The 144,179-nt window shown below is 32.7% G+C and overlaps 8 protein-coding genes and 3 long non-coding RNA genes across 12 annotated transcripts; 5 read left to right on the top strand and 6 right to left on the bottom strand.

The window, feature by feature from the left end:
- Positions 1–5,215: 5,215 nt before the first annotated feature.
- On the top strand, positions 5,216–8,128 carry LOC143070900 (uncharacterized). The gene is made up of 4 exons (XM_076245005.1): positions 5,216–5,299; positions 6,210–6,419; positions 6,839–6,985; positions 8,025–8,128. The coding sequence occupies exons 2-4, from the start codon at positions 6,215–6,217 to the stop codon at positions 8,030–8,032; spliced, it is 360 nt and encodes a 119-aa protein (XP_076101120.1). The 5' UTR covers positions 5,216–5,299; positions 6,210–6,214; the 3' UTR covers positions 8,033–8,128.
- A 3,771-nt stretch (positions 8,129–11,899) lies between these two features.
- Positions 11,900–14,414, bottom strand: LOC143070901 (uncharacterized). The gene is made up of 4 exons (XM_076245006.1): positions 14,363–14,414; positions 13,593–13,802; positions 12,940–13,080; positions 11,900–12,001 (listed from the first exon to the last, which is right to left on the bottom strand). Exons 2-4 carry the CDS (start codon positions 13,795–13,797, stop codon positions 11,994–11,996), a joined length of 354 nt encoding a protein of 117 aa, XP_076101121.1. The 5' UTR covers positions 13,798–13,802; positions 14,363–14,414; the 3' UTR covers positions 11,900–11,993.
- A 1,478-nt stretch (positions 14,415–15,892) lies between these two features.
- LOC143073704 (uncharacterized) lies at positions 15,893–17,760 on the top strand. The gene is made up of 4 exons (XM_076249466.1): positions 15,893–16,014; positions 16,508–16,711; positions 17,104–17,244; positions 17,667–17,760. Exons 2-4 carry the CDS (start codon positions 16,513–16,515, stop codon positions 17,672–17,674), a joined length of 348 nt encoding a protein of 115 aa, XP_076105581.1. The 5' UTR covers positions 15,893–16,014; positions 16,508–16,512; the 3' UTR covers positions 17,675–17,760.
- Positions 17,761–38,129: 20,369 nt separating this feature from the next.
- On the top strand, positions 38,130–39,626 carry LOC143070902 (uncharacterized). Its single transcript, XR_012976760.1, has 3 exons — positions 38,130–38,524; positions 38,950–39,111; positions 39,510–39,626. It is a non-coding gene; the product is annotated as an uncharacterized LOC143070902 (long non-coding RNA).
- Positions 39,627–63,935: 24,309 nt separating this feature from the next.
- Positions 63,936–73,300, bottom strand: LOC143073705 (neuronal acetylcholine receptor subunit alpha-9-like). Of its 2 annotated transcripts, XM_076249468.1 has the most exons (7): positions 73,089–73,297; positions 72,553–72,698; positions 72,040–72,084; positions 71,267–71,376; positions 66,780–67,315; positions 65,671–65,843; positions 63,936–64,459 (listed from the first exon to the last, which is right to left on the bottom strand). In XM_076249468.1, the coding sequence occupies exons 1-7, from the start codon at positions 73,132–73,134 to the stop codon at positions 64,307–64,309; spliced, it is 1,209 nt and encodes a 402-aa protein (XP_076105583.1). In that variant the 5' UTR covers positions 73,135–73,297; the 3' UTR covers positions 63,936–64,306. The 2 variants fall into 2 exon arrangements, with proteins under 2 accessions (XP_076105583.1, XP_076105584.1); XM_076249469.1 differs by lacking the exon at positions 65,671–65,843 and having other exon boundaries at positions 73,089–73,300.
- A 2,286-nt stretch (positions 73,301–75,586) lies between these two features.
- On the bottom strand, positions 75,587–88,207 carry LOC143073706 (neuronal acetylcholine receptor subunit alpha-10-like). The gene is made up of 7 exons (XM_076249470.1): positions 88,028–88,207; positions 86,701–86,834; positions 86,203–86,247; positions 81,214–81,323; positions 78,840–79,375; positions 78,344–78,537; positions 75,587–77,976 (listed from the first exon to the last, which is right to left on the bottom strand). Exons 1-7 carry the CDS (start codon positions 88,080–88,082, stop codon positions 77,752–77,754), a joined length of 1,299 nt encoding a protein of 432 aa, XP_076105585.1. The 5' UTR covers positions 88,083–88,207; the 3' UTR covers positions 75,587–77,751.
- A 4,052-nt stretch (positions 88,208–92,259) lies between these two features.
- On the bottom strand, positions 92,260–101,249 carry LOC143073804 (neuronal acetylcholine receptor subunit alpha-10-like). The gene is made up of 8 exons (XM_076249561.1): positions 101,033–101,249; positions 98,022–98,081; positions 97,505–97,638; positions 96,782–96,826; positions 96,511–96,620; positions 94,755–95,290; positions 93,338–93,528; positions 92,260–92,265 (listed from the first exon to the last, which is right to left on the bottom strand). The coding sequence occupies exons 1-8, from the start codon at positions 101,082–101,084 to the stop codon at positions 92,260–92,262; spliced, it is 1,134 nt and encodes a 377-aa protein (XP_076105676.1). The 5' UTR covers positions 101,085–101,249.
- Positions 101,250–103,948: 2,699 nt separating this feature from the next.
- Positions 103,949–111,675, bottom strand: LOC143073708 (neuronal acetylcholine receptor subunit alpha-10-like). The gene is made up of 8 exons (XM_076249472.1): positions 111,477–111,675; positions 111,018–111,077; positions 110,371–110,504; positions 109,484–109,528; positions 108,192–108,301; positions 106,096–106,631; positions 105,527–105,726; positions 103,949–104,603 (listed from the first exon to the last, which is right to left on the bottom strand). The coding sequence occupies exons 1-8, from the start codon at positions 111,535–111,537 to the stop codon at positions 104,367–104,369; spliced, it is 1,383 nt and encodes a 460-aa protein (XP_076105587.1). The 5' UTR covers positions 111,538–111,675; the 3' UTR covers positions 103,949–104,366.
- A 173-nt stretch (positions 111,676–111,848) lies between these two features.
- On the top strand, positions 111,849–114,285 carry LOC143073709 (uncharacterized). The gene is made up of 2 exons (XR_012977573.1): positions 111,849–112,179; positions 113,625–114,285. It is a non-coding gene; the product is annotated as an uncharacterized LOC143073709 (long non-coding RNA).
- A 4,885-nt stretch (positions 114,286–119,170) lies between these two features.
- Positions 119,171–129,445, top strand: LOC143073707 (uncharacterized). The gene is made up of 7 exons (XM_076249471.1): positions 119,171–119,311; positions 122,961–123,177; positions 124,879–124,920; positions 125,149–125,697; positions 126,193–126,519; positions 128,415–128,747; positions 129,189–129,445. The coding sequence occupies exons 2-7, from the start codon at positions 123,006–123,008 to the stop codon at positions 129,422–129,424; spliced, it is 1,659 nt and encodes a 552-aa protein (XP_076105586.1). The 5' UTR covers positions 119,171–119,311; positions 122,961–123,005; the 3' UTR covers positions 129,425–129,445.
- Positions 129,446–137,606: 8,161 nt separating this feature from the next.
- On the bottom strand, positions 137,607–138,905 carry LOC143070904 (uncharacterized). Its single transcript, XR_012976761.1, has 2 exons — positions 138,817–138,905; positions 137,607–138,071 (listed from the first exon to the last, which is right to left on the bottom strand). It is a non-coding gene; the product is annotated as an uncharacterized LOC143070904 (long non-coding RNA).
- Between the last annotated feature and the right edge of the window lie 5,274 nt (positions 138,906–144,179).

A 144,179-nucleotide genomic window follows, 5' to 3' on the forward strand; every position in this document is an offset into this window, starting at 1 on the left:
AAAAAACTTTTCACCGTCTCACATGAAAATAAAATCGAAATATTTATACTTTGTGGTTTCTATTTTAAAATAAAACTGAACACACATTGCCGTAAGCCCTTTGTAAATATTCTTGCAAATGAGATATCTTTACGTTTTGCGATTTGAGAAAATAATTTTGTAAAAATTCTGAAGAAATTAGAAAATCATTATTTTATGATACCTGGTAATTTACAATTTTCTATATATGTCTTTAACTCTTTTATGAAGCTTATCGATTGAAAACAAAACTTTACGACAAAAGAGATGATTTCAGCTTTCCAATTGTGAACTTTCCATTTCTAAGTAGCAACATTCTAGCAGCACCTGCATACGGTGTATATATCTCCCAATTGATACGATACTCCCAAGCTTGCATTTCCTATCATGATTTTCTTGATAGAGGGTTGTTGCTCACAAGGAAGCTATTAAATCAAGAGTTCCAAATGATGAAGTTGAAATCATCACTTCGTAAATATTTCGGACGCCATCACGAGTTGGTTTACCGTTATGGAATAACCGTTTTACAAATGATATCGGATATGTCCCTTACGTCGAAACCAAACTCGCCTTTCCTTTCATGAATATGACCTACCGAATTAGACTATTTACCGGAATTGTTATTGTTATCTCATAACAACACAACGGGTGCCACATGTGGAACAGGATCTGCCTACCCTTCCGGAGCTCCTAAGATCACCCCTAGTTTTTGGTGGGGTTCGTGTTGTTTATTCGTTAGTTTTCTATGTTGTGTCATGTGAACTATTGTTTGTTTGTTTGTCCTTTTCATTTTTAGCCATGACGTTGTCAGTTTATTTTCGATTTATGAGTTTGGCTGTCCCTCTAGTATCTTTCGTCCCTTTTATCCAAGCACAGCAAAAAATACTCTACTCTAAACGTTATATATATGGTCATAAAATTGAATAGAAGATCGAAGCATAGACATAATATTTGTAACAGTCATCATTTATTATAAAATTTTCTCATCTGCGTTAAAAAGCATACACATTTATTTTAAAGGAAGAGTTATGAGACTATAAGGTAACAGTTCCCGCCAATGTCATAGTGCCCTTATTGGATTAATAGTCCTTTCAAATTTAGGACGTTTCTTATCATCGAATTCCTAATTGAATTGAAAAAAATAATGATGCAAGCCTTTTGAATACCGGATAAGTTGGGAAATTTTTATCCCATATGCAGGTGATGCTTGTTTAGCATGTTTATTGTTAATAAGATTGAGAAAATTGATAATTTTAAATTTTAAATTGTTTCGTTTGTCATATATTCTGGTACTGAGATTACTGCTTATGTCAAATTCGAAGTATAAGTTTACAAAAGACATTAAAAACCGTGTCTGTTGTTTCTGAAAGATATATAAATGGAACCCAATACCAAAATTTACTATGAGCCTTGCTCATTTTTTAAGGCCGTACGGTGATTTCTGTTTCATTTGTATTTTGTGGAGAGTTGTATCATTGGCAATAATACCACATCTTTTTTATATTGTAAATCTAAGAATCCGAGAAACATTCAAAACGGAAAGTCCGTAATCAATATCAAAATATAATGCTCAAACACATCAAACTTTTCTTGGTACAGGATGCTAAAAAGTTCTTTAGAGTTGTTTCGAATCCACATATGGCTAATACGCTAGTAAATAAAAGTAAAAATTTGTATTGATAGCTATTCCGGTCCTGGAAACATTTTTTTGATAGTTGCTATGTGCTTTGATTTATATTTGAATATAATTAAGTGCTCTAATATCTGTATTTTGTGTCTTCAGATCTTTTGTTAGTTGTTTTGCGTTTCCTTTGTTTTGATCTAATAAATCGGGCATTTTTCAAGTGTTTCTTCTTAGTTGTGCTGATAGACCACAGTTCAAGGCCAGAGGAGGGTTGGATTCTTGCAAACTTGTTAAACCAAGCCACATTGTATATCTGACTAGCTCAAGATGGTGCCTTCACTTATATTATTGTAGTTTGATGCTGTTTATCAGTGTTGTTTGTGTTTAATTTTTGCACATAAAGCAGGCAGGAAATTTTTCTCATTTGAATTGATTGAATTATCATAATGACGAATCTTATAAAAGTTTCCTTCGGGCGATGGCAATTGGTCTTTGATGAAGGCTATGTTGAGAGCTATAGTTAATAAGAATACGTTTTTTATTGTATCAACTTCATTCTAATGAAACTGCAAGAAAACATAGTCAAATCAAACATTTCTTTCATACGTGTTCTGCGTTTGCTCGTATGTTTACATAGGCTGAATTGTAAATTGATGCCATGAATATTGAAGAAGTTATCAAATCACAATAAACGTTTCAAATTAAACAATGTTGCATTATATTTATCTTTTTAATTCTTGTCTCTCATTTGTACGTATGTTCTATGTCAGTATGTGTATATGGCATTGCTCTGGTCCTTGTTGATATAATGTGGAGTTTTTTCATAGTGATTATGTTTTTAGCACTAACATATGACAGTTGTTATCCATTCGTTTAATGTGTTTGGGCTTTTGTATTTGCATTTTGATTACGGACTTTCTGTTTTGAGTTTTGCTCAGGGTGAAATATTTTTGTTATTTTATTTCTTAATATTGTTATGAAATTTTACATAATTATTTTATGCACTACGCTTTGCACAAATTAGATACATATATCACTGAACTATATTTAACAGACTTTTGACTAGAATAGATAAAGTGACGTCAAAATGAAAACCTTGTCATTTCAATGACATTTGTTACTTTACGTCACAGAGTAAGTCAAAGTATGATCACTATTGTATTAGCCCTCATATCATTTCGTTTATCCTGCTTTTATTAAATACAAAATGAAGATACAGTAGCAATATTTTTTTTTATATAGCAAACAAGAATTCGATCACAGGAGGGGTTTCGCTAAATTGATACTCATTATCACTGCGTAACAAGTTATCCATCTGAATAATGGTATATGTAAGTATATATTTAAAAAAAATGTAAGTTAGCTCGATATATACTTTATACTTACAACTAATTTTTGTATGTTTTCTTTGGTAAAGGAGCTTTCTGCATACCTACATTGATTTGTGTTTACAAAGAGATGAAAAGAAAAAAAAGTCATTTTCCGTTGCTCATGTTGCATAATTAGGAATTGTATGTTTGGCTTTCTAACTGTTTTGATCTGAGCATCACTGATGAGTTGTCTGTAGACGTAATGTGCGTCTGACGTGTCAAATTATAAGTCTACTACCATTGATAACTAATTGCCCATACAGTCCTTTATATTTCTGTTATAAAAACTCGATATCAGACAAATGTAATTGTATGTGACTGTCATGCAAGTCTTATCTACGTAAGAAAATGCCTGTTACAGGTCAGGAACCCACCTCCTTCAAATATAAAAGAAAGACGAAAAAATGAAAGCTCTATTCATGCTACCAGAAGCATATCAGTCTTCATCTAGAAATAAGTCTTTGATTTTTTATATGCCCTCATTTTATTTATTATAAGAGGTCGTTGTGATTATAAAGGCAACAGTAGTATACCGCTGTTCGAAACTCATATATCGATAGAGAAAAAAAAACAAATCCGGGTTAAAAACTAAAACTGAGGGAAACGCATCAAATATAAGAGGGGAACAACAACACAACAGAAACACAACATTAATATGTAACACACACAAAAACAGACTATAATATAACAATGGCCATTTTCCGTATATCGGGGCCTTTTATAGCTGACTATGCGGTATGGGCTTAGCTCATTGTTGAAGGCCGTACGGTGACCTATAGTTGTTAATGTCTGTGTCATGTTGGTCTCTTGTGGACAGATTGGCAATCATACCACATCTTCTTTTTTATAATTAATGAATTTCAAATAAATCTGACTATAATGAAGCATAATTCTAGCGACAATAATAAGTATAATTCATATTTTTTAATTCAATATCTGAATAAGTGCTAGTGATATAGAGAATGAAAATGACGTTTCAAAATGTAAAGTGTTCAGACCACTTTTCATAATCTATCTTCAGCCGGTGAGCTTCAAAGCCAAATTTTCAAAGTCAAGGATGAAAAATGTGTAATTGAAAAAAAAAGGACTAAACCGCAAATGAAAACAAATATAGCTAATTCCAATATGGGTATACTTTGAATCTGGGGGTTTAAACAATAATTTCCAAATAATTTCATTAATTTTACGGAAAAAACAGAAGCAAAAGATAGCAAAAGAATTGTTAAATTCGTAAATTGAAAATAAATTTCCAATGCTACGGCAAAAGCAAACAAAAAAACACAAAAGACACAAAATTTTAAAACCTGAAGACAACACGAGCGACGTTCATAATTTAACAACATTTTAATGACCAATATGTATTAAATCAAAGACAATGTTTCCGTTTTGGATTGTAATAATACGGAGCTACTAAAAAAGATGACCTCAAATCAGACGTATTGATTCCACAATTCGGTCACTAGTCCCAATTAATTTATCGTTTCAAAGTTACGACGCACTCCATTAAGAATTATATATTATTATTTCATCATTCTTTGTACTATGACTGCTTAAGGCCCTTGCGTTATTGTGTTTTGTCATTTGTTTATTCTTGGAGTAAACAGTAAAATCACAAAACTACCAAACTCCTAAACGGAAAGTAAATACCAACGCTAACTTTTGATTTTTACTTCTTAAATTAACAAAATGCCTTTCTTTATGAATGAAAATCAAGTTGCTTGAACGAAACATGGGGAATAATATTTTGTTAATAATTGTGCAAAATAATGTAAAGAATACTCCAGATTATAATGGATATTAAACACAAAATGTAAATAGAACACAAAATTTGCCCACTTAAAACATCAAATTATTTTAGATTTTTGGTGAAACTATTTGATTAGATATTAGGCCACTATCTACCAATTGTTACAGCCATTCTCTACATATTATTTGTGGAAGGTTTTGTATTAGTTTCGGACTTTAAATGTATATTACTTGGAATATTTTACTATCATGTATAGTTAGTAAAGTGAAAGCGTAACCTATTATTCCTAAATGACAGATTTGACCATAAAATTATTAAAAAGAGTGACATTGACATCTTGGTATTAGACGTAACCTTCACAACATATGATTGTGTAATAAAATAACCTACGTAGTTTGTTTGTCCACTTTTAGATTTTATCATTCCCCAATTTATATTTCCTTGTAATTAAATAGTATAAAAGAGGAATGATATAAGAGCTCTCTACCCATTTGTGTCTTACAAGCCATTCAAGTACATCAAATACTGAGAGAAAACCATGTAAGTTGTATACTACTTTCTTTCTGTCATATTTATTTGTAATGTATATGAATTAAGGATGTACTTAGGTGAGGTTAGGTAAAAATTAAGAAATTAAGAAATTAAGAAATTAAAATTGAAACTATAGCTGGTAGAGCATAAACTAAGGGTAAAGATAAGCTAAAAATATTGATAGGTCATGGACCTCCTTTTCGAGATATTTGAGATTTAAAATATGGCGGGAAAAGGCTGACTTGGACTTTTACCTTATATTTGCATTGGGATAATTTGGGTCTCAAAACAAAAGAAAGAAAATCAAGAATCTTCTAAAATTTTGGTAAATGACCGTTCATGAGCTATTAAGTCTTATATGAAAAAATAAATGGGTGTTATGGGGCAAAATAGTTTACATTGTATTGTATGGAAAAACACCAAGGAGTCCGAATATTTGACACAAATTCCAAAACCTCACCTAAGTACATCCTTAAGCTCTTCAATCTGATTTGATATTGTGTTAAATCGGAGGAAAACTTTCTGGTGTGTTTCAAATACCTCCCCATGATGATTAAGAATGTTGTCATAACACTGTGCATATAAAACAATTGGAGCCATCAAAGTCAATAGGAACAACTGTTTCTATTTTTTGAATTTGGAAACATACATTAAGTCTTACATACTAAGCGTATATATCTTTTACCTGATTAATAAATGAACTTATTTTTCTCAATGACACTCATACCTCATCTTCTTATAACTATTATAATAGAAAACGCTTTTGAAAAGATTCAGGTCTTAAAGCAGACATATAAATGAATTGATGGCAAAGTAAACGCCTCACATTATAATATTTACGATCAAATAACGTTAAACGTACAATATTTTTTATCATCGTTTATTTGGTGTAATAACGCTGAAGTATTTTTTTTTACAGAAACAATGAATACATTGGCAATTGCTATCGGGCTTGCTGTGTTGGTTTCCTTAGCCAGTGCTCGCAGTTATAGGTCAAATCAAGGATTATGGGATGGTCTGAGTAATGGTTGGAATAGTGGACGTCTGAATGATAGATGGAATAGTGGACGTTTGACCGGAGGCTGGAATAGCGGACATCTAGGAGGTGGATTGATTGGCGGACACAGAAGTAAGATTTTACAAACTTTATGTCTAATTACCGAACATACTTGACAAAATTTTTACTTGAACTAACAACTATTAGGGTTGGACATTAACAGTTCAATGTTGGTTATTATTTAACAAATGAGGTATGTCATTTTAAATTTTACACTCGTACGCTTATCTCCTCTAGAAAGTGTAGCTTTTTGAACGTTAGGCACTTTTCAATCAATCAATCTATCAATCATTTTCCACTTCTTTATAATTGACGTCGAATTTTTTTTGCTAAACTTTATATGTAAACTTTTAAAGATTTATATGAAATAAGATTAAAAGACATTCTTCATTTGTAACTTCTGTTTTCATCGCATCAATAAACTGTAACGTTGTTCAGGAAGATATGGAATGATGATATACCAAATATATTAGTAGCTATTATTTTTCTAGGATACAGAAGAGCAGCTGTTGGGTACGGACCTGTTGATACATACAGTCATCTAAACAGTGGCCTAGGACGTTTGAACACCTGGGGAATTAGTTCAGGAAGGAGATCTAATTTAGGATGGAGAACTGGTTCAAGATGGAGTCAGCGAGGTAGGTTTAGATTATCATCCTATCAAATGTAACCCGCATTCTTATCTCTTATTATGTTAAATATTGATCAAAATGCAACGTTTATTTGATTTCTTTTTAAGACATAGATGTTACACTGCGTTTATAAATATAATAAGGGAAAGTTGCAATATTTTAATTTTGTCACATTTCATTAAAATTGAACAATTTAAAGGTCGATAGGCATTTCATTTATTTTAATATAATATTCCATAGTGAAATATAAGATAACCTATCCAAATTTATAAAAAAACAGAGCAAAATACCGAAATCCAAGGTAAATTAAAAAAGGGGAGGTACATAAATACTGACAACTTGGAACGTTATCAAACAACTGAACAGGTAAAAAAAGATAAATTTCCTGTTTACAAAACTTTGAATTTTACGAAAAACTTAGGATTTTCTTATCCCAGGCATAGATTACCTTAGCCGCATTTGACACAACTTGTTGGAATTTTGGATTCTCAACGCTCTTCAAATTTGTACTTGTTTGGCTTTATAAATATTTTGATATGAGCGTCCCTGATGAGTCTTATGTAGACGAAACGCGCGTCTGGCGTACTTAATTATAATCCTGGTACCTTTGATAACTATGTCTAACCTACCTCGGCCTCTGATATTTCCACTAGATTATGATTGGATTGTTTTGCCCAGTTTTTGGTTCTAATTTATATATTACGTTCTGTTTTCGACTAATGAGTTTTAGTATCTTATAGATATAATTTATCCTTTCTTTTTCCTGACTTGGCACAGGCATTTTGCAAATAAAACTCGGTTACATACACTGAATTACGCACGAATAATAAATGAAACTAACAAGCACATGATACGATAATATTACTTTTTCGTGCTGGTAAAATATTAAATAAGCTTTTAATTTTGAGATAGAAAACAACCAAGTAATAAACCGATTTTTTCTAACGAAGCCTCTAAGAGTTTATATCATTTATTTAATGAATACATTATAAAATAAAACAATCAATCTATCTTCGAATTAACTAAAAGTACTTTTGTTTTACAGGATATTGAGCAAAAGGGAGAATATAAGGAGGACATAACAACTTCTGAACATGACATTAATCATCCGTAGATTTTATACTTTTGCAAATAAAACTATCAATATTATATGCATTTGTCCATTTTCTTTATAATGCTGAAAATGCATTTGAAACTAAATAACAAGATATTGGTGTGAGCTATTGGTCATGGTTATACAGATACATACGAAAAAAATACGTACAAACAATCACACAAAATTATTCATAGTTTCTAGAATAACCTTAAACATGCACAATCATAATACAATGAGAGACAAGAAAACTGTCTGAACAGAGGTATGGGCTTTGCTCATTTTTGAAGGTCGTACGGTGACCTGTTGTTGGTAATTTCTGTGTCATTTGGTTTCTTGTGGAGAGTTGTCTCATTGACAATCATACCATATCTTCTATTTTATATTTGTGATAAAAAATGGCCTTCAATAAATAACCAAACTTGTTTTAGGAATTTCGGACGTCTGTTTTTATATTAAATTATCAATTGAGAATTCATTTACAACATTAGGTTATCGACTATATTTGTACCTAAACCACGACTTCTGAACTGATGATATCATACCATCGCGGACTTACAATATAATAAAAAATTCGGTATTATTGCAATGAGGCAACTATCCATAAAAATTCATATGAAAAAAGAAATAACAAGAAAAAACATAACTCTGATGAAATTCATAGTTGACTATGTTATTCCAAACCAAATATTTGTATCTATAACAGGATTTAATAGCTGGCAAGTGACTATGTCGTAGGTTTTATGAATACGTTGATGCTTAGCAAGAAAATCTAAGATTGTTTGTATGTCAACGGTATGAACACAAAGTTGACATGATTATTTTATGCAATACATATTGTAAACATTAAATATATATATATAGCATTGAGCTATATTTAACAGACTTTGACTAGAATAGATCAAGAGACGTCAAAATGATAATCTTGTCATTTGAATGACATTTGTTACTTTGCGTCACTAAATAAGTCAAGGTATGATGATTATTCATTTCCTTATTACCCCTCATATCATTTCTCTTCTTCTTCTGTTTTTAAAGGACGAAATTATAATACAATAAAATAATATAAAACAAATTAAATGAATAAAGTTTTTTTTTTTCTTAATATAGTAAGTTCAAAAAGAATAAAATAAAAAGTAAATTCACCAAAAAAAACTAAGGTTGATTTTCGTTCAATAGATATAGGAAGATGTGGTATGAGTGTTAATGAGACAACTCTCCATCCAAGTAACAATTGATAAAAGTAAACCATTATATATCAAGGTACGGCCTTCAACACGAAGAAACGGCTTACACCGAACAGCAAGCTATAAAGGGCTCCAAAATTACTAGTGTAAAACCAACGGTCTAATCTTATATAAAATCGAGAACTTTGAAAAAAACGTCATATTATACACAGGTTAATGAAAGTAGTGTTTTGGTTAAGTGTACTTTTTCTCCTGTGTGTATAATTTTCCGTTTAGGAATACCAAGAAATTTCTTATATATCAATAAAACGAATGTAAAACTTGGTGCATATGGGGTGAATATCAACAATTTTTTTTTGCTGGTGGACGTTTCGTCCCCGAGGGTATCACCAGCCCAGTAGTCAACACTTCGGTGTTGACATGATTATCAATGTTGTGGTCATTTTTATAAATTTCCTGTTTACAAACTTCAAATTTTTCGAAAACTAAGGATTTTCTTATCCCAGGCATAGATAACCTTAGCCGTATTTGCCACAAGTTTTAGGAATTTTGGATCCTCAATGATCTTCAACTTTGTACTTGGTTGGCTTTTTAAATATTTGCATATGAGAGTCACTGATGAGTCTTATGTAGACGAAACGCGCGTCTGACGTACTAAATTTAAATTATAATCCTGGTACCTTTGATAACTATTTTTTAGCCGACTATACGGCGTGTTCAAGGTCAATTCAGTTAACTATAACCTCTTGTGGATAGTTGAATTATGTGCAATCACACCACGTATCCCAACTAAAGCTGTATTTACACAAACTCCATGTACATTAAAAATGTTTACAACTAGTTTAATGTAATGTACACAGGTTTCACATTAAATTTGTTCACATCTAAACACGTTGTTTAATTACCTGTACATAGGATTTGTTTACACTTGTAAACAATATGTCAGTTAAATGTTCATAAGATAGAATTGAATGCACAATTTATCGGACAACTTTATTGCAGTTAGGGAACGACCATTTGATTTCAAAACGAGGCAGGTTGGTAATGTGCTGTTCCTTGAAAATTCTGATACCCAACTTGAAAAAAACTGAAAAAATCGTTCGACCGAGAAAACAAATCTGACTTAAAGAAAAATATCATAACCCCCCTCCCCTTAAAGTTAAGTGGTTGGTCCTTTATGAAAGACATTTTGATGATTTGCAGTAGTTTATAGATACTAAAGATGCCTCCATTACGTATCAATAACTAAGGCTGAGGCAGTGTTCTCACAGACGAAGAAAAAGTATTGAGATGTTAAGGATCACTTCATTTCTATCTATTATGTTTGTTTCAAATGGCATTTGAGTATTTGTCAAAAAAAGGAAGGTAATGTTGTTTGTTTTTTTTTTCATTTATAAGTGTATTTATGCGGATCTGAGATACTAGAAAATCAATATACAATTTACCGCACACTTTGTTTTAGTAATGCATTTATGATTGAATCGTTGTTTGAGTAGGGGTTAGTGGAAAATATTACTGTGTACGTTCAGTCGATTCGGGGAGACCTTTTCAAATGAATTATGATTTCGACAATGATGATGTTTCGATTCTTGATAAGGGAAAATAAAGCTTCTTAATTTTTATTTTATAACAAATAAGTATATCAAGTTAAGACAAAAATTTCTGTAATGAAATTTATTAATAAGTGTTATGAATATCAATTTTATTCCAACAACGTTTCTTCCATTTTAAAATCCATGTTATAAATACCTAGTTTTGTATAAACTTAAGGTACACAAGGCCTACATTATCTATCGACTACATGTAGACACAACATGATTTAAACTACATGTAAACATTGAGTTTCATCAATGGGAACGTAATTGTGTTTAGTTTACGTGTCAGTTACACTAACACAACATCGAGTTTAGGACTATGTGAACACGGCCTTAATTTAGATGTACAAAGTCTTGTTTTGTATACTGCAACATTGTGTATTTTATGTACGCATACACCTCAGCCAATTTGTTTCGATGGATGTATTTGAGCTTTCAATTTCGCTTTTGTTGATGACTTTTCTTTTTAAATTTTCCTCTGGGTTCAGTATTTTTGTGACTTCAGATTTTTTCGTATAAATGCTGACAATTTGATAAAAAAAAAATCGACCTCCAAATTCAACAAATATGTTGTTCATACGAAAGTCCAGCACAATAATCACAACCTGTTCCTCGGTGTAGCATGTTTTACTTTTTACAAAAGTAATAACGTCATTTGTTTCTCTTTGTTCCATATTTGTCTGTTGTTAAAGTGATTATGATTAAAACACAACGTTGACCACTGTAACCCTATTTTTGACATTTTTACTTATTATATCTGTTTGTTTTTGTTCAAACATCGTAGTTAATTTAATTGAATTTAATGTGATTGTCGTGCAAGTGAGAGGTTTACCTACCGGTGAAAAGGCATAGGAACATCTTCATTTTTGGCAAGGTTTAAGAAAATTCTATCTGAGTATATCTAAACTGATGATTCACATTAACTATCTATGCTTGTCTTTTTGTAAGAATATGAATAACCAGGATAAATAGTTCACACTAATATCGTGTTATAAATTTCAAAGGCATTTTCAGCATTATTAAAAAAAAAAGAACTGATACATATCATATTTACAGTTTTATTTGAAAAAATAAAAATCTACGAATGAATGATGTCATGTTAAGATGATGTAATATACTCCATGTGTCCTCATTTTGTCTTAATATCCTGTAAAATAAAAGAAATTCCAGGTAATTTGAAGATACATTAATTGTTTTTCTCATACTGTACACATGAAATAAATTCAACAACTAAATATTTTTTCTATGGTACATAGTGACTTCACATCTTCATTATTTTGGTATAAACTATTTGAAACTACGTAAGAAAAATTCAGTTAATATTTTTTTTTTTTTTCTAAAAATTGAAAATTACTAAACTTTAAATGGAGCCTTAATAGCCCTATATTACCACAACCTAATTTCATATTCTACCAGTACGATTAACTAATTTTATCATATTATGAGCGTTTTATATCTTTTATTTTGAATTTATAAAAAATTGAATGTTACTGAATTTTATTTATCTTTATACAAAGTCAGGTTAAAACGAGGAAAAAAGTGCCAAAAGTACTTTCAATCTCATAAGTTAAAACAGTACTTAATATACAAAATAGAAAAATTAAGACTTGGAAACATAGACCCTATCACAAACTGGGAGAAAATCGCAGATGCTAGGGAAGGGTAGGCAGCTACTGCTCCTTAGGAATATCCCAGTTGGTTTCTTTTTCACTCAGTCTTACGTTTGATTACTTTTGATGTGGTCACTTTTTATGTACTTCCTCTCTTTAAATTTACCTTGAATTTTTGTATTTTGCTATATTTTTTGGGTATTTTGGAAAGCTTATCTTATTTTTCAGTGGGGTATATTATATTCAAAATATTGAAATTTATATCGACCTTTAACTTGTTATAATGTAATAACGTAACACAATAAAAAAAAAAGTGTAAGTTTAAAAGAATCAAAATTGTAAAGTTCCTTTATAATATTTATATAATAAGTGTTAAATAAATGTCTAAGTAATCGAATAAAAAAAATGTACCATTATTTTGTATAAGAGATCATAGATGCGGATTACAATTCATATGACTAGAATTGAAACCTACCATTCCATCTTGTATAAGATCTCCATCCCAAATTAGATCTCCTTCCTGAATTAATTCCCCATGTGTTCAAACGTCCTAATCCACCGTTAAGATGACTGTATGGATCAACTGATCTATACCCAACAGCTGCTCTTCTGTATCCTGAAAAATTAATAACTGTTATTATATTTGGTATATTATCATTCCATATCTCCGTGAATAATGTGACACTTTAAAAATTAACCATGTCTTTTAATCTTATTGGTATATGCATCTTCAAATGTCATCTCAGATACGACGTACAGTATATAAAAGTGAACACTCTTAAATTGATTGGTGGATTGTTAATTGCCTAAAGTCCAGTGGCTACACTTTCTTAAGAAGCAAATGTCAAAACAAAGTCAGTAATATTTCGTTCAATGTTTTTGGAGCTTTCGATTTTGTCATTTTTTAAGGACTTTCCATTTTGAATTTTCCTCGGCGTTAAGATTTTTGAGATTGTACGTTTTATCCTACGAATGTAAATTATACAATGACATACATTACTTGAGAAAATAGAAACCAATATCGAACAGGGAATATCTAGCCCTAATAGTAGTTAGTTCAAATTATCATTAACGATATTTGTCAAGTATGTTTGATAATAAGTCATGATAATGTTTGTAAGATCTTACGTCTGTGTCCGCCAATCAATCCACCTCCCAGATGTCCACTATTCCAGCTTCCGGTCAACTGTCCATTATTCCATCTATTCGTCAGACGTCCACTATTCCACCCATTATTCAGACTATCCCATGCTCCTTGATTTGATTTATAACTGCGAGCAGTGGCTAAAGTAACTAACACAGCAAGTCCGATAACAATTGATAATATATTCATGGTTTCTGTAAAAAAATATATATATGAGCGTTATAACACCAAATTAACAATGATAAGAAAATATTGTGTGTTTTTGGATTGTGAATATTATAATTCTAATTCACTGTGTCTAAACCACACCGTCAAAAAATGGTATGGTATCTAATATCAGGCACCGTGACGGAACATTAATAGACAGATAAAAATTGATTTCTGTTTATTTATCTGTTATTTTTATATTTGAAACTGTTTTAAAGCGTTTGCTGAGTTAAGTTGATTAATGAAATAAGAAAAAGGTTAATACGCTGAGTATGAAAGGCTTCGTGTATATTTCCAATTGCCAAAAAATGACAACAGTTGTTCTTATTGGCTTTGATGCCTCCTATTGTGTTAAATGCATAGTAATATTTTTATTTTAACATAAATTGAATATAGGAGTTTTCTTGGCTAGCATTTTTGAACATCTTGGAGATGTGTTTGAAATACAACAGAAAAATTCTGTCCATCAAATACAATATCAAATCAAATTGAAGAGCTTAATTCATATAACATAAATATGAAAGAAATAAAGCATTTAACAACTCACGTGTATTTCTTTTAGTCTATGATGTACTTAAATGGACTGTAAAAATCAAATGAACAACATAAAAGCCCTTGGATAAATTTTGCTTCATAGGAATATAAAAACAAATCTGCAAGTAGATTGGCGCTGTTGGTACCCATTGGGAATTTGAATAGTCTGTCAGAAGACTAAACCTCCAAATGCAACAAATATGTTGTCAATCAAAAAGTCCATCATGACATTGATATCCTCTTCGGTGTATTTTTTGCTTGACTCTGTATGATTTTTCACAAAGAAAGCCGAATTCTTACCCACAACTAGATATTTAAAACGTCTAGTGCCCTTTTTGTTAAAGAAACATAATTTGACGAGTTCTTTCAGTCGAGCTTTAAGTTTAGTGTGTAGAATAGTGGTATAAAGAGTTGAAAATGCAAAGGTTTTAATGTTGGTACAATGTTTTAATGATTGAGATTGTGAATTAACCAATAACTCTTTCGATTTTTTCAGTATCCACATCTGATTAACACCACTTCTTGAATATGCCGTTTCGGAATATTTCTGAAGTCCTTCTTTAACTGCAGTGAGTATAAATAAAGGCAACAGTAGTATACCGCTGTTCAGTGAGAACTTCAGAAAGGGGTTTGGTGGAACACTTGGAAGAACCTGCAATATACCTTTCCTTATAAGGATGTTTGTGAAGCTTAGGAATCCAATATAAGGATGGAAGATCCTGGTCTTCATCTTTTGGATTAACACCAAAGGAGATTAGAATCGATTTGGGGTTTTCAAGGATCTCCTGTTTCGTAAGCGTACTTAGTGTACATGTAGGATTTCCAATAGAAAATTACCATTCATTCATAAAATGCTGTAAAAATCATCAATGTAATGAGGAGTTCTGGAACGACTATATCTTTGGATTTTTTTCAAATGTAAAAAGCACTATTCTAGAAGATATGATCTGAACATCCTAGTACACGAGTATGCTAATAGGTAATTTACAATAGCACATAGATAGTACTCAGATAGTGATAGACTGCCAAAACAATTAATTCTGATCGCGTCTGCTATTGATGACAGGGGCGGTTTTTGTAGTCTAAGGATAGAAACCAATACATAATTGTGATATGTCAATTCATACAAAGAGTACTCGCCCCATACACGGGGCTAAAGAAAATGTGTGTTAAGTTAAATTTTACAAATCCATAGTATAATTATTAACGTATTTCTTCCAGTTTCATTAATTTTAAAAATTTGTGAGACATAGAAAAGGTTTTAGGCATAAAGGAATATATCTATATTTTAATACTGATCTTTAAAATTTTACTTCTATCTCCATCTCTGATTATTTTAACTTTTAATACTTCACCATTATATTAAACTGAATGTATAGAATGTATGATGATAGACGTAATTTGTATATGACAGATGTGCCCATAAATTCCACATAAACGACTTAACATCTAGCCAATGACATTGATATGTTGGTCATTGTCGTAACCTTTACATCATATAATTGTTTATTTATCTACGTAGTCTACTTGTGTTATTTTTTATATCAAAAATCCCCATTTAGCAGTGTTTCCGTTAAAAAATGGTATAAAACCGAAGTGCTATCTCAGTGTTCTCCATCGCATATCGTATCATTCATCAAATACTTTCAAGAAAAGAAAACACAGGTAAGTTATTTACTTAATTTGTTTATATCAATTTAGAAAATGTTTACTATTTCAGCTGTTTCAATCTCATATTTATTAGAAAATAATACTTGGTTACTGCTTTTTCAAATAAATAAATGTCATAACTTTGCTGATATATATTTCAAATTAAAAAGCATTATAATAACGTCCCTCGAAAGAGCATTGTTTTTCTGTATCGTTTTTTAGTATTTTCTCACTCATCGTCTTATAGAGATACAGCGGCTCTTTTCACAAAATGCGTTAACAGTAAAAATTTCGTACGTTAAACATTTTTCCAGAAATCGATTAAAGTGAATACTTAGTTTTATGTACATTTTCGAAAAGTTAATAATTTGACAAACGTTTTTTATTGTGTCATATTATAACATTTTTTTTCAATGATTTCATTTGCCCTGTTGTAGCATAAATATTTATGTTGTAGCTTTAATCACAATGAAATTAATATTTAATAATTAAATTGATCCTTTTTCAGTAACCATGAATACCTTAGTTTTTGTTGTTATGCTTGCTGTTCTGGTAACTTTAGCAACTGCTAACAGTTATAATCAACGATCATGGGGTTCACAGGGATCCAGAGTTTTGGGAAGTAGATGGAATAGTAGACAGCTGCATAATGGTTGGAATAGTGGTTGGAATGGTGGACGTCTGTCAGGGGGGTTAAATGGCGGATATCGAAGTAAGTTATATAAAATTTATTCCATGTAATCAATAGAGATTCACAAATGTCCATTATTGTTGATTTATAAACAGACAAACAATACCACACGACACAACAGATAAAACTGAAAAATAAGCAACACGAACTCCACCAAAAAACTAGGGGTGATCTCAAGTGCTACAGAAGTGTAAGGTGATCCTTCTCCACATGTGGCACCCGTCGTGTTGCTCATGTTATAACAATTTAATGTATATGTAAAAAAGGAATTTTATACTTATTATTATTAGATGAATGAGCGTAAATAGGTCGATACATTTTATTTACTAACATATATGAATGGAGCACAAACTTGACATTTTGCACTTTAAATAATTATAGAATAATCATAAAACATGATATTACTTCTGTAGGACACAAAAGAGCAGCTACATATGATTCTTACAGAAGCAGTCATTTTGACAGTGGATTAGGACGTTTTGACAGATGGGGGATTAATTCAGGGAGGAGATCTAATTTAGGGTGGAGATCTAATTCAGGATGGAGTCAACAAGGTAAGTTTCGATTATGCATCAGATTAGATTTTCTCAGCATCTCTGAACTCTCATATGTCTCATAATGTTTGATTAATCTTTTAAATGAGAGTTTGGTTTAAGTCCTATACTATATATGTATACTACAGGAAGTTCACCATTCGATGTTGTAAACTAATCGGGTTTTTTTTTTATTTTTACTAGATATTAATCCAATTTTCTTTTAAAAAGTTAGGAGTTAAACAAATTTACAATCGGTATATTTTCATCATCGACTACATCTTATGCTTGTTTTTCTAACGAATTCTGTTATAGTTGATATCAAAATAATGACGTGAATGTCAACAAAATGGGAAAAGATGTAGGCTTTAATTGATTATATTTGTAAACTGTAAAGATATTTCCTTATTTATAAGTTAACAAAAGGTTCTTTAATTTTACAGGATATTAGGATAGCCGAGGACACAAGGAGTACATTTCAAGATATGAACAATCATCCGTAGATTTTTACTTTTTTGAATAAAAATTATGAATTTACTTCCTTTTATAAAAATGAATATGCATGTGTAAATATAAAAAAAAAAGATGTGGTATGATTGCCAATGCGACAACTGTCCACAAGAGACCAAAATGACACATACATATACAACTATAGATCACCGTACGGCCTTCAACTTTGAGCAAAGCCCATGCCGCATAGTCAGCAGTAAGTAATTTCAAACCTCTAGTGGTAGGGATAAACTATAGAACTTTTAGAACAGGCTCACATGGACAGTTTATAACATCCTAACATTTATTATTTTGTTAAAGCGCTTTCCTAAGTTTACATTCACAAGCATCAATCATGACTATAATACATGCGGATAAAGGTGTTTGGGAATATGGTCATTCTTATATTATCCCAAATTCATGTATTTAGTTTTGATGTTATATTTGTTATTCTCATCGGATTTTGTCTAATGCTTAGTTCGTTTCTGTGTGTGTTACATTTTTTATGTTGTGTCGTCATTCTCTTATATTTAATGCGTTTCCCTCGGTTTTAGTTTGTGGCCCAGATTTAGTTTTTTTAAACGATTTATGAGTTTTGAACAATGGTATACTACTGTTGCCTTAATTTATGTGGGTATATCAAGCTCATTGTAAACAGTTAAAGAGTTCTTTGATCAAACCAGAACCTAAAAAAAGCCATCAAGTCAACTTTGAGTAAGGCACAGTTTTTATAATAATCCATCAATAGAGTTGCAAAATATAGGTTTCTGAACATGTATGTACCTACGCAATGACTAGTAGGCTGCTTATACCAAGTTGGGACTTACAGTCTACCAGCAGTGCAATCGATCTTATGAAAAAAGATCTTATGTATTTTTTGCATCTAACGCTCTTTCCCGTCTAAAAGAGGGGCGACAGATACCAAAGAAACAGTCAAACTCATAGATCGAAAATAAACTGACAACGACAGTGCTAAAAATGAAAGACAAACAGACATATAATAGTATACATAATACACAACATAGAAAACTAAAGACTTTTAATCAACACAAACCCCAACAAAAACTTGGAAAGATCTCAGGTGCTACGGTAGGATCAGCACATCCTGCTATAAATGTGGCACCCGCCGTGTTATTACAAACCCAGTAAATAGTGTAGGAAAGACAAAAGATACCATAGGGACATTTAGATTCATAATTCGAAAATGAATGTAATTTTAGTGTATCAATTTTTTCCAACTCTGCCACACAAGGAGAGGCAACTGATATGTAAGGACAGATAAATCAAATAAAGGCAATTTTACAATAGAATTTGTTAGGAATTCACCTATTTTATTATGTGGCAATACAACGGGTCCCGTGACTCCTTTTTCCATTTTATTATCTGAAACCCTAAAATATCTAAAATTTTATCTCATAATTCTATGGTGTTGTTTTCGTTTTCTTGCAGAAAATTGGGTTTTTCATGCATAATCTATACAAAATCTGTCAATTTCAATTGTGCTCAACCTGTAGCGTAAGATAAGCCTCGTGACCAATTATTTTAATTATTTTTTTTAAAAATGCGTGACTTAAACTACGTTTTGGCAAATTATTTTAAAAATCTATGGATTATAATTTAGATACCCCATCTACCTAAAGACTTTTTCCACTGTTTTAATTTATTGTTCTTATGTTGTACTGTCCCCGGTTATGGCAGGGTTGATATCTCGCTAACATGTTTAACCCCGCTACACTCTTTATGTATCATGAGCTTGTCCCAAGACAGTAGCTTGTAAATCAGTATTTGTGGTTTGTAGATGTGTTACATATTTGTCTTTCGTTCATTTGTTTGTACATGAAATAAGGATGTACGTTTTCTTGTTTGAATTGTTTTACTTAATCATTTTCTTGACTTTTATAGCTGACTATTCGGTATGGGCCCTGCTAATTGTGTAAGTTGGGTAAAAAATAATTTAAAAACCTCTATGTATGTTTTCTGCGTCTGAAGTTTTCGGATCCGCCTTCATACGGACGCTCATGGCGAATATTTAAAAGCCAATAATGTATAAGAACCGAAACATCTGTAGACACAATGTATATGACCAAGAGGGTAACAATGAAATCAGAAAAATATGTACACTATGTTGTACACATGATCCCGTCTTCTTTTCCAAAATGTTACCTAACGAATAACGTAATCATTACGTTGTACTTAGATGAGCAGCAGAAATTGTGCGACTTGAATCTGATTACCCTTCCGAACACTTTATATTAGGTACATTTAAAAATTTGAAATTCTAAACAAATGATACTTTGATATTAAGTTTATGTAAACTTTGTAAAAATAACGATGTATCAAATGGTTATTATGACAGTAAATAATATCAAGCCTACTCTGTCAATACATAAAAAAAATCTAAAGACTTAATATAAAGTTTTTGGTTAGGTTCATATTGCTAAGTCTTTAGTTTTTTTTTATGTATTGACAGAGTAGGTTTGATATTATTTATTGTCATTTGTTTAGAATTTCGAATTTTGAAATGTTTACATAACCGTATCTTTTGTTTTGTTATTATTATTGTTTCTGATTTTTTTTGAATGATACCTTTAGCTTTACTTTAAAATATGATATTAACCAATATTTTATTTTAAGGAAATACTTCTTAAGTGTATTTCAGACTCTTTCATTGTGTTATTTTTCTGTAATAAAATCTTTTATCCTATTTGCTTATGCTTATGGGCTTTGTTTGTATATTGTCTATATGCCATTTTGTTTTTCCTTATTGACACATTTGTTATTTTATAGTGATTGAGATTATGACACAATGTTGACTGCTGAAAACTTTTACTATTTTTTACATATTTTTTACGTAACATATTTGAATATGTTACGTTCGGAGGACGTGTTTTTCAACAGACCGTCGACATTGGGAACCAATTGTGTCCCTCTTCTTGCCGACTTATTTCTTTATTATTATAAGGCTGACTTCATATAGGAACTTCTTAGGAAGAAAGATAAGAAGTTGGCTATATCCTTTAACTCTACTTTCCGCTATATAGATGATGTTCTTTCACTAAATATTTCACAATTTGGTGAATATGTTGAACGCATCTATCCCATCAAACTAGAGATAAAGGATACAACAGATACAGCTAAGTCGGCCTCATATATTGACTTACATCTAGAAATTGATATTAAGGGTCGGTTGAAAACAAAACTTTACGACAAAAGAGATGATTTCAGCTTTCCAATTGTGAACTGTCCATTTCGTAGACTCAACATTAGCAGAACCTGCATACGGGGTATATATCTCCCAATTGATACGATATTCCTAAGCTTGCATGTCCTACCATAATTTTCTTGATAGAGGGTTGCTGCTCACAAGGAAACTATCAAACCAAAAGATCCAAATGGTGAAGTTGAAATCATCCCTACGTAAAGTTTACGGACGCCATCACGAGTTGGTTGACCGTTATGAAATAACCGTTTCACAAATGATATTGGATATGTTCCTTACGTCGTAACTACAATCCCCTTCCCTTCCATGAATATGACCTACCGAATTAGACTATTTACCGGATTTGTTATAACATGAGCAACACGACGGGTGCCACATGTGGATCTACTTACCCTTCCGGAGTACCTGAGATCACCCCTAGTGTTTAGTGGGGATCGTGATGCTTAGTCTTTAGTTTTCTATGTTGTGTAAAGTGTACTATTGTTTGTCTGTTTGTCTTTTTCATATTTAGCCATGGTCTTGTCAGTTTTTTTCGATTTATGAGTTTTACTGTCCCTGTGGTATCTTTCAATATAATGGAGTTATTTGAAAAAAAGAAAATGTGTGACAAAATGCAGTTTAAGCATAAGCCATTATTTGTAGTTAATTGTTTAATTGTTATTCATTATAATTTACCTGTTTGAATAAATCATTAACATAATCGTCAGTGAGAATAATCCCTTTATCATTGGTTGCCATAATACTATTTGTTGTTGCATGGTGGCTGACCCTGTGGTCCGTGTTATTAGTATATAAAGACACTAATACATCGTGCGAGTTCGCTCATATGTTATTTGGCTGTTAATGGTTAAGCATCAAAAAGAGAATATCATCAAATTAAAAAGTTCTTACTGAGAAGTTTATTAACCAGTAAGTTTGAATTTAAGAATTGTAGTTTGAAGCAACCGTTTAGCAGTCTTTTTTTATTGTTGCAATCTACAGGGTTATTCTGAAACTGTTATTTCCCACGAGAATGGTCGCAGTACCTAAAACAGGTAGCTTGTTAAAGTTTTGTGACCTTTGTGCTTCAAAGACAAGTTGTCTCTGGAACTAGGTGATTCGGAGACTAAACGTTTCAGAACTAGTTGTCTCAGGGACTAAGTGTCTCAAAGAATAGGTGTTTAGAACTATGGATTTGGATAAAAATCAGATATATAATAAGGCTCATTAAAGAATTCTTTTTTTGGCATGGTTTTATATGAAGGTTATTCTGTTCGTCATGAGTTACAATCGCCCTTTTTGATATATATATCTATAGTTTTGCATGTAAAATTCATATTGGTTGTTTTTTCAACGTTAATTCAGCGCATATATAAAAAAAGTATTTACAAACACACTGCGCTGCAAAATAGTCACCCTAACCGTTTACTTAACTTTCCGCTATATAGATCATGTTACCTCATTCAATAATTCAAAATTTGGTACCTATTTTGAATTATCTATCTAATCGAATTAAAAATAAAGAATACACCAGATACAGTTTAGTCTGGCTCATATCTTGACTTACATCTAGCAATTGACAATAAAGGTCAGTTAAAAACAAAACTGTACGACAACAGCTTCCCAATGGTGAACTTTATTTTTTTATGTAGCAACCTTCGGGCAGTGCCAGCATACGGAGTATGTATTTAACAATGGATACGAAATTCCCGAGCCTTTTTTCAATCAAGATTTCTTGAGAGAGGGCTGCTGCACACAATCTAGCTATTAAACCAAGAGTTTCAAATTGTGATTTTGTTTTCTTTTTAGCAAAGGTGTTTAAAGTTTATTTTTGAGTTTGACTTTCCCTCTTATATCTTTTGGCCCTCTTTGATATTTATATAAAATTAACTTTGAGGGTAAATTCTTATTTTAAAACGTGTGAATCCTTTGTATGATAGCAAATGATTGATCACGAAGCCTTTGGTCACACCGAACAGCAAGCGCCTCGATATTCATTAATCCCGACATAATATTATTCTTATATGGTAATTTTTCATAAGTTTTGACATTCCTTATTGCTAATGGGCTTTACCTATATCCACTAGTTTTTCTTTTTAATTGTTAGCATAGTTAATTGTTTTAACATAGATTAAGATAATAACACAATGTTGACTTCTGTATCCCTGGTTCTGTATTTATACATGTTGCCATTATGTTATTGTGCTATGATTATTAGAATCTTTTTGTTCCGGTTTTTGTAGTTTGTCTATAGAGTGTCTAGATGCTTTTTTGTCTTTCGTTGTTTGTGGTTTTAAAGATAATAAGATTATAACACAATGCTGACTGACGTGCCATTTTTTTGAATTTTTCATCTTAATATTACAAATTTTAGAACATGCCACCTTTGCCTGTGACATCATTCATTTTTGTCATCCATTGTTGTAATGATTAATCCTTTCTAGATCGCTTTATTAAGGTCTTTCCTTTTTCTATAAGGAAAGACCTTACTGTATTTCTTCTTCTTCTGATTATTATTATTATTATTATTATTCTTTCCGCCAAACTTTAACGAAATTTCCCAAAAAAAGTACGCGACATGTTGAAATGATATTAGGTATCTAGTATCGGTTGACCAAAAGCTATCTTGTGGTGAGGGCACGACCCCGTAACATTTCTTTAATAGGGGTTATCTCCCCTAACACCGAAAAACTTGTTATCATTGTAACTCCATAACCATAATAGGTAGAAAAAAAACAAAGGGTGGAATTTGTTCAGGAACAGACCCTGGTGCTTCGTTACATTGGATCGAAAAGATTCAACGACTCATTGGTAGGGTTATTCCCCTTTGAAAATTAACAAATGTCGGTTGGCCACCAAAAATCAAAAACTGTAAGTTGTAGCCACCTAGGATCATCACCAATAATCATCAATTCACATGAACATGAAAATTGACTTAAGGTCAAAGGTCAAGGTCATGACCTAGATTTTGACCTTAGCTTGTTATCGGATTTACTAAATAACTGTAAAAGATTGCTGATAAAATGTAACGGAGAAAATATGTGTCTTGTCGAGATCTACATTAGTTATGTTGGGTTGAAAATCATTGGACCAATTGTTATGGAATTAGGGCACCAAAACTGTTTTTGGGGTCCGAAATGATGATTGTTTGCTTATAACTCAAAAGTGGTTACAGATAGAAAGAAACTTTGAATTTCAAAAATGATCAGCATAATAAGATCTACAAAGTTAGGTCAAGGTCAGAGGTCAAGTCCCTAGCAACGACATAAAACACCATAGCAACCATATATTTTTGAACTTAGAAGGCTATGAATAATATAAATATGACATTTTTATTATTGGAAATGACATTTTTGTCCCTAGAAACGACATACAAGTCCTTAGCAATCACTTATTTTTTTAACTTTAAAAACTATGAATAGTACATATGACATTTTTAATAACTTATTTTAATATATTTAACCTTAGGAATGATTTTTGCCCTAAGCAACCACTTATGAACATAAAAGTCCTTAGAAACCATATATTTTTTAACTTAGAAGGCAATTAATAAAAGAAAAAGAGGAAATACCATGAACAATTGACTTTTTAATTCTACTTGTTTTTGTAAGTATTTGATTTGCACAAATATCTTTAAACAATTTAATCCTGATTCTATTCTCTTTTGAATTGTGGTAAAACATAAAATGTAGGGTTATACATTTCCACAATAAAACCAAATGTTACAACATTTCAGTCACATGATGTTACAAGAATATTTAACGAAGGAAATATGTTGCTTTATATTTTTTTATTTTATTTTAAAAAAAAGTCATAAAATCTACGAATTTTAATGTTGTATGTACACATTATGTGTGATGGTCCCTCCAGTCCATCTCAGTTTAAATATTCTGTAAAATAAAAACAGATGACTTTATAAATCAGATAAATAACATAACTTGATTAATAATATCATTATTTCTATGACTTTATGTTTGTTTTATGTACCCAGTTGATACATTTTATCGTGTACCGTTTGACAATTTTTTATTCTGTTTGTGATCCATTTTGTGCACTTTTTACTTGCTTATAAATAAATATCAGAATTGTATCAAGCATAAATACTATTTATGTGGCATTTATAAACCTACATATTATATGTAAATGTTAATAAAATTAACGGTACCAATTTGCTTGCACCAGATGCGCATTTCGACAATACATGTCTCTTCAGAGATGCTCGTGGCCAAAATATTTGAAATCCAAAGCAAATAAAAAGATGAAGAGCTATAATCCAAAAGGTCCAAAAAGTATAGCCAAATCCGTGAAAGGAATCAGAGCTTTGCATGAGGGAGATACATTCCTTAATTTATAATAATTTCTATCACTTTGTAACAGCAAATTTTAATAACACAAAAAATCCGTATTTTCATGCCAGTACCGAAGTACTGGCTACTGTTAACGTGCTTGTTGATAAAAATATATTTAGAATAGTCTTACGCTACATTCCTTAAGGCAACATACTTTAATTTGAAGTTTTCACAAAATCATATAGAACCATGAATGCGAAAGCATATTTAATTGATTTAGAAGTAAGTACTTACACCAATGTGAATTATATCTTGAGTTTGATCTCCATCCTGAATTGCCACCCAATCTATTAAATCGTCCACTGTTAAAATTATTACGGATACTTCCTCTGTTTCCACTGTATGAATTACGTGGCCTGTGAACAGCTGATCTTCTAGATCTGTATTCTACAAAAACAAATATTTTGAAAATAATCGTTTTAACTATTGATCTCCTACAAATATGTTTAAAAAGCAACAAATGTTTGATCTTTACAATTTTTTACAGATTTATTATCTATTCAACATATAGTTTTAGTTGTATGTTAGCAATGTAGATTCGCACGACCAGTGACTGTTCTAAGTCTTTAGTGAATAAGTCCCAATATTCTAGAAAAAAACATATACATGTGCATGTAAAAACATATTTATTGTTGTTTCGTGTCTACGTACTATTATAGTTGACGTGATTTCCTAGAATTTAGGTTGTAACCCGTATTTATGTTTCTTATATTGATTTTTGAATTTTGACTATTAAACAGCTTTTTATAACTTTGTTTATTTTTATCAATATTGAATATCAATGAACTCATTTGAAAGTAAATAGTACTAATGTCTTACGTCTTTTTCCACTTATTAAACCTCCATTCTGATGTCCCCTATTCAATCTTCCGGTCAATTGTCCATCATTCCATCTTCCGGTCAATGGTCCGTCATTCAATCTTCCGGTCAAATGTCCGTCATTCAATATTCCGTTCAAATGTCCGTCATTCAATCTTCCGTTCAAATGTCCGTTATTCAATCTTCCTGTCAATTGTCCGTCATTCCATCTTCCGGTCAATTGTCCGTCATTCCATCTTCCGCTCAATTGTCCATCATTCAATCCACTGGTACGATGTTCATTATTCCAATCTCCGTTAAGTCTAGATCCCCTCAATCTCCGAGTTGACGGAATGGTGTCGCTTTGATATACACGAGCTGAGCCCAAAGTTACAACAGCAGCAAGTCCAATGATTACTGATAACATATTCATGATTCTGAGGGAGAAAAATAATTGATTATTCTAAAAGTATCTGATGCAAAGCTTCAAAATGTACGCAAAATTAGATACTGTAGAATTCAAACAAATATGTCATATAAACGCTAAATTAGACTAAACTGTACCAATATAACTACATTGATGTTATCCATCCGTTTGGTGCGTTTTATCATTTGATTTTGCCATTTGAATTTTAGTGAATTTCTGTTGTAAAATATTCCTCGGAGTTCAGTATTTTTTGTGATTTTCTTTTTGTTCAGAAACATAACCAGTCAATCCTTTGAAACAGATAATGATAAATAATATGTAGATATTTATAAAATGCAGTGCATTCAATTGTTATCACTTGACTATGATTTAACATTATAGATTGGTTTTTTTTAATTCAACCTTGCAATGACATGTAGAGTTAATATCAAAATTTTTTAGTCGCATTGGTTCTAGTTTGATATCCATTAGTGGCAATTATGTTTTGTGGATCTATATATTCTAAGGAGAGTAATTAGTGAGATACGGTGCCCAGACACTACACAAAACATTAATAAAAAACAATTTCCGTTAAATTCGATGTTATCCTCATTAGACCAACATTTGTGTTTGAATAAAGGCAACAGTAGTATGTAGCTGTTCAGACTAAAAAACAAATCTGGGTTACAAACTAAAACTGAGGGAAACGCATCAAATATAAGGGGAAAATTACGACATAACAGACACACAACATTAAAATGTAACACACACAGAAACGAACTATAATATAACTATGTACAATCTAAATACAAAATATCGTTAGAAAATAAGATCATATATCATTTATTAAATATCAATGTAATGGATAAGTAATTCCTAATGATTTCGATGAATTAAAACATAGACATTATTTTTTCTTGTCACAAATGTTAAAAAAAATCAGTTTTGAAAAACAATATTTAATTAGTGAAATTCAAAATACAAGCTTGTAATTTACATAAAACTATACCTGAAAAATCTTTCTTTTTTAACGCTTTGCAGGCAATAACATAAAACGAATATAGAAACATTGAGGAAACATTCTTCTTTTATACTTTTTGTAAAGAAGGAAATAGTGGTATTTGGAAATGTTTTAAAACGCAAATTACATTAAAAAACCACATTAATTTGATTGAAACATTCACAGGTTGTAAAGTTAACCTATATGTCAATCTCATTAGCTTAATGTCAGAACAGGTAACAACCTTTGATATTTTTATTTGTTTTTACACAATTACTGATATATCATTATCAATTTAGTATGCATAGTTTGTTTGTGACATTGTTACGCTGTGTTACGTCATTGATGAATGCGAAATATACATTTAACTTTTGCCTAAATTTATGTGTTAGAAAATGAACTCATCGATATATGAACTTGAACTAAAACTATTATGAGAAATTTGATTTAAAATTGTATTCGATAAAAATGCAATAGTTTTCTATGTCTTTATCACTACAACTCATTCAGTTCTAGCACCATCAATGACATCAATGTAAGGTCTACATCACTACAACTCATTCAGTTCTAGCATCATCCATGACATCAATGTAAGGTCTACATCACTACAACTTATACGGTTCTAGCATCACCAATGACATCAATGTAAGGTCTACATCACTACGACTTATACGGTTATAGCATCACCAATGACATCAATGTAAGGTCGACATCACCATGACTTATACGGTTCTAGCATCACCAATGACATCAATGTAAGGTCTACATCACTACAACTCATTCAGTTCTAGCATCACCAATGACATCAATGTAAGGTCTACATCACTACAACTCATTCGGTTATAGCATCACCCATGACATCAATGTAAGGTCTACATCACTACAACTCATTCAGTTCTAGCATCACCCATGACATCAATGTAAGGTCTACATCACTACAACTTATTCAGTTCTAGCATCACCAATGACATCAATGTAAGGTCTACATCACTACGACTTATACGGTTATAGCATCACCCATGACATCAATGTAAGGTCGACATCACTACGACTTATACGGTTATAGCATCACCCATGACATCAATGTAAGGTCTACATCACTACAACTCATTCAGTTCTAGCACCATCAATGACATCAATGTAAGGTCTACATCACTACGACTTATACGGTTATATCATCACCAATGACATCAATGTAAGGTCTACATCACTACAACTCATTCAGTTCTAGCATCACCAATGACATCAATGTAAGGTCTACATCACTACAACTTATACGGTTATAGCATCACGAATGACATCAATGTAAGGTCTACATCACTACAACTCATTCAGTTCTAGCATCACCAATGACATCAATGTAAGGTCTACATCACTACAACTCATTCAGTTCTAGCATCATCAATGACATCAATGTAAGGTCTACATCACTACAACTCATTCAGTTCTAGCATCACCCATGACATCAATGTAAGGTCTACATCACTACGACTTATACGGTTCTAGCATCACCAATGACATCAATGTAAGGTCTACATCACTACAACTTATACGGTTATAGCATCACCAATGACATCAATGTAAGGTCTACATCACTACGACTCATTCAGTTCTAGCATCACTAATGACATCAATGTAAGGTCTACATCACTACGACTTATACGGTTATAGCATCACCAATGACATCAATGTATGGTCTACATCACTACGACTTATTCGGTTATAGCATCACCCATGACATCAATGTAAGGTCTACATCACTACGACTTATACGGTTATAGCATCACCAATGACATCAATGTAAGGTCTACATCACTACGACTTATTCGGTTATAGCATCACCCATGACATCAATGTAAGGTCTACATCACTACAACTCATTCAGTTCTAGCACCATCAATGACATCAATGTAAGGTCTACATCACTACGACTTATTCGGTTATAGCATCACCCATGACATCAATGTAAGGTCTACATCACTACGACTTATACGGTTATAGCATCACCAATGACATCAATGTAAGGTCTACATCACTACGACTTATTCGGTTATAGCATCACCCATGACATCAATGTAAGGTCTACATCACTACAACTCATTCAGTTCTAGCATCACCAATGACATCAATGTAAGGTCTACATCACTACGACTTATTCGGTTATAGCATCACCCATGACATCAATGTAAGGTCTACATCACTACAACTCATTCAGTTCTAGCATCACCAATGACATCAATGTAAGGTCTACATCACTACGACTTATACGGTTATAGCATCACCCATTACATCAATGTAAGGTCGACATCACTACGACTTATACGGTTATAGCATCACCGATGACATCAATGTAAGGTCGACATCACTATGACTTATACGGTTATAGCATCACCGATGACATCAATGTAAGGTCTACATCACTACGACTTATACGGTTATAGCATCACCAATGACATCAATGTAAGGTCTACATCACTACGACTTATACGGTTATAGCATCACCCATGACATCAATGTAAGGTCTACATCACTACAACTCATTCAGTTCTAGCACCACCAATGACATCAATGTAAGGTCAACATCACTACGACTTATACAGTTATAGCATCACCAATGACATCAATGTAAGGTCTACATCACTACGACTTATTCGGTTATAGCATCACCCATGACATCAATGTAAGGTCTACATCACTACGACTTATACGGTTATAGCATCACCCATGACATCAATGTAAGGTCTACATCACTACAACTCATTCAGTTCTAGCACCATCAATGACATCAATGTAAGGTCTACATCACTACGACTTATTCAGTTCTAGCATCACCCATGACATCAATGTAAGGTCTACATCACTACGACTTATACGGTTCTAGCATCACCAATGACATCAATGTAAGGTCGACATCACTACAACTCATTCGGTTATAGCATCACCTATGACATCAATGTAAGGTCGACATCACTACGACTTATACGGTTATAGCATCATCCATGACATCAATGTAAGGTCTACATCACTACAACTCATTCAGTTCTAGCATCACCAATGACATCAATGTAAGGTCTACATCACTACGACTTATACGGTTATAGCATCACCAATGACATCAATGTAAGGTCTACATCACTACGACTTATTCGGTTATAGCATCACCCATGACATCAATGTAAGGTCTACATCACTACAACTCATTCAGTTCTAGCATCACCAATGACATCAATGTAAGGTCTACATCACTACAACTCATTCAGTTCTAGCATCACCCATGACATCAATGTAAGGTCTACATCACTACAACTCATTCAGTTCTAGCATCACCAATGACATCAATGTAAGGTCTACATCACTACAACTCATTCAGTTCTAGCATCATCAATGACATCAATGTAAGGTCTACATCACTACAACTCATTCAGTTATAGCATCACCCATGACATCAATGTAAGGTCTACATCACTACGACTTATACGGTTATAGCATCACCCATGACATCAATGTAAGGTCTACATCACTACAACTCATTCAGTTCTAGCATCACCCATGACATCAATGTAAGGTCTACATCACTACGACTTATTCGGTTATAGCATCACCAATGACATCAATGTAAGGTCTACATCACTACGACTTATTCAGTTATAGCATCATCAATGACATCAATGTAATGTCTTTATCACTACAACTCATTCGGTTATAGCATCACCCATGACATCAATGAACTCAATATAAAATCCGCAGTATAATACGCGTTGCGATCAATTTCTATATACGAACTAATGTTATGATATTTGCGAATATCTCTTGAGTTCCTTGATTAATTTAAAACAGATAATAAAATATCTTAAATACCAGGAAATCGAATTATGACTTTTGAACATCAATATAGTATGGTGACTTGATTTTGTACCTGAGACCGATGATAATAATAAATTTCTTCAAAATTCTATTTACGATTCATAGATAAGGTTTTAGATTCCCCTCGCTTTTGTCTTGGAGATACCTGTTTACAGTTCACAGATCTATTAAAGGTCATATCATCTTTATACTTTACGTTAGACAAGAAACAACATATCTTATTAGACTGTGTTACCGAAATATTTTCAAAAGCTGTCATTAAAATTTTTCATACTAGTTTTAAGAGTCTCCCGCGTACGTGACACCACATGACATATTTTGAAAGATTTTAAAAAAATCATTTGCTATTGAACCTCATTATTGATGGCATTATTTCCTTTACAATACATTTTGAAATTAGATAACCAAGATTCTGAACGCAGTAAAAAAAAAAGAATGTTTACTACGTCATAGATCAAAGAAATAAAACGAAAAAACAGGTGTTTATTATCAAGAAAAAAATTGCAAATAACACGTTTAATTATTCCAGGCGTCCGAATAGCTTATCTGGATTTATCTTCATCAGGAACACTCAAAGCCAAACATTTAAAATCCGAAGATGTATAAGTACCGAAGCCGTTGAAGAACCATATGACAAAAATACCTAAAACGAATAGCCAAATTCATCTAAAGTCAACTTTGCCTGCGGGAGTTGAAACCTTCGTTTTTTAGTAATTTCAAAATTCGACAGATAACTCGTCTCGGAATACTGTTTGAAGAGTCACACAATGAGTATTACAGTAACAAATAGAACTAAAGAAAGGTGGAGTAGAACAAACAGAAAGTATTATCTCAAAACAAAATACTCTTTAAAAAATGAAAACAATAATTTTTTTAAATTTTATAAGTCTGAAGCCCTTGTCTTGATTAACCTTTATCGGAACGCTTGAATCTGAATATTTTAAAGCTCATCATGTTCGGGAATCAACACAGTTGCAAAGCTCTATGACAAACAGCATTCCAAACAAATAGTAAAATCCACCAAAGATCGATTTTTCCCTGGGGAGTTGCAACCGTATTTTCGAGCACGTACGAACGATCACTTGTAATTAGGGTTTGGTTATAAAACATAGCAGTACTAAACTACTTCCTACTAAGCTTTTGATACACTCGGAGGTTAATTGACCACCATCAGCGGAATTGACCAAATGATGTATTACACAAAGACAACACTTCATTTTACATTTCATACGTCGGAAGCACAAGTGTACATGTGTACAAAATACTGACTCGGACATCGACCATTATTTAAAGATCCGACACAGGTGTTATCATGAACACGGTATCGTCTGAAATGGCAGTTCTCCACTTATAACCAGACATGCCTTCATACGTCGGAAGCACAAGTGTATATTTGTACAAAATACTGACTCGGACATCGACCATTGTGAAAAGATCCGACACAGATGTTATCATGAACACGATATCGTCTGAAATGGCAGGTGTTCCCTTATAACCAGACATGCCAAATATCTAAAACATTCATACCATGAGCCATCTTTAGTTCTCCTTCTAGACATTTTGGCTTTTGGTGACTCTGAACAACACTGTCTCATCGGCCAATGACTGCACAAACTGTGAAATTTTATTTATAGATGCAAGTTTACTTAAACGTTTTGTTTTCCTAGAAGTTACAATGATCTGAATTGCGGATTGGTATCCATCGGTGACACGAGGGGAAAGCTAAACAAACGTATGTGCCACCATATCATGCATTTACAACTGTGTAAGCCTACTTTATTTTCCAGCATTGGAGTCAGCCCGCTCATTCAATCCATTTTATAAAAGTTCACATCATGGAGAAACGATACCACAGGACTAACTATTAGTATCCTCATCTTGCAACGCCTTTCCGTAGAAAAAAAAGAAGATTACTGGATTTACCAATTGGAAAATTCGATACCATATGGTTGCTTCGGAAAAAATGATGACATAGTACATTGTATTCCATCTAATACTTCCTGTTACTCGGTGAATGTGGTTAACATTTTCAGCTCTACTCATCGATGTCGACACAGTCTTGTTTATCGTTATTGTACACTACAAACTCTCCATGATGTCGATAGACATGACCGGTAGTCATTTATACAAAAGTCGAAAGTTATTCATCACATTAGCACTACGCTTTATCTATCTTTTAAAACTTAATTATCTGTACAAAAAAAATAAAAACAACACGTTTAATTATTTCATGCGTCCGAAGCGCTTTCTGGATTTACCTTCATCAGGAACGCTCAAAGCCAAACATTTGAAATCCGAAGATAGATAAGTGCCGAAAATTGTTGAAGAGCCATATGTCAAAGTTACCTAAAATAAATAGCCAAATTTATCTAAAGCCATAAAAAATTTATTAACGATCAATTTTAGTAAAGTTTGTTAAATCATGTCAGTACCAAAGCACTGACTACTGAGCTAATGATACCCTCGGGGACTGATAGTCCACCAGCAGTGGTATATTTTGAAACTACAGTTACAAACCCTCATTCAAACCAAAACAAAATTATAGCTATCATTTAAGACATTGAAAGTCATCAACAAAGTGAAAGGTTTAGCGCTATAAAACCACCATTTTCTACATTTGAAAATGCCGTACCAAGTCAGGAATAAGACAGTTCTTGTCCATTCGTTTTTTATGTGTTTTGTCATTTGATTTTTCCATGTGATTATGGACTTTCCGATTAGATTCTCCTCTGAGTTCAGTATTTTTGTGATTTTACTTTTCACAGACCTTTTCAACCAGTTTGTACTGGAAAAGATGAAAACGAGAAGAGATCCTCCCTTTAACTTTCCTTTGACAACAACAGTCTCAATGCCGCCAACTTAGGTAATTCCTTAATCATAATTATATAAGTCAGTTCAATCGAAAATACCTGCCTATTATGAAGGTCAGTCTGTATCTATCATTTTATTATACCCATGCCAAACCAATTTCAACGAAATTTCTATTTCCAATATGCGTTGTCAGTTGCAGTATCTCAACAATGACGGCTGCAAGTCTTAATCTCCTGATTGCACCTGTGATAACTAAAGGCAACAGTAGTATACCGCTGTTCAAAACTCGTAAATCTATGGACAAAAAACAAAATCGGGGTAATAAACTTAAACTGAAGGAAACGCATTAAATACAAGAGGAGAACAACGACACAACATTAAAATGTAACACACACAGCAACGGACTAAGTATTAGACAAAATCCGATGAGAATAACAAATATAACATCAAAACCAAATACATGAATTTGGGATAGACATAATTCACCATTAAAATCGTATTGGCTTTCCACGTTCTCAACATTACCTATAACACTTGCTTGCGAAATAGGTTATCCAAAGGTCAGAAATATCGTGATACCTGTATCTTGCATTGGCTCTGTACAATTTATTCTTTTCTATAAAACAAATAAAAAGAACACGTATACTCGCGATTAAGATGACGTCAGTACCTAGTATCTCTACGTTTAGACCATAGGAATTTTTGGTGATATTCACACGGAATGTTCATTTACAAGGTATTTATATTTTCAGACGATCTTTTGTTTTAGAAAACAGACAAAATGCCCAGTGTTGAAGGCAGAACGGTGACCTATGGTTGTTGGGTTTCGTGTCATTTTGGTCTCTTGTGGAGAGTTGTCTCATTGACAATAATACCACATCTTCTTTTTTTTATATTTGACATTAACCTGGTACACCAACTGTCTGATCAGAGACTGGTTAAGTTTTAATAAAGTCTGGTAGAACCGCTTCAATACCTAAATATGTTTCCAATATATAGGTGAGGTTGATATTTTGTTGCTCAGGTTGAGGGAAATGAATCATTTCAAAATTAAAATCGTCTTGTTTGTCTTACATTCTGGTACTAGGGTTACCGCTCATGTCAAATTCGAGGTATACGTCTAGAATTGAGTCGACTTAAAAGGGCAGCGAAAAATACCAAAGAGACATTCAAACTCATAATAGATATAGGAATATGTGGTATGTGTGCCAATGAGATATCTCTCCATCAAAATAACAATTTATAAAAATAATTCATTATAGGTCAATATACAGCCTTCAACTCACAATAAACTGAAAGCGCTGTTTCACACACATGTTTTGTAAAATATATTAATGGAACCCAATCAAAAACGTTTGGATTGTTAATGGACAGAACTGAACATCAACAATATATTTTATTGTGGAACTAAATTATCTTGTTTCTTTAATCTTCTTGTGTTTTTTATAAGAGATTTATAAAGTGTACCCGACCTGTTCAATAATAATTGCCATGATAATTTGTTTTTATTTAGACTCATGTCTTTAATTTTTTCGAATCTTGATAGTTTATTTCGTTTTGTTTGAACCATAGTGTTAGCGTTCCGCGGTTCATTTTATTACACCCAAAGATGACATTCAGCTCTGATGAACTGTAAATTCTGTAAAATTTAATATTCTGAAAATTCAAATAACTTATATGATTCCATACGATTTACTTGAAAAAGATAGACATGTACAAGCACAGACTCTAACTTAATATATATATTATTACAAGAAAATATTCAAAGAAATATCACATTAGGAAAAAGTCGAAAATGGCAACACAGAAACATGTCTCTATGCCCTTTTGTGTTTCTTTGAGACTTTTTGTAGAAGTGATTTACAATAAGCACATAGACAAACGGCAAGAAAGACAAGGGAAACTTCCACTTTAGATTCTGCAGAGGATATGCCTAAAATAATTATATGTATTATACTTTTTCCTTTGAGAGGTCTAAGACTGCGAGACCGACTATATAGCGGGTGTATATTGCGGACAAATTTTTCAGACAATCAAACAATATATATATTTGTTTTTCAAACTGTCTTTGTATTGCCCTATAATTAACTTACTGCATATTCTAGAATTTGTATTGGACCTTTACAAATGTACACGTGTGCTTTGGACTTATGAAATTTATAATGAAATGATGTTTTATACAGTGTGTGTCAACACCGCTGCTGGTGGATTCTCAAGATCCGCGGTATCATTAGCGAACTTCGGTACTGATATGATTAATTACAAGTGTCCGTTGATACATTTTTTGAAACCAGAAAGAAACTACAGTTTCAACTCCCTCGGAAATAGTTGATCTTTTGTTGGGATCTTTTTTTGTAATATAGCTCTGCAACTGGGTTGATTCTTGAACATGGTTGGCTTGCAAATATTCAGCTATGAACGTTGGTTGTACCTAGATTATTTATCCCCAGACGATCATGTATTATTTGTGAAGTAGATATTCCAGGTGTTTAAAACTTTTTCTGAAATACTTTCTAATTTGAATTACTCAACAAAAACTGAAATGATACGCAGAAAAATTATGTTATTTGTTTTATGAAAAAACGCAACAACATTATTTCAAGCCAAGGTCATGTGTCGATTGGTACATTGATAAAGTAATAAACATATGCAGCAGTTAAATCATTGTCTGGTACTTTTCTTAAATGAAGTATGAAAGCGTTTCAATGTCATAACCAAACTATGCATTCTGAATTTATAATGATAAATTAGTGATTGTATAATAACAGATTAGAATATTAAAGGTTGTTACCTGTGATGACATTAAGCTAATTAGAATGACATATAGTTCATTGTGGTTAATTTTATAACCTATTATTGTATCAAATGAATTAACGTAGTTTGTTTGTGTAATTTGGGTTTTAAGAATTTCCCGAATTTACAACGTTTCCTTCTTTGCAATTTGTATAAAAGAAGAATGTTTCATCAATACTTTACATTTGTTCTAAGTGATTATTTGCAAAGCGTTAAAAAGAAAGAAGATTCAGGTAAAGTGCTTTTTATACTTTTATTATCAATTTAAGCTTATACTTATAGTATTGCTGATTATTTTTTTTTTCATAGTTGTTTTATGGATCTTCTTTAGATATTAGTGGCAAAAACAACTTAAGTGTTTTAATTTATTTAAATCAATTAAATTATATAGGCATGGGGAAAACTTACATTTTCGGGAATATTTAATGTTGTTGTTTTGGCAAAGTTTGTATCAATTCCGTGAGAAAATTCCCAGTATATATAAAAAGAAATTTGATGTGACCTTGTTTTCTAACGATTTCTTGTATATCAATTGTGCATGATTTGATACAAACTTTTTGTCCAATAAGGAATAAAATTACTTTATCTTGGCGTCACTGATAACAAGCGTTGCTTTAAAAAAATGATTTATAGTTAAGAAACAATAAAAATATTTCATCATTTTTAACAAACATTGTTATTATAAAGTAAGTAAGGATATGAGGGTTATGAACCTGTGCTTTGCTTTCGAAAGTTGTTTCAAATTATATATTGTTCAGTTTCTGTGTATCGTGTTTTAATATGTTTTTCAGGCAATCTTTCACTGAAATTCTATTCTAAATGAATCTATATAATATATATCTAAGGTAACGGCTCCCAATGTATAACAGACCAAAACAGCGATTCAACAATTTTAGAATTAACTCTAAGTGTAATTACATTGTTATATTGAGAAACAAATATGTTTATAGGTTACATCATACTCAATTGCTAACAATTTGGCATTTCATATATAATGACTTTTCTGTTTTGATTTTTAATTTTTTATTCAATGACTGTTGCTTTAACAATCATACTGTATGAGTAGTACAATTGGGTTCAAATTAAGCGTTTCATATGACATTTTGACTCTAATTTTATATCCGTTATCTGTGCACATATTTTGAAGCTTTGTTTTGAATTATTTAAATATAAAAGATAATTTCTCTCCAACAGAACCATGAACATGTTACCAATAATCATTGGGCTTGCTGCTGTAGTAACTTTGGGCTCAGCTCGTGTTTACCAAAGCAACACCTTGCCGTCAACTCGGAGATCAGTAGGATTGAGGGGGTCCAGACTTACCGGAGATTGGAGTAATGCACATCGTAACAGTGGATTTAATGATGGACATTTGAGCGGAAGATGGAATGACGGACAATTGAGTGGAAGATGGAATGATGGACAATTGACCGGAAGATTAAATGACGGACATTTGTCCGGAAGAATAAATGACGGACATTTGACCGGAAGATTGAATGACGGACAATTGACCGGAAGATGGAATGATGGACAATTGACCGGAAGATTGAATAGGGGACATCAGAATGGAGGTTTAACTAGTGGAAAAAGACGTAAGTATTAGCAATATTCACTTTCAAAGGAGTTCATTGATATTCAATATTGGTAAACATAAATAAAGTTGTATACCGCTGTTCAATAGTCAAAAATCAATTAAGGAAACATAAATACGATTTAAAATCTAAATTCGAGGACAATCCGTCAACTGTTATAGTACGAAGACACGGAACAACAACATTTTTTTTTACATGTACATGTATATGGATTTTTTGTTCTAGAATATATAGACTTATTAACTTAAAACTTAGAACAGTAATTGGTCGGACGAATTAAGATTGGTAACATACAACTAAAAAATATATATTGAATAGATAATAAAATCTGTGAAATTTGTAAAGATAAACAATTATTGGCTTTTTAAACATATTTGTTGGAGATCAATAGTTTAAATGATAATTTTCAAAAAATGTGTTTGCAGAATACCGATCTAGAAGATCAGCTGTTTTCAGACAAAGTAATTCATACAGAGGAAACAGAGGAAACAGAGGAAGTATCCGTAATCGTGTTGACAGTGGACGATTTAATAGATTGGGTAGAAATTCAGGATGGAGATCAAACTCAGGATATAATTCACGATGGTGTAAGTGTTTACTTTTATATCTAATAAAATGCCTCCGCATTATGGGTTCTATATCATTTTGTGAAGACTTCAAATTTCCCATAACAAACGTAGCGTTAGACTTTTTTTATATATTGTCCAACAAGAACGTTAACATTTACATATAGTATGTAGGTTTGTATATGCCATATACATAATTTTGAAAGTAGTCATGTTTAAAAAAATTCTGGTATTTATTTATAAGCAAGTAAATGGTGCTAAATCATGGATCACAAACGAGAACAAAAAATGTCAACGGTACAAGACACAAATGTATCAACTAGGTATCCAAAATAAACATAATGTCAAAGAATAATTATATTATTAAACAAGTTATGTTAAGTAACTGATAAATAAAGTATACTGTTTTTATTTTACAGAATATTTAAGTTGAGATTGACTGGAGGGACTACCATACATCATGTGTACATACAACGTTGCATTTCGTAGATTTTATTACTTTTTTTAAAATAAAGAAATAAATATAAACAACATTATTTTCTTTCGTTGAATATATCTGAAAAATCATGTGACTGAAATGATTTTATTGTTCAGGAGTGTCACCCCTCCCCCTCCTACTTAAGAAAATGACTATACCAAGTCAGGAATATGGCAGTTGTTATCCAATCCTTTGATGTGTTTGAACTTTCGAATTTGCCATTTCATTTGGGACTTTCCTTTTAAAATTTTCCTTGGAGTTCGGTATTTTTGAGATTTTACTTTTCCCTACATTGTATATCTTAAACCCAATACGCAATTAAAGAAAAGTATTCAAGATCTAATGGTAAAACAATTAAAATATTTATTAAGTTACATCTACTATAAACTGTAGACGAACACAGAACAATGTCAACAAGGAAAGATCAAATGGCGTATAAACACTCTATAGACAAACCACATAACCCAAAATGACCACAACACAATAACACAATGGCGATATGTACAAATACAGAGCCACGCTAAAAGGTATTTAATAAAATTTTACATGTTACTAAGATGATAAACGACATTGGTACCTTTACGTTGTACTTTTCTACCATCATGTATTATTTTTGAACTTGATACTGAACATTTATCAACCAGGTACTGATATCTTCTAATGGACCTTTTCAGAAAAAAGGACATGACATTTTTTTACATACCCCTGGTTCATTAATTTTCGGAGCAAACAATTGTGATATTTACAAAGACAGACTACCAACTTTGTTTTCAAAAAAGGACGAGGTTGTCTTTGATTTAAACCCTGTATATGTATATCAGCTTTCTTCGGAGACAGTGTAGACGTTTTATCAAGTTTGAAAAGTAGAAGTAAAGTGCAAGCTAATGAATATCAAAATGTGTATCCCATTTACAAGTTACGGCGATGACTGCTTATGTCAAATATGAGGTATACGTTTAAATATATAGTTAGGGGAAGATAGAAGATACCAGAGGGACATTAAAAATTCATTAGTCCAAAATAAACTGCAATTATAAAAAAAACGAAAATGATACACAAAACACTATAAAAGAAAACTAAAGACTGAGCCAAACAAACTAGGGTTGATCTCAGGTGCTTCAGAATGGTAGGCAGATCCTGCTCCACATAAGACATGTTAGGAAATTGAAATCATTCCTTCGTTAGTTTATCGGACGCTATAACGAATTGACTGACCGTTAGGGATTAAGAAAGGCAAACGTGTTATACCACTGTGGCCTTTCTTTATCAATAACGGTCAACCAACGCTTGATTTCGTCAATAAATAAAGGCAACAGTAGTATACTGCTGTTCGAAATTCATAAATCGATTGAGAAAAAAAACTGGGTTACAAACTTCAAGTTTAACTGATGGAAACACATCAAATATAAGAGGAGACTAACGACACAACAGAAACACTAAAATGCAACACACACATAAACGAACTTTAAGATAACAACTGCCATTCTCCTGACTTGGTACAGGACATAATAAGAAAAAATTGTGTGGTTTGCGGCTAGCCATACCTCGCGATTTAATGGCAATGTTAAATATAACACCAACATAGCAACATTACAAGACAGGACTACAGTACAAATAAATGCAAGAACATTCAGATTCAGGACACAGAAATACAAAAATAAACATTACAATAGGACATTTCGACATGCTAATCGTTATCAAGTATTAAGATAATTGCTTGTATTATCAAGCTCTGTCGGTAGTTCTTCTAAATCAAACAATAAAACAAATAAATGGTATACAATCGTTAAGTTGCTCCAAACTAAAATGTTATAAATGAGTTTGTTGACAAATTCTCTTTACTTTATTAAAGAATATTGAAAAATAGAATTACAACCACAAGCGACAACACATTTAACAATATCCATTCAAAATTACAAACACCACATCATAACTAAATAAATTAACACGTCTTATAGTAATGCGAAATCCCACTCACCAAAACAGTCAAATTCAGAAATAAGTCACGTTCAGCAATTAAAAGAGCAGACGACGTAAATAGCAATCAACAATCTAAGACGTGATAAAGACTCTTTAGTTGGTTTAGACAGAGACTAATCGCATGGATCAACCGATCGCATGAATGGTGTCCATAAATTTTACAGAGTGTCATATTTAACCTTTTCTCCTCTTAACATTCTGGGAGGGGGTTTCTGCGTAAGAAACACACTCCTGTATATGAAGTCCGTAAAGTGTTAACATGCACGAGCATAACGTTACTGAGATATGTAAACACCATACTAAAGGGCATAGAGTCTGTTACATCTGAGAAATGGGAAATTGATAATGGAAAGTTGAAATCGTCCTGTTGTCATATATTTAAGTTTGAAGTCGTCCATCTGTGTCAATACTGAGGACAATATCAAGATATGGAGCAGTCCTTCTAGTATCAATAGTATCCTTAATTTCAAGTTCACTGGGGTATATGAGATGTAAGTATTTGCTAAAATATGGGTTATGAAATAATAGGACATCATCAATATATCTGAAAGTAAAATTAAAGAATTTCGCAAGGTGCTTTTTCTTTTTGTCTTTTATAAGGTTCTGAATGAATTCTGTTTCATACGAGTACAACAACAAATTGACCAGTAGGGGTGCACCATTAATAACGATTGGAATACAAATTATCTGTTGAAATATCAATCCTCCAAACTCAACAAATATATTGTCAATAAAAAGTCCAGCATTTTGATAATTTTATCTTCAGTATATTTTCTAGTAGATTTAGTGTGGTTCTTCACAAAATAGGAATTATTATAACCCATTAAAGTTACGAAGGATTGATTTCATCTTGATTACGTGGAACTCTTGGTTTAACAGCTGCTTTTTGAGGAGCAACCCTCTATTGAGGAAATCATGATAGGAAATATAAGTCCTGGAATATCAACGGGGAGAAATATACTACGTATGCCGGCATTGATGGATTGTTGCTTCTGAGTAATGAAATTTTTTAAATTGGCAAGTTGAAATCATCTATTTTGTCGTAAAAAGTTTGTTATCATTGTCGATTTCTAGATGTTAGTCAAGATATGAGACAGACTTAACTGTATCTGTTGTTCTGCTTTATCTCAAGTTCGATGGTATATATGTAATAAACATAGTACCCATAAAAAGAATTATTGTGTGAGGGAACATCAAATATATAAAATAAAGTAAAAGATGCTGCTAACATATTTTCTTTCTTCCTAAGAAGTTCCTCTATTGAGTCGGTCTCATAACAATAAAGTAACTAGTCGGCAATAAGACAGGCATAGTTTGTTTCCCTGGGAATGCCGATTGTCTGAATGAAAAACACGTCCTCAAAATTGTTGTAAATCAAGAAATCAAGCATCTTGTTAATGTCAGTTTCAGAGATTTTTTTATTTGAATTTCGAGTAATATTTTACACAGTAGGATATATCCCTCCATAAGAGAAGATTTTTATACCTACGTGGCCCATTATTTTTTATGAAGCAAAGCCATACCCACTATTTCAATTTGTCGTTTCGTTGGGAATTAGAAAAGTGTTGAAAAGTCAAAGGTTTAAAAACTATTGCAAGATGAAACAGTCTTAGAGTGTATGTACTCTAAAATATCTTTGGAAATTTAAGTATCTACATCTTGTTCACCTCAACTTTAGAAGAGGTAGTTTCAAACCCGGCTTTGACTGCTGATTAAGTTAATGTTTTTAATTAAGAAAGAGGTTTCATGTATATTTTTTTTGTTATGGTTTCGGTTGGATAATGTGTTATGTCGTATCGTTTTTAGTCCAAATACTTATAAATATGCCTGTCCATACCATCATTGTTTTTAAAATTGTTTGTACGTATATTGTGAAATTAATTTTATAAGTGCAAGATTACATGATTGCTTCACTGTTTGTGATATGCTGTAGAGTATGTCGTTGATGGATTATGTTCGTTGTTGTTCTGCGGTTTGCATGTTGTTTGTTTGTGCGTTTCCTTGTTCTGAGTGTTTGTGCTGTGTTTCTTTCACTGTGTTCACATTTTGGCGCTATTCTTCTTAACATTATCATAAACAGGAGGTTTGGCTAACCGTTAAACCAAGCTCATCCCATGATTTTTGTTTCCAAATGTACCGTACTAAGTCAGGAATATCGCAGTCGTTTCTATGTATGTTGGCGTTTGTTTTTGTTGCACTGGAGTGTTCCTCTTGTTCTTTTGTTTTCCTCTTATAGTATATGCGTTTCCTTCAGTTTTAGTTAAACCCAGATTTGTTTTTCTCAATCGATTCCTGTCTTTTGAAAACTGCTATACTAGTGTTGCCTTTCTTAATTCATGAACCACTTTGAAAACCCATCAATAAACCGTTGTTTGTAAGGACACTCAAATAGTTAATGTATCCAATACATTGATGGTTCTCCAGTTCTTCATTTTGGGTTACAATTCCAAACGAACAAACCTATGTTTGTGCAGAATTTTGTCTTTCGTAAGTGTCGTACATATATGAATATTGGAAGATGTGGTATGAATGCCAATGAGACAACTCTCCAATCCAGTCACAATTAAGAAAATTACACTCTTAATCGGTCAAGGTACTGTCTTCAACATGGAGCCGTGGCTGACAACCAAAAACTACTAGTATAAAACAATTTAAACGGAAAAACCAACGATTTAACCTATGTACAAAAATCATGAAATGAGAAACACTTAAGAACCACACCAACAAACGACAACTACTGAAAATCAGATTTCTGACTTAGGAAGGTGCAAACAATAAACCTTCACCCTTATCTGTAACAATAGTGTAACGTCACAACATAATAAGACACACTATCAAATATCAATTGGAATGCCTTACATCAATAAAAGATAATTATATGTTGAATTGCTAATACCTATTTCATTTATTGAGCAGTTTATGTGATGTGATTTACACACAAAAAGGATACTGTTTAGTGCCTTATCTGTGGGGACAATAACATGTTGGTCATGGAGATAAGTGTTTTGCATCAAATGTACCTTCATATTGATAGACCAATTATGTTTCTTAATTATGATATGTATCCACGACCTCACAGCCTTAATTGATCGGATTTGGAGGTTGAGTTTCGAATTAGTTGATTAAGGCTAACAATATCGCATACCTTAATTGATAACACATTTCCCAGGGAAGTGTTTTTGGCAATGTTAAGATCATTTGTATGAACGCGGCCAGCCTGTTATGTATATATGGGAAACTAGCAAAGGTGAAATTACGAGGTTTAGACTTGAAGTCGTCAATATTGAGATCCTGCAACACGTATTTGATATTGGATATCTGAGTTGAAATCGGTTTGGTAAAGGTATAAGAAATGAAAGGTGTAGGCTGATCTTTAAAAAAGAGGGGTCTTATCAATTGAAATCACTTATGATATGATACTTATAAGTTGATGGCATCGAGACCGTTGTTATAAAGGAAAGTTTAAGTGAGGATCTGTTCTCCTTTTCATCATTCCTTGGAAAATCTTTGAAATAAATATCCTAAATGAAAGTTGTAAGATTTTGCTATACTTTTTGGACCTTTTGGATTATAGCTCTTCATCTTTTATATAAGCTTTGGATTTCAAATATTTTGGCCACGAGCATCACTGAAGAGACATGTATTGTCGAAATGCGCATCTGGTGCAAGAAAATTGGTACCGTTAATTTTATTACTACCACTGGGTCGATGCCTCTGCTGGTGGACTATTAGTCCCGAGGGTATCACCAGCCCAGTAGCCAGTACTTCGGTACTGGCATGAACATACGGATTTTTTGTGTTATTAAAATTTGCTGTTACAAAATATTAGAAATTATTATAAATCAAGGAATGTATCTCCCTCATGCAAAGCTCTGATTCCTTTCACAGATTTTGGCTATACTTTTTGGACCTTTTGGATTATAGCTCTTCATCTTTTATATAAGCTTTGGATTTCAAATATTTTGGCCACGAGCATCACTGAAGAGACATGTATTGTCGAAATGCGCATCTGGTGCAAGAAAATTGGTACTGTTAATTTTATTGTAAGTTTGTATTTGTTTGAATTCAGATTTTTAACCGTTGTTTCAAATCATGCGTTAAACATAGAAAGAAGTTTTGAGAGTTAAAAAAAAATAAGAATGTGATAATTTACTTACGGCTTTTGTATAATTTGCAAAAGGTCATTGATAGAGAAATCATGCAGAGTTGGTGGTGTATAATGATAATAACTATGACTGCGTCTATGTCGAAAAATAGATTTGAAAATGTTCATCACACTCATTAAATTGTATGCGAATGTCATATAAGTGAGAGGTTTAGCTAGCTATAAGCTATAATTATAAGAAAATGTCTGCACCAAGTCAGGTATATGACATTGTTATCCATTCGTTTGATATGTTTGATATTTTGATTTTCCCATTTGATTACTGATTTTCCTTTTTTTTATTTTTCTTGTGAGATTATTTTGTTATTTTACCTTTCACCGAATTACAGGGAGGACTCAATAGAATACCTGTACCATCAATTTTGTCATGGCAACCATATGGTGTTGTAAGTTCCAATTGTCGAATCCAGTAGGATTATTTGTTTCTGAGGGGAGGCGTTGCAAGATGGGGATTGTTAGTCCTGTGGAATGATATACCGCATGAACATATCGTTAGCCTTCCTTTCGTTTAACCGATTTAAATCAATCAATGAAGGTTACACTTTAATCCGTCGACGACATTTATTGATTGACAATTCTGATCATCGGCCTAGGAACCTCTGTTAAATCAATACGTTTAAGTAAAGACTGTTAGATGGATTTAAGTATTTTATTAGGTTATATAGCTCTACAACTGGGGTGATTTTTACCATGATTGGCTTTCAGATATTCAGGTTTGAGAGTTTCTGATAAAGGTGAATCAAGACAAGAGCTTTGGACGCATGCTATTTATGATGAATTGTTTCCATATTTTAAAGCATATTTTGTCTTACGATCAATTTTCTGATTTTTATACTACACATTTTCTTAGATCTAATTGTAGCTGTAAAACTCATTGCTTGTCTCTTCAAAAACAATTCCGAGACTGGTTATCTATCGAATATCTTTATCCTTTTTGTTTGTTTTCCTTTTGTCTTTGCTATTCCTATATCCTGTAAACATTCTTTTTCACTGCGTTCAAAATCTTGGTTATCTAATTTTAATATTTGTTGTAAATGGAATAATGACATCAATATAATGAGGTTGAATATCAAAAGGATTTTTAATATCTCTTTACTATTTTATTTGGTGTCACGTACGCCATAAACTCTCGCAAACTAATATTGTAGTACTGTCTTGTTATTTTGGTGTATTATTATTGACATTAAAGCGCGATGTTTGGCTAGCCGCAAAACCAGTTTCAACCCATATTGTTTTCTTATTATGTCCTGTACCAAGTCAGGAGAATGGCAGTTGTTATATTAAAGTTCGTTTCTGTGTGTGTTGCATTTTAGTGTTTCTGTTGTGTCGTTGTTCTCTATTTATATTTTAAGTGTTTCCCTCAGTTTAACTTGAAGTTTGTAACCCAGATTTCTTTTTTTTCCCGATCGATTTATCAGTTTCGAACAGCAGTATACTACTATTGCCTTTATTTATTGACTAAATCTTTATCCATAACGGTCAGTGAATTCGTTATAGCGTCCGATAAACTAACGAAGGGATGATTTCAATTTCATAACATGTCCCATGTGGACCAGGATCTGCCTACCCTTCTAGAGCACATGAAATAACCCCTAGTTTGTGTGACTCAGTCTTTAGTTTTCTTTTATAGTGTTTTGTGTACAATTGTTTGTCTATTTGTCATTTTCGTTTTTTTAAAACGTTGCATTTTCAGTTTATTTTGGAGTAATGAATTTTAATGTCCCTCTGGTATCTTCTATCTTCACCTCACTTCATATTTAGACGTATGCCTCATATTTGACATTAGCAGTTATCGCCGTACCAGAATCTTTGATAAAGTATACAATTTTCGTTTTGAGATTATAAATTTATCTCACCTGAGCAATAATATCAACTTAACCTGTAAATGGGATACACATTTGGGTATTCATTAGCTTGCACTGTGCTTCTCAAACTTGATAAAAAGTCTACACCGTCTCTGAAGAAAGCTGATATACATATACCAGGTTTAAATCAAAGACAATATCGTCTTTTTCTAAAACAAAGTTGGTACTCTGTCTTTGTAAATATCACAAGTGTTTGATCCGAAAGTTAATGAACCAGGGGTATGTCAAAAAACGACACATCCTTTTTTCTGAAAAGGTCCATTGAAAGATACCAGTACCTCGTTGATAAATGTTCCGTATCAGCTTCATAAATAATACATGATGGTATAAAAGTAAAGAGTATATGTACCAACGTTGTTTATCATCTTAGTAACATATCAAATTGTATTTAATACCTTTTAGCGTGGCTCTGTATTTGTAAATATCGCCATTATGTTATTGTATTGTGGTCATTTTGGGTTATGTGGTTTGTCTATAGAGTGTTTATACGCCATTTGATCTTTCCTTGTTGACATTGTTAGTTGTTTTAATGGTATTATATCACATTGTTGAAAGCTGTACTCTAATTTTTGACATTTTCGTCTATTATGTTTGTTTGTTTTTCTCACACATTGATGTCAACTAAATGAAACCTTATACGACTGGTATAGTAAATTTGATATAAATATTCAAGTTCCCTGAGTGTTGATGTATCCTAAAGTTTCTTGAGATTTTGACAGGAATCACGTTCCATGTGTTGATTTGTCTATAGTTTATGTTAGATTTAACTTAATAAATATTTGAATTGTTTTACAATTAGATCTTGAATTTTTTTTTCTTTAATTGCGTATTGGATTTAAGATATACAATGTAGGAAAAAGTAAAATCTCAAAAATACTAAACTCCGAGGAAAGTTTTAAAAGAAAAGTCCCAAATAAAATGGAAAAATCAAGAGTTCAAATATATCAAACGATTGGATAACAACTGCCATATTCCTGACTTGGTATAGTCATTTTCTTAAGGTGGGGAGGGGTAACACTTCTGAACAATAAAATCAACTGTAACTTCATTTCAGTCACATATTTTTTACAGATATATTCAAGGGAGGTAAATAATGCTGTTTATATTTATTTCTTTATTTTTAAAAAAGTAATAAAATCTACGAAATGTAACGTTGTATGTACACATGATGTATGGTAGTCCCTCCAGTCAATCTCAACTTAAATATTCTGAAAAATAAAAACAGTATACTTTATTAATAAGTTACTGAACATAACTTGTTTAATAATATAATTAGTCTTTGACATTATGTTTATTTCAGATACCTAGTTGATACATTTTTGTCTTGTACCGTTGACATTTTTTATTCTCGTTTGTGATCCATGTTTTGCACCATTTACTTGCTTATAGATAAATACCAGAATTTTATTAAACATGATTACTTTCAAAATTATGTATATGTCAAATAAAAACCTACATACTATATGTAAATGTTAACAGTCTTGTTGGAAAATATATTAAAAAAGTCTAACGGTACGTTTGTTTTTGGAAATTTGAAGTCTCCACAAAATCCTATAGAACCCATAATACAGAAGCATTTTATTAGATATGGAAGTAAGTACTTACACCATCGTGAGTTATATCCTGAGTTTGATCTCCATCCTGAATTGCCACTCAATCTATTAAATCGTCCACTTTCAAAATGATTTCGGGTACTTCCTCTGTTGCCTCTGTATGAAACACGTGGCCTGTGAACAGCTGATCTTCTAGATCTGTATTCTACTAAACAAATTTTGAAAATTATCATTTAAACTATTGTTATCCAACAAATATGTTTAAAAGCCAAAAATTGCTTATCTTTACAAATTTGTCTGAAGAGATTTTTATTATCTATTCAATATATATTTTAGTTGTATGTTACCAATTTAAATTCGTCCGACCAATGACTGTTCTAAGTTTTAGGTAAAAAAGTCTAAATATTCTAGAAAAAATCCACATACATGTACATGTAAAAAAAAAAAATTTGTTGTTCCGTGTCTTTGTACTATAACAGTTGACGTGTTTTCCTCGAATTTAGTTTTTTAATCGTATTTATCTTCCTTTAATTGATTTTTGACTATTGAACAGCGGTATACAAGTTTACTTATGTTTATCAATATTGAATATCAATGAACTCATTTGAAAGTAAATATTGCTAATATCTTACGTCTTTTTCCACTAGTTAAACCTCCATTCTGTTGTGCCCTATTCAATCTTCCGGTCAATTGTCCATCATTCCATCTTCCGGTCAATCGTCCGTCATTCAATCTTCCGGTCAAATGTCCGTCATTCAATCTTCCAGACAAATGTCCGTCATTCAATCTTCCGGTCAATTGTCCGTCATTCCATCTTCCGGTCAAATGTCCGTCATTCCATCTTCCGCTCAAGTGTCCATCATTTAATCCACTGTTTATATGTTCATTATTCCAATCTCCGGTAAGTCTAGACCCCCTCAATTCTACTGATCTCCGAGTTGACGGCAAGGTGTTGCTTTGGTAAACACGAGCTGAGCCTAAAGTAACTACAGCAGCAAGTCCAATGAATACTGATAACATATTCATGGTTCTGTTGGAAAAAAATAGTCTATCATATTTGAATAATTCAAAGCAAAACTTCAAAATATGTGCACAGATAACGGATGTAAAATGAGATTCAATATGTAATATGAAACGCTTAATTTGAACCATATTGTAATCATACAGTATGATTTTTAAAGCAAATGAACATTGAATAAAAAATTAAAAATCAAAACAAAAAAAGTCATTATTTATGAAATGCCAAATTGTTAGCACTTGAGTATGATGTAACTTAACATATTTCTTTCTCAATATAACAATGTAATTACAGTTAGAGTTGATTCTAAAATTGTTGAATCGCTGTTTTGATCTGTTATACATTGGGAGCCATTACGTTTGCTATATATTATATATGTATTAATTTAGAATAGAATTTCAGTGAACGATTGAATTAAAGGGAGAGTAAAACACGAAACACAGAAACTGAACAATATATAATTTGAAACAACTTTCGATAGCAAAGCATGAGGTTTTAACCCTAATATCTTTACTAAATTTATAGTTTAAAAATGTTATATAAATGTTGCAATTTTTTTTTTTCCTACCTATTTTTTCAAAAGTAACGCTTGTTATCAGTGACGCCAAGATAAAGTAAATATTATCCGTATTGGACCAGAAGTTTGGGTAAACTCATGCATAAGTGATACAATTCATCGTTAGAAAACAAGGTCACATCAAATTACTATATTTTATATATATTATTTACAATTATTCGTTAGGTACACATTTCTGCGGATTCCGTGGGTACTGGGGAACCACAAAATTAAATGTTTTAATTCTTTTAAAAAAATATACGCAAACTTTGCCAAAGCAACAACATAAAATATTCATGAAAAAGTAAGTTTTCCTCAATCCATGACCATTGGTACCCGCGAATATAAATCAATCCCAAATATATGTTATTTGATGGATTTTTGATAATTAAAACACTTAGATTATTGTTTATTTTTACCATTAATATCTTTAAGTTCCATCAAACAATTACGAAAAATAATATTTGATCAGCAAAATTCTAAGGATTATCTTACATTGGTAATAAAAGTAAAATAAACAACACTTTACCTGAAACTTGTTCGTTTTTAACGTTTTGCAGATGCTCACAAAGAAAGGATGTAGAGTATTGATGAACCATTCTCTTTTTATACAAATTGCAAAGAAGGAAACGTTGTAAATTCGGAAAATTTTTAAATCCAAAAATAACACAAACAAACTACGTCAGTTTTTTTAATACAAACATAGGTTGTAAAGTTAACCACAATGACCTATATGTCATTCTAATTAGCTTAATGTCAGCACAGGTAATAACCTTTGATATTCAAAATTTTTTTTATGCATTCACTGATTGATCATTATTAATTCAGAATGCATAGTTTGTTTCTGACATTTAAACGCTTTCCTACCTCATGTAAGAAAAATAACAGAATATGATTTAAATGCTGCATAATTTTATTACGTTAGAAATGTACCAATCGACACATGACCTTGTCCTGTAACTAACAGATGTTACGTTTTTATGCAATGACAGTTTGAGGAACAAAAATATATTGATTGATTGTCTGAAAAATATATTCGTAATATATGCCCGTTATTTATTCGGTCTCGCGGTCTTGGCGCTATGCATAAAAAGTAAAAATCACAAAAATACGGAGCTGAAAGGAAAAAGTATGAACAGAATGTGGTCTATGTTAGGCATCTCCTCTGCAGAATATAATTATAAGTTTCCAATAGACGTCTATGTGCTTATTGGGACTTACTTCTAAAAAAGTCATAAAGAAACAAAGAAGGGCATATAGGCATGTTTCTGTGATGCCATTTTACTTATTCCTCAATTGGTATTTTTTGGAACATATTCTGGTAATAATATAATTAAGTTAGAGTCTTTGCTTGTACATGTCTATCTATTTAATAGAAGTAAATCGTATGTAACAGTTATGGAATTGTGTAAGTTATTTAAATTTTCAAAATAATAAATTTTATAGAATTTACAGTTCATCAGAGCTGAATGCCACCTTTGAGCGTAATACAATGAACCGCGGAATGCTAAAATCATGGTCAAAACAAAACGAAATAGACTATCAAGATTCGAAAGAAAAAAATAACAGGCATTAGTCTAAATAAAACAAAAACAACAATCTGCTATAATTTTGGTAAATGACTTTCTATGGGCTATTAAATCTTGTATGAAAAAATAAATGGAAGTTATGGGGCAAAATATTTTACCTTGTACTGTATGGAACAACACCAAAGAGTCCGAACATTTGACACAAATGGCGAAACCTCACCTAAGTACATTCTCAAGACAATTTTTATTGAACAGGTCGGGTACACTTCATAAAAATCTTGTAAAGATCCACACGAAGGTTTAAAAAAACAAGATAATTTAATGTCACATTGTGATATATTGATGGTGTTTAGTTCTGTCATTACCATAGATAAAATAAAACAGTCATGGCTTCCTCATTTACCTAATTATACTTCTTAACGGATTTGTACTAAGATGAGCAACATGACGGGTGCCACATGTGAAGCCTGATCTGATATCCCTGCCGAAGCATGTGCGATCTCAGACTTTATAAAACGTCACCTGTCTCTGAGAGAGTTGATGTGCCTTGTTTATGTCAAAGACCATTTTGCCTATTTTTTATTCTAACAAATTCTATCATCTAAAGATACCAATACCTTGTTAATGAACGTTCCGTTTGAATTTCACATAAAATACATGATGGTCTAAAAGTAGAGATTCTTGGTACTGACGTCGTCTTAATCGCGTGTTTAAGTGTCCTTCTGGTATCTTTCGCTCCTCTTTTATATTTGTTTTCATAGAAAAGACTACATTCTGCATGGGAAACTAGCACAGACGCAATTAGGAGGTTGAGACTTGAAGTTGTAAATGTTGAGATCCTGCAACACGTATTAGTAATTGAAAATTCTAGTTGCAATTGATTTGGTAAAATAAAATGATAGATACAGATTGACCTTTACAATAGGCAAGTATTTTCAATTTGACGGCATCGAGACCGTTGTTGCCAAAGCAAAGTTTAAGGGAGGATCTGTTCTCTTGTTCATCTTTTCCAGTACAAACTGGTTGAAAAGTCAGTGATTTTCAATGTAGACGTTTTGATTTACAATTCAAATCATCGTCACTTCTAGGATAACAAGACAGTTTAGTTAAATTGCATCTGTTTATGAAATTCCACAGGTTTAACAGCCATTGGTCTCACACTTCTAGATGAGACAGTGTTGTTAAGAGTCATCAAAAGCCAAAATATCTTGTTGAAGAAATTAACATGGCTGTGTTATTAACTTATTGTTATAGTTATTAGTATGATGATCTGAATTTTTTATATATTTGGTATGTCTGGTTATGAGGGAACACCTGTCATACTTGTCGATGTCCGAGTCAGTATTATGTACAAATGTACACTTGTGCTGGCGACGTATGAAATTTATAATGAAGTGTTGTCTTTATGTTATACATCATTTGGTCAATTCCGCTGCTGGTGGTCAATTAATCCCCGAGGGTATCATAAGCTTAGTAGGAAAAAGTTCAGTACTGCTATGATTTATAATCAAACCCTAATTACAATGCTCGTTCGTACGTGGTCGAAAATACGGTTGCAACTCCCTACTGAAAAATTGATCTTAGGTGGATTGAACTATTTGTTTGGAATGTTTTTTGTCATAGAGCTTTGCAACTGTGTTGATTCTCGAACATGATGAGCTTTAAAATATTCAGATTCAAGCGTTCCAGATAAAGGTTAATCATCACAAGGGCTTCAGACTTATAAAATTTAAAAATGATTGTTTTCATATTTTAAAGTGTTCTTTGTCTTGAGATAGCTGTTTCAAGTTTGCAAATCAATAAACGGGATTATCGCTATTCTGTGCATTTTTCCTTTGATCTTTTTTGTGATAATTTTTCATATCGTTCTACTTGCTTGAGATGGAAAATTATCGATAGAAACTAAGCAGGCACGTGGCGTTGCTAACGAAATTGACATGAAATCGTCATAGGTGAAATAGCGATCAACAGATTATCATTGATCATCTCAACTCGATTGCCTCTTGAAATGATCAACGATAATCTATAATTATCAGCTTTATGAAACAACATATCTTATTAGACTGTGTTGTAGAAAATTGTTACCGAAATATTACTTCATGTTTGTTCTACTACACCTTTCTTTAGATATATTTGTAACTGTAATACTCATTGTTTGTCTCCTCAAACAGTATTTCCAGAATGGCTATCTAACGAATGTCTTGATAAGACTTTTGTGTTCGTTTTTTTTTTTCTTCTTTGGTCTATTATATTGTTATCTGCTGTAAACATTCTTTTGAACTGCGTTTAAAATCATCTTGGTTATCTAATTTTATCAATATTTGTTGTAAATGGAATAATAACATCTATAATGAGGTTCGATAGCAAAATGATTTTTTAAAGATCTCTCAAAATATTTCATGTGGTGTCACGTGGTTTTTCGAGTGATTTGATAGGGCTTTTTCGAGTATGACCACTTTTTTTCGAGTGAATATGATCAAAAATGTAAACAAACAGACTTCCTTTCTGACAAGACGTGATATAGACGCTTTGGTTTAACATACACGGATACTCAAGGTGGTTTAGTATTTGAAATAAAAATATATTATTAATCCGATATTATTTTCTGTTAAAAAAAAGTTGAATTTAGCCTTTAATACAATGCTTTTATTCCAAAAAACAGAATAAAGCCAATTGTTTACACATACCAATGCCAATTTCGATGAAAATGCATACATAGATAAAGGCAACAGTAGTATTCCGCTGTTCATAATTCATAAATTGATAGAGAAAAAACAAATCCGGGTTACAAACTAAAACTGCGGGAAACGTATCAGATATAAGAGAACTACGACACAACAGAGACACAACACCGAAATGTAACTCACACAGAAACGAAATATAATGTAACAATGGCCATTTTCCTTATATCTTTAGATATACAGACACTCTATAAAAATTCTTGTTACTGCATTGAAAACAACATTTTGAGACTAAATTCATTTCTATGTGTTCGGGTTTTTTCGAGAGCATTCCGAGCTTTTTCGAGTGCGTCCTTTTTTATCGAGTGATTATACAAATTTCTTATTGCTTAAAATGTTAAATGTCAGTGTATTTTCATTTAGAAGCAATAAAAAAAGAGTTAAAGTTCTTATAAATCACATGTTCATTATATATTCATGATGTTAACAATCTAATGAAAGAGTAGACAATTTGGATTGATACGTACGTACATATAGGGTGTTGAGCTGATGAACTATTCATTTCATTGTTAACTGTCTATATTATTATGAAATTTAATTTACATTTTATTGTAAATGGGAATAAAAACTGGTCGGATTTAGTGTGTACATGTTTTTTGTTTTTGTTTTTTATGATTTTATTTTGTGGAAGCAGGTAGCAGATTTTTTTCATAGCATTATTCTGATTCTTCTCTGCTGTCCAGGTTTTCTTAGTGCGTTTTTTATAAACAGCTGCGCCATGAGCGCATGCTACGCCCGAAGCGTTTTCAAAGAAAAAAGTTCATTCTCTTATGGTTTTGGTTTATCATCTACATCTTGCATGAATATACATTCCTCGTAACACACTGCAGAGTGTGATACGAAAAAGTGATACAAAAATCTGCGTTAATTTAATTTTCTTAGCCAGGTTCATAAGATGATATTACAGCATATCATTGGCTATTCGTTAGGTCATTGGGAAGAATGGTATACCGTTAGATATCATATTGAAATTAAATAACAAGAGTTGGTATTGAGCGATATCTGTTCTCACTTGTTAAGAAACCTATAAATAATTTCTCAATGTCATATAAAAAAAATATGAAAAACTTAAGGGAGGTTACCGTAATCTGTGTTAATCAGTCACCAAAGTTTCGTGAAAACTTCTAAAAGCACTTTTAAAATTTTCTCTGAAAACTGTTACCCCTTTTTAGCTCATCTGGCCAAACAGCCGGGTCAAGTGATATTTTTCCATCACTTGGCGTTTGTCGCTGTCCGTCTTCATCGTCCGTTTACTTTTACAAAAATCAAGTCATCTGAATCTACTGGACCTAGTTCATTGTAGATAGAAATAACTGTAAACAGCAATAATGTTTTGGTAAAGTAGGAATTCATGACAAGCAAGCCACCATAACCATAACAGAGAATTTTGTCATGAATTCTTTCCTTGTCTCCAATGTTGAAGAGTGACCTTTATTTAATATGCACTGCAGCACATATACAAAGGTGTGTAACACAGGCTCTTTATAGCCTCTAGTTTGTTTAATAAAATCCAAAAACTCGAAAACGTAAAATCTAAAATTTATAAAATCCAAGTTGTCGGATACCTCAGTAGATATAAACATTTCTCTGAAGTTTCATATAAATTGGTTACAGCGTTTGTGAGTTATTTTCTGACTTGCTGCCGACGGATGGACAACGGTATACCATAATACGTCCCGTATAAAAACTCCGGGGTTCACCACGAAAAATATTATTAATTGTGACAACAACAAAAACATCAAATGCAGTTGAAAAGATTTATAATTTAATATTTGAAAGTTGTGGTAGAACGGTTAATTTTCCAATCAGAATTAAATTGAAAAAGATTAATTTTGATCACCGAAGTATTATGGTTTTGTGATTTGTTGGGAATATATGATATTTTCCTTCACTAGATTACAGTTATAAACTAAAATAACTCATTTTTTCAAGTCAAGAATACCTTTTTTTATCACAATTTTCTTTAAAAAAAAATACGGACCATTTGTTAAAAAACCCGGACGATTTCACAGTTGCTCTCGAAAAAAGCCCGGACAATAACAAACACTCATTTTATTTATTAGATACAAGGAAACTGTGCTTCTTTGTTGATAAAACATGTATAGTAATCAAAATAATTTCGGTAGTCATTAAAAAAACTATAATTATTACGAAATAGCAGTTAATTGACCTAATCGCATGTTTTTACACTCGCAAAAAAACGGACCGAATCACTCGAAAAACCACGATCCTAGCCGGACACTATACCTACCGTGAACACATTAATTATAAGACGAAAACAAATGAACAACAGAAACACTAAACTATATAAAAAAAGCAAATGACAACATACATAAAAATGAAAGATGATTAACACTTATAAAATATAAGAAAGAAAAACTCAGTTAGTAGTCTTTGCAATCGTAATCGTTTTAAATAAACTAAACGATTGATTTGAATTTTTTTTTTCGATTAAACTATAATTGCAAATCAAACAGACAAAATACCATTTGATGATATTTTTACTTTTATAATTAAATATTTTATTATCTGATTAACATTATTCAAGAAACATTAGTTCTTATGAAGATATAAATTGCAAGACATATAATACTGCAGCTTCAATATTGATGTAATTAATATCATGGTTATAACCTAGTCAAATTTATTTAAAATCAAATACTTGTCATAAAAATTATTAGTTTAAGTTTATATGCCGATGGGTACATTTCTAAAGGCATAAATTTATGCAAAATTTAAACGTATATTTACGCTTTAGCAATGACGTATTAAAGCATTATAATATCGCAAACAAACTATGCATACTGAATTAATAATGATCAATCAGTGAATGTATAAAAACAAATAAGAATATCAAAGGTTGGTACCTGGGCTGACATTAAGCTAATTAGAATGACATATAGGTCATTGTGATTACCTTTACAACCAATGAGTGTTTTAAATACAATTACGTAGTTTGTTTGTGTAATTTGGGTTTTAAGAATTTTCCGAATATTCAACATTTCCTTCTTTGTAATTAGTATAAAAGGAGAATGTTTTATCAATGTTTTATATTCTTTCTAAGTGATTATCTGCAGAACGTTAAATAGAAAAACATCCAGGTATAGTGTTGTTTGTTAACTTTTATTCTAAATATGTAAGAATTTTGCAGAACTTTTTTCATAATTGTTTTATTGAACTTTACAATATAATGGAATTTGATGCGACTGTCATACAAGTGAGAGGTTTAGCTAGCTATAAAACCAGGTTCAATCCACCATTTTCTACATTTGAAAATGCCTGTACCAAGTCAGGAATATGACAGTTCTTGTCCATTCATTTTTGATGCGTTTTGTTATTTGATTTTGCCATGTGATTATGGACTTTCCGAATTGATTTTCCTCTGAGTTCAGTATTTTTGTGATTTTACTTTTTGTTTCAAACACTCGTGACAATAACAACAATCTTAATGTTTTTATTTATGCAAATAAAAATTGGATTAATTTATATTCGAAGGTACCAATATTCGTAGATTTAGGAAAACTTGCGTTATCGTGGATATTTAATTTCGTTGCCTTGGCAAAGTTTGCATAAATTCCTTTAGAATATTTTTAATTTGTTGAACATTTAAATTTGAGGTTCCTTATTACTTTCGGAATCCATGAAAATGTGTATCCAAGGAGAAGAATGTAAAATTTATAATTGAATAATTAGATGTGACCTTGTTTTCTAACCATTTATTGTATGTAAAGTGAGCATTATTTGACTAGACTTGTGTTCAAATAAGGATAATATTTACTATCTTGGCGTCACTCATTACAATCATTGCTTTAAATTTTTGCAATCAATAGTTAAAAAACAAACCTATTGTAACATAACAAACAAATAACATTTCTAAAATAGAAAGTAAGAATATTAGGGTTCTAAACCCATGCCTTGCCTTCAAAAGACGTTAGATATTATTTCATTTGTTATACAGCTCCAATACACTGTATTACTCAATTTTTAATGCCCTCTTTCACTAGCATTACTTTTCTGAATTGATATATAAATGTAAGATATATTTAATGTATTCGTAAAACAGCGATTCAACCATTTTAGAATTAATTCTTCGTGTAATTACAATGTTATATTGCAGAAACACATATATAAGGTTACATCAAACTCAAGTGCTAACAATTCTGAGTCATATAGATTTTTTTGTTTTAATTATTATTGTTGTATTCGTGCTATAAGATCATACTGTACAGGTTTTGCTAAAATTAAGCGTTTTATATGACATATGCACTCTAGTTTTATAAAAAAAAAAAAAAAAGATGTGGTATGATTGCCAATGAGGCAACTGTCCACAAGATACCAAAATGACACAGACATTAACAACTATAGGTCACGTACGGCCTTCAACAAAGAGCAAAGCCATACCGCATAGTCAGCTATAAAAGGCCCCGATAAGTCAATGTAAAACAATCCAAACGAGAAAACTAACGGCCTTATTTGTATAAAAATAATGAATGAAAAACAAATATGCAACACATAAACAAACGACAACCACTGAATTACAGGCTCCTGACTTGGGACAGGCACATACCTAAATAATGTGGAGGGGTTAAACATGCTAGCGGGAGATATTTAACTGTGCACATATTTTTGAAGCTTTGTTTTGAATTATTTAAATATAATAGAGTATTTCTCTTTATCAGAATCATGAATATGTTATCAGTAATCATTGGACTTGCTGCTGTAGTACCTTTGGGCTCAGCTCGTGTATTCAACAGCAACACCTTGCCATCAACCCGGAGATCATTAGGATTGAGGGGGTCTAGACTTGACGGTGATTGGAATAATGAACATCGTAACAGTGGATTGAATGATGGACAATTGACCGGAAGATGGAATGACGGACAATTAACAGGGAGATTGAATGACGGACAATTGAGTGGAAGATGGAATGACGGACAATTGAACGGAAGATTGAATGACGGACATTTGACCGGAAGATTGAATGACGGACATTTGAACGGAAGATTGAATGACAGACAATTGACCGGAAGATGGAATGATGGACAATTGACCGGAAGATTGAATAGGGGACATCAGAATGGACATTTTGAGAGTACAAAAAGACGTAAGACATTAGGAATATTTACTTTCAAATGATATTCAATATTTAAAAGCATAAATAAAGTTTTGAACCGCTGTTAAATAGTCAAATATCAAAAATCAATTAAGGGAACACAAGTACATTTTTTTTTTACATTTACATGTATATGGTTTTTTTTTTGTCTAGAATATTGGGACTTATTCACTATAGACTACAAACAGTCATTGGTCGTGCGAAGCTAAATTGATAACATACAACTAAAAGATAAATTAAATAGGTTATAAAATCTGTTCAGACAACTTTGTAAAGATAGAAAAAATATTTTTTTAAATATTTGTAGGAAAACAATAGTTTAGATGATAATTTTCTAAATTATTTTTTTGATAGTATACAGATCTAGAAGATCAGCTGTTCACATGTCACGTAATTCATACAGAGGAAACAGAGGAAGTATCCGTAATAATTTTAACAGTGGACGATTTACTAGATTGGGTGGCAATTCAGGATGGAGATCAAACTCAAGATATAATTCACGATGGTGTAAGTGTTTAATTCTAATTCAAAGAACATATTGTATTATCATCTTATTATCTAAGATACAAAAAGATGTGGCATGAGAGCCAATGCGACAACTCTCGACCCAAGTCACAATTTGTAAAGAACACCGTTATAGGTCAAAGTACGGACTTAAACACGGAACATTGACTGATACCGAACAACAAGCTATTAAGGTCCCCTAAGTATAAATGACTAGTGTAAAACTATTCAAACAGGAAAACCAAAGGTATTATCTTTATATAAAAAGAAAACAAGAAACTCTAATGAACCTCGTCAACAAACGACAACCACTGAACATGAGGTCCCTGACTTGGGACACTAGACTGATTATAACCATTGGGAATCAGCAACAAACATAATGTCAAAGTAATGATACATTAATCAAGTTGTGTTTATTATCTGATAAATAAAATTTCTTTTTTTATTTTACAGAATATTGAAATTGAGATGTTCTAGAGAGACAACAAAAGATCGTGTGAACATGCAGTGGGATATTCCGTAGATTTTATACTTTTTAAAAAAAATTAAATTAAAACATATTAAGTATATGACTTTTCCTTTCAAAAATATTCCAAAGATATATTGTTACCGAAATTATCATTGAATCCTGATATACAATATTATTGTTCATGAGTGTTACCAAAACATATACTTAAACCAATACACAATTTCAACAGAAAACCTTGTTAGAACATATCTAAGATAATTGTACAAAGAAATACTAGTAGATTTAAGAAAGGTAAAGAGGGGTCTAAACAATACACCAAAGTATGACTTAAATGAACAATGATACAGACAAGTATTAACGTACCAACAGTGGTAACAAATATACCAGTTTTGGTGGGATTCGTATTGCTTAATCTTAAGTTTTATATGTTTCATTAATATTAAAACTGATGTTCAAAGCTCATTGCCTTTTTCATAGTAGATAAGGATTATGCCGACAAAAATAACAGTCAAAAGATACCAAAAAGGACAATCGTAACTTATGCCGAAGAAAATAACCTTTATATAAAACCATGCATAACAACTTCTATACTCAGGCGTATAATATATGTGATATTCATCCAAATCTAAAGTTTTGCATGTCAAATTCATATAGATTGTTTGTCAACGTATAGTCAGCGCATACACAATAAGTGTTAACAATCTCCAATAAAGTTTTCAAACTGCAAAATTCCGCAATATTAATGGAAAACAAATGCCCTTCGGTGACCTACAGTTGATAATTTCTGTGTCATTTGTTCTCTTATGAAGAGTTGTCTCATTGGCAAGTATATTTCATCTGTAAAGTGTTCGGCTTATAAACTATCTGTTAGTAACGTTTTCACAGAATCTGAGATACGCTTATATCAATCTTTTAATTAAATCAAAATCTAACTACAACTAAGAGACTTGACTAAAAACTACGAGTACAATCTTTATACTTTGAAACGAACAAAGAAACAACAGATTTATACAAAATTCACTTTATTTCAAATAGTAGTCTTAAAACTCTTACCTCAATTTATCCTTTATCCTTTTACTGACTCCGGGGTCGCAACTGATTTGTTCAACAATTATAACCTTTCAAAAACTTTAATAGAGCACATGCTTCAAAACCATAGGTTTCGAAGACACCTAGTTCTAAGACAACTGCTTTCTGAGACAACTAGTTTTGAAACAACTAGTCTCCGAGACACGTAGTTTTTGAGATAACTTGACTTTGAAGCACCGAAGTCACAAAACTTTAACAAGCTACTTGTTTGAGGAACTGCGATCATTCTCGTTGGAAACCCTAGTTTAAGAACAACTAAATAGCATGCAACAATCATAAAGACTGCTAGACCGCTTGCCTCAAACCACAAGCTTTCAAAAGGAACTTATTGGTTTACAAACTACTCACTAAGACCTTCTTTATTTGCTGGTATTCTCTTTTTGATGCTTAACCATCAACAGCCAAAAACCAAATGACCGTACTTGCACAATATATTGGTGTTTTTATATACCTATAGAGCGGAACTCAAGGAGAGCAACCCCTATTAACAACGAGTTTCATAGCAACCAGTGATAAAGGGATGATTTTCACTAAAGTTTTTTTTACTGATTTATTCAAACGAGTGAATTATAATGAATTAAAATTACAAATAATGGCATATGCTTAAACTACATTTTTCTCACACATCTTCTTATATCTAATAACCCTATTCTATCAATATGTGTGCTAAAGTTCAAGATGTACCTCTCATCAGCTGGCAAATGTAACAGACTTATTGTATTTTTTCTCATTTTGTCTAAAGGCCATTGATATCTTTCTTAATTTTTTGTCATTCCCCCCTTTTTAATTATTAGCATTTTGACATAGATCGAATACTTTCGTTCAGTGTATGTTTACTTGTTTTTGTTTATATTTCGTTTGATGGAGTAAACCCATTTCAATTGATATCTTATAGTATGTCTTTCTATGTTGTGATAGAACACTATTATGTAAGAAAAGGGTGACAGATGACGCCTGTTAAAACGTTTTAAAAGAGGGACGAAAGATACCAAAGGGACAGTCAAACTCAGAAATCTAACACAAACTGACAACGCCATGGCTAAAAATGAAAAAGACCAACAGAAAACAATAGTACACATGATACAACATAGAAAACTAAAAAATAAACAACACGAACCCCAACAAAAACTAGGGGTGATCTCAGGTGCTGCGGAAGGGTAAGCAGATCTTGCTCCACATGTGGCACCCGTCGTGTTGCTTATTCATGTTGTGCAAGTACGTTTATCAAATTCATGTATTTGGTTTTGATGTTATATTTGTTATTCTCGTAGGATTTTGACTGATGCTTGGTCCGTTTCTGTGTGTGTTAGTTACATTGTAGTGTTGTGTCGTTGTTCTCCTCTTATATTTATGCGTTTCCCTCAGTTTTAGTTTGTTAACCCGATTTTGTTTTTTGTCCATGGATGCATGAGTTTGAACAGCGGTATACTACTGTTGCCTTTATTTATGTGATTACAAATCCGGTAAATAGTCTAATTCGGGAGGTCACATGCTGCATTTGTTTGCACATGTCCTACGTCAGGTACCAGTTATCTGTGGTTGCCATTTGTTGGTCTCTCGTTTCTCCTATAGATTATATCATTGATGTTCTCGTTTGAATGGTTTTAAACAAGTAACTTTTGGGTCCTTCATATATTGCTCTGAGATGTGAGCCAATGATTCTTGTTAAAAGGCAATACTTTGACTTTAAATGGTTTACTTTTACATATCGTTACTTGGATGGATAGTTGTCTCATTGACCCTCATACCACATCTTATATCTTTAACTAGTTAAAATTTCGGAAATTATGGTACAGCAGTCAACATCTTGTTTTAATCTTAATCACTAAAAAATAACAAGAAAAACAAAATGGCATATAGACACTATATAAACAAATCCCATAAGCATAAGAAAAAAGGAAACATGATTTGATCATAGCACAATAACACATGGAAAGTGTGTGAAATACAATTAAAAGAGGGACGAAAGATACCAAAGGGACAGTCAAGAATCATTTCCGCATTGAAAAAAAAATATTGGTTAAATCATAGTTTTAGGCAAAGCTTACAAGTGTCTTTTAAAAACGTCAAAAACAGTTATGATAAAAGGAAGAAAAAAGGTTATGTATTAGTTTCAAGATTCATAATCTTAAACAAATTACTTTTTTAAATTAAGTTTATGTAAAATTGGTAAAAATAACGATACATCCAATGGTTAGTATAACTATAAACAATATCAATCCTACTCTGTCAATACAGATTGATAGAGTCTGCCACTTTGTAGTGTTATCTAGATCATCTACATCTTGTTTGTTGTCGTCGTCACGTGCCTACAAAATACAAACACATTGTCATTGACAATTTGATACGATATTATTAATTAATTCGTTATTTCAAGTGATGATAAGTAACAATTCATTTATTTCAAAAGTAACATATGAATGATTCAGTTGAAAGACGAAATTATTTTACTGTTTATGTGTATCAGTAAATCGAAATGCTTATAACAGTGAACCTGAGTATTTTCTCTTGCCCTTTTTTCGTTGATTCTGTTGCATTACACATGCTCGGGACAATTGTTTGAAAATCAATACATAAAATCAAAAAACGCTCGAAATATATCATAATTAATAAAACTCCTAATTTGGAAATTATGTAAATTTTATAACGATTTCTACTTTGTTAGATTTAAAGGTTTTCCAATAGACGTTGCATTACAAGAGAACAATGCCATTCACAACAACTTAATAAAATAAGTAATTAATCACTACATTAATTACATACTCTCTATGAATGAAAGTGTATTTGATACATAATTCACAACTGCAAAAGTAAAAATAGCTAACTATTTATTGTTGCTTAGTCTTAAGTTTTATATGCTGTGTCTTGTGTACGTGGTCTAGTAGATGTTCACCCTCTCACACACATCTCTGAAACCCAGACCGGAGTTTAAACTTGAATGGGTACTTTAGGGGCATCGGTTCATGAAAGTTGCCCCTACTTTGACTTTGAGATCAATCTACTGATATCTCTTCGGTTTGTCTGTTCCCACTGAGTGTCTCTCCGAGTACTTTGGCTTCCCCCTACCATAACATCAGCCTTCCCGGTATCCTCGCTCTATGGTTTGGGTGGGGATTGTCCTTGTGAATATTGTTGTAAATACGTTAGTGACACATCTCCATTTATCCCGAATAAAGGTGTACACGGATTCTACTGTACCCTCGCAGCTTTTGAGGGTGCTCCGAATAACGGAGGAAACTACCAGTACATACATATATACATACGAAAGGAAGTATTGTTTGTCTGATTGTCTCTTTGTTTAACCACAGTGTTGTCAGCTTACTTTCGATCTTTGAATTTGAACGTCCCTCTGGTATCTTTCACTCCTCTTTTAAAAATATTCGAAATAGTTCTAATTGTTAAAATTTGAAAATTGTCGGATTGTTAAATACTCTGAAATAATTTATTCTCATTGACCACATGAGCAGTTTTTAAATTATTAGTTTTCCTGTGTGAACAATTCAAATGAAAAGTTTCTAACCGGTTTTTTCAGCAGGTGTGCTCTTGTAAGTGTTATTTTCGCCAATGGTCTTAAAACCAGTTTGTGCATCCAGACTGGCATGTTTCTGTCACCACGATAATATATGTTGATCACAGCTACCTGGACAAAGGTCGTAATGCCAGACAGTATAAAAGTAAATGTGAAAAACTCTCCTAAAAAAACGTATATATTCACTCTCATCAGTTTGTTGAGATCATAATTGCATTGTCAAAATTCGTAAGAATATTTCATTACAACAATATAGATTGCTTTAAGAGCTATTAACATACACACAAATAAGTGGGCGATCAGTAATGTTATGCTTTTAAAACTTCGTATTGATTAGCGCGACCTTCATTCAAAAATGAATTATATACCCTGGTCGTATGTACATATAAAGTACCTAATATGCCAGGCTTGTATGCCACTGGTTATATCCAGTAAGCGAATCAAAACACTTTGGCCCACCCCTTTTTTATCATTATTTTGATTTATTCTCTTGCATCATATATCACTAAGGAGACAAAAATCTTCAAAACCGAATTATAATGCAACCATGCCTTTAATAAAGTTCAAAGTATACAAATATTTGCATTTACTGGACGTTTTTTTTTTCTTCATTAGATATCAAATAAACATTTGTAAATTATCACTATACAACTGTAGCCTTAGCCAGCCTTTTGATTTATTTGGGTTTTTGGGGGGTTTGTTTTTCTGATACACTTCAAGCTTTTAATAAATTTAAGCATTTTTACTTGTTTTATTTCCAGAAACTAGAGTACTTGTATACGCAAAACAGTTCATTTGTTATTGATGAATTGTCTGTATCAATAACTTTGATGTAAGTTCTAAAGCAGATTATTTTTGTACAAAATTTATGAGAATTCACTTCTAGTTCCGGTTCAAGTAGAAAATTATTGAATTATTTAATCAGCTATCAAGTAAAACATTTGTTAGTTCACCAAGCTTAACCAGAGTCGATAGCCAAAAACAACTCTATTGCATACATGATCACATTGTAGTATCATATTATTTGCTGTTCTTTAATTGTACAAATGAATTTGACTTAAAAGCAGACTTTGAATATTTTTATTAACAAATAAACTAACCTAATAATGGCCGAGCTTCGTCTGATGGCGGTAATCTGTCAGCAACCAATAGCTGGAAAACTGTCAATGAAAGCATGACTGTAACTTCTAATGAAACTTTCTCTCCAGATTCCACCGGAAGTAGAAACCCAAGGGTGGCTAAAAATGTAATGATTAGTGATGGCAATATAATGTTAGCCTCATAAAACCTTGGCTTTCTTTTCAGGAAAAGGTTGTAAGTAAGATCAACAAAGGGATCTGAGTGTATTGAATATTGTTCTATGTGTTTTACAGCAGGTACTCTAGGTATTTCCCATTCAACATTTTCTTTCAGTGCGGACAAGTCAGCATGATCATTTTCAAGGTTCATATCCAACAAGTTCCCAGTGTAGATCCAAGATCCGAATTGCAATGGACACATTTGCCTATCAAATGGAAAGTTTGTGACATCAACTTGGCACTGTATTTCTGTAACTGTAGGAAAATTGTAATTGATTGCACCATCGTAACTTATATTTGCTCTGAACTTTTCCAATCCATAAAATTCCTGTGACACACTAAATGACAAAAACAGTTAATTATATAAATACATTATTTTATTTCAGTCAGCATATCGTCTTATTTTAGTAAACCTTTATCAAGCAAACCCTTTCGTCGAAAATAAGCATGAGACAAGTACATCTAACCTTTAGATATTGTACAATTGACCGTTTAGATAAAAGTAGCATAAGTTAAGTTTTTGGTGGGGTGTTCTACGTTGTGTCATGTGTACTATTATTTGTCTGTTTGTCTTTTTCATTTTTATACATGGCGTTGTCAGTTTATTTTCGATTAATGAGTTTGACTGTCCCTCTGGTAACTTTCTTCTTTCTTTTAAGGTAATTTGTCATTTCACGGTGATACCACAGTTTGAGTTTAACTATAGATATATGGTTTAGACAAATATACCAAAAGCTATATCATTATTTCATGCAGATGACAAAGTATTTAGTTGGTCGTTTAATTACACCAGATTATCATGTCGTCAATGGTAGTAATTTACCCTTCGAATAAACAACAGATTATCATGTCAATTAGAGTAATATACTCCTCGTGTAAACAACAGATTATCATGTCAATAGTAGTAATATGCCCCTCGTGTAAACAAGAGATAACCATGTCGTCAATTGTAGTAATATACTTCTCGTGTAAACCACAGATTATCATGTCAATAGTAATAATATGCCCCTCGTGTAAACAACAGATTTTCATACCGTCTATGGTAGTAATATACCCCTCGTTTAATTTCACCAGAGTATCATGTCAATGGTAGTAATATACCCTTCGTGTAAACAACAGATTATCATGTCGATGGTGGTAATTTACCCCTTGTGCAATTACACCAGATTATCATGTCAATGGTAGTAATATACCCCTCGTGTAACTACACCAGAGTATCATGTCAATGGTAGTAATATACCCCTTGGTAATTACATCAGATTATCATGTCAATGGTAGTAATATACCCCTCGTGTAATTACACCACATTATCATGTCGTCAATGGTAGTACTATACCCCTTGTGTAATTACACCAGATTGTCATGTCGATGGTAGTAATAAACCCCTCGTGTAATATCACCAGATTATCATGTCGTCAATTGTAGTAATATACCCCTCGTGTAATTACACCAGATTATCATGTCGTCAATGGTAGTAATTTACCCCTCGTGTAAACAACAGATTATCATGTCAATTAGAGTAATATACTCCTCGTGTAAACAACAGATTATCATGTCAATAGTAGTAATATGCCCCTCGTGTAAACAACAGATTATCATGTCGTCAATGGTAGTAATATACCCCTCGTTTAATTTCACCCGATTATCATGTCAACGGTAGTAATATACCCCTCGTGTAATTACACCAGAGTATCATGTCAATGGTACTAATATACCCTTCGTGTAAACAACAGATTATCATGTCGATGGTAGTACATTTGTAATATACCCCTTGTGTAATTACACCAGATTACCATGTCAATGGTTGTCATATACCCCTCGTGTAATTACACCAGAGTATCATGTCAATGGTAGTAATATATCCCTCGGTAATTACATAAGATTATCATGTCAATGGTAGTACATAGTTATCAAAAGTACCAGGATTATAATTTTATACGCCAGACGCGCGTTTCTTCTACATTAGACTCATCAGTGACGCTCAGATCAAAATAGTTAAAAAGCCAAACAAATACAAAGTTGAAGAGCATTGAGGACCCAAAATTCCCAAAAGTTGTGCCAAATATACCCCTCGTTTAATTACACCAGATTATCATGTCGCCGTCAATGGTAGTAATATACCCCTCGTGTAATTACACCAGATTATCATGTCGTCAATGGTAGTAATATACCCCTCGTGTAATTACACCAGAGTATCATGTCAATGGTAGTAATATACCCCTCGTGTAATTACACCAGATTATCATGTCGTCAATGGTAGTAATGTACCCCTCGTGTAATTACATCAGATTATCATGTCGTCAATGGTAGTAATGTACCCCTCGTGTAATTACATCAGATTATCATGTCGTCAATGGTAGTAATTTACCCTTCGTGTAAACAATACATTTTCATGTCGTCAATGGTAGTTATATACCCCTCGTGTAATTACACCAGAGTATTGTGTCAATGGTAGTAATATATCCCTCGTGTAATTACACCAGATTATCATGTCAATGGTAGTAATATCCCCTCGTGTAAACAACTGTAGGAATGCAGTTTTTTGTATATTAACTGTTCTCTTTAAATATGTAATGCAACGATATTTTGTATAATTATAATGCTTGTAAATAAACCCATCATAGATACCAGGACTAAATTTTGTATATACACCAGACGCGCGTTTCGTCTACAAAAGACTCGTATCATCTTTCTATTCTTAAATTCCCCTGATTAAATACACTTTATTCATGTTACTCATTAATCAATTCAATTGCGTAATATTTATGATTAATATAATATCCGAATGATTCTAATTTTGAAATTTAAAGTAGCTGTAAGAAAATGAATGAATGTAGAGTTCTTATAAAAGATAAATTAATATTTGTCGAACGTATTACATTTTTCTTCAAATATTTCGATACTGTTTAGTGTTGCTAAGTCTTTCGTTTTCTATATTGTGTCTCGTGTACTATTATGAGTTTGATTGTCTCTCTGGTATGATTACCTCCTCTTTTAGGTAACAAAATTATCGTTCAAATCGACAAAGTGTGTCCTATTTCTTATAAACTCTACAATGACACGCCGAATAACGTGTCATACAAATATGTAAAGGAGTAGGTTCAGTAAGACCCCTTTTTGGCCTCAAAATATAGCAGTTTTAGAAAATTGTGAAAATGTTATCGTTTAGATATTTATTGAAAAGTAGAATGCTTCTGCTACATAAATATGGGCTGTTTTTGACAAAACAATGCACATATATCGGGTACTAGCATCATTAAGTCATGCTAAATTACTGAAATCTTCACAATTGTAGCATTTTAGTTAAATTCTAGACGGTTTCCGTCTGAAATGAAAGTGGCCGTATTCGTGTTCATTCATAATATTGAAATGTAAGTTGTATTTGATGATAATACATAATATATATAAAGGTTGAGGATGAACACTGATGAGGCCACTTTCATTTTTGACAAAAACCATCTGAAAAGTGACGATTTTTGGCATATTTGATAGATTTTCATATTTGAGCTTGAATCGGGGCGTTTTAAATTACTTATTAAGTTAAAATCTTCCCCATTAACTAATTGAATCAATTAAAATAGACACTTAAGTGTTTAGAAAGTGTCTAAAATCTTTCGTTAGATGAACTTGAAAATTGAGGCCGAAATCGGCCCTTACCGAACCTACTCCTTTATTATTGTTAGACTGTGTTTTCCAACATGTACTTTTATAACGTTTTACATTTCCCTTAATCAATTATGGAATTTAGAAAAATGAGTTACATTATTCTTATTGTGGGTGTTCTGCAGACTTGTCATATAACCGTCTTAAATTTATTTTGTACTTTTGTCTCCTTATCTTTATGATAACTTCTACCTAAGATAAACTTGTTTGTGTATTACGGATGTAGATCGCGCGCGATACGTTAACAATGTTATAGTAGAGTCTAATAAAACAAATAGTATTCTATAAAGGTAAACCAGCTGTACTTGGTTGGAATTTGTCCGGGGGGTGGGGGTATTAAGGATGACAGCATTTCCAGAAGCTGTTGAATTTGCTTGATCAATAGAAGGAGCGAGTGGTCATACCGTGAAATAAAGCTAGGAAATACAATCATTATTATCAAATAAAATTTGGTATAAAGATGTGTTATGCCTCGGAATATTTCCCTAGGGAACCAAAATGTTCACGCCAGAACAACATTCAACATATTCAAAGCTTTTTGCGCCATTTCAATTATCTCAAAAAATGACATCAACATACATAGTTAATCCTAATGCATCAAAAGGGTATTCAAGTAAACTCATTACCTATCATATATAGTTATGTCCGGTGTCCAAACCTTGTCAAATGGCACAATCAAATCTGTTATATTATCGTAATCGCTGGGATTCCATGTCAGTAAACAATCCATCCAACGCTTAAATAAAACAAAATATGCATGTACAACTTGAAAAATGTTATAAATAGTTTGATATGAGCGTCACTGATGAGTCTTATGTAGACGAAACGCACATCTGGCGTACTAAATTATAATTCTGGTACCTTTGATAATTATTGTGTTATATTCGTTACTATATATATCATGAACATTAACTCTTTGTATTTATTTTTTTATTTGCTTAATGCTTTGCTCGGCTAGTGCATTTTTCTGAACAAAATATAGGTTGGTAAACCATAACGGAATTGGTTTTTGATGTACAAATGCATCTATTATCTAGAAAGCACAAGCTACATTTTTAAAAGATGAATATTTTATAACTCTAATTTAAAATTCAACTTTACAGTTATAAAATCTGGCAGATGTGCATTTTTAGTTATAAAAATGGTTATTTTATTAGAATGGTGGTTCTGATATGGTCAATTCTGACCTGCAACCGTGGGTCTTTTCGGGCGACATATTGACCTAACGCCATATCTAACTGGGTCACAATATATGTATGAACGTTTACAGATTTGTAAAGTTGTTTCCCTAATTTTTTATTTGCTAAAAAGATAATTGATAATCCAAGACCTGTTTAGAATGTGAAATTGTGACAAAAGTTGAATCCAGCTCGAATCTATAATGCTATATTAGACTTACAAGACGAATCCAAAGATTCAGCTTAATAATTTGGTCAGGTTCATTCTGAAAATAAGAACAATAGATTTAACTGACCTTCTATTTTATGTTGCACTAAAACATGAGACTTATAAGGGATTTTCAATTCCAATCATCAACATGACTGATGTCAATAGTTGAGCATTAGCAGTTGGGGTTCGTGTTGTTTATTCTTTAGTTTTCTATGTTGTGTTATGTGTACTATTGTTTTTCTGTTTGTCTTTTTCATTTTTAGCCATGGCGTTGTCAGTTTGTTTTAGATTTATGAGTTTGACTGTCCCTTTGGTATCTTTCGTCCCTCTTTTATCCTTCCAAGGAACATGAGACTTTCTTATTTAATAAAATGATTTGTTTCATTTCATCACATAGCTTCCATAATGATGATTTATAGTCAGCTAACTTAATTGTAATTAATTAAATCTAGCAAAAGGGATTGCATTTGTTGTACGATGCATGTATTATCAAGCAGTATAGTTATGATGTTTCAGGCCTTACCATATCAATTAACTGTCGTATAGCCAAGTCCATTGTTACATTGACTTGTTCATGCCCTTGACAGTAAGGTCTAATTGATGGATCATAGTCACTGAATACTGCTGTCGTTAGCTTGATCAGTGTTGATTTACTGCATAAAGAAAGTCCTTAAAAATATAAAAATGTATCAATTTGACAATTATGATATAATAAAATCAATCATAAAAGAGACTTTCAACTATAATTACATGCATCAGTCAACTGTATGTTTTCGTCCTTGATCGACCGTATCATTCACAACTCTTTGGTTTGAAATGGCATGAAATGTTAGAAAATAACCAGTACATTAAAGAAAAACATTTCATTGCGGGTCTTGATCATGAAGATGTTCAAAAATAAAACACAAAATTCACGCTCATTTCAGTACCTTAAAATGTTGCCGCTTTGCTTCCTATGCAGTAATGGTCAGATTTATAAGAACTGACATTGAAATTCTTATGTACTGTATAACTGTTATAACTGTTATGATAGAATCTTAAATAAATAAAAACACTTACCAAATAAAGAAATGAAGATAATCATATATCTCGTATTACTCGCCATGTCTAAAAGTTTAACATTCCCGTGAAGGAGGAAATCTATATAACTTTTACAATTTTCCACAGTTCCTCAAAAAACATGACCAGGAAGTAGAATAAGATGAACGTAATTTCTATGTACAAGATTAAATAGATATATGATATCTTTATCTAATCTAAGAGCGTATGCAGAATAATAGTTACAAACATCTTTATTTGTAAGGACAATAGAAAACGAGAAAACGAATATGTCACTTATTGTGCAACTACACGGTTTAAAGTTTAAACAATTGCAATTAAGATATATTTGAGCGTAGTTTTCTGCGTAAAAACTATGTTCAGATAAACATGTATACGTGTACTAAAACAATAGATTAAAAATATCTTACTTGCAACTAACTTTATTTAAAGTGATTGAAATGAGTCGTAGTTTTGACACAACATGTATAAAATCATGAGTACAAAATTCTGTCGAAATGAGATTTTTCGTCATTTTTAATTTTTAGTTTCTAAAAATATTTTTTATACAAACAAAACAAATGTTGCCAAAATGACAAAAATAATACCACGGATATCTTCCTTGTTTGAAACCTTTTCGGTTCTTATACATCCTTAGCTTTCAAATATTCGACTTTTAAGCGTTCTTGATGAAGGTTAATTCTGAAAACTGCATCGGACGCATCAACATTTATAAATAAACTCATCATAGATACCAGGACTAAATTTTATATATACGCCAGACGAGCGTTTCGTCTACAAAAGACTCATCAGTGACGCTCGAATCCAAAAAAGTAAAAAAAAAAACGTTTTGTTTTCATTTTTTCCATTAGTCGTAAGCACAATCCCATCCCCTTTTTCCTGAATGTAACCTACCACTTTGTACTTTTAACGGGGTTCGTACTGAAATGAACAACACACGACAGGTGACACATGTTGGACAGAATCTGCTTACCCGTCATCTAATATCACCCCGTCCGTCTTTATTTTTCTATATTGTGTTTTGCGTATTTAAGCTTGTCTATTTGTCTATCGTTTTTAACTGTTACGGTATTAGTTTTTATTAATATGTTCATTGGTTATCTTTCGCTTATCTGTTTCAACAAATTAGTAGAAAAAACATACAATGGTAAAATTTCTATTTAGTAAAGGTGTGGTGCGTCATTCGTAGTTATGTATATTTGCACAAATAAGAAGGGTGCGTTTGGTTTCACGTTATCTATAGAATAAGTAAATTTTGAATGTTACAGTCTCATTATTTTGTTGCATTATATAACTATTTTAGCAGTATGTAATTGCTTGTAAAACTGAACAAATGATTACATCAATTTTAGTAGCTACTTGATAAAATTTGTTGAACTGGGTTTATTTTTTTATTATTTGATTTTTATTATCTTGACAGTACTTGTTAATTGTTTCCGTGATTTTAATAAAAATATATGTGGAAACATTTATAGACTAATACTCTAACATGTGATGTTTTTGTCAGTAATGATACGAGCAATTAACTTTCCGCTAATACTATAAAAAAGCAAGATTACAAAAATACTGACCTCCTTGGAAAATTCAAAACGGAAAGTTTGTAAACAAATGGCAAAGTCAAAAGCTCAAACACATCAAACGAATGAATATCAACTGTCATATTCTGGACTTGGTACGGGCATTTTCTTATGAAGAAAATAGGGGGGTCAAACCTAGTTTTATAGCTAGCTCAACCTCTCACTTGTATGAAAGTCGAATTAAATTCAAGTATACTGATAACGCTGTGTAAACAAAACAAACAGACACAATAAATATAAATGTCAACAATAGGGGTACCGCAGTCAAGAAGAACAAAAAAGTATATAGACAAAGCGCATTATCATAGAAGAAAGTCAAAAACACAACACAATGATGGTATGTATAAGTACCGAGCCACACGTACAGTATTGCAGTCCTTCTGCTCTTATAAGACCTTTCAATTATTAAAGGAAAACTCTTTAATTTGAGTGACCTTTTGTGAAAGTTCCAAATAGCTGTAGATAAAAATATTCAGGAGTTTAATGGTCCATTCGTTTATTTTTTTTCCCTTTACTTCTATGTAAGCCTGTAATGAGGTCCATTAAAATATTCAGTGACTGTTCTAGGTTTCTTTCTGAATTATTTTAAGGGTTTCCGTCATCAAAAACACGTCTGTCTCATCTATCTACTCCAACGACAATTTGCTTTATCTATTAAATTTAAATCTTATGAAAATATAACAAAACAAAAGTCAAAGCATACTGATAAAATCAAACGGGAGAGGTTATCAACCAACGAAACGAATGGCATCCAACCATTATGTTCTTAACTTGGTACCGGCATTTTACAACAAAAAAATGTGGATTTAACCTGGTTCAAAGTTAGCTATACCTCACACTTGTTTAAATGAAAAGTGTGTGTAGTTGAGTTTTATTTACAAATAGAGTGAGCAAGCCAATTGGATATGATGGGTTAATGTGTCAAAATATTCCAAAGGCCAAAATTGAGTGAACATACATCTCTCACACAAACATTTTAGAGATTTTACATTATCATTGCTTAAAGTACCAAAATGTTGTGGAAGCAAATAAAAAATCATGAGAGATATTGTCGTATTTCAATAACAAATATGATGATTTTGTATACTGTGTTTTATTGCGTGAAGAAAAATATATAGAACTTAAAACTTTCTTGGGTTTTATGATACGAAGCAGAAAACAAATGGAGGAATATGTGATGTAAATTTCTTGTTACATCTGTACATCGTTCTGACGATTGTCATCACTGTGTGGAACCCCAAATTTTGGTAGCAATAGAAATGAAATACAGGCCAGTGGTTTCAAATTAAAACTTAATGTACAACTTGAAATGTTTACTTTACTCCGAAAATGTTTGTTGATAATAACTTGTAAAAATGGCAATCCATCACTAGCCTGAAATAAGAAACATAGCTTCAATGCAAACAATAAAATGTTCTTCTTTGTGCCCGTTTTGATCTTTATGTGGTCAGAATAATCCCGTTAACGTTCAACGTAAAGTTACCATACATATGACCAGTTACAAATATTTTACAAATCTTTGATACCAAGAAAGTTTGATTATCAGAATATAAGTACACACTTTCGTTGATGTGTAGTTTTAACCATATACCATATTTTGTCCAATTAAATTTCTGTGGCATTTTTCATACCAAATATATTATGTATATGTATACTGTAAGCTGTCAAATATCATCATTATATAAAAGAACAAAAACGACTACTTATTTACTGTATAACTTTCCTTTTCAAATATAATATAGCTGCATTACATGTTTTCATAACTAAAGTTTTAGAAAGTCCCATTGTTAACAGGGAAGTATATAACAACGAATGTAAGGCTATGTTCACATTTAGTACACATGAACAGAGACGGAAGAAATATTTCATATACAAAGAAAAATCACAAAAATAATGAAATCCGTGCAAAAATTAAAACGGAAAGTCCCTATATGTCTTTTGTAAGGTGTCTAATATCAGCATTATAAAAAGAACAAAAACGACTTTTTTGAGATTGGACATCTTTTTAATACAATTTAACCTCATTTCATGTTTTCATAACCAAAGTTTTAGAAAGACACATTCGAAACAAGGAAATGTATAACTACGAATGTGAGGCTTTAAGAGCACGTAGAACACATACACAATAATTAAAGGCAGTTAATTGTTATTCCGTTGTAGCAATGAAACAGATTAACATAATCATAATTTTAATCTTTTAATTATTATGTTATTTTAAAAATTGAACTCATCGACTCAATATTTTCATCCGGGAAAATTAGATAATTTTGTCAAAACAATCTTGTTTTGGGGGAAAGAACTTTACGGGAGTTGATGATATCACAAATTTATAAATATTTTAGACTTAAAAAAAGACATGAAGTCCCGGAAACATCCATGAAATGTAATTGAAATGGCTGAATTGTTTGAGAACATACTACAGTATCAATATGTTAAACGAAAAAGAAAGTTTCAGTTTATAAAACACGATTATAACGTATGTATTTACTATTTGGTCTAATAAAAAAAGTTGCAAGATTTCCCCCTTTCTCTCTGCTTTGGATTAAAAAAAAACACAAAGTCTTCTTCTCTGAGTCTTCTGTGTCAAACTTAAGAGAAGTATATTTTCGAAGGCATGACAAAATGTCGATATTGCCAAACTAGTTTTTAGCTGCAAAACGAAAAGAAGGGCAAAAGATACCAGTAGGGACATTGAAACTCATAGATCGAAAATCAGCGTTACCCTTTTTCAGATTTATGTATCTATGTTTATCAATATACATTAATAAAGATGACGTTTGATCTTCTCTATATTATATATATATATACAGTTGCTGACTGTTCAATATTTGATCACATAATGACTAGTTGTAAAGTATTGAACTTCAGCATAACAGTCTTTCTCTTTTGATAGCCGGACCGTTTTGTATAATAATTGAACTGATAAAAAGCATTTTCTATTATTTTGAGAAGCCTGCAACAGGATTGTTTAATTATGTCCATAGCTGTTTGACAGTAACAAACAAATGACAAATAATAGAATAAAACATTCATGGTCCATATAGTTGGTCGTTCATTAAACGTTATTTAGAATTAATCACGTTTTCCTAAAGCCCTTCATGACTTTTACTTTTTATCCCAAGAAATATATATGAACATCCTATAGCAAATGAAATTAAAAATACAAATAATCCAACTCGATCTAATACTAAGGCAAACTGAATCCAGAATTCAGAATCATCATCATAATAATCTCCAGTAAACTGTACAGTCTGTTGACCGTTTGATCTGCCGTTACATTCTGCCTGGCATAACTGGCGTTTAGTATTATCCTTCAAAAATAAATTATAATTGATTATTATCTTATTTATCAATTTTTGTTTGTTACTTACAAACTTACATTAAAGTGTACTAGTCGATATAAAAAAATAAATATATATATATTTTTTGAAACCTCTTCATGCAATTGCTCTATATAAAAAGTAAAATCACAAAAATACTGAACTTCAAGGAATATTCAAAAAGGAAAGTCCCAAATCAAATGGCAAAATCAAACGAATGGATAACAACTGTCATATTCTTGACTTGGTACAGGCATTTTGTTAAGGAATACATGTCGTCAGATTAACATTAGTAAATTTTAATCTTTAAATCTAAAAACAAAATATCAAACTTTTGTTCAAAACAATTAAATATTACCTGTTTATTGGAATGTTGGAAGGGATGTACACTATTCGGCAGCGATACACATGTAACGTAGGCAAGTGGCCTCAATATAAATGATTTCAACCATGCTGGCATTTTCCTATGACCCCGATGATGTATGTTCAGGACTATCACTTGCCATAATGAGGATCCGCCACTCAATACCAATGTAAATGTAAAGAACATTGCTGAAAAAGTGAACAAGTAAGTAGCCTCGGTCAAATCAAAATATAACCTTTAATAAAAGATTATTTCAATTAATTACATATGTGTTGTATGTGTCTGAAAAAGAGTATGAACAGAAATTTGTTTTTTAATATTCCTATTGTAAGTTTGATTGTCCAATTCATATTTTATTATAATTGGCATGAATTGCTAAAAAATTTTATATGAGCCTAAATACTTGTAATCTATTTTGTAAAGTATTACTTTTATCTCACTGATATTCGGACAATATTATTCTCCTCTTTTAACGATAAATATGTCTTACCGATCCATGGGGTAGAATCAGCTGATGGCGGTAACTGATCGGCAACCAGTAATTGGAAAACTGACATGGCTAACATGACTGTCAATTCTAATCCAACCTTCTCTCCTGAGTCAACAGGAAGTAGAAACCCAAACGAGGCTACTACTGTTACCAATACTGATGGAATAATAATATTGGTTATGTAGTAATCAGGTTTTCGTGTTAAATGAATGTAAACGGTGACATCTGGAAATGGGTGAGCGCAACATCCGTAATATAATTCATGTCTCACTATTGGTGCATTGTCAATTATAAATTCAACGTTTTCTTTCACTGATGATAAATCAGCATTTGATTGCCTGGATGTAACATTTAATTGGAATCCATTATATACCCAAGATCCAAACATTAAGTCACAAACTTGACGATCAAATGGAAATCTCGACACATCTATTGGACATGAGGCTTCAACTTTTGTAGGAAAGTTATATGTGACATTTCCATCAAAATGAATCAGAGCTCTGAAACTGTCAAATCCATAAAACTCTTCAGAAATGCTGAAAATATAAAACATTTGATAATCGCTTTCTTTTTTCGTTTGCTTGAGACCAATAAAAAAATCAATTCGAAGTAGAATCTTGTGAGCTTTTTCCGCTCTGTAAACAAAATTTTCTTATTCATGATAAATATATTTTTTGCTGATATTTTGATATTAGAAACACAAGTATCTTCTCTATTCATTACTACCTATGATTTTTCAATTTGGCTTGACGGAGAAAAGTGCCCTATATACAGTAGAATGAATCTCATTGATTGTGTTAATCTTTTCCATTATGAAACTATATTTGAGGAATAGGGATAAGAAAAAAAGAATATAATGGTAAAAAAAAGTGAAATTTGCTACAAATTCGACAACAACAAAAAAACGGCTTAATAAGTCAATAATTCTACACATTTGAATCTATATTCATGTAACCATTTAATTTATCTCTATAGGATATGGGCTGTGCTTATGGTTATTCTTCCTTGAAAATGTGTGTCACCATTGTAAATTAGAAACAAAGGCGACACTAGGAATAATCATTTCTTTGATTGATCCAGCATACAACAATCGTTCTTATACAGGGAAAGCAATGATTTACATATATTTTTAACCTATAACATTAGATAAAACATACTTGCTTGCTACTTGTATTTATATTTATGCATATATCAGATTACATTGTTTACCATTGAGTCTTTGAGTCACCTTGATTGATAATTAGATGGGGCCTGTTCTATAGTACGTGTACAATAGCGAGCCTATGCATTGTTAATTGTTTCTTTTTGGGCCTTTTGTAAGTAGATATACGTGTTAGGATATTATAAATTAGATATGAGAATTTGTTAGGTGAACATAAATTTGACATTTAATGCATTTTCGATCATGTGTGATATTACATAGCCTAAGATGTAAAAATATGCCTTCCATGTAATTTTCTATTCAAACTATTAAACATAATCAGGTCTAATGAATAATACAACATCCAAGTTTTTTTTTCCTTTAATATTTTGTCGTAATGACATATACGTAATGAGGCCTAAACGTCGATCCACAGTGAATACTATGACTTAAAGGAGATGTAAAACATCATACTCCACTAAACGTCGACCCACAGTGAATACTATGACTTAAAGGAGATGTAATGAGAACTAAACGTCGACCCACAGTGAATACTATGACTTAAAGGAGATGTAATGAGAACTAAACGTCGACCCACAATGAATACTATGACTTAAAGGAGATGTAAAACATCATACTCCACTAAACGTCGACCCACAGTGAATACTATGACTTAAAGGAGATGTAATGAGAACTAAACGTCGACCCAAAGTGAGTACTATGACTTAAAGGAGATGTAATGAGGACTAAACGTCGACCCAAAGTGAGTACTATGACTTAAAGGAGATGTAATGAGGACTAAACGTCGACCCAAAGTGAATACTATGACTTAAAGGAGATGTAATGAGGACTAAACGTCGACCTAAAGTGAATACTATGACTTAAAGGAGATGTAATGAGGACTAAACGTCGACCCAAAGTGAGTACTATGACTTAAAGGAGATGTAATGCGGACTAAACGTCGACCCAAAGTGAGTACTATGACTTAAAGGAGATGTAAAACATCATACTCCAACGAGACAACAACCACAAAACTAAAACGGCATGTAAAGGTATTGCAAATACAATTTATTCTGTATCACTTGCAAGAGTTTTTTCTGACCTAAAACAATTAAAGAGGGTAGAAATCTCTCAATTAATTGTTAACTCGTGCATTGACTGATACACGTGAACATATCTCACAAAAACGAAGACATTTCAAACTAATGTCAAAAATGTGTTGTGAGCTATTACCTGTTGTATAACGTAATGTCAGGTTTCCATATAAGAGATACCGGAAGTACTATGGACTCGATGCCGTCAAAGGCATCAGGATTCCAAACAAGGTGGCAATCGTTCCATCCCTAGGTATACAAAAAATTGTATTATAAATCAAAAGCTCACCAAAATGTAAGGAAAATTCATAGAAACACAGATTTATATTTAAACAAACCTGGTCTTTTGTTTTAAAGTAAAATACAAATTAAAATCTTTTAAATTACAATGTAGCAGCCGAACATTTGACAAAATAACCCTCTTTTATTATTTTAGAAAGGTGAAATGCTTTAAAATAGCTTGGGCTGTTAATATCAGTTGTAACTATCTCCTAACTGTCGGTATTACATCTCAGAAATCAGCGCTCCTGTTTACAGTTGTAACTATCTCATAACTGTCGGTATAACGACTCAGAAATCAGCGCTCCTGTTTACATTTGTAACTATCTCATAACTGTCGGTATTACATCTCAGAAATCAGCACTCCTGTTTACAGTTGTAACTATCTCATAACTGTCGGTATTACATCTCAGAAATCAGCGCTCCTGTTTACAGTTGTAACTATCTCATAACTGTCGGTATTATATCTCAGAAATCAGCACTCCTGTTTACACATACAATATCAGTTGTAACTATCTCCTAACTGTCGGTATAACATCTCAGAAATCAGCGCTCCTGTTTACAGTTGTAACTATCTCCTATCTGTCGGTATAACATCTCAGAAATCAGCGCTCCTGTTTACACATACATAACTGTCGGTATAACATCTCAGAAATCAGCGCTCCTGTTTACAGTTGTAACTATCTCATAACTGTCGGTATAACATCTCAGAAATCAGCGCTCCTGTTTACAGTTGTAACTATCTCATAACTGTCGGTATTACATCTCAGAAATCAGCAATCCTGTTTACAGTTGTAACTATCTCATAACTGTCGGTATAACATCTCAGAAATCAGCGCTCCTGTTTACAGTTGTAACTATCTCATAACTGTCGGTATTACATCTCAGAAATCAGCACTCCTGTTTACACCTACAATATCAGTTGTAACTATCTCCTAACTGTCGGTATTACATCTCAGAAATCAGCGCTCTTGTTTACAGTTGTAACTATCTCATAACTGTCGGTATAAAATCTCAGAAATCGGCGCTCCTGTTTACAGTTGTAACTATCTCCTAACTGTCGGTATAACATCTCAGAAATCAGCGCTCCTGTTTACAGTTGTAACTATCTCCTAACTGTCGGTATAACATCTCAGAAATCAGCGCTCCTGTTTACAGTTGTAACTATCTCCTATCTGTCGGTATAACATCTCAGAAATCAGCGCTCCTGTTTACACATACATAACTGTCGGTATAACATCTCAGAAATCAGCGCTCCTGTTTACAGTTGTAACTATCTCATAACTGTCGGTATAACATCTCAGAAATCAGCGCTCCTGTTTACAGTTGTAACTATCTCATAACTGTCGGTATTACATCTCAGAAATCAGCAATCCTGTTTACAGTTGTAACTATCTCATAACTGTCGGTATAACATCTCAGAAATCAGCGCTCCTGTTTACAGTTGTAACTATCTCATAACTGTCGGTATTACATCTCAGAAATCAGCACTCCTGTTTACACCTACAATATCAGTTGTAACTATCTCCTAACTGTCGGTATTACATCTCAGAAATCAGCGCTCTTGTTTACAGTTGTAACTATCTCATAACTGTCGGTATAAAATCTCAGAAATCGGCGCTCCTGTTTACAGTTGTAACTATCTCCTAACTGTCGGTATAACATCTCAGAAATCAGCGCTCCTGTTTACAGTTGTAACTATCTCCTAACTGTCGGTATAACATCTCAGAAATCAGCGCTCCTGTTTACAGTTGTAACTATCTCCTAACTGTCGGTATAACATCTCAGATATCAGCGCTCCTGTTTACAGTTGTAACTATCTCCTTACCGTCGGTATAACATCTCAGAAATCAGCGCTCCTGTTTACAGTTGTAACTATCTCTTAACTCTCGGTATAACATCTCAGAAATCAGCGCTCCTGTTTACACATACATAACTGTCGGTATAACATCTCAGAAATCAGCGCTCCTGTTTACAGTTGTAACTATCTCCTAACTGTCAGTATAACATCTCAGAAATCAGCACTCCTGTTTACACATACATAACTGTCGGTATAACATCTCAGAAATCAGCACTCCTGTTTACACATACATAACTGTCGGTATAACATCTCAGAAATCAGCACTCCTGTTTACACATACATAACTGTCGGTATAACATCTCAGAAATCAGCGCTCCTGTTTACAGTTGTAACTATCTCGTAACTGTCGGTATAACATCTCAGAAATCAGCGCTCCTGTTTACAGTTGTAACTATCTCCTAACTGTCGATATAACATCTCAGAAATCAGCGCTCCTATTTACAGTTGTAACTATCTCTTAACTGTCGGTATAACATCTCAGAAATCAGCGCTCCTGTTTACACATACATAACTGTCGGTATAACATCTCAGAAATCAGCGCTCCGGTTTACAGTTGTAACTATCTCCTAACTGTCGGTATAACATCTCAGAAATCAGCGCTCCTGTTTACACATACATACCTGTCGGTATAACATCTCAGAAATCAGCACTCCTGTTTACACATACATAACTGTCGGTATAACATCTCAGAAATCAACACTCCTGTTTACACATACATAACTGTCGGTATAACATCTCAGAAATCAGCGCTCCTGTTTACAGTTGTAATTATCTCATAACTGTCGGTATAACATCTCAGAAATCAGCGCTCCTGTTTACACATACATAACTGTCGGTATAACATCTCAGAAATCAGCGCTCCTGTTTACAGTTGTAACTATCTCCTAACTGTCGGTATAACATCTCAGAAATCAGCGCTCCTGTTTACAGTTGTAACTATCTCCTAACTGTCGGTATAACATCTCAGAAATCAGCGCTCCTGTTTACAGTTGTAACTATCTCCTAACTGTCGGTATAACATCTCAGAAATCAGCGCTCCTGTTTACACATACATACCTGTCGGTATAACATCTCAGAAATCAGCACTCCTGTTTACACATACATAACTGTCGGTATAACATCTCAGAAATCAGCACTCCTGTTTACACATACATAACTGTCGGTATAACATCTCAGAAATCAGCGCTCCTGTTTACAGTTGTAATTATCTCCTAACTGTCGGTATAACATCTCAGAAATCAGCGCTCCTGTTTACACATAACATAACTGTCGGTATAACATCTCAGAAATCAGCGCTCCTGTTTACAGTTGTAACTATCTCCTAACTGTCGGTATAACATCTCAGAAATCAGCGCTCCTGTTTACAGTTGTAACTATCTCCTAACTGTCGGTATAACATCTCAGAAATCAGCGCTCCTGTTTACAGTTGTAACTATCTCCTAACTGTCGGTATAACATCTCAGAAATCAGTGCTCCTGTTTACACACACATAACTGTCGTAATTACATCTCAGAAATCAGCGCTCCTGTTTACAGTTGTAACTATCTCCTAACTGTCGATATAACATCTCAGAAATCAGCGCTCCTATTTACAGTTGTAACTATCTCTTAACTGTCGGTATAACATCTCAGAAATCAGCGCTCCTGTTTACACATACATAACTGTCGGTATAACATCTCAGAAATCAGCGCTCCGGTTTACAGTTGTAACTATCTCCTAACTGTCGGTATAACATCTCAGAAATCAGCGCTCCTGTTTACACATACATACCTGTCGGTATAACATCTCAGAAATCAGCACTCCTGTTTACACATACATAACTGTCGGTATAACATCTCAGAAATCAGCACTCCTGTTTACACATACATAACTGTCGGTATAACATCTCAGAAATCAGCGCTCCTGTTTACAGTTGTAATTATCTCCTAACTGTCGGTATAACATCTCAGAAATCAGCGCTCCTGTTTACACATACATAACTGTCGGTATAACATCTCAGAAATCAGCGCTCCTGTTTACAGTTGTAACTATCTCCTAACTGTCGGTATAACATCTCAGAAATCAGCGCTCCTGTTTACAGTTGTAATTATCTCCTAACTGTCGGTATAACATCTCAGAAATCAGCGCTCCTGTTTACACATACATAACTGTCGGTATAACATCTCAGAAATCAGCGCTCCTGTTTACAGTTGTAACTATCTCCTAACTGTCGGTATAACATCTCAGAAATCAGCGCTCCTGTTTACAGTTGTAACTATCTCCTAACTGTCGGTATAACATCTCAGAAATCAGCGCTCCTGTTTACACACACATAATTGTCGGTATTACATCTCAGAAATCAGCGCTCCTGTTTACAGTTGTAACTATCTCCTAACTGTCGGTATAACATCTCAGAAATCAGCGCTCCTGTTTACAGTTGTAACTATCTCCTAACTGTCGGTATAACATCTCAGAAATCAGCACTCCTGTTTACACATACAATTTCAACGATGCAATTGTTCTGTATTTAATATGTGTCAGTGTGTGTTTATGAAATGTATAAATGTATTCCCACCAACAACCTTTTGCTATCACATGGCACATATTGATTTCATTAGTTTTTGACACAACATTTTTCAATGTATTTTTGTTTATGCCTTTATTTTCCAACCGTCTTCATTCAAGCGCCACTTATGACTCCAATGTTGACGAATATCGAGTCTAGTGAGAAGAAATATAAGCCTGGTATTCTTGATGAATATTAACAAGAAAAACGTGTATCAATTACGCAATGACTCCGATAAGCTAAGTGAATGAACACGTGACTTAAAAATGTCAACCAAATTAAAAAAAAATATTATTTGTTGTTACTGTCACATATTAGATTAATAATTTGTTATATATTTTTTTTAAGTGTTAACAGGTCTTTTACTCCATATACACCGTGTATTGTTCTATTCATTTCACATGTGATTTCAAATATCATTATACTGTACAGTGAAAACTCACCAATCTCATCCATATGTTAAACAGTGCAACTTGCTCGGGTTCATTCTGAAAAATTAATTGAGAATAAAGAAAAATGGCAGAATTAAATACTGCATTTCAATAATATTTAAACTGTGTACGATATGACTGTTGTAACATTTGAAGTAATAGATTTAAGCAGTCAAGTTTGTTGTGATGCCTCAGAGACCACATGTATTGAGAAACTGTGTTATAAGACCATTAGTTTTAGATCCATCTGTAGTATTAAACGACCATCTGTCTCAAGAGACCATGTTTGTGCTCTCCCTTAAGTGGTCTCTAAAAACATGTTTCTCTTGGGTTTTTTAAGTGTATGTGTGTGTACAAGCGTGTGTTTGAATTTGGTAATTCTTTGTTATCGAATTATATATAAGGCATGCAAGATCAAGTAAATATTAATGAAAAATTATTATGTTAACTTACTTCTGTATGAATATTCCTGTACTAGAACTAAATCATGCAGACTATACAAAAACATACCAAAGATATTAACTGTCTAATGGCCATGTCAACTGTAACCTGAGTTGTCTCAAATCCGGGACCCACTGGCCGTACACTTGGTTCATAATCGTTGATAAGAGCAGTTGTCAGATAGTTCAGGGTGGATGAACATCCTGTATTGATGCAAAAATAAAAAGTAAAATCACAAAAATACTGAACTCCGAGGAATATCAAAGAAGGAATTAAGTCCCAAATCAAATGGCAAAATCACAAGCTCAGGTACATCAAACGAATGGATAACAACTGTCATATTCTTGAATTGGTACAAACATTTTCTTATGTAGAAAATGGTGGATTGAACTTAATTTTATAGCTTGCTAAACCTCTCACTGGTAACAGTCTCCAACGGAACAACGTCAATGAAAATTAAGAATTACTTAGCTAACGTTGAACCTAATTGTTTATATTCTTTCTTTGGACTAAATTAACTTGTTCAACTGACAACAAAGATTCTCGGTTGATGATTTGAATTAAAAAATAGCTTGTGACATTTTTTTTCAAGAGAGGGACGAAAGATAAAACTGACAACGCCTGGCTTGTGGGTTGGTGATGCAAAAATAAATAGAGAAAATACTAGTGTAATTGTAATAACATTAACGATACCAATTTTCCTGCACCAGATGCGCATTTCGACAATACATGTCTCTTCAGTGATGCTCGTGGCCAAAATATTTGAAATCCAAAGCTTATATAAAAGATGAAGAGCTATAATCCAAAAGGTCCATAAAGTATAGCCAAATCCGTGAAAGGAATCAGAGCTTTGCATGAGGGAGATACATTCTTTAATTTATAATAATGTCTAACACTTTGTAACAGCGAATTTTAATAACACAAAAATTCGTATTTTCATGCCAGTACCGAAATACTGTCTACTGGGCTGGTGATACCCTCGGGGACTAACAGTCCTCCAGCAGAGGCATCGATCCAGTGGTAGTAATAACATTAACGGTACTAATTTTCCTGTAACTCTGTTTCAGAAGTTATGGCTACGTATCGTAAAGAACCATAGCAGTGATCTTAATACAAATATATTACTTGTTCTTCATTTTATTTGTTAGTGTGAAAAACTGAACGAAAATGTTTAAAATTAAGAATGATAAAACAAAATCAAAACAAAAGTTCAAAGTTGAATTCCGATTTACACAAAAATGTGAATATAAAACAATGATTAGAACAGGTTAACAATGCTAGCATACCACAACAGTTTAATAAAACTGATTAGAAACGGAAAAAAATATCATGTAACATATACATTGTTTTTTACTTATAAACGTTTTTCTTTACATATAAATCTACTGGAACTTACCTAAACGACATATTCCAATTATAACGTAGAGTATTAATCCATGGCGTTTTGACATGATTCATTCTTCTCCTCAAATGATGCTCTACATGTCAACTTTGAGATACTAGTACTATGCCAATCTTCATACAAAAATTAGAAAAAAACTTTTTAGGTGTCAATAATCAGGCGTATATAATCGACCTTATTATCATCTACCTATATTCAATATCCCATTAATTATTTCAAATCAAAGGTCAACATGTTTTAGGAGAATTATATAATACCTTTTAGGTATCTTAATTAAAAAATCTATACTGAAATACCTTGTTACAACATTGTAATTGCCATTTATTTAAAAAGGAAATGAATTTTGAAAAGGCCATTACTATGTTTTTCTATACGGCGAAAGTCAATATGTTGCATAACATATGGAGAAATATATTGGGGGTTCATGTGTGCATTGGAAGTTTAGAAACTAATACAATCACATTGTACAGGAGCGTAATGAATTTATATTTGATTATCAGTTTGACAATTCTAATAAAAACATAGGTTTCAAAGTAAAACATATTTCTCGATTGATATAGTCGACGTTTTTTTGTTTTGTCAGGATAAGGGCTTCTACTTGAAGTTATTTTTGTCAACATTGTTTCTCCAACTCAAACCAACTCGCACAAAATCTACAACACAAAAGCTATCATCACATATATATGCATTAGTACACTCCATTACTATAAATAATGACCATCTGCACTCAGTTTCAATTTCGTAGTAAAATACCTCAATCAAAAACTTAACTTATCAAACACTGAACCTTACAATCGGCCATATCAAAATAAAATGTGTCATTGTTGCAAATCAGACAACTATCAATCAAATATGTATGTTCAGTAAACTGTCAAATCAGTGTCAAAATCGTTATTTGACATAATTTTCAAAAAGAAAATGCCTCACAATAAACATTAGTTTTCACTTTGATGTGACCACAATGTTTAAATCAGAATGAGTTTATTTCAGACCAATACTAAATTGTGAACTGATACGAGACAGGCTAACGGACCGACGGATGCACATACCGGTAAACATATTATCCTCTACTAAAGAATACGTAGAAATTAGCATTTAAAGTGGATTGTACGTTGACTTGTATCATGAAATGTGATATGATGGGTCAATCAACACGGATGATACGTTGGTCTTTAGTAAAGTTGATGACATGTGGACTTTTTTATTGTTGGTAATAAATCTACCTTAATAACAATGGCCATACTTTGTTCGATTTACACTTAGCAAAAATAACAGTCAATAAATAGAAATTCATTGCCATTTTATAACATAAAGGAAGTAAAACGTTTCTCATATTCCTGAAAAACAATTTTTCTATTTTCAAAAATTGAAACACGAAAATTTAAGGTTTTCTGTTTTACTTTATTATAATTGATGATAAATCAACCTTTATTCTGATACTGATTACTCCTGTATCTAAATCATTATAGCAAGATCATAGTGAAAGTGTGGTAAAAGTTAAAAGCATTTCATTAGTTGTTATTGGCTTTGAACTAGCTGACAGTAAGTGCGAGTACTCTAAAATCAGTTATTAGTGTCTTAAGAAAATCCCTAGTTTTCAAAAAAAAATCAAATAAAGCCTTTTTCAACAACTTTTAACAGTTTGTTCTGCTACACCACTGTCCTATGTTATGGTTTGAGGCTTTGAGCGCTCACAAAAATATTTAACACGGTCACATTCTTTAATGTTTATGTACCCTTGTGTTGATTCAATGATAAACATGTGGGAATTTTATAGAAAATCCACAGCCTTTATACTTGTACTCTCAAATTTGGATTTTCTATTAAAATCTTGGTTTATTTGTCACAAAGTACTCCTTTTCTAAAATGCAATGAAACAGTTAATAATAATGCTTTTATCAAGTTTCCCCTTGGTATATGTACACTATGGCCTATCTCTATTTATCATTATATCTTTAGTTTTGATACAATTGAAGTTTGAAAAGTTCGTACAAAATGGCTATAGAAGGGGTAATAAACCTTAAGTGCCGTCCCAAATCAAGAGCCTATTATTTATTGGTTAATGTTTGTTGACAAATATTCCGTATCAACTTCACAAATAATACACGATGGTCTTGATGTATAGATTCTGCAGACTGATGTTGTTTATCATCTTAACAACGTGTTTTATAGTTCTTGCATTTGCCTTTGTTCTATTATTAATATTACTTTTACTGTTGAATGGTTTAATGTGATATCCGTTTGACGTGACTCTGTACTTTAAAAGATTCCGTCAGTATGATATTGTTCTATTTTATATCATTATGATATATTTCTATGATGAATTTCAAAATACGTTGAACCACAAACGTCAAAATCATTCAATGCGTAGTGGAATTAACTATTTGTGGATTCTCATAAATTCTATATATAAATTTCGGACTATTTTCAATCTCTTTTATAACCCTGTATGCTAACATTGCCTATGTAAATTTTAAAATTGTTTGTATGCACATTGAACGACAAATTTATGTGACGTATAAAATTTTCTGACGTCAGACACATAAATCAATGAATGTGTTTGTAGATAGATGTTTTTGTGTTCTGTTAAATTGTTCCTTTTAAAATTGTTATACGATGATGACTGATGTACCCATATTTTGACTATTTTATTTACTGTGTCTGTTTAGTTAACGCATCAATGTAAATATAACGGAATTTAATGAGACTGTCATCAAAGTGAGAGGGTTAGCGCTATAAAACCAGGTTTAATCCACCATTTTCTACATTTGAAAATGCCTGTACCAAGTCAGGAATATGCGTTTTGTTATTTGATTTTGCCATGTGATTATGGATTTCCGAATTGATTTTCCCCCTAGTTCAGTATTTTTGTGATTGTACTTTTTGATATATTTTGGGTTTATTGTAAACTATTATGTAAACATAAAAAATGATTAAGTGGATCAAATATTTTTTAAAGACATGTAACCATTAATATATAACTGTTTATTGTTCACAGTAAAGGCTGTTTGTAGGCCTCCAGATATCTTTTGTCGTGAATTGCTGTTATGTTCACTTGACAAATTACTTTCTTGATAGCGATAAGTAAACAGTTTAAGAAAAGGTTTCACTCCAAGGAATCGAAGTTCTACTTTTGACCTCATTTTGAGGAAATAAGCGAAATTGTCACACCTTTTTTGCATATTTGAAAGCAAATAAATGCCGATTAGTAACATGGATACACCAAAACGAAATCATATTTTACCAGTTTAACTACTGGAAATCTTATCTCTAGAAGATTCTGATAACATATATATGACAAACGCATATATATGACACACACAGTAAGCTGAAAGTTTAAAAAATCAAGAAAAAAAAGGTAGTAAAATTTATGTGGCTTAAAGCTAAGTTTTTATCCTAACTGTATATTGCATTTGCTTCCGTTGAATAATTCATAGGATATTCCAGCCTTATCCACTACGAACCTAACTAACCCTTTATGGGTATGTAGGTCAGTGGCACATATTACAATGTAACATATAATGTTGTATTTAGTCAGTGTTTATGGTCTTTAAAGAATTACCTTGGAGTTTTTTTTTTTAATACTGTTTTCAAGAACTCTAGGGGAATCTTATGAGTAAGATCTTTGCATCTTTCCAAAGAAAAATAATTTTTTGTTGTTTTGTTGTTTTTTAGTCATTTGTTGGTTTTTGTTTTGTTTTGTTTTTTAGTTGGGTTTTTTTTTTTTTGTGATGCTACATGTATCTTAGGGGTTTCCTGTGTAGTGCTTTGTGTACTTTCTCGTCTTTGTTTTTTAGCCATCGTGGAGCATATCGTTCATTCTATTATTTCGGATTTTTGTTTATTTCTCCGTTGGTAAATTTTCTAAAAGCTAACTAACTTATAGAGTGCAACTAACAGAGAGCATCTTCTGGAAGCTTGATTTAAGGGTTGAACGCGTCAATAAACTTGGTCTTTAACTAGAGATGTCTGGATAATTTCATTAATACTTTAATTTTGTCCTATAAACCTGTAAATGTTTTGGTAAATTTATATAAATTCAGATTAACCATGAAAAAAATGTTTATGTTATTTGATTATGTATATATACATCAAGTCAACATCTTTAGTCACCACATAGTTAGAGTATTACAGTAATGATTGGAAATTTAAAAAAAAAAATACAATTGCTCCTTTACACACAAAAAATGTCAACAAATTTACCAAAAATGTCTTGAGTAGTTACATCATCCCTATCAATTAATATTAGCAAAAGTGTCAATTGTAAATAATTCCAATAAATATATAGGCACATCCCGTGACCAATGAAAATACGAATACTACAAATCCTAGTCTGTCTAAAACTAAAGCATAGTGTATCCATAGATCTGAATCGACCTCCGCCTTCTCACTTTCTGATGATGTTGATATCTCCACTTCTTTCTCCTTTGACATTCTTTGTTCGTTTAAAGTGTTGAACAGCTTGGAAATGATTTTGTCCTTTAAAAATAAGATAATTAAATAATAGGGCACTGCGTACACAGTTGCAATTGGTCGAATTTGTGTCATTTAATCAATTGCCTAATATAGGTTCAAGTTCACTTTCATTGTTTTTAGCCCGTGTATTTTTTGTCAAAATAAATACAGTTCGTTTCGTAAATTACTTTTCTATGATACAAATTTTATATAATAAAATAAATAATACATTCACGGAAGTGGAAAGAAACCCTATTTTTAAAGCATGTTTTTAATATAAATTCCCTGATGGAGATTTAATGATTTAGTATAAATACTCCATCAAGCTTAGTTGATTCTTAAATTGAGGGTTGGTAACTGCAATGGAAAAATTTGAGTCGTCTGCAACGGTCAAATGTTCTACCTAGATGGAAAATTTCGAAAATTGACCTTTTTGGTCAAACGAATATTTCGTTTGTTCAAATTGTTATTTATAACGTATTCATTTATTAGAAATTATCAAAGAACACGAAAAGATTTCACCGTAAATATACCTCACATCTTTTGGGTATCGAGGCGATATAAAATTTATAATCAATATACTATATACCTCTGTTCATTTTTAAAAACAGTATGTTGACCGTTCATGTCATATTTTTATATATTTGTGTCCGGGCCCGTTTTATTGCTTTCTCTATATCTATTTTTTATTTGTATTTAAATACTAAAAACTTTTTTCAAATCAGTGTTTGAATAATTTAAAATCAGAATCCTCATCACAAATAAAGTGAAATACTACAGAAGTAGATGTAAAACAAGTACTTTACCGAGACAGAATTACATTCAAGAGTCAATATAAAGTTGTATTACCTGAGATGTTGTATATCTGTTGTTTTGTATTCTTGGTAGCTTTACGCACGTGATATATGCAAGTGGTTTTAAAAGGTAACATTTTGTAAATCGTGACATCGTTCTATCTCCCCTGTGGTGAATATTTAAAACCATAACTTGCCATAATGATGATCCACCACTTAAAATTAGAGTAAAGCTAAAAAACATGGCTGAAATAAGAAAACATTTGACTAGTATCATACGATTCATTTATATCAGAGAGATATTTTGTAGTACATTTAACATTTGGCATGTCGACGCCTCCGATTGCGGTCCTTTTACAGTGTTTCGCACCTTCATCTATATCTTCCTAGTAGATTTATGGTCCTTTAACATCTCTTGTTTCATGTTGCCTAAAATTTATATAGTGTCATTTTGTGTTCGAGTGTTCTAAGTATTTCATCCAGCCTGTCAGCACTGAGGCTATGAGTTTGAACCTCGCACGCGGAAGATTCGTTCGACTTGATAATAACTGAATAAAAAGTAAAATTACAAAAATACTAAACTCCGAGGGAAATTCAAAGCGGAAAGTCCAGAATCAAATGGCAAAATCAAATGGTCAACACATCAAACGAATGGACAACAACTGTCATATTTCTGACTTGAAACAGGCGTTTTCAAATGTAGAAAATGGTAGATTGAGCCTGGTTTTATATCGCTTAACCTCTCACTTGTATGACAGTCGTATCAAATTCCATTATTTCAAGTTTTTCTTTGAAGGTCGATGGTTCTCTCCGGACACTCTAGCTTTCTCCATCAATTTTTTTTTAGATGTGGAGTTCTCAAACATGTGTTGGTGTATATTGTCTTGAATTTTTGTCTCATACAAATTTCGACACTACTAAGTATGTCTGTGTTAAGACAATCATATATGATTGGGTTTTGCGGCTCTAAGTGCATTCGTTTAAATTGTCTTCTTTCGCTTTCCTCGTTTGTACAAGTTAATGTGGTCTATTGTTATATAATCAAGGTTAATTTTCGGCTAGCAAGACTTCTAGCAAATATAACTTGAAATGATTACCTTAAAAAAAAACCAGAAGAATAAGGAAAATATGTCCATCGACAACATGAAATAAAGTATACCAAATGTGTTAAGATTTCATTTATATATTTTGGAGTTAAGTATGAAATCCATTTTCACTGAACTACATAAAATGTAGTACACCTTTTTCCTTTTTATTTAGGGGCCAGATGAGGACAACCTCCGGGTCCGGGATTTTCTCGATGCGTTGAATACCAATTAGTGGCCTTATGTTGTTATCTGCTATTTGGTCGAGTTGCTGTCTCTCTGACATATTTCTCAATTTCCATTCTCAATTTTATGACAACGGTTCATACTATTTTATATCGGTAAGACTGACGGATTTTCAGTGATATAAAGTTTATTATTACTAACCAATCCATGGAGTGGAATCAGCTGATGGTGGCAACTTGTCAGCAACAAGCAATTGAAACACAGACATCGCCAACATAACTGTTAATTCTAATCCAACCTTCTCGCCGGAATCAACAGGTAGTAAAAACCCAAACGATGCCACCATTGTGATTAAAAACGATGGCACTATTATATTTGTTATGTAATAAGCTGGTTTTCGTTTCAAGTGAATATAAAAAGTCACATCTATAAAGGGTTCCGGACAGCAACCGTAATATACTTCGTGTCTTACGTTTGCTGCTTTTTCAACTATCCATTCAACATGTTCTTTCATGGAAGATAAATCGCCCTCAACGTTCTTAGATCGAATATCAAGTTGTAAACCATTATATGACCATGATCCAAACATTAACTCGCACACTTGACTGTCAAAAGGGAATTTAGCAACGTCAATAGGACACAAAGCTTCGATTTTGGTTGGAAAGTTATAGGCGACATAACCATCTGAATAAATGAGAGCCCTGTAGTCTTTGAATCCATAAAACTCCGCCGAAATGCTACAAAACAATATACATGTTCATGCAAAAACAAATAAATACTTCATGTTAATTTGAGATTGGAATAAAATTGAGAATAAAAATGGGGAATGTGCCAAAGAGACAACAACCCGACCATAGAAAAAAACAACAGCAGAAGGTCACCAACAGGTCTTCAATGTAGCGAGAAATTCCCGCACCCGGAGGCGTCCTTCAACTTTTAGAATGTCGAGTTTTAGTAACCTTCATAAGATGTCAAACAATTCTAATGAGAAAAACAACCGGCTTAATTCATAACAATGCAATATACGTTTTAAATAAACGACAAACACTCAAATACAGGATCCTAACTTGGGACAGGCACATACAAAATTTAGCGGAATCAAACATCTTTTCGAGCGCTCAACCCTCTTCTAACCTGGGTCAGTGGTGTAACAACATCCATATGAACAAAGTTTAAATAGCAGTTGCAAATAGCTAAAAGATCGATGCAATGCACATGAAACAACTACCTTAAAAACGATAATTACAAAGCACCGATATTAAAGTGAAACAGATACCAAAGGGATAGTCAAATTTGAAAACAAACTGAAAATGCCGTGGTTAAAAGAGAAAAAGATAAGCAACTCAGAAACTAACAGTTATTGTAGAACACGATATAAACACGTATTTTCAAATCATAGACATCTTTTATGATAAGCAAATTATAAGAGACAGGAAGAGCAAATGTGACACAAAATCGCTATTATATGTCACGATAGTTTTACCTTGTTATTTGAAGTTAAATGTCGCATACCGGATGATGAATTCATTATTAGTTACACAGGCGATGTGTATAGCCTGCTCAATTTAATGTTTCCAATCCAATAATTGTCATTTTGTACCTATGCACTATTATAATACTTTTAATCTACTTTAACTGGTATTGGACATCAGTCTGAGTCCTATTCTATACAAAACTACGAATAAAGAGATTTGCTAATTGATAACTTAATTCTTCTTTAGCTACAATAACATCTAGTGTATGTACACAATAAACAATCACTCTTCACATTTACCTTTTATAAAGGGTAACATGAGGTTTCCAAATCAGTTCTACGAGTAACATAATGTATTTAACTTTCATAAAGGGTAAAATCAGGTTTCCATATAAGGTATAAGGGTTGCATAATATATTTACCTCTCATTAAGGGTAACATCAGGTTTTCATATCAGACCTATTAGTGAGACTCTGTATTTACCTTTCATAAAGGGTAACATCAGGTTTCCATATAAGACCTATGGGTAGCACTATGGAATCTGTGCCGTTAAAGTCATCAGGATTCCATCTAAGATTGCAGTCTATCCATCCCTAGGAACATGACAGAAATTAAAATTATCAAGTACTTAACAAAAATATACTGAAATAATACGTATGGTGTATTCCTTTTCGTCGTCATTCATATTTAATAGTTTACATTTAATAATAATTCATAGAACGAAGTGAGGGGTAAAAAACATGTATGAACTCACCAGTCGCATCCACATGTTAAAGTGTATAAGTTGCTCTGGTTCATCCTAAAACATATTGAAAATCATTACTTATATAATATACAGACAACTCATATAGCAAACGAAACGTTTTAATTTTGTTGAATCTTGGCTGATCTGAAATTACTTTTTGAAAATGTTTCCATATTGCTCAATTTGTGCTATGATCTGATTTATTTGCCAACTGAATCACCAGCCGTAACGTTCTTGTTATTATTTGCGTATGTGTTCTCTTTCAAATAAATAACGAATCATTATGATGTCTTGTGTTACAAATATACATTGTGTGTTCACTGCTTATAAATCATGAGGGCGAAACTTAATGTTTGCTGGAGACTTCTCGCATGATATGAAACAACGTAACAAAATAACTTTTCAGTGCTTTGTACAAACAGAAATCATTATTATCATATGGCTTATTAAAATGACTTCAACTTCGTAATTTATTTGGCCTTTTAAACATTTTTGATTCGAGCGTCACTGGTGCGCATTTCTGGCGTAAATATAAAATTTTATTCCTGGTATCTATGATGATTTTATTTACTGTCAGATTATTAGGTTACACTGTTGAAGCGATTGCTTAGATGCACTAAGTTTCCTTCGGGCCTTGCATATCAATTTGGAAAAAAACAAAACTCAGGTTATCTCTGACAATGATTAACACAATAATTTTAAATTGTTGAATTCATAAAAAAATATACCTACAAGCGATATAAGTTGACGAATGGCAATATCCACAGTCGCATTAACTCTCTCATAGCCTGGACACAAAGGTCGGACTTCTGCTCCGTAATTTTTCAGTAGTGAAGTTGAAAGATTGTTTAGTACCGATGATGAACCTAATAGAAAAATAATTATTTTTATTATAGTTAATATTAATTTTCTGTTTTTAAGTTTTTTTTAAAGTTTGAACATTTTGATAATTTGACGACATTTGTTACATATTGCTGTGGCCTGGGGCCTGTTATTTTCTATTTTATAAGAACGTCTAAATTTTTTTTTCAACTGACCTTCATAGTCGACTTCTACGTTAAAGTATGGCACATAGGTTTGTATTATTTATCAAATTTAATGATGAAAATTATAAATGTATAAAATTAATTTAACAGATCTTTAAGAACATTCTTGAACTAAGAGTAGGAAAAATCTATATGAAAATAGATTGAAACATACTTCTAATTCTACTGCGAGCTTGTTCCGACGTTACTATGCATGTGCTTACCATAAGTAAAAGTTCCTTTGGAATCGTCGCCAGTGTTGTCCTTTATTATCTTACCTGATCCTACAATATGTTAAGATGAATAGTGAAGTGCATGCAATAATATAAAGGGTTTCGAACAAGGTTAATAAATAAACTCATCATAGATACCAGGACTAAATTTTGTATATACGCCAGACGCGCGTTTCGTCTACAAAAGACTCATCCGTGACGCTCGAATCCAAAAAAGTTTAAAAAAAAAAAAAAAAAAAAAAAAAAAAAAAAAAAAAAGACAAATAAAGTACAAAGTTGAAGAGCATTAAGATCCAAAATTCCTAAAAGTGTTGCCAAATACAGCTAAGGTAATCTATGCCTGAGTTCATAAGATACCGATAGTACATGTTATACATTTAGTTTTAAAATTCTATTTGTCAATAACTGCGTGCACTTTCTGTTCTGTACTTTGTGGGTTTTTTTGGTTTTTTTGTTATGACGGGTGTATATATTCCCTGCAATTTTGGTCTGTGTTTTGGGTAGATTTTTTTTTCTGCTTTGTATAGATTCGATGAGGTAAGACCTTTTCGACTGGTTTTAACATAGTTGTATACACCAATGTGCCATGTTAAGGGAAGGGTTGGCGCCTAAAACTCATGTTTCTAAGACTAAAATATCGATCAGTTTGAATCACAAATTCAATGAATTGCATGTAAAGACATGAATAACAGTCGGAGAAAAACACGGCATTGTGCAATGATAAAATGATTATATGCCTGTTACAATTTAGGAGCCTGTAGTTAATTGGCTGCCATTGGTTCAGGTCTGTCGTATTTGTTTTCGAAAAAAAGTTTTGCTCTGCATTAGGGAGGCAATAGTTTTCTCCATTGAATTCTTTCGTATTTTGTTCATGTCAGGTTCTTTTAAAGCGAACTATGCGGTATGGGTTTTCTCATTGTTGAAGGCATTACGGTTACCTAGCATTGCTTACATCCACTTCATTTGAACTTTGGTTGATATTTGGCACACATATCATACCACATCTCCTTATTTGTATACTGTTTTAGCATGGTGGGACTAAGGAAATGAGCAAGTAATTTATTTTTTTAACAAGACTAGCCTTATGCAATTTGTTAACCATTGAGTTAGTTTTTATTTGTTTTTTTTACTCTTTTACCGACGTGAAAATCAGAGGATTAAGAAAGAAACCCATTATTAAATTTTCATATCAAATAAGGTGATCGAGTAATTTAAAGTTTCCAGTCATATTCTTTATTTTCATCTTTCAAGATCTAATTCTGAATTCCAGAAAATGCTTTAAAACGTACTTCGTAGCGACCAGGTTTTTTTTTATTGGAGAGGGAGGTGTGGTATTAAAAGGATTAACAACTGGCAGTCCTTTGTCAATTGATATTGGAGTCGAACACTAAACGTCATGAGCGGAGTTTGAAATTACAATGACTAGTTAGCAGTGATCACTGTAGATGAACTGTTCACACTAAGCAGTTTACCAAGCGTAAGTGTTGGAATGTCAAATACAAATCAAGATGAACTTTTCCTCTTATACATAACATGTAATAACAATGAATCTCATTATAATTAGTTGAAAAAATATTTGATAATGCTCATTCTGCCCTGCGGTTCAGTACAATCTATTTACTAGCTTCACCTTGAACGGCTTACAAAGTATGCTACAAACAACCTATTTACATGATATAGCCCTTCACTAGTGGTAATGACTCAGTCTGTTTTAAAAATGTTTAATTCTCTTACAAACTAGTAATAGAGGTCGGTCATTTACAAACGTATTAACCGTATCGTATACGTTGACGTATCCGCATCTGCTGATATATCAAAAAATATTATGTGATCCCGAGCTTATTAATAAGACCATGCTTCATTTAAAAAAGAAACCAAACTAATTGATATCTTTTCGAAACAATCAAACATACACTTCCAATATGTGTGGTGTTTTGTGAAAAAAATAAGGAGTTCTATCAACTACTTTTACATGCCCTTAAAAAGGAGCCAATGTAGGGCAGATACACGAATATCGTACACAATCCTTTAACAATCTAGTTAAAAAGTATTTCAAGATCTTATATGAATAAACACAAAAAAATCTAAATGTACTACTTATATACATGTAAGGAACTTTAAATATTGTTCATTTGCGATTTGATCATAAAAGGTAGTAGAAAAGTACTGAGTATCACTCTATTTGTCAATTAACAATTTGGTTCTACGTGATGACAAGTTCATACGCAAACAAACGATTTAACCGCATTCACTCCTATCATGCCTGTAAACTGTTCCAACTTTCCGGAATATCTTTAAAAGTCGGGTTACATATTCCACAAAAAACTCGATATTTCCTAATTGTTTTGTAAATTACTGTATTAGAAATTAATCAGTCGCCCATTTGCATTATTGAAAGTACATAAAATTAAAGCTCGGGATCATATACTGTTTTTTGGTATATCTGCAGATGCGGATACGTCAACGTATACGATACGGTTGATACGTCTTTAAATGACCGATCTCTAATAGCAGGTTTATAACTGGACAAAAAAATCAGCATTTTAATCATCAATTTCACTCAAATCTATATTACTACACTCGGCTAGAACAATTAAATTAAATTTTTGCTTTCAAAAATTCTCTCTAGGTTTTGACGACTCAAGCAAATATTTACATAAAACAGTAATGTATCAGAAGTCGATTTCACACAAAATCACATACGACTAAGTGGGCCGGTTTTTTTTTTTTTGTGGAATTCATGCTGCTCACTCTGTAGTTTTCTAGGTGGTGATATCTATTATAGACCGTTTTGCAGTCATTCCAATGGTGCTGGACATTGGGCAAAGTCCAGTAAAAACAAATTTGTACAGTTAAGTGATGTGTATTATTGGGCCTAATGACCAGTGTAATTTTTAATTTTGTCCAAATGAAGTAGAATGGTTTACTGGACAATAAGACAATTACTTTATAAACGGTAGAATACATATAGTTAAAAAAATCATAAACCTATAATATCTTACCAAAAATATAGAATTCCATCAATAGAAATAGCACTGTTCCGTATTTCCCCATACTTCATTGGATTATTTTTTCTATGCTTAAAACTCAATCCTGTACCATCAGTGTTTTAACGCATACTCAGCATATAGGTCTAACATATATATAAGTATGAGAGACCCGTTATCCGGAGCATAAAAATCAAATTCTGCAATCGAACTACTTATCCGGGATTATTGTTGTCATAAAATAATTACAGATGTATTTTAAATGTATATAATGCATTATTACTGATAAACATGCAACTTTAAAGCATAAGTACTATATTATTGTCTTTTCAATTCATCATAGTAAATTGATATCTTACACAACCCCGGTTAATCAATCTATGGATTTTAAACCCGTATTTTTACTACTTTTTTAAAATTTTCATACATATTATTCACAGTTAAAAACATTCTACTTTTAGATTTGTTGAGACATATAATCTAATTTCAATATATTTCTGATATTTTTAGTTAACCTTAAACAAATACGATAATTAGCTTATCGATCGAAAGTATTATTGTATTGCATACTGTAAGACATGTATGTATTAGGTCATAGGTATGCTTTAACATACACTTGAGAGAAATATGCAACAAAAAGTCTATTTGCAGGTGCTTGATGAATTGATCTTGTTTCCTATACTATTATAGGCTATAGATCGTTTACTACTGCCTGCTGTTGTCCATGCAGAGGGGTCTGTCCAAAACAAGAGACACAATTAAATCAGTACAGGTAGTAGTCCATGCAGAGGGGTCTGTCCCGAACAAGAGACACAATTAAATCAGTACAGTATATTGATGTAGTAACTAGTAGATATGTCGTGATAACTCCCATGTACAAATATAAGAATAAAACAATTATTTAAATTAAAAATAACATGTTTTTGATTCTTAATTTATAAAAAATAAAAAACAAATAAACAAATACAGATCATCATATATATCAATATAGATGTGTTTTTTTAAATTAAAATGCATTTTAACTGATGATTCATTCAACAATTTGTATTTACCTATCAAATATTGATTTCAAACTATTTGTATGTTTCAGCAATATATAATTTTAAATAAAAAATGTCTCTAAATAAACGATTTTTAATCAAAACTTTTGATAACATCAAATAATGTGGGATAATCAGAACTTTTCATAACATAAATGTGGGACAACCAGAACTTTTTACACATAACATAATATGGGACAACCAGAACTTTTTACACATAACATAATGTGGGACAACAAGAACTTTTTACACATAACATAAATGTGGGACAGCCAGAACTTTTTACACATAACATAAATGTGGGACAGCCAGAACTTTACATAACATAAATGTGGGACAACCAGAAGATTTTACACATAACATAAATGTGGGACAATCAGAACTTGTGATGCCAAACAATAAATTAGGAAAAGTCAGCGCTACTTAAAATTACATAGATATAAGAAGATGTGGTATGAGTGCCAATAAAACCACTCTCCATCCAAGTCACAATTTGTAAAAGAAAAACCATTATAGGTCAAAGTACGGTCTTCAATACGCGCCTTTGCTCACACCGAACAGCAAGCTTTAAAGGGCCCCAAAATTACTAGTGTAAAACCATTCAAACAGGAAAACATTTGTTCGTATTGTATGCCGACTACTTCCTTCTGTCTTCCCTTTATTTATTCCGTCTAGTGTTGGAGTACACACAACTAGCTGTGTTTTCAAAACACAAACGAAGAAAATATCAACTTTCTTCGACGGGAAAGAAATTTTTCAAGTTAAGGAATTATTCAGATGATAGGTGACGGCGGAAAGACATATTGACATCTATATAACCCCGTTGTGCAATTTAATGAACAATTAATTATTAGTTATAGACAGACATTCCCATAAATAATATGTCCGCACTTTCTTTAGAAACTTAGGCGATTAAAAGTGGCAAATGTGCACAACAATAAAGCTACAGACAAGTTTATGCAATTTCTGCTCCATTCTGACACCCGTTCAGCCGTTCACGGTAAAAGTCATGCAATGCATTAACGGCGATACCATGGATGTATGATAACAAGTATTATCTGAAACCTTATTTCCCACAAATCGAAAACTATTAAAATTCATGTGGACTTTTCTTTGACCTAGTAACCTCAAAATCAGAAGACGTCTCCTGCTCAACAAGTGACTTTGTCCGGTTTGTAAACCATGATACTGGATGTGTGATGTAGGATATAGAATGAAGGTCACTCAAGTTTAAGTTGATTAATAAAAGTATGATCCTTCTCGTATACTTTAACCTTAAAAACAATATGGATCTCAGTACACTCATCTTCAAGGGACAAATGTAAGTAAAGTTTGGATGTTTGGTTAAACAAATATTTAATAAAACAAAATCGTAATTCAGCCCTTGTAATCATGCCCTCTAAAATAATTTTCTTAAAGTGTATAATAATTCTTACTCCTTCCAATGGTTATTGCGCTTCTCATTTGATACAATTTGATTTAAATCTAAATAGTATAATTTAAAATAAAAACTAAAATGTTGATGCTAGGACAGATTCGTGTTAGAAGCTATTTCGACACGTCGAAAGCTTCCGATGTTACCAGTTAAGTATACATCTTTTATTTTTATAATTTAGAAGTTTATGATATTATTTAATTAAATGATGTAATCCTACGTGCGTGACTTAGCTTATATAGTTTATGTGAACTAATCTTAAGTTTGACTTCAGATGAGAATATAATTAACAGTCGAAACATGTCATGTATTGAACGATTTTGGGACTTAATTTCAAACAATCATGAGAATTAATATAAAAATGTTGATCTATTAAATAGACAGCGAGACCTTTGAATCATTGAATTTCAAACTATCTCTGATATGAAACAGATGCCATCATTAAAAACGAACAAAGTAAGTTAAAATATTTAATATAACAATTTAAACAGTCAAAGAATCAAACAAGAAAGACTATAGTACATCTTTTAAGTAACATCACAATAGCATAAATTTACATTTATTTCCTCAAAAACATCACGACAGTATAAAGGAAAACAATGATGCATTAATATTCTGGCAAAGTGTAAAATACAATTATTCCGCCAATAACATATCACGTGACGTGATAAAGAATCATTAAACCGACAGAATTCTATTCTGTTCTATTCTAAAGATATAACCACATCCAATGCTTAAAGATAAAAAAAAAGTCATTCAACTGACTGAATTCTATTAAAAATATAACCACATCCAATCCTTAAAGATAAAAAGTCATTCAACAGACTGAATTCTATGAAAGATATAACCACATCCAATGCTTAAAGATAAAGACTCATTCAACTGACTGAATTCTATTAAAGATATAACCACATCCAATGCTTAAAGATAAAAAGAACACCATCATCCCGATTCTGTCTACCATTAAGGCGAGACTGATCCATAGTTCTGAGTTTTCTGCAATCTCTGCTTCCGGTTCCGATAGGCTTATAGATGACGTGTTTCCCAGTTCTTCCTCCTTGTATTTTCTATTCCTGTCCAGGATGTTGAATATTTTGGCCAATGATTTATCCTTCAAAGAAAAAAATGACGATTTATATAATTTATCATTATAAAGTTATGCATCTTTGACTGTCATAAACGCAGATGTGTCTGTCGTACGCATAGCTGTGTCTGTCGTGTACTCAGCTTTGTCTGTCGTGTATGTAGCTTTGTCTGCTGTGTTCACAGATTTGTCTGCCGTATGCACAGCTTTGTCTGCCGTCTACGTTGTTCTGTCTGACATGTACGTAGCTTTGTCTGCCGTGAACACCATTTTGTCGTGTATGTGGCTTTATTTGTCATGTACGCACTGTGTTTGTCGTCTTCGTAGTTTTGTCTGCCGTGTGCGTATCTTTGTCTGTAGTGTGTGTATCTTTGTCTGTAGTGTGCGTAGCTTTGTCGTTTGTGTTCAAAACCTGTTGTTTCTTTTTTTGTGTGTCATTACGAAACTTTATCTACCGTATACGTAGCTTTGTCTGCCGTGTATGTGGCGGACTGTTTGCAGCTTTGTCGGTCGGCTTTGTTTGTCGTTGACGTTTGTACTTTTATCAATAACAATTTGATTGTTTAGAGCTGCAGACGAACCATATGTTCCCTCGTCAACTCCCAAAAAGTCTACTATTCACTTTAATAAAAATACATTCTTGGTAACAGTTTTGTTTTCACTTTTGCTACTTACCATTGGACTTTTTTATCTGATGAAGACAAGTTTAGAAATGTCTATGGACAAAAAAGACTGATATTATTTTCTCGCAGTCGAGACAAATCTCAGATGAGAATATTTAAGAATATAGAAATATGAAAGTAAAAACTTGTTTAAATCTTATATCAGTGTACAATATCGATAATTCAATAGTTTCGCTTTCACAGAAATGGGATATATAACCCTTTAAATGGTTTTGTAATATTGGTCACTGAACATAAACAAACAATAAAAGATAAAAGGATACTTACACATTTCGGTGAAGATTGCTTTACGTAATCTGGTTTTACTCTCGGAACATCTATCCATGTTAGTCTACCAAGCAGTTTCAATACATAGAATTTTAACCAATGTGGCATATGTCTATCCCCTCGATGATGTAAGTTCAATACCAACACTTGCCAACACGAAGATCCACCAGATAATATCATCGTAAAACTGAAAAAAGAGGCTAGAAAAAAAGAATATAAAAAAAAAATGAAATGTTCATTGTTCTTATTTTAAATACAAAAGAAAAGAAATATATATAAAAATTATATTAAAAAAAAAGCAGAAGAAGGTAACATCGCACAATTTAAAGATAATGGGGTCTATAAAGAGGCTTTGTTTAAACCTGTTTAAAGTATTTAAAAAACGTTTGTGCTTGGTGCTACTGCTATTTTTCGTTGGAATTGCATATACTGATGTTTATTCTATCTTTTTAATTGGTGTACTAGTTAATAGGCCGATCTTCGAAATGAAATATAATTTATTGACAGTAGGCAAGCTTTTGAAAAGTCAAAAGGATTTGAAGTTCTAGGATTGTAGCTTAAATACTTACATATCCAAGGTGTTTCGTCAGCAGATGGGGGTAAATGGTCTGCTATCAATAACTGGAATACAGACATTGCTAACATCACGGTCAATTCTAAACCCACTTTCTCTCCAGAGTCAGCTGGTAGGAAAAATCCTAGCCCTGCTACCAATGTAACCAGTAAGGAGGGTATCAGTATATTTGTGACGTAATAGTTTGGTTTCCTCTTTAGATTGATATAAAATGTAACATCAGGATACGGTTCCGGACAACAACCGTAATAAAGTTCGTGTCTGATGGCTGGTATGTCTTCAATGATCCATTCTACATTCTCCTTCACTGAGGAGAGATCTCCTGCACCAAGCTTTGTAGAGACATCAAGTTCAAACCCGTTATATGACCATGAACCGAACATCAGAGAACATATTTGGCTATCGTAAGGAAATTTGGCCACTGAAACTGGACATAATGCTTCTATTTTGGAGGGAAAGTTGTAAGTAACATAGCCATCGGGGTAGATATGAGCTCTAAACTTCTCAAAACCGTAGAATTCCTCCGCAATACTGCAAAACAAATTGATAACTAAGTCTATACCAATCACGTTACAATAAGTAGCTCTAAGCAGTTCTATCATAAGATATCCATATCAATCAATTCACATAAACAGTATCTGTTTTAAATATAAAGGTTGGTTGTCGTTTGTTTATATGTTACATATTTGTTTTTCGTTCATTTTTCTATATAAATAAGGCCGTTAGTTTTCTCGTTTGAATTGTTTTACATTGTCTTATCGGGGCCTTTTATAGCTGATTATGCGGTATGGGCTTTGCTCATTGTTGAAGGCCGTACGGTGACCTATAGTTGTCTCATTGGCAATCATACCACATCTTCTTTTTTATATTAATATCCTTTCTGTCTCACAGTGAATATCACTCGCTTCCATTTTTATTCCATGAGAATATGAAATAATGCTAAATTGCTAGTTGCTTGGTTTTTTAGTGTTGTTATGAATAATTGCTAGTTGCTTGGTTTTTTAGTGTTGTTATAAATAATTGCTAGTTGCTTGGTTTTTTAGTGTTGTTATAAATAGTTGCTAGTTGCTTGGTTTTTTAGTGTTGTTATAAATAATTGCTAGTTGCTTGGTTTTTTAGTGTTGTTATAAATAATTGCTAGTTGCTTGGTTTTTTGGTGTTGTTATAAATAATTGCTAGTTGCTTGGGTTTTTTTTGTGTTGTTATAAATAATTGTTTAGTGTTGTTATGAATAATTGCTAGTTGCTTGGTTTTTTAGTGTTGTTATAAATAATTGCTAGTTGCTTGGTTTTTTAGTGTTGTTATAAATAATTGCTAGTTGCTTGGTTTTTTAGTGTTGTTATAAATAATCGCTAGTTGCTTGGTTTTTGTTTCTTTGATGGATGTTGCTTTTGATTTATATATCAGGAGAGTCGAGTATTGAGAACTTAGTCTTAAATAAAGTTTTCTCAAATATGCAATTCCCTGTACCTTATTTTGACTCTTTAATAATAGTTAAGACACTTATATGTTGTTATCCATTCGTTTGATGTGTTTGAGCTTTTGATTTTGCCATTTGATAAGAGACTTTCCGTTTTGAATTTTCCTCGGAGTTCAGTATTTTTATGATTTTACTTTTTTCCATGAGAATAGTACTGATTCCCTGCCTGCATGAGCTACGATGATAAGTAAATATTCCCACGAATTTGCATGCTTTGTTTGGTTTGTTTGAATGGGTTGTTTACATTGATTGCATACGTACAATCCACAAACTGAACAAAAAGCAGGAATTGCATGATTGTTGACCGAGATTTTCGAGAAAAATTACTTGTCTATATTTCTTTGTGTTCTTCGTAGTCCTATAACATATGACCTCGGGGGCATTATTTATTTTTTCTATTTACTGTTCTGATATTTTTTTTTACTATCAATGTGCCACCCGCATTCAAAAAAAAATAAAAAATGAAAATATCAGTATAAAAACGTTAAAAATTGAATAAGAATGCGAAGTCATATGTTATAGGACTAGTGTTCTTCGTGAATGATGATTAAATTTTCATAGTCTGATTATAGAAAAAAACATTTAGAGTTCTGTTAACAAAGTTGTGTTACCTTTCATAAAGTGTAATATCCGGTTTCCAGATGAGATCTATGGGTAATACTATAGACTTTGTTCCGTTATAATCGTCAGGGTTCCACTTCAGATGACAGTCTACCCAGGCCTATAAAAATAATACCAATCACCATAAGTGTCTCACTCATATTGTATTTGTTTAAAATACTCCTAAGACCATGTCAACAAAACAGTCTTGTGACAACGACATGTCATAGACGAAACATAAGCAAAAGATATGACTGTAATAATTCAGCTAAACCGTATTACAAACATCATCGCTGGATTATTTCTAAATGATGAAAGACAAACATTTAATCAAGTCACTTGTCAGTAGTCTAGAACATTTTTCAGGATACTTTTCTTCGAACATTCCTTCGGACACTTTTATCTTAGAACAGATTTTAGACCAAATTATAGGAAACGTTCATCTCAGAACATATAGAAACTCATGTTTATCTCAGAACATATAGAAACTCATGTTTATCTCAGAAAATATCTTATGACACTTTTGTCTCGGAACAGATCTCGGAATATATCTTAAGACATGTATATTTTAAAACATATCCGAGGACATTAACTTATACCAGGTCTGAGGAAACCTTTATCTTAGGACACTTTTACCTTAGAACATATCCTAGGAAACTTTTATCATCTTACTTTTACATTTTTGGTCTTGTACATCTAGCCCTATTGTGCCTTATCATGGTTACTCTTAACTCGACATGTTTACTAACTGTTGATTACTTACATCATCTTAGTTATTTAGACGGTGAAATAAAAGTAAATAGAATGAAATTCAAAACAGTGTAGCTGTGGCCATTGATTGACATATTAAAATCATCCATTGACTGGGACAATTTACGTGAACGTTTGTCTGTAACGACCACTGTTCACGACGGTCTACGATAGACATTTAAACTGTGGGGTCACCAAAGGTTTCTTAACGCCTTTAATTATAAAATAATTCGAAAAATTAATCAGGAATAACCTTTGTGTTTTGATTTATATAATTGATATAAATCAAAATATCGTGTTATTTCTGATTAATTTTTCGAATTACTTAATTAGGTGTTGAGAACCTTTGGTGACCCCATAGTTTAAGTGTCTTTAAAAAGTACATAGTGAGCATTGGTCGTTACATACAAACGTTCACCTAAATTGTCCCAGTCAATGGATGATTTTAATGTGTCAATCAATGGCCACAGCTACACTGTTTTGAATTTCATTCTATTTCTATCCAAAAACTGAATTACAATAGTAAGAAATATAAAACTTAAAATATACTAACCAATCGCATCCATACGTTAAACTGTACTGTCTGTTCTGGTTCGTTCTGCAAGATGAAAGGGAAACACTATGATAAGAGATAGCTTTAGATTCCGTATCACACTATTTAAAGTGTTTACTTTGATATATCAAAAATTATAGTTTATTTCTTAACGTGCAACTTAATATTTAAATGTTTAACCAGGGGGAGTTACGTTAACTATTTATCAAAATTTAAAAAGTGCTTAATGAATAACTTTTGTTTTATATTGTATACAAATTCTTGTCTTTATTTTGAATTCTGAGTTTAATTATTGTATAACTTAATCTGATTCCCGTGAGAGAGACAGTATTCGCATTATAAAAGGATTTTCACTATTTTATAAAGTTTGACCGGAGGACATTACAGTAACTGCGATTAAAGTGTTTTAAGATTAACCCACATAATTCAGTATTATATTCGCTGCATCACGATGGCTAAATTGGCCTGCAAGTACATGTAAAAGGGATCGCTTATACCAAGGAATAATTGTATATTTATATATACAATTCCTTGCTTATACGGAGGGCTCAATTATTCGGGTTAATGATAGAACACATTATAAAGAACATTTAATTGTTGTTTCATACTATCAATTTTAAATAAATATATTACTGTTGCTTGGACAGTTTTCACAATATTTCGAACTGTAAACTGTAAAACAATGTGTAAATAAATCTATATCTATTGAACATGGTATTACGTTTAAAGCAGCCCCAGTGTCGGTTATAAACCACATCCATAAAGAACAATGATGTATGGAAGTCCTTATCAGAGTTTCTTTTTTACCATATTCCCAAGCATTTCCAGAAAGATGTGCATGTTTTTAATTTCCACTACGCTTATCTTTTACAATGTTTAGTACTAACCAATGTTATAAGCTGTCTGACTGCCATGTCAACAGTAACTGGAACTGTTTCTTTTCCAGGACAGACTGGTCGGACATTAGGTCCGTAATCAGCTAACAGGTCCGCTGTTAAATTATCTAGCCTGGATTGGGAACCTGTAAAGTACATGTGAAGAAATAATGTTATAAATATTCATCGCTGTTAAATTATCTAACCTGGATAGGGAACCTGTATAGTACACATGAAGAAACAATGATAGGTATCTTTATTCTTTCAAAGCGGGACGTACCTTGTAACAACTAATGAAATTATACAGGAGCAAGACATAACTTTAATAATGGCATTGTCAAATTGTGTTTGGTTTATTAGTTTAAATATCCATATGGTACCTTTGGCATCTCCCCCTCCCCCAACAGTTCTCCGTTTGAAAATACGAAATCATTAATACAAAAAAGTCATTTGATTATTTATGAAAATTCAAAACAACTCTGCATTTCCAACTCGACTAACAATTCTAAACAAATAGCCCCACTTTTCCATTGATCAACTCGTCAATATGACTTGTCAAAGATATGTATTATTTTGTATTTACTATACAATTATATCAAAATTTTTAACCTGTGTGAATACCTTTCTTCTCTGAGAAAAATTAAATATGTCTGACTTACCGAAAGAATCTGAACTGCCGGATGAATCATCAGTTTTGTCATTAATAATCTTACAGAAACCTGTCAATATATTGTAAAAAAATCGTCAAATCAATAGACTTCAGAAATATATATAATAGAGCATATCAAGGTGTAAAACTGACGATAGATGAATAGAAATAAATTATATAAAATTAACTCATAAAAATAATGATAAATATACAAATAATTCTAAATAACACGTATATATATATATATGTTCATGTAATCTCATTTATGAGATATTAAGGATATAATTGAATGAATGAATCTGTTTGTTTGTTTTTTTGTTATATTTTTGTTGATTTTTAATATGTAAAACTTCACTTACATACAATGTGATAGCTTGATAAAGAGTGTGAATGTTTTGTTTTATGTGTTTTTGTTGGTTTCTTTTGTTTGTTCTTTTTCATTTTTAACATGATGTACAAAATCACTTACCCAAGTTGCAAGTACAGAAATAAACACATAAAATAACGCTTCCTAATTTTACAACATCCATTCTTAACCAGGCAAAACATGAAAATAATCCTCCTCTAAATCTCTATTAAATTGGTTATTTGTAATGGTCAGACAAAACTGTTTAAATGTATAATCTTTGTGACGAAAGGTTATATAACTATACAATTGACAAGTAAACGTAAATGTGTTTTCGGTTTTATTGTGTTTATAGTTAAATTACAGGTGTCAGTCTTTGAAGTTGAGTTGACGGTGTCCTTGATTAAATAATGCCAACAATTAATTAGTGAAGACAATTACTCATTTTTATCTAATTAAGAGATCTAAAAATAAACTAATTAACAAATTAGCAAATAAGGGTAAAAAAAAATCTTCTTTGTTAAAGATATTATTACTTAAAAAACATGAGCCTAAATTGAGTATATGAAATAAGATAGTTGAAAAAAACTTGACATGACTGGATTTTGTTGGAATTTGTGAAATTTAAAGTATATATCACAACCCAAGAAGAACGGGGAAAAACGAAAACGTTTACATTTCCAAAGCGAACATTCCATCAAGGATATGTCTAGAAACTTGAAATGTCGAAATTCCATATATACAAAGAGCTTATGATGCTGATACATCAACAGTGGATTTTTCAAAGGGACTACTACAACGAGTGTTTAAACAGAGTTTCAAAAAGGTTTTTTTTTTTCTAATCCCTGGTTTTATTTTTTGAGGAAATTTATCATTGATGAAAGGCGAACGACAAAGAGTATCATAAAATGAATTGTGAAAGTTTAACATTTTTTTTTAATAATTACTGTAGGTTAACATTTTTTTTTTAATAATAACTGCAGGTTACCATGAGACGATTTATGTGTACCATACCAATAAAACAAAGATTTATTTATACTTGGAATATTATCATATTTGCAGGATACGAGATTTATCTATATCAGGAATAGGATCCCAGGATACGAGATTTATTTATATCAGGAATAGGATCCCAGGATACGTGGTCCGTACCCCCGAGTCCTTTAACAATTCTACCATCTTTTAAGAAGGACGTTAAACAAAAATGTAAATGTAAAGATGCTTAAATTTTGTTATTTAACAGATATTTATTAAACTTTCCACTTTGTTTAATTCTGAAATGTATAGGGTGTATAATTGTTTAATTCTGAAATGTATAGGGTGTATAATTATTTAATTCTGAAATGTATAGGGTGTATAATTGTTTAATCTGAAATGTATAGGGTGTATAATTGTTTAATTCTGAAATGTATAGGGTGTATAATTGTTTAATCTGAAATGTATAGGGTGTATAATTATTTAATTCTGAAATGTATAGGGTGTATAATTGTTTTATTCTGAAATGTATAGGGTGTATAATTGTTTAATCTGAAATGTATAGGGTGTATAATTGTTTAATTCTGAAATGTATAGGGTGTATAATTGTTTAATCTGAAATGTATAGGGTGTATAATTGTTTAATCTGAAATGTATAGGGTGTATAATTGTTTTATTCTGAAATGTATAGGGTGTATAATTGTTTAATTCTGAAATGTATAGGGTGTATAATTGTTTTATTCTGAAATGTATAGGGTGTATAATTGTTTAATTCTGAAATGTATAGGGTGTATAATTGTTTAAGTTTTATTTTTGATTTTAACCAAAATGTGAATAAAATAACCCTTTATACTCAAAACAGTATTGCTCTCTTTTAAAATGCCGGTCATGACCTTTAAATAATTCTCCTGTAATGCACGAAGATAAAGTCATCATAAATACCAGGATTGAAATTTTGAATTTGCGCCAGACGCGCGTTTTGTCTAAAAAAGACTCATCAGTAGTGCTCGAATCAAAAAAAGTAAAAAAGAGACCGCTATATTATGAGGAAGAAGTTGGAATTTGACAGTCAAATATAGGGAATAAAAACATGTGATAGAATACGGAGGATAGGTATCGAGCCAAGCTTTAGCTCAACGTATTTTAATTCATTTCAATTGATCAGCATTACAGGCTTATGGTATGACAAACATCATCCTCATTATATAATTGTATGGTCAGAACATTTAGTTTCGGTCGATAACATTTCTATAACTGTTTGTTAATTGTTTTACTTTTGTACAAATCTCGTTACAGACAGAAATATGATGAAAAGATACATAAACCTGTAACAATACAGATACTGACACCTTTATTATCTGGTAAATTCTGATAAGACCTTTTAAAACGAAAAACAGACGTTTTTCTATAGAATTTATATTAAAAATATTTAAGCTTGCTGCTGTTGATGCGAATTAAAGTTGACTTAGTTACGAGAAAATACCTAAACTATTGACCACACAATCTTTCAATCACTCTATCACACTTGTATTTATACATTATGCAAATATAGATGTGGTAGTCACCACTTGCCGATTGAGTCTGGAAGGTGGCAGGTTTTACCGAGAGAAGACAGAATCTGCCGTCTCTGTGACTCAAACGACATTGGTGACGAGTACCATTACATTATGAATTGTGGATCTTTTATGTTTGAAAGAAAGAAATTTTTACCTACATACTGCTGGTCAAACCCTAATATCTATAAATTTATTCAACTGTTTAATTCATGTAATATTGTAATATTAGAAAAACTATGTAAATTTATCAAAGTTATAAATGTGAAAGTCAGTCCTCCAAGTTAATTTCATTGTATTGTTCACACATGCTTGTAAAAATTGTACCTTATAGTTATATTTATGTATGTTCTCTATAACTATGTAATTGTAGTTTTATGAGAAATAAAGTATTCGTATTCGTATGTATCAAAATTGAAGATAACTCTATGGTTTGGTTATTAGAGATTTGATGATTTTAAGACATAGTTGGTGTTACTTTCACCAGCACAAAAATGTCTGGATTCGTCACATTTATTAGATTTTTTGCTTTTTTCTATTTCTACTTCCAAATGAACTTTGCATGCACCTGCAAAAAGAGCTTTATAAAATATATCTCTTTAACACACCTGCCAACCTTCTAAAGGAGTAGGTCTAGTAAGACCCCTTTATGGCCCAAAAATAGCAGTTTTACAAAATTGTTAAAATGTAAACTTCTAGTTATTTATTTTAAAGAAGAATGCTTCTGCTACATTAATATGGGCTGTGTTTTACAATTATATGCACATATTTCGGGCACTAGCATCATTAAGTCATGCTAAATTAAACATCTAAGCTATTGACCACTCCAGCTTTCATTCACGCTATCACACTTGCTAACGCTGATATGAAGACCCATTGAGTAACTGGTAAATATCTAAGCTATTGACCACTCCAGCTTCAAATCACACTATCACACTTGCTGTCGCTGATGTGAAGACTTATTGAGTAACAAGTAAATATCTAAGCTATTGACCGCGCCAGCTTTCAATCACACTATCACACTTGCTGTTGCTGATGTGAAGACTCATTGAGTAACAAGTATATATCTAAGCTATTGACCGCGCCAGCTTTCAATCACACTATCACACTTGCTGTTGCTGATGTGAAGACTTATTGAGAAACAAGTAAATATCTAAGCTATTGACCGCGCCAGCTTTCAATCACACTATCACACTTGCTTTTCCTGATGTGAAGACTTATTGAGAAACAAGTAAATATCTAAGCTATTGGCCGCGCCAGCTTTCAATCACACTTGCTGTTGCTGATGTGAACACTTATTGAGTAAAAAGTAAATATCTAAGCTATTGACCGCGCCAGCTTTCAATCACACTATCACACTTGCTGTTGCTGATGTGAAGACTTATTGAGTAACAAGTAAATATCTAAGCTACTGACCGCGCGAGCTTTCAATCACACTATCACACTTACTGTTGCTGATGTGAAGACTCATTGAGTAACAAGTAAATATCTAAGCTATTGACCGCGCCAGCTTTCAATCACACTATCACACTTGCTGTTGCTGATGTGAAGACTTATTGAGTAACAAGTAAATATCTAAGCTATTGACCGCGCGAGCTTTCAATCACACTATCACACTTACTGTTGCTGATGTGAAGACTCATTGAGTAACAAGTAAATATCTAAGCTATTGACCGCGCCAGCTTTCAATCACACTATCACACTTGCTTTTGCTGATGTGAAGACTTATTGAGTAACAAGTAAACAACTAAGCAATTGACCGCTCCAGCTTTCAATCACACTATCACACTTGCTGTTGCTGATGTGAAGACTCATTGAGTAACAAATAAATATCTAAGCTATTGACAGCGCCAGCTTTCAATCACACTATCACACTTGCTATCGCTGATGTGAGGACTCGTTGAGTTACAAGTAAACATCTGAGCAATTGATCACGCCAGCTGTCTATCACACTATCACATTTGCTGTTGCTGATGTGAAAACTCATTGAGTAACAAGTAAATATCTAATATTGACAGCGCCAGCTTTCAATCACACTATCACACTTGCTATCGCTGATGTGAGGACTCGTTGAGTTACAAGTAAACATGTAAGCAATTGATCGCGCCAGCTGTCTATCACACTATCACACTTGCTGTTGCTGATGTGAAAACTCATTGAGTAACAAGTGAACATATAAGCAATTGACCTCTCCAGCTTTCAATCACACTATCACACTTACTATCGCTGATGTGAAGACTCATTGAGTAACAAGTAAACATCTAAGCTATTGACCGCGCCAGCTGTCTATCACACTACCACAATTGCTGATGCTGATGTGAAGACTCATTGAGTAACTGGTAAACATCTAAGCAATTGACCGCTCCAAATTTCAATCACACTATCACACTTGCAGTCGCTGATGTGATAACTCGTTGAGTTACAAGTAAACAACTAAGCCATTGACCGCTCCAGCTTTCAATCACACTATCACACTTGCTGTCGCTGATGTGATAACTCGTTGAGTTACAAGTAAACAACTAAGCCATTGTCCGCGCCAGCTGTCTATCACACTATCACACTTGCTGTTGCTAATGTGATAACTCATTGAGTAACAAGTAAACATCTAAGCCATTGACCGCTCCAGCTTTCAATCACACTATCACACTTGCTGTCGCTGATGTGATAACTCGTTGAGTTACAAGTAAACAACTAAGCCATTGTCCGCGCCAGCTGTCTATCACACTATCACACTTGCTGTTGCTGATGTGATAACTCATTGAGTAACAAGTAAACATCTAAGCTATTGACCGCTCCAGCTTTCAATCACACTATCACACTTGCTATCGCTGATGTGAAGACTCATTGAGTAACAAGTAAATATCTAAGCTATTGACCGCGCCAGCTTTCAATCACACTATCACACTTGCTGTTGCTGATGTGAAGACTTATTGAGTAACTGGTAAACATCTAAGCTATTGACCGCGCCAGCTTTCAATCACACTATCACACTTGTTATCGCTGATGTGAAGACTTATTGAGTAACTGGTAAACATCTAAGCTATTGACCGCGCCAGCTTTCAATCACACTATCACACTTGCTATCGCTGATGTGAAGACTTATTGAGTAACAAGAAAATATCTAAGCTATTGACCGCGCCAGCTTTCAATCACACTATCACCCTTGCTGTCGCTGATGTGATGACTCGTTGAGTTGCAAGTAAACAACTAAGCAATTGACCGCGCCAGCTGTCTATCACACTATCACACTTGCTGTTGCTGATGTGAAGACTCATTGAGTAACAAGTGAACATATAAGCTATTGACCGCGCCAGCTTTCTTTCACACTTGCTATCGCTGATGTGAAGACTCATTGAGTAACATGTAAACATTTAAGCTATTGACCGCGCCAGCTGTCTATCACGCTATCACACTTGCTATCGCTGATGTGAAGACTCATTGAGTAACATGTAAACATCTACAGACACCCTTTATAGCTTGCTGTTCGGTGTTGAAGGCCCGTACATTGACCTATAATGGTTTAGTTTTATAAATTGTGACTTTGATGGAGAGTTGTCTCATTGGCACTCATACCACATCTTCCTATATCTATAATAATGAACGAGTTTTTACATTGTAAACTGATGTTCAATTTTATTGTTATCTTAAATTGACCAGTGCCTTAGGACGTAAACATAAACAAAGTGTTACAATTTATTGTTGATCGGTTGAAGAAAAGAAAGGGAATACAACTTGATTATTACACATGGGTTAGATTTCGTAACGTACATTATTCATACCTTGTTATTATTTCAGTTATATATAATTCTCTTTTTCAGAACTAGTAGTAAAACTAAACAGAGAGAATAAATAGTACAAAATATTTTATAACCAAAGAATAAATAGTACAAAATATTATATAATCTGGTTAATATAACAAAGCAGCTGTCAATATATCTTACTCGCTCGCCCGGAGACAAGTTTACAAGTTATGTGAAGTGGGTATTTAGCACATACTTACAACTTCTCGTCCAATCATATTGCTTGTAATTGCCTTCTCCGTTTCATTATACATATTTTCCAGTATACAAAGTAACTATGCATGAAATAAAGACTGAAATTTCCTTGTATATGAAAAATAAAAAAAATGCAACCAAAATGGATGTCCAAAATAAAACAAAAAGTTTTTACCTTGATTTTTATACATCGTGCTCACATATAGGCCGATATATATCTTATAGGATTTTTTAAGAGACAACCACTGAATTACAGGCTTCTTACTTGGAACAGGCACATACATACAGAATGTGGCGGGGTTAACTATGTAAGCGGGATCCCAACCCTCCACTAACCTGAGACAGTGGTGTAACAGTACAACATAAGAACGACCTATACAAATCAGTTGAAAAAGTCTTATGTTGTACTGTAAAACCACCGTCCCGGGCTGGGGAGGGTTGGGATCCCGCTAACAATGTTTAATTTTATGTGCTGCATTTTTGTTTTTTCAGTTTTTGTACATAAATTAGACAGTTAGTTTTCTTGTTTGAATTGTTTTACATTGTCATTTCGGGGTCTTTTATAGCTGACGTTGCGGTATGTGCTTTGCTCATTGTTGAAGGCGGTACTATGACCTATAGTTGTTTATTTCTATATATATATTTGTCATTTGGTCTCATGTGGAGAGCTGTCTCATTGGCAATAATACAACATCTTTTTTTTTATGTTAACTCTTCAGATGGATACAAATCGACATACATCTAACAAAAACAGAGTGGACGTTGCATGCAGGGTACTTGTACATTTCAACAACAAAAAGTCTAGACACTAAGGACAGATCTGAGAGTACTCGCAGTTACTCACAGCTAATTCAAAGCCAATCATTATAGACATAGGAGATGAGATGAAATGATATCCGAAAGTTTTTGTGTTTTTTTTTTTTTTTTATGATTTTATTTGACTGGTACTTTATCTTTACCGGAAAGGCAATTTAGATGTGCACAAAAGTCAAACAATGGGTTTAAAGGCAATCGGGAAAATACATCCTAGTATATGAGGGTGTGATACTAATGCGAGACCTATTTTTATAATGATAACTTTTTAATATTTAAAAAAGAGACATATTTCTAATGTGAACTAAAACCCACCCATAATATAACAAACTGAAATATAAAAATCATGTAAAATAAATAAATGATAAAATCTGATTAAGTCATAGTAGGGTCATACTAATAAAACAAAGGATATATATTAACAAATTATATATTGCCTTGGGACAAAAGTGGCTGATTTGTAATGACATTAGAATTTTATCTAACATTTTGTCTATACTAAGCGTCCAGCGATCCACAAAGATCTGATAAGCAGCAAAGCCTGCAGAAATATTACAAGCGAGCATGTCAGAAGAGTCAGTCCTGGTGGTGGTGAGCATCACCTTATATCACAGTATTAAAGGTAAGTTTGCAAAATTTGATTTAAATTATTGTATCCTTTAATATTATTTTAAAAAGTTATGCGGCTTTTGTTGTGTAATGCAGCAACTTGGTATGTTTTGAAGCATACTAAGTTGCTGCTAGTCGTATTTATCTTCTAATTTTTCCCTCATACTATGTCAAAAACATTGAGATTCAAAAGAAATATCATTGTAAGCTTAGTTGCTGATAATACTTTCTGCATAGTAGCTGTTGTCTCAGTACCGTACTTGTATGTTCCATGCACAAACATTTTGACTATTAATAATTAGTTTATCGAATATTTTATAGACCCCATGTCAGTTTACCTCTGATACGATTTCGGTTGTTCTGAATTTTGTTGTTTTCTACTTTACTTTTTGGCCTGCGAATCTGAGAAAGGTTCTCCAGTAACGTTAAACATATGTACGAAGAAGTTTTTTTCTTATTAGAACAATATTTTATTTTATTTCCAATTAGGGCCCTAAAGGGCATACACATTACAACATCATTTTTTTCACAATACAATACAAACAAAGATTTTATAATAAAAAAAAAAAAAACATGCTAACAATTTGAAAAAGTTTTGAAAGTAATATATAGATAAAGAAAATAAATGAATAATGCATAATAATGTAAATGTAGTTAATATAGATAACAGCCAAGGAAAAAAAAGATATATAATGTATGTTATCGCTTTTTTGTGCATTTTTCCTTTGATCTTTTTTTGTGATAATTTTTCATATCATGCTAATCGTTCGAGTTGAAAAATTATCGCTAGAAACTAAGGAGGCACGTGGCAATGCTAATGAAATAGACATGAAATTGACAAAGTCGTCATACTCGGGTAAAATAGCGACAAACAGATTATCATTTGTCATCTCAAATCGATTGCTTTTCTCGATTTCGCCGTCCCGGCTCAAGCAAAAAAATCAATCTCGTTAAGATGATCAACAATAAACTATAATTATACAAAACAATGGTGTTTATCTCAAATCACATTTTATTTATCGTGACAAAATGCCAAATAAACAAAGTTCTGAAAATGTGAATACTGATTATACTGGCCAAAATTGCTCACATGAATTTCATATTCATCTCACATGCAATTCAAATGAAAAATTCACGTGATACTCACCTGAGACGAACACATGTATGAATTTCATGTGATAAATTAATCAATTCAATTATATTCGAAACTTTATATTTTTTTAAATTAATTAACCTTTGAAATTCACTTGAGTTTCACATTAGATTCACGTGAAACTCACATGCACTAATTTCACGTGAGATTTACGTATAAGCTCGTTTGAGGTGAAATTCACTTGTATTTCATGTGAGATTGATGAGTGAAATATGCCTGTATATAACAGAATGACCGGTGTGATAGAAGCTCGAACTGTTCAAAGACGGTAAATGTTCGTGTTTACTGTTCGTATGTTGTTTTTTTTTGGTTCTTGTAGCTTTAGCTGTTGTATTTTTATATGTATATTTCTTTGCTGTAAAATTACATTGTTTTCTTTTCTGTCATTGTTTTCTTAAATTGTCTATAGCAGTAATATATTTTAGAAACATATAACAGTTAAAAAATATTAGTTTATAATTTATTCGTCAAGGCTTTATAAAAGTGTGTTTTTAAGCAACAACAGATATTCAGGTCAATTTCTCTCGTAAATATGATGTATCAAGTTTGGCTTTGGGTTATATAGTAGGACTATTATCACAAGATAATCCGATTTATTATAATACACCATTTGAATATCTCAGAATTATAATATAGTTCACTAAATCCATCCATACAAACACACATTTGTATACTACTGTGTATGTTTACGTATTACTAGGTTATGGTTGAATGATGTTTATTTTCTTGCTAATGATTAGAATTTAAATGATCTTTTTACAAATGTACTCTTAAGTTTGGTATTTTGGATAAAAGTCGTTAAATATATAAAACGTTTTTGAGCATAACAAACTATATATAAAAGGATGTTCATGTATAATGTATAATTATAAGCCATTTGTAAAAGTCTATTTTTATTTATTTTTTAATAGTTTTTGAGAACTTTAACTGGTCAATGATAAAGCTATGAAAAATCAAGAGAGAACGTTTTCCCGCCAAAATTCCAATGGCTAATATCTCGAAAACAAGCACATTGACCCCTATATTTGTTTTGCTTTTTTTATTACTCAATTAATCCCCTATTAATATATACTAGTTTTATGGAAAGTTATTTATTTTTAAACTGAACAGCAAACATCCTTAAGTCCCTATTCAAATGGTAAAATCAAAAGCTCAAACGCATCAAACGAATGGATAACAACTGTCATATTCCTGACTAAGTACATGCATTTTCTCAAATAAAAAATGGCGGATTAAACCTGGTTTCATAGCTAGCTAAACCTCTAACTTGTATGACAGTCGCATAACACTGTTTATTTCAATATCTCAGAATGTTTTTTTCTTTTTTTAATCCCTTCTCTATGCAGAGATACGAATGTAACTAAGTAAAGTGTAGAGTTGTATTAAAAGTTAGTACCAAATCGAAATCTGTGAGAGGAATTGTTGATTAAACAATAATAGTATACTAATAAGTATTGCAAACTAACTTCTTAAAATCAAGATGACAATTTGCGATATGGAATCTCAAAAACAATTCTAAACTTTCATGTTTGTAATATCTTGTTTTAATGCTTTTTTTAATTTTTAATGTGTAATTAAACATTTTATTTTACTAAAATATTTGATCATGTTGATAGAATGACACGAAGAGATTGTGTTGATAGGAGAATGGCCCGAGAGAATACATGGTTTGACAATACTATTACAACTGATACATATGCATATGCATTAACGCAAAATTGAGGACAACAAGTACATATCTAAGATTGTTTTTAAAAGATAAACAAAATCACAACAAATTAGATACCACTAAAAGCCCGACAAATGATTTATATAATATTTTATTTCCTAATACTGGATGCTTGTGCATAAACACAACAGTTGAGGTCAACGAGTACATGTTTTAGATGTTTTATATACATTTTATAACACATTAAATACCATCAAAAGCTCGACAAATATCATATTATTTTCAATAGTCAATTTTAATTAAAAAAATATGTAAAACGCTGTTGATAATTACATCTCATTATGATATACTCCATTTTAAGATATATATGGAGAGGAATATACCTTACCCCTCAGTTCCTTAACTGTTGTGGAGAGGGTTGTTTCTCTTATAAGACAAATCATTTAATCAATATAAAGCCTAATTTTAGGCAGACAGCTACTTAAGTATTTGTCATGGGCATCCAGAAAAATACCTTTTTTTCTAGACGAAAACACACACAGAAGCAGTTAGGTAGCGGGATCTCATATACATTTTGTACTTTTTAGTGCGGTATTTATAAATTTGATAATAAAACATTATTTGACTACAGTGAGTATGTTACCCTCTCTGGTACTTCACTACGTTCAAGTAAACATTGAGTATGGCATGTTACCCTCTCTAGTGCTTCACAAAGGTTCAAAATTACAATTAAAAGTATCTGAACAAAAACTATATAACTGCACGAAATATGTGTACTGTTCTTTAATTTCTTAAAAGATTTATTTTTTTTAATATTTTCAATCTGTTATTGTTTTGTAGATACCTAATAAGGAGACTTGTTACTGAAACATCTGAACGTTTATCATGGCTTCTAGCACATCACTACAGGCACACAAATATAAGTATGGATTCCAAAGGTCAAGAGGAAATAAGTTTAAATGGTATCTGATCCTGGCTATCAGCATTGTCTTTGTTGTATTGGCGGTCACTGTCATAGGCCTGACGATTTACCTCACAAGCGAAAACAACAAAACAGGTACGTATCATAGAGGTTACTCGGCTACCTTCTAGCTCACAGCTTGGATTCGAGCACCATGGATAAGTTATGTTTTATAATTGCTGTTTTTTTTTTAAATTTGCTACAGATTCTTTATCATGATCGTGATACAGCTTCTGTCCAAGTTTTTTAATGCACTTAATCACCAAAAGTTCAGTCTTTTCAGGGCCGTAACTACATTGAGGCAAATGAGGCAAATGCCTCGTGTTGGAAATTTCAAAAAAAAAAAAACTGAAACAAGATTGTCTTCATATCAACCTGAATTGTTTCATGGAAAATGTCTTGCAAGAAGCAAGTTCTCTTCACTCTCTGATGTCGCCCCTGCATATTTTTCGTGATCCATGTTTCTATTTAACTTTTAGTTTTCTGAGTTGATGGTCTTAAATGTTTGTACTTCTGTGTCCCGGGTTTGTCTTTTGTTCATTTATTGTCCTACTTTATAACTATAGTCTGCAGAATATCGATTTTCATTTGTAAAGTGCGGTTTTGCAATGTTGCATGTCAACCGATGTCCAGACATTGTACGAGAAAATATTTTAAGAATATACGATGCTACTGGACATAGGAAAAAAAATGGTCGTTTCTGCATGGAGAATTGAACTTGATATCAAAGAATACTTAACTGGCTCTTTGTTGGTAGATAAAACTAGATAGCTGACATGGTTTAAATTAAAGTATGGCCACAGTCAATGCATAGACAAAATACAAATGATCAATGCCCAATTTTTTTTCCTGTTCTTCATCTTGATAGTCGATGAAGGCCTTAAATAATAAAAGAATCATTAATACCGTAAAACAAGGTCAAGATGGTCCTTAGTGTCGACTTAAGCAGACTGAGTACTAGTACTTAAAGCATAATACTGCACTGTCACTATATCTAAATCTAGTCATAAAAAAAATCACCAAAGTCTGAATTAAGCACAATACAAGACAAGAACAGACAGACATAATGATTATGAGAATTTCGGTTTTTGCTCTATCCTACATATCGGTCTACTTTTAATGTTGTCCCCGTAAAACATAAAAGTCTTAAATTACAATGAACCTATGTTTTTGCTTTGAGACAAGTATATTGTCGAAAAAAATAGCTAAAAATTAATTGCGTTTCAATGTAAGAAAGAGTCCGGGAAACGCTCAGAATGCACGATGAGTTATTTTTCTCAGAGCTTCAGGGGGCCTGGAGCGGTCCCCAGACCCCTCGCCAAAATTTTTTCGCCTCGCTACGCTCGGCGAATATATTTTGCCTCATTATTAAATGAGGCTAGTTACGGCCCTGCTTTTTCAATATTTCTTTATGTTTGACTATACCGTAAATAATCATACAAGTGATTTTAAATTTACTGATCTATTGGTGGAATGTGTGAGTGGTATAACGTTTACTAAACCGACAGGTGGTCATATAAATGGTTTGAATTTTACTGTACGCATAGAGGATCAATTTCTCTGAACATTAGCACCATTGCTATGTATGGAGCTAATGTTTCATTTCAAAAAAATATGTTAATGTACAATATATTTCGTCATAACTGGTCCTAACAAACACATTAGATAAACTATGAATTATTTGTTTTTTGCTTATGTTACTAGTTACGTGTACCTTATGACCTCTAGTTAAAACACACATGTACATTATATATGCCATGTAAATACACCCATGTTTTTATTTTTGTTGATTAACAGGTGACAAAGAAGCGCAATACGATCCTGGAGATGACGTCATAGGTATGACAAATATTTTATAACAGTGTAATGTTTCTCATAAACGAAAAAAGTAACATTTTAATAGAAATTTTTAATGGAAATAATAGTTGCTATTTTTCTTGTTTGCAATCTTCACGTACGTACTAAGACAATTGTTTCATGTTTATATCGGAGTGGTTTTTATTTATAATTGAGATACACAATGTATTCTCCATGCCTTTTTACATGTAATGCAAATATTTTCTTCAGTTTCAACAGCACAAACGGTATCTACAACTTCCGCAACAATTAGCGTCAGCCAAACAACGCAAACGATCACAAAGTCTTCAACAGAGAGTACAACTACTATAAAAATGACTTCGTCAACTCAAAAGACAACTCCTGATATGTTGACTAGTCATCGGTCAACAACTTTGATATCTTCTCAACAGACAACCACTGAACCGACACCTCAACCACCAACCACTGAACCGACAACTCAACAACCAACCACTGAACCGACTTCAACCACACAAAAGTCAACAACTGTAAACAAACCTCCTTCTACGGAACACCAAACAGACGAAAAGAGTACTTTTTCAACTCAACAAAGTACCACAGAAGTGATTTCGTCGACTCAAAAATCTACAATGTCAACAGAACAAAGAACAACCGAAACAATGACGTCATCAGGTTCACAAACAACCGACGAATCATCAACAGCCAAATATTCTACGTCGAATGGTCCGGCAGTGTCAACCAGTGTTTCACCAACATCAACAGTACAAGCCACATCAACGGTCGATACAACAAGCACATGTAATACTATAGTTTTATAAATCTATCAAATAACATTCTTCAAAATTTTAAGCTGCCTAAAAAGCCTCATTTTTAGAATATTTTTTTAAAGATTGATGTTTATATTGTATGATAACTTTTACCTGATGCAAAAAAGACATTTTGTTACAAACATGCGAATATGGATAAAATTATCTCTTAGCTTATAATTACAGTGTGTGATATACAACACACGAAGCAAAGGCATTTATCGTATTCATTTCTTAATACAATAGCAAAAGAGATTGATATTGTTTGATTTTTTTTAAAATAAGCTTTTACTTGTTACTTGACAAATTTATTTGTTACTTTCATTTGAAAAAAGTGCAAATATCACAAGTTTTAAAATAGGGAATCATAACAAAAATGGTTGAGACATGTAGATAAATTCTATTTCCACAGATTTAAAAACAATCGTTATATTAACTGACTTGTAACATTTATAGATAATGATATGCTTTTGATTTTTTTTTGCAGCAATTGAGTTATCTGGATATAATATCAGCAGCGCATCTCCATTTTTACTAACTTGCGAGGTAAAAAATATTCCTGGATGGATTGACCTTTTGATTTATCGTCACTATGGCAACAACCAATCAGGTCTGTTGGCTCAGATGACTGCAGGACCAATAGTTCCAACGGTTATTGTAGTCGATGATTCGCTAACATTTTCAGCCAACCACCACAGCGATGCCATAACAATGATATTGATGGCTCAAAATTTCGAATGCAACCATGCAGGGACGTACAGTTGTTCGGTATCGTCTGCAACTGTTGTCGTATCAGATGAAACAGAAATTAAAGGTACAGTTTAACTTGAACTATAATATGAGGCAGGCATAACCTGTGAATGGGGACGAAGTCTGCATTATGTATTATTTTCTTAATAAACATATTTACACTTTTGGTATTTAGCTGTATTTTGCCTCCGAATGACCTAACATCACCTCCGAATAACCTTTTGACGTCAAGCAACAATCCCTTTTTAGTTGTGACGTCATATGTTTTGAATTATGAAGTCAAAGTTTACGGGAACCTGTGTGATGTTATGTAATGGCAGACAAATTTGCATACAAGTGTAAATACGTCTATTCAATCATGTTGATAAAAGAAACCGAAATACCGTACGTAACGTTCCCGATTTTGGTTCTGTTGTTAGGGAATTAGCTGTGACGTTCTTTAAGTTATGACGTCATATTCGATGTAACGTAACGTGTTTTTTTCATATCAAACAATTATTAAAATTGAATTTGTATTGAGATCCAATCTTATGTTTTACTAGACTGATAAATATTAAAAAAAATCAAAGTCTCATGCAAACAAGACAGATTTCTGCGCAAATGCGGGAAAACCGGAACAGGAACTAGATCTGAAAAAAAACGTTAACGATTTTGAGTTCATTAGTACAATGAAAAATTCGGGAAATTTTCCCAGATTTTTTTTTTTTTTTTTTTCATTGATTTTTCTACCGTAATTGGGGACTTCGTCCCCATATAAATAAGCCAGGGTACATTCTCAAATTGCATCTTATGCATATAGAATGGTGAAATCCAGTTACAATATAATTTTTTTTCTACGCTATGAGTTTCATTTTTCGCAGGTTGGTCAAAATTACTATGGGGTATTTTATTAAGTATAAGGAACTAAAAAAAGAAATGTATGCAGGTAAACTGTTTTGGTACTTAACATTGAACTTACTCAAATTAAAACTTAATGAGGCATGAGTGAAATAACAAGGACCGCCATATTACACACATGCAAATTACATATACACGAACTTATCTCACTTGGCGGTGTTTGTTATCCTTTTACATATCGACCTGTAGTATTAGATTGTTTAATTGACATGGTCGACAACAACTACATGTATACTATTCGAAACATGTTGTCTTAATTTTAAGGTAGATGGGGTGTCTAAATTATAATCCATAGAATGTTTTAATAATTTGCCAAAATGTTGTTTATATCATGCTTTAAAAAAAAAAAAAAAAAAAAAAGGGTCACGGGGCTTATTTTCACGCTACACGGTGTTCAAAATTGACAGATTTTGTATAGATTATGCATGGAAAACCCAATTTTCTACAATAAAGCGTAAACTACACCATAGAATTTTGAGATGACATATGAGAAGATAGCTTTAACAGTATGCTTTCAGTTAAGAAAAAGAAAAAATGGGGTCACCGGACCCGTTTTCTCGCTACATTATAAAATAGGTAAATTCCTAACACATTCTAATGTAAAAGTACCTTGATCTGAATTATCTGCCCATGTATTTGAGTTGCCCCCTTTATGTATCAAAGTTGGAAAACAATGAATCAAACAAAAGTTTTCTGTTTTTTGTAAAATACAACCAAAAATATGATAAAACATGTCATTTTCTGTATTGAAATGAAAGTTCTTACACATGAATTACCTACTACTCTAAAGATTTGCACATTCTATTAAAGATCTAGACCTTGTTTTCTGGTATTTCCAATCCAAGATCAGAGGCGGATTTAGGCCCTTTTGGGAAAAAAAATTGGTTGCTTATATAGGGAATCACTGAAGCGTGACTGGAGCGGGCCCCCACTTATGAAAATTTCTGGATCCGCCACTGAAGATGGAGGAAGACAACCTATCTACCTTTAAAAGCCTTGGATATTATTTTTTTAACAATTTAATTAAAAGCAAAAAGTAAACTCATTTTGTTTTTTATTCAGTCGTTTCAGAACCACCAGAAATCTATTTTCCTGTTGGGATTGTTGAAGATAGAACTATGTCGTTGGACTGCATTGTAGAGTTTGAAGGTACTTCCGGTGACATCAAATGGACATTTAGTCCACCTGGATTAGGCAATATGTTTTACGACTTGAGTATAGATCCAGACACAAAAAATAGTTCAATGAGTTGTACGACTAAACTGGAAAGCAAATTAACTTTTACCCCAGGGATGTATGACAACGGCTCAAGCTTTCGATGTGAAGTTGTGAATGTAGAGGGTTACAATGGTGCAACAGTTTTACAAAAGACGGTTCCATTTTATGTGTTACATAGTAAGTTGAAGAAAATACGAACTCAAGTTCTGACTTGAGTCGAATTCGTGATATTACCACTTTGACAGAAACATTTTTTGTTAAATTCTAATATGTTGTTAACCAAAAATCTGTTAGAGTATTCTTTTTTAAATTTTTAACAGTTCATTTATTAGAGGTTTGACCATATTTTGTTATTTTGTTCAAATGTCTACCATTTTCTTTGAAAATTGTAATTGACAAATGTAGAAATGATGGCATAAGTCGATACGATCTTATTTCGTTTTTGACACTTCTGTGATATGCTTAGTTTTTTTTTGAATAATTGTTTTTCGTGTATCAAAGTTATATTGTCTTTTTATATTGTTCTGAATGTGCATGTAATTTTAAAAAAACTAATTTTGTCTTTTTTTTGTTTTTCATGAAATTTGAATTAATTTTGTCATTTATTTTTTTTTTCAGATTCCATCTGCACAAATCGTATTTTTGAGATTTTTAATCATCCTTACCAGCCATGTGGGAAAATAATATATTGTTCGGAAAATGGAATACTTGTTTTTGAAATTCCGTGTCCAACACCTGGCTACTGCTATGATGCATTGCTTACTGACTGTGTTCTGGAAAAAGACCTCAGTATTTATAATGAAACCAGTACTACTATTGGACCAAGCACAACTGGTGCACCACCTATCTCTTAATTAAAACTGAAGAGAAAACGTTTCGAGATAATTGAGATTATGATATTAGAATACCGGGACAACAGTCTGGACCTAATAATTATGCCCCACCTACGATAGTAGAGGGGCATTATGTTTTCTGGTCTGTGCCTCCGTTCGTTCGTCCGTTCGTCCGTTCGTTCGTTCGTCCGACTTCAGGTTAAAGTTTTTGGTCAAGGTAGTTTTTGATGAAGTTGAAGTCCAATCCACTTGAAACTTAGTACACATGTTCCCCATGATATGATCTTTCTAATTTTAATGCCAAACTATAGTTTTGACCCCAATTTCATGGTCAACTGAACATGGAAAATTATAGTGCGAGTGGGGCATCCGTGTACTATGGACACATTCTTGTTTTATATTCTAAATTAATTTTGTATATTGATACATGCTGTTTTGTTTGTTTGTTTGTTATTTTTTGTGGGTTTACATTGCTTTATATGTGATTTGTCAGTGTTTCCTTCAAGTTTTTGTTGACATTAATAGTACCTGTATTTAAAATGAATATTTCAAAGTAAATTTGTGAAAGGAAGTAACTGACATATTAGCGACTAAAAAAAAACATAAACCACGTAATTAAAAAAAAAAAAGGATAAAACAACCAAGAATGAAATCCAAAAATAAAAATAAAAGATACAAACTGGCTTGATATTTTTGCTTTCAGTGTAAGCTATCATAATATATAAAAAAGAAGATGTGGTATGATTGCCAATAAGACAACTCTCCACAAGAGACCAAAATGACACAGAAGTTAACAACTATAGGTCACCGTACGGCCTTCAACAATGAGCAAAGCCCATACTGCATAGTCAGCTATAAAAGGTCCCGAAATGACAATGTAAAACAAATCAAACGAAAAAACTAACGGCTTTATTTATTTAAAAAATGAACGAAAAACAAATGTGTACACATAAACAAACGACCACTGATTTACAGGCTTCTGACTTGGGACAGAAACATACATACATAATGTGGCGGGGTTAAACATGTTAGTACTAAATTAATGCAAAACGATCTACCATTGGTTAAGAGCTATCACGAAGTATGTAATCATTTAGTTGTTGAACATGCCACCGAGAAGTATAGGACCTACTGGAAATTATAAGAGTGACTCTTTTACGTGAAGAAATTGGGGTCTGGAACTATTAACCTATTTTCTTTCGTTAAGTCCCAAAAAAGTAGGGTTTTTTTTATACTTTTTGCTAAGTTCTTCTGTTTCTCGCAACTGACTTGTTAGCGATATATGGTAGGGATACTTTAGAAAACCGAAAAAAATAAAAATAAAAGGGTTTGGCTATTTGGGATAAGTAAATCCAGACGATTACCACAACATAGAGATAAAGATAACACTATCGATTTCATCAAGGCGATTTATGTCAACAGTCAATTCCCACACACATAGATATCAAGATAACATTATCGATTGTATCAAAGCGATCTTTATATCAACAGACAATTCCCATACACATAGAGATCAAGATAACATTATCGATTGTATCAAAGCGATCTTTATATCAACAGACAATTCCCATATACATAGAGATAAAGATAACTGTAATGGCCTGACCATTAAGTTTAACCGACGATTGGGCTCAAGCAACAGACTATCAGGTGCTGATAATTTATTCTCAAACCAATCTAACAAATGGTAAAAAGCTGAAAAACAAATAAAATCCAATTTTACAATGTGTTCAATTAATGTTATAAAAACGAAATGTCAAAGGTAATAGATAGCACAGTCCGTTGAAGCGAGAAAATGTTGTACTTTCAAGAACGGTTAAATTTCAGGTATTTCACGGAGAAAAGGTTCAAATATGTATAGAGTAATTTGAAGGCTTCAAAAACAATGTTGTAAAGTTAACTCACTCTGTGGTTAGCCACGAATTGTGTCCAAGATGATGTTCCTGTGATCGTTATGACCTTGCAGTTTTCATGTAACGGATACGTGTGAGAGAGGGAAAGGTAGCGACGGTACGATGTTTTAACGTTAAAGATGAATAATCCTCCTAGACTGGAGCACATAAATAGATTAAGAATATAATCAAACGAACTATATAAATTACGGAACGGTGTAACGGAATACTCCCCGTCTGATGTCTATCTGATATAACTATTCCATAAATTTTTCAAATATGAATACAAGATTTACACAAATGAATTAATCCCAATATGAATTGAATATATACAGGTGAAATGTCCACTATTGGTCGTGTGAGAAATATCACGTCTCAACTTGCGACATTTCACTATAAAGTTTCCTGAATAGATTAATTCCACGGAAAACCGGGTTCGGCACAGTTTCTTGTCCTATGAAGAAGGATCTCTCCAATGAGATCGCTGTGATTTGTAGAATGTTCCATAGCTGTCGTTGAGATATTAGGAACTGTTTTCTCCAACGTTGTGAGACGGCGACGACGGTTAGAGGTGGTCCTCTGATGGGTACGACGAGAGGTAATATTTGATCCTCTTCCGGTTTGGCGAAAAGTTCCATCTTTTTTAGTATCAGACAAAATTAAGCGTTTCGTCTTAATGTTCAATCCTGCTGATCTTGCTGATTTATCTGTGAAGTGGGGTCCTCTATGTTTGATTTTGTTGTAGTAATGTCCAAGAAAAGGTGTTACTTTGTGAACTACTGGTTCCTTTTCACTAAAATTCAAGTCAAATATGGCAATACTGCTTCCTCCTCGGAGTAGAGGTTGCTTGCTCAGAGGCAGATTGATATTGGCAATAGGTCCTTCTTTCGGAATAGGTTTGTGAATGCTATTGATTTCCTCTCCATGAACTTTAGGTTCTGTTGATTTCGGATTGAAACTTTCTTTATCTATAGATTTTTCTATAGAAGTCACAGATTTTGCTTTTAGTGACGCGAGTGATGTCCCTTTAGATGAATTTGTGCGTTTACCAGGCTTGGTACTAGGTCCTGTACATTCAAGGGATTGTATTGAATGCGATTTAGCGACCTTGGCATTCGAATGAAAGTTTTTGTCCTTAGACTGAACAACAATTGGATTATTGTCCTTGACGGCTATTTCCGGTCTTGAGGCAAGACGTTGTTCTGATTCCGTGATTGAAACGTTAGTTATCTTTGTGTTGACTTCAATAGGAACAGTTTGCTTGTCAATGTTTGTATTTCCAATTATGACCCAACCAAGTCTCAACTTTTGGGCAAATGGAGTTCGGGATGGTCCTAGGCGTTGTTCAAGGACGTGGTGTGCCTCTATAAGGTCCCTTCCAATTAGGAGTAGAATTTGACAACGTTCCTCTAGTGGTGTAATGCTTCCTCTGAGTTCTGTCAGATGGGGATGATGCATTGTAACTTCAGGAGTAGGAATTTCGTCTCGATTATTGGGAATATTATTACATTCAATTAATGTAGGCAGATCAAATTGTACGTCACTATGTACAGATTTTATGACGAAATCTTTTCCTCTTTTCCCAGAAGTAGCTACTCTGCCGGAGCATGTTGTAAGAGAGTAGTTTTCAGGTTTCTCCCGAACCTTGAACAGACTGAAGAATTCAGGCGAGGCAAGAGACCGGTTGCTTTGGTCGTCGATAATGGCGTACATCCTGATAATTTTGTCTGTCTTGTCCTTGTGGTACACGTCCACAGGTAATATCTTGGCATAAGATTTTTCGCTCTTATGATCTTTGTAGATCTCTGTGCAGATCGAACTTACAGAGGTTAACTTTGTTTCAGCTGACTTTGTCTGCTCCCCGCCGTAGACTTGTGTTAGCTCCCCGCCGTAGGCTTGTCTGGGTGAGCTAAACTGGGAACTTTCAGATTGTTGTGGTCTAGTGATGTGAAGTGATGTGGTATGTCGTTCACTTCCACACTCGTTACAACTGATACTTGCGTTGCAGTCCCGACTTCTGTGTGTGGTTGACTCACAACACTTGTAGCACACATTGTTTTGTCTCAACAGTTCCTTGCGTTCCTCGATTGGTTTGGCTCGGAATGCTCGGCATTCATTCAAGGTATGCTTTGTCTTGTGTATGATAAACAGATTTTGTTGTTGACTGCTATCTTCAGTTTGCTGTTCAACAGCCGTCTTATGGACGTTGACTTTAGAGTACGTCTGAGGTGTGAACCTTGGCGTAGAGTCTTTTGTATTTGGTGTTACTTTTAATCCAAAGATGAACCCAGGATCGTTCTTCATTTTGCTCATTTCCCTGATGAAGGCAGAGAATTCTGTGAATGGCGGAAAGGCAACTTCATATTTGGACTTGTATCTTGAAGCCCTTGTTATCCACTTTTCTTGGAGTCCGTATGGTAGTTTTTCCACAACAGGATTTATACCGGACGAAGAATCGAAATAAGCAAGTAAACATCCCAGCTTGGGATTTTCCTTGTGATATTCGATTTCTGATAGAATATCAGACAAGTCATAAAGACGTGCGTTATCTTTGTTCGTCAAGGTAGGAAAATTGACGAGTTTACTCATGAGAGAGGTTTCCAACATTTCTGGAGCACCATATCGCTCGTCAAGCCTCTTCCATAATCTCTGTATACCTATGGAAGGATTATTGGCGTTCGACACTCTTATGCTAATGGCGTGTTTAGCAGACTCTGGACCGAGCCACTTGATCAGTAAATCGATCTGTTCTGAGGCAGAGACTTGTAACTCATCAGTCACGTTCTTGAAGCTTGCTTTCCAAGTATGAAAGGATTCTGCCCGATCGTTAAATCTTGTTAATCGGGAGAAAAGCAGGTCCTTGCGTAAGAGAAATCTAGTTATCTCTGATGTAAGGTTGATTTGTTGCTGGTGTGCAACAGGGACCTCTTCTATTACGTCTTGTTTTTTGTGTGAAACAGGGATCTCTTCTATAACGTCGTGTTTTGTGCGTAAGACAGGGATCGCTTCTTTAACACCCTGTTTTTGGTGTTCAGTAGGTCTCTCATCTGAAAGACCTAGTTTTTGTATGCGGTTACTAATCCCAGATCTGGGATAAATGTAACTTCCGGTGACTTATTATCGGAAGGCAAGACAGCAGATGTCTGTGGCAGCAAGTTCGATGCCACGGATGGCACGAACGCTGGTGCTTCGTGACTCAGCTCGATCTTAACAGGAATTTGTTTTTTTCTTTTGAGGTCCTGTTACTTCCTTAACAACAGTTGATACAGGAAGTTTATTGACGAAATCTTGCACACGCTGGAGCGGGTCTTCCTTTTCGTCAGGGAGATCGCTAACCGCTTGGCTATCATCGTATTCCAGGATACGAGCCTCGGCTTCTGCGGCTGCAGCTTCTCTCTGTGCTTCAAGAAGGTTGAATCTGGCTTTCAGCTCGGCTTTTTCACGGCTTACCCGTACGGCTTCATGTTGCATTTGAGCCTTCCTGCGCATAGCCTCTTGTTCTGATTGCACTTTTCTGTGAGCAGCCTCCTGTTCTAGTTGAACTTTATGTTGAGCGACTTCTTGCTCCATTTCTGCCTTTTTACGTGTGGCTTCCTGTTCCATTTCAGCCTTTTTAAGTGTGGCTTCCTGTTCCATTTCAATTTGTCTGAACAGGGCTTGTTCCTCTAACATTGCTTCCTGTTGTAAGATAAGGGCATGTTTTTCGACGAATGCTATCTTAGACTTTGCAGCCTCTGCCTTGGCACGCTTTCTACGTGCCAGGCTTGACATGTCTGACACGTTAGAGCTACCGCTGTGCGAGGTTTTCTTACCCCTTGAAGTCTTTGTTTTAGTTGATTTGGCTTTTGTTAGGGCGAGGCGATGCTCGTGTAGTTTTTCCATGACCAGTTCCACTTTGGACAGACGCAAATCCAAAGAGAGTTTACATGCATCAATTTCTTTTTGACTCTCCAATGTTCGGGTCCTTTTCAGAAAGTCTAGGTATTCATCTGTGAGCCTACGATAATTATTACAGGCTTTAACAAGTTTGTCCTGGACTGTTAGGAGTTGCTGGAGATCGTTAGCAGGCGTTGTTACTTCAAATAACTGGGATTCAATGTCTGCCCAGAGAGCCTCTAGTTCCTGACAGAACTTGTCACGTTTTTCAGTGAAAGCTCCTTGTCCCTTTTCCGTGAGGTCACGTACTCGCCTAGCCTCGGGATCATCTGACTGTATTTTATTAGATGGATTTTCTAATACTTCAGGGACATCTCCCTGTTGGAGCTGAATCTCTTCGTGTTGTTCCTCATGACTGGGATCCATGTTGACTCAACGTTGTTAGGTTGCTGTCGAGTACACACAAGATCTGTAGTCCACTGTCAGTGTAAAGGTATGTACTTTGCTACGTTGTCGTTCCTTGTCTGGATATGTAAAGACAGGTTGTCGTCAATTTACTGTACGTCAAGGGATGACGCGTACATGCAGGGCTCAACAGGTAGGTTGCTGTGTAGCTGTGGAGTGGCGTTATCTGTGAGACACAACAGGCAAGTTGTAGACTTTTTACTGTAATGGCCTGACCATTAAGTTTAACCGACGATTGGGCTCAAGCAACAAGACTATCAGGTGCTGATAATTTATTCTCAAACCAATCTAACAAATGGTAAAAAGCTGAAAAACAAATAAAATCCAATTTTACAATGTGTTCAATTAATGTTATAAAAACGAAATGTCAAAGGTAATAGATAGCACAGTCCGTTGAAGCGAGAAAATGTTGTACTTTCAAGAACGGTTAAATTTCAGGTATTTCACGGAGAAAAGGTTCAAATATGTATAGAGTAATTTGAAGGCTTCAAAAACAATGTTGTAAAGTTAACTCACTCTGTGGTTAGCCACGAATTGTGTCCAAGATGATGTTCCTGTGATCGTTATGACCTTGCAGTTTTCATGTAACGGATACGTGTGAGAGAGGGAAAGGTAGCGACGGTACCATGTTTTAACGTTAAAGATGAATAATCCTCCTAGACTGGAGCACATAAATAGATTAAGAATATAATCAAACGAACTATATAAATTACGGAACGGTGTAACAGAATAATAACATTATCGATTGTATCAAAGCGATCTTTATATCAACAGTCAATTCCCATACACATAGAGATCAAGATAACATTATCGATTGTATCAAAGCGATCTTTATATCAACAGACAATTCCCATATACATAGAGATAAAGATAACATTATCGATTGTATCAAAGCGATCTTTATATCAACAGACAATTCCCATACACATAGAGATCAAGATAACATTATCGATTTTATCAAGGCATTTTTTTTACTTTAATGTGACGATATTGAGTCGATACTAATATTTGCAGTATGCTTCAAACATCCATGACACATCAAGACATACCCAGATGTCTATATCGACAATGTCGACACGATATCGCATGGGGTGTATAGTGATTAAGTAAATATCGATATCTATACGATATCATTGTTATCGTCGATATTGTAACTGCAGCGTGTCTTTGATATATCCCGCAAAATTAGTCGATCGTGTAGAAGGGCAGGAAATTTTGACAGTCATTGTTTAAAGAATGTTTGTTGATGAACATCGGATTTGACTTTTACACTTTCACCGGACATTATTAAACTGTGTATTTATATTTCCTTCATTTTTTCCGTGTGTGTAATTTGTTATAGACGTAACTGATCATGACATTGTTTTGATCATCTCATCTTGTTTGCAACGAACAACCAACCTAACGATCTCCCTCAGTTAGTTGATTTATTATTTGTTTGCTATAATGAGTATTTGACTAGATGCATATTCAGAATAAAAAAAATAAATCCTGCAATGATTGATTGATGTTTTATAACATTTTTAATAATGTTATTTCGTGCCGTCAGTTATTACTGGTGGAGTGCCCATGCAGAGAGAACCAATGGTCCTAGACAGAAAAAAACTAACAATCCTAGTCAATAGAACACCTGCCATGTACGGTATTCACACGCACAACATCGTTGTTGACATGCTATAGTGATACAGTATTTGGACTACTTAGGTCACTCCTTACTAGTAGGATTGACAAAGTAGCACGACTGTCATGATGGATGAGAAATTTAGGCTACCACTGGAAAAAGAATGCTGAATCATAGGGCAAGAAAGGTCGCTTAACAATAGAAACAAAGTAAAGACTTCTTTAATCGCCAAACAACATGAGACTCCCTCATGCACTTGATTGACGAGTGTTTGATAAATTTCCAGTGGCAAATATTTCATGCATGTTTTGGACTATTGGCAGCGAGACAGCTTAATTAAACGATAAACTAACATATGTCACAGATATATTAAACGTTATAATCACAAATAGGAATTATTAAGATTTAGTATGTATAATAAATAACATAAACAAAACGCATATTGATAGTATTACGACAGTTCGTGTGTTATGTTGGTCTCCATGAGAACGTATTCATAAATATGTCTGTAGCTACCGAAGCTCTGACAGAATCATACCCTTCTGTTACTGTTTCATTGTGGAATGGTTCGGCATCTGCAGCTCGCTTTCGATGTGTGAGATACATGCTAAGTCTCGCCCAGATCTGAAGTAAGACTACACTTAAAATGATAAAAGCCCAGACAATAACAGCAATATGGTCTATATTCAGACTGCTTTCCTTCTCGGATTTTAATTTCGTTCCTGGATTTATTACATCTGGTTCCTGCACGCTCAAGGCTACTGCCCTTGATAGGTTCATAATGACTGCACGTGTTGTCTTAAATGTCGTTATTCTACAACAAAAAATACTGTTCCTCCAATTACCAAAGTATTTGTTTTTTACATAAAAAAAAAATAACAATCAGAAATGACTAAATATTTAAAATTTGACTTTTTTAAGACATTCATTGTTTTTCTTAACAACTGGCAGTTTTCTACAACTGTGCGTCCTGATCAAGGCTCAACGCCTCCTGAGAGCACTAGAAACTGAATAATTTATTCAGCTATGGCAGAGTACAATGATATAATATTCACACGGACGTGTTCTGATTGATACTTCAGTCTAGGAGAAAATGGTACATTTATTTGTTTTTATTTGCTTTTTAACTAGCTTTCAGTAACTGCGAATACTTCAAGATTGGAAATTTGTCTTTTTTGTTTTATGGTCAGTTGTGTTTGTCTGTATTAATGGCATATTTTGTGGTGAAAACAGGGTCATTGTTTGTCCATAGGCGGAGATTAACATTAAGGCTAATGATAAATTAAGGCAACATCAATGTCAAATTCAGTAGGTTTACCAAAAAGAGGGTCCACCATGGTTAAACTAGAGGATTAGGACCGGCACTTGAAAAATACAAGATTGACCGGGATCAAACTTTGCTTTAGAACAAGCCATCTACGAGCCCCGTAGAAACCTTTGTTTTTCCAGTTTATACCATTTATAGAAAAAACATCCCTCATTGCAGAACTATTCCCAATAAATGTAATTAAATTTAAAAATCAAAGTGTGTCTTAACATTCTAGCAGTAATTGTCTCACCAGTGGATCGCCTTTTTTATAATTGGCTTTGTGTGAGTTGTTTACCCGGATAAGCTTGAATGAATTCGACGGAACACTCGGTTGTGTTTTGTAACGCATGACTAAACAGCCATGGCCATTCAAAAAATAATATAGCCGGAATTTAGTAGAATTAAAAAGAGAAACTTTTTTAACCAACGGTTCAAAAATAACAATAGAGAGCGACTATTTCGATATAACTGTTCATGAACCCAATCCATTTTTGAATTGTTTAAACTTTAATAGTATTTGCAGGGTGGTTGTTTCTACATATAATTGAAGTTCTCCTGGAAACTTTGCTATAAACAATGACATAGTCTATGTTCCATTTTGAACAAATTTTCTGTACCTTTTGTTTCGTAGATCTTCATAAGGAATAAATACTGTATGTAAAATGTGTTCCGGTGAAAATAATATAACAGAGTATTTGTTCCACTCGAAAATTGAATTATATTGTTCACGCTTTTCTGTATTGGATATATCTTAATTCAAATATCATATTATTATTTTACATGCACTGCCATCTCGCCAAAGAAAACTCGGTATGTGCAAATGATGTGTAGCTTTCAAAAAACTGTTTATATAATGACAACCCTCAATGGGACTGATGGGTTATGTTTGCGTTATTATTGCAGTAAAATAAAGAAACTAAGGTTTTAAAAAAAACACAGCAGAACCATGGATGATGCAAATAAAGACAAAGAAATGCTTTGCGTTATACAAATAAAGTGTTTGAACTTAATTTGTTTTCATAATCTGTATATTATAATACATATAGATTCTTACATTGATACGAGTGGACTATCGGCTTTATCCAATCGAGATAGTCAAATTATCAATTTGAGGCTCGGACTTTAAAATTTAGAATTTAACTATCTTCTTCTTCTTCTCTGGATCTTTACACCCTTTATAGGGTAACCATACTTTTGTATGTCGAACAGTTCCACCACAAAAAAAAAATGAAGAATAAATTAACGATCGTAATACAACAACATTATATACACTATTTACATTTTTTTATGTGTTTTTACAAAGGAGGTTTACAGGTTTTATTTTTACTTTTACATGGGAAGTTTACAGTTTTTAAGAGTTTTTACATGCAAATTAAAAAAAAAATATGACTATCGAGATTGGATAAAGCTGATAATGCACGAGTAACTATGTAAGAATCTGTTTCTCTAATGATTTAAAAATAAATTTTCTTTTTTTTTGTTAAACGAAAATCCCTGCGAGTGCCTTTCACTTCCCACGAAGTCAGCCTGTTAGCATATTTTGATTTACCCAGTTAGCTAAAGAGGTTATGAACCTTAAAATCATCCAATGATATTTTGACATCACCGGCAACCACACGTTGATTAATTTTTTTTTTATACAATGGGTTCGGAAAGGGATAAATTTCCATGGAATTGAAGAAGTTACTTTATATACAGAAAAAAATAATTTATCATTGAAGCAATACAATATCAATTTTGAATGAAATAGAAATAGAATGAATTTCAAAACAGTGTGGCTGTGGCCATTGATTGACACATTAAATTCATCCATTGACTGGGACAATTTAGGTGAACGTTTGTATGTAACGACCACTGCTCACTATGTACTTTTTAAAGACACTTAAACTATGGGGTTACCAAAGGTTCTCAACACCTTGATAAAGTAATTCGAAAAATTAATCAGAAATAACACGATGTTTTGATTTATATCAATTATATAAATCAAAACATACAGGTTATTCCTGATTAATTTTTTGAATTATTTTATAATTAAAGGCGTTAAGAAACCTTTGGTGACCCCACAGTTTAAATGTCTATCGTAGGTTCGACGTGAACAGTGGTCGTTACAGACAAACGTTCACGTAAATTGTCCCAGTCAATGGATGAATTTAATGTGCCAATCAATGGCCACAGCCACACTGTTTTGCATTTCATTCTAAGTAATCGATTTAAAGATACTTTTCAGAAAAAATTGTTTCAGTCTTCATCCCTTTCAGTAGAAGTTCAAAACAACGAAGGTGTTTGCCAAATTATAAAAAAAAAATAATAATAAAAATAGCGGCAACGCCAATTTACTATTTCTAAAAACGATGGAATTCGTCTGAAATGCTTTCCCGCCGATGGCGACATTATAATACAATACAGGTGACGTCATGGATATATAGTTGTATGTTTTGACGTTCGATATCATCGGTTTTCGGTGGTAAGTTAACCTAATTTTATGATTCTTTGGCAAAGTTGATGTCCGTTTGTTGTTCAGAACATTTAACAGTGGTGTACAACCTTTATTTAACGTCGGTCTTTGCACTTCTTTCATTCTTCACTGCTCACCCGGCCATTCTAGATCAAAGTTTTGCAGCAAGAATAGTGTTATTGTTTCCGTTTGAAAAAGAGATATAGTCATCTTTAACTGCTTTCCAAGACAATAGTATTTTTAATTGAGTAAGCGTACTTAATTTCATATATGGATAAATTAAAGTGTTAGGTGACACCTTAGGTCATCTGCTAGTATGTTGTCTCTTTGTAAATAAGCAAAAGATTCCTAACCCTAAACGGACTCTTGTAAATACAATAGTATGTTGAATATGTACATGGAGAGCGACGAAAGATACCAAAGGGGTATTCAAGTTCATAATTCGAAATCAAATTGACAATCCCATGGCGAAAAAAATATAAAAAGGACCAAAGGACAAACCATAAAACACATTAGAAAATAAAGACTGAGCGGCAACACGAACCCCACCCAAAATACCGTCACTGAATCTCAAGTGCTTCGAACAGCAGATCCTGCTCCATTAGTGGCAAAAGTCATGTTTCTCATCCCTTGCTTACACGACTGATGTTCGCTCTGCCGCTGAAATAATACAAAATAAACAGCATCGTCGCAGTATGAACGTTCAATATTAGATACCCTTTGATTGAAGAATGTCATGTTCAGCAAGAGCACGTTAACTTCTATATGCATTTGAATTCCTCGACCGTTTTCCAAAAAAAATTATAAAACAGGAATTACTTCTCTTATCACAATGTGTGCATGTTCCGGACCATATGCGTATTTGGACCATACGCGTATGGTCATGACCATATGCGTATACTCATATGGTCCGACCATACGCGTATGGTCGGACCATATGAGTATATATTCGTTTGGTTATAAACGGGCCGGATCATATGAGTATTTGGACCATATAGGTATATTTTTCAATAATATGCATGAGAAAACTTAAAACTTAAAATAACAATGATTGCTACATGCAATTGTATTATTTACAATTCAAAAACATTAAATATTGATGCCAAAGTTAGTTTTCATCGCTAATTGTATTCTTGCATGGATGCGTAAGGTGACTGTTACGTCCACACGGTACCATAGCTTTTCCTGGGTCCTGGGTCATTCCGATGTGTCTACGGTGAAAAAGCTCTAGGTCGCCAATATTGTAACATGACTGAAGTACATCATATCAGCAGACAACAACAGATAAACTAGTGTCCTTGCCGGTGACGTCATTCATTTTTTTTTAAAACAAAACACATCTAAGTATAAAAAAATATGAATATTGCACTGCTAATGCTAATTATATTAAGGTGGTACCTAACACTACAGGGAGATAACTCTGTAAAATCACCTAAACGTTTAAATTGCGTTGTGTTTTTAAGGGAATATTTAAAAAGTTTCTCAATGATCAAAATTAGTGTCTGTCAAACTGCTATATAAACAGTGTAATTTTTCTGATAAAATGGTTGGTTCAATTTTTTTGAAATTTTTACATTTTTTTCAAATGGTCAAAGTAAACACTTTGTTAAAATTTTGTCAAAATTAAACGAGCCAAATTAATCTTAGTGAAAGTGTTGGGTACCACCTTAAGTTTCAAAAGTAAGCAATTTATTAGACTCTTTATCCTGTCGACCTTTACGTCAGGTTATAGTAAAACAGTTGATTTTTTGCGTAACAGTTCATTAAGATATTTTTGGAAGTTATCTTCCCAGGTCGACATTTTGCCATTCACTCGTAATAACATATCGGTAATGAAAAAAAATGTGTTTACTATAGTTTTGACTAGTGATGAAATTTACTGTTTGAAACTGCTTATTTTATTTTGTTACTCTTGTTATTACTAATTTTTAATGAAAAAATTACCTTTGGTAGTGTCTTTTTAATGACGTGACAACTAGAAGGGTTATATAAAGAGGTAAGCATAAATATACCTCTTAATTACCCCGACCATACGCGTATGGTCGGACCATATGAGTATATACCCATATGGTCATGACCATACGCGTATGGTCCAAATACTCATATGGTCCGGAACATGTATATATCTTGCAATCTGTTCTTAACTGTCACCAAGTTTATTGTTTATAGCCGAAATTTAATTCTAAAGTGATAATTTAGGTTACAAAACTTTAAAGTCGACTGCAGCTTTCAGTGATTGCACTGTTCGTAATCATAGCACTAAATGCAAAGTCTTGCTATAACAGAACATTCGAATGTCTGTATCTTGTGTGACAAATAATAAAAACAGACAACGAAGATTGACATTAAATTATTATGATTTATTAAAGTTGGAAAATTATAAGTAGACTTAAGCTTCGATCGTCTAGATATGTGGGATTTATAATGAATATGTCTATTGAGTATTGTCACTGTGAACTGGACATACACCAAATTATCGTTATGGCAAATATCAGATAGTGACTTTGGTACCTCTTTTAATAATTGAAAATATATATTTGTTTCAAACATATACAAATCTTTAAACATTAAAAAAAGATCAAAGGACGTACCACAGTCAACACATCAATTTACAAAAAAATAGTAAGCAATATGAACAAAATGACGGAAACAATGTTGTACTCAGCCGGGTGTTTCATGAGGGGTGTTCCTTTTTGTTGCTCACTTTACGTACTGGTAATACTTATATAACATAACTTGAATCGGTGTCCCAATGCGCATTTTGGTGATAGACAATAGGAAAAAATTAAAAAGGATTGGATCATAGCATGTGTAACAGGCAAGAAATGTACGGTCATCCGGTGTCGTTGGTTACCGTGACTTTGAAGGGACTTCACCGAGATTTCACCCTAAAACAAATTGATTGTGTATTGCATTTGAAATATTACCAAGTAACTTTATGATCGACTTTTATAAATTAACGTTAAATACCATAAGATGTAGAAATATCTGAGTTTTTACTGTTTATCATTGGCCATATTGTTTGTGAGGGTCGTTTTCATTTTCACGGGTGTCATTCGGTTTATCGAGAGAAATGATCGTGAAAGAATATCTAACGGCGGTCAAGTATTGAGAGACGATCGTGAAAGTTCTGGTAACGGATCGTGAAAGACATTTAA

This window comes from Mytilus galloprovincialis, chromosome 4 (assembly GCF_965363235.1).
Source record: "Mytilus galloprovincialis chromosome 4, xbMytGall1.hap1.1, whole genome shotgun sequence".
Classification (NCBI taxonomy): Eukaryota; Metazoa; Mollusca; class Bivalvia; order Mytilida; family Mytilidae; genus Mytilus; species Mytilus galloprovincialis.

Coding starts and splice junctions, on each gene's coding strand:
- LOC143070900 (XM_076245005.1), top strand. CDS start 6,215: ATGAATACATTGGCAATTGCTATCGGGCTTGCTGTGTTGGTTTCCTTA. Junction 6,420..6,838: donor ATTGATTGGCGGACACAGAA/GTAAGATTTTAC, acceptor TTATTTTTCTAG/GATACAGAAGAGCAGCTGTT.
- LOC143070901 (XM_076245006.1), bottom strand. CDS start 13,797: ATGAATATATTATCAATTGTTATCGGACTTGCTGTGTTAGTTACTTTA. Junction 13,081..13,592: donor ATTGATTGGCGGACACAGAC/GTAAGATCTTAC, acceptor TTAATTTTTCAG/GATACAGAAGAGCAGCTGTT.
- LOC143073704 (XM_076249466.1), top strand. CDS start 16,513: ATGAATACCTTAGTTTTTGTTGTTATGCTTGCTGTTCTGGTAACTTTA. Junction 16,712..17,103: donor GTTAAATGGCGGATATCGAA/GTAAGTTATATA, acceptor TTACTTCTGTAG/GACACAAAAGAGCAGCTACA.
- LOC143073705 (XM_076249468.1), bottom strand. CDS start 73,134: ATGGCGAGTAATACGAGATATATGATTATCTTCATTTCTTTATTTG. Junction 72,699..73,088: donor TATCTTCATTTCTTTATTTG/GTAAGTGTTTTT, acceptor TATATTTTTAAG/GACTTTCTTTATGCAGTAAA. Junction 72,085..72,552: donor TACGACAGTTAATTGATATG/GTAAGGCCTGAA, acceptor TCTTATTTTCAG/AATGAACCTGACCAAATTAT.
- LOC143073706 (XM_076249470.1), bottom strand. CDS start 88,082: ATGTCAAAACGCCATGGATTAATACTCTACGTTATAATTGGAATATGT. Junction 86,248..86,700: donor TTAGACAGTTAATATCTTTG/GTATGTTTTTGT, acceptor TTAATTTTTCAG/AATGAACCCGAGCAAGTTGC. Junction 78,538..78,839: donor TGATTCTACCCCATGGATCG/GTAAGACATATT, acceptor TCACTTTTTCAG/CAATGTTCTTTACATTTACA.
- LOC143073804 (XM_076249561.1), bottom strand. CDS start 101,084: ATGGGGAAATACGGAACAGTGCTATTTCTATTGATGGAATTCTATATT. Junction 97,639..98,021: donor CAAAGGAACTTTTACTTATG/GTAAGCACATGC, acceptor TTTTTCTATTAG/GTTCATCATCGGTACTAAAC. Junction 93,529..94,754: donor TGATTCCACTCCATGGATTG/GTTAGTAATAAT, acceptor TTCTTATTTCAG/CCATGTTTTTTAGCTTTACT.
- LOC143073708 (XM_076249472.1), bottom strand. CDS start 111,537: ATGGATGTTGTAAAATTAGGAAGCGTTATTTTATGTGTTTATTTCTGT. Junction 110,505..111,017: donor CGGCAGTTCAGATTCTTTCG/GTAAGTCAGACA, acceptor TGTACTTTACAG/GTTCCCAATCCAGGCTAGAT. Junction 106,632..108,191: donor GATATTACACTTTATGAAAG/GTAACACAACTT, acceptor TTTGTTTTGCAG/TATTGCGGAGGAATTCTACG.
- LOC143073707 (XM_076249471.1), top strand. CDS start 123,006: ATGGCTTCTAGCACATCACTACAGGCACACAAATATAAGTATGGATTC. Junction 124,921..125,148: donor TCCTGGAGATGACGTCATAG/GTATGACAAATA, acceptor TATTTTCTTCAG/TTTCAACAGCACAAACGGTA. Junction 125,698..126,192: donor GGTCGATACAACAAGCACAT/GTAATACTATAG, acceptor TTTTTTTTGCAG/CAATTGAGTTATCTGGATAT.